Genomic DNA, 144,179 nt, shown 5'->3' with positions numbered 1-144,179 from the left:
AAAGCTTTTAAGCTGCTTTGGAGAGTCAAAACTGACAAGGTAGACAGAAACACTCTTGAAAGCTACGCAAAGTCTGCAAACTGTCATGATCTGAATTTTTAAAATGTAAACTTTAACAAAAATAAATTTTCTGTTTTGAGTTATCCACTTTGATGAAGTCTGACCCTCTGATGACAGCATTTCCAGCAGGGAAACACCGGTGCAAATTATAATGGCTAAATTGTTGCTTTCTACACTTTAGATTCTATTAAAATCAAACCTGTCTGTGATTTATTCACTGGTCAACAACAAGGTAATTCATTTAAATAACACCTACAAGGCCTCATGTGTGCACACTTTTCCAAGAACCACCAATAGTGAACTCCTATTTAAACATTATTCTCTCTGGATTCTTAGATATCACAACTGCAAACAATAGTTTCTGATTCACAACCACAGTGGAAGAACTGAAGCTTTAATACCTTCAGAATTTATTTTGTAGCTACATTCTTTGAGGAGCATATAAACTCAAAAGTGCTGCCATATTCACTTAACTGCCAGAATTAATTTGGCGCTTAATCGTAATGCTTCAACAAATAAAAATTAACAACCTTGATAAAAGATCTAGGTTCCAAAACTCTTTAAAAGTTTGCAGATAATCACAATCATAATGTTTGTTCCAATGTGTGCATGAGCCATATGCTTAAGTGAGATGTTTATAAAATATGGTGAACTGAGTTCTTGCCATCCTGATTGATCTGAAATAAAGTTACATCCTGCCTTGCATAAATAATTAAAAAGTTTTTCCTTTTGTGTAAATTAGACAATAACTATCCACCTCCAATGTACTCTCTACAGCATATCTCTGTTGTGAGAATCTCAATATCACTAGGATAGGTTTGTTTTTACAGTCTAATAGATCCTGCTCTAGATCATGCTTCCTTTGGTGAGCTACAATGATGGACAGGTTTCGGAGTTAAAGTGTGTGCATTTTCCATTTGAAAGCGAGCCAAACCTCAACAGGATGGGTAAGCACAGCTACATTTACCAACTCATTGAAAATGGAGGTATTAGCAGATTAAGAACATTGCCTTAGACAGAATTGGTAAATACTTTTTACCGATTCCTAATAAACATTTCTTTAAAATGTGAGGCTAATTGTTTCACTTTTAAAAATTCATATTTAGTAATTTTGCCCCATCAAACACACACAATCCTCCAAACAATCAAATAAACAAATAATATGTTCAATCGTTCATTGCATGCTGTAATAGAATTAATCTTTCTTGCATTACAGTAAACCAAGAATAACCAAATCTACCAAACAACTTCCAAATAAAGAAATTACCAACATGATTTCAATCTGTAACGTTTACACAAATACTAATTAGGTGTGATTAAATTTGACATAAATAAACAGCCAGGTGTCACTTCCAGTATAAAAGGTAACTTTACGTATAAACTATCTGTACAATAAGATATAGCTTACTCAACCACAAGCAATCACTCCATTCCTAGCAGACATAGGGCACTACGTAGCTATACAATTCTGGACATTTTTATTCATGTGTGTAGTTCAACAGCAGCCTTCATTCTAATTTTCATGGGATAATTATCATCAGCTAGTTAAATCTTTACAAAATGCATCTTCCCCACCCCCCACTTTCAGGTCACAACTGTCCTGATGGCCAGAATTCATTTTCAGACCAACCAAAAAGAACCCAGTTCAAAATTTAGCTACTTCTCTGAAAACACTCATCTCCATATTATCTCTGAGCTCTTCACACAGTTTTCCAGGTTTTAGACCTTCTCAGCCTGCTCATACAGTGCCTCCAAGAATTTCTCTCTCCTTTTTCCGCCAAGCACAAAAACTGACTTCTTCCAGAAATCTGCTTCTTCAACAATTCTGTATTTTCTTCCTTCTGTCTGTATTTCCTTTCCCTTTATGTCTCTAGCTATGTTCTGATTGTCTTCTCTTTCGAGCTGTCTGTCTTTTTATACAGCTATATCTTATTCGTCTACTCTATATTTGGTAATATGGCTTTTTGTATCTTATCTAGCTTGTTACTGGTACTGCTTCTGGGTCAAGAGTCATAGGCCACACAGACTTGCATTACCATTATCTAACAAAATTACAACTGATTACTTTATCATCGATGCCAACCCTTCAAAGTATTTTTAAGCATTCTTAAAAACAATGAAAAATCCCCAAAATATTTTAAAGAAATTATGCAGTTTCCTTTTTTAAAAACCATTCTCTTCTTATGATAAAGTACTTAGTTGCTCTTTCATTTCTTTCCTACATTCTCCTCTAACCAACTATTTGAGGAAACAATTAGGGGGGAATCAATTCATGTAGTAGTCAATGCAATTGCATTAGGATGTTTGCCAATATAAGTTTGAATGTCTCCTTAATTGATTACATTACCTATGAAAGGGAAAGATGCCCATTCTGCCCTTGCCAAGCGAAAATGACTTTGAAGTAAAGAAGCTGCTGTGATCTTTGAGCTCTACCCTTAGATGTTCAGCATCTAGAGACTAAGAAGGTGAATTTCACCTTTAGCTTGTAGGGACATGAAGCCAGTGGAGCCACTTGTATTAGCCTGAGGCACGGACCATTCTGAGTCCTGAGCCTCAGCAGCATGTTTCCAACAACTTGCTGGTTCTGGACTGGTCATCTGCCACTCTGAACTGACCACCAATTCATCTCATGGAGGATGTGGGTCTGTGAGGGAAGAGATGGAAAGGAGTTACAAAGGGGGGGCACAGATGGGCATCCTCCAGAGCTCACTAAAGATTACAAATTTCCCGAATCATGTGAGCAGCCTCCAGCTGCACTCTTTAGCCATTTTTAAATAAATGGTGTGTAGGACAGCAATTTGCATATATCTAACCAACAGTCTCTCATTTCTTTAAGTTGGTGGGCTGCTTGCCGATCTGCAGACCCTAAAATTTCTGTGGGATCATCTAATTACATGTTCACCATTTTACTCGGGGGAGAAGCAGGCGACCAGCAGTTGAAAATTGCCTGTGTGTCTTTAAAGAGCTGCAAGAACTGCTTGGTACATAAAGAAAAATCTAATAGCTCAAATATCATCAATCATGAACTTGACAGAAAATCTCTTGTGAGGTCCTCACAAGGTAAAATAATGTGACAGAGTGTCAACAAAAGTGATTGTGATTGATGCCTGAATGTGGCTGAAACGTAGATGAAAGAAAAGGAAACAATGTCAGACCAAGCTTAAAATAGCTTGAAAATGAAAAAGACAATAGTCTTTGTTCAGCAGGGCGAATGGTTCTATGGCAGGTCTAATTCAATGTCACATTCTGGAGATGATCAAACTGCAAGAGACAAGTTGTTAACAAAGGAATAGCTCAAAAACTCCCAAGAGATCTCTGATTAAAATTAATCAAGGTGCGAGTTCAGAACAATTAGTAAACAGGCTGACTTGAAACCTATAGTGATATGGTGAATTAATTGAAGCAACCACATTTAATCCTTGCAATTGGTGAGGCATAGGTTTAATTCCAGCCATTTCTGATGAATGCATATCTTTATTATCCACATATACATATCTGCAATGATGTGCGAACAGAACATCTCATTGCAGAGTAAGTCAGCTATGACTCTGATTACATGCTAATTAATTTTAAATATTTATCATTATATTCTTTTTTATCCTAATTCTTCCTTTAAAGCATTCTAATATGAAAGAAACCTATTACATTATTCTATATGTCACATAAATATTACTCTAATGTTGTCTGCCTTTTTCAAATGCTAGGCTTATATTAAAGACAAACTTTCAGCCCATTTGAGTTTATCATTTCAGAATACATAATCTACCTTTATTTCTATTAAAATATCCAGCTGTTTCTTAAAAGAATCCAAACTCAGCTGCTAATAATTCTTTGTGGAAGGAACTTCCTGTCCTCAACTTGCTTTTGCACATCTCTGAATCTGTGCAATGCCTGCTCTTTGGCATATCTCCGAGCTTACATTTTCTACTTCATTGTCTAGTAATTTCTCACTAACACAATAGATCAGTCTCATTGGACTGCTCCACATTAGCTCAAAGTCTTCCCTTGTGATCCAACATGAGATTTGAATCATTGTAATCTGATGCCATTGGAATACTTGATGTTACTCATTTATGTTTTATTTCTTTATCTTCATGATCAAGTGCATTGTTGATGTCATGGCTGTTGATACTCTGCAGTACTGAGAACGCCGTCACTAAAATAGTGAAACAAATAATCAAGATATAGGATGCATACTTCCTGCTGAACTCGCTGATTTGAGTCTTCTGCTTTTTCATTCATTTGCAGGATGTGGATGTCACTGGCTAAACCATGACTACATACCCATCTGAAACTGGAATTGCAAAGGTGGTTCCTCCTTGAATTACTGGAGTTTCCAGAATATGAAATACACTACCAATGCGGAGCCTTGGATAGAATTTAAGTCAGGCAACAGGAGTCTTACTTGTTGAAAGAAGAGCCAATGAGAGACTTCATTGAAAAAAAGGCATATCTAAGGAAAGATATATTGACATTGGAGGAAGTCCAGAGAAGGTTCACTGAGCTGATCTGGATATGGGGAGACTGTCGTATGAGGTGAGATTGAGTAGCTTGGGTTTGTATTCATTGGAGTTACTGTAACATATAAGATTCGCAGAGGACTTGACAGGATAGATATGAAAAGGCTGTTTCCCCTTGTATGAGAGTCTAGGAGTAGAAGGCATAATCTCAGAGTGCCCATTCAAGACAGAAATGAAGAGGAATTTCTTCTTTGAGAGGGTGGTGAATCTACAGAATCATTTATTAGATTAGATTACATTACAGTGTGGAAACAGACCCTTCGGCCCAACAAGTCCACACCAACCCGCCGAAGTGTAACCCACCCATACCCTTACATTTACCCCTTACCTAACACTACGGGCAATTTAGCATGGCCAATTCACCTAACCTGCACATCTTTGGACTGTGAGAGGAAACCCACGCAGACACGGGGAGAACATGCAAACTCCACACAGTCAGTCGCCTGAGGCGGGAATTGAACCCGGGTCTCTGGCGCTGTGAGGCAGCAGTGCTAACCACTGTGCTACCATGCCACCCACAGAGATTGGATCATTAAGTACATTCAAGACTGAGATAGACAGATTTTTAATCATTGTGAGAATCAAGGGTTATAGGGAAAATGCAGGAATAGGGAGTTGAAGATTGTCAGAACAGCCTAATTGGCAGAGCAGACAAAATGGGGCTGAATGGCCTAATTATGGTCTTAGTGGAGAACAGAGGGCTTTCCCGTAATCAGTAATCCCAGGGTAGAAAGTGCACCTCCCTGCAGCCCCCACCTAAGAGCTACCAGTCAATTCAAGGCCACAGCTGTCTATTGCAAGCAATGCCATCAAAGGGAGGATGGCAGCCAACAAGCAATACATATACCAGAGCACCAGGATTCCTACTGGTACTGTTTCCAGGTCACAGGTCACAGGCTACATAGAAAAGTATTATCATTATCCAACAAAATTTCAGTTGATCACTTTACAGTTGATGTCAACTCTTAAAAATAATTGAAGAACCTTCAGATCAATGAAAGACGCATGCCAGAGATGAGTGAGGGGAGATGGGGCTTGTGAGAGAGTGAGACGGTTATGTACAAACACATGTTAATAGCGCAAAGGATTTACTGACATCATGAGATAGGCTCAACTCATCATGGTGTAAAGAAGGAGGGAGGAGCTAACTAGTTGTATGGTCAGTGTTAATGCACCTTTACCAGTGGTTTTCAATGTCTCTCTAAGTTGATCTAAGCCTATGTAGTTAACAATAATGTGAACTTAAAATGAAGTTGACGCTGATGTCTCACAAGAAACCATTGTGTATCTCAGATGTAATATAACATGCTATTTAGTAATGTGATAAACCTAATTACTGGTCAATATGATTGAATCAAAGGCTTTATGTGAGCTTTCTTCCCAACTTTGGTTTCTGTAGCCTAGATTAAAACCAAGAAGAAGGATTTGTGGCAATGGTGCTCATTCCACCCTACCAACCTTCGCATAAACCAAATCATCTGACGACATTTCCGCCACCGCCAAACGGACCCCACCACCAGGGATCTATTTACCTCCCACCCCTTTCCACCTTCCACAAAGACTGTTCCCTCTGTGACTACCTGGTCAGGTCCACGACTCCAACAACCCACCCTTCTCTCCTGGCACCTTCCCCTGCCAGTGCAGGAATTGCAAAACCTGCGCCCACACCTCCTCCCTCACCTCTATCCAAGGCCCCAAAGGAGCCTTCCACATACATCAAAGTTTTACCTGCACATCCACCAATGTCATTTACTGTATCCGTTGTTCCCAATACGGTCTCCTCTACATTGGGGAGACTGGATGCCTCCTAGCAGACCGCTTTAGGGAACATCTCTGGGACACCCACACCAAACAACCACACCACCCTGTGGCCCAACATTTCAACTCCCCCTCCCACTCAGCCGAGGACATGGAGATTCTGGGCCTCCTTCACCGCCGCTCCCTCACCACCCGACGCCTGGAGGAAGAACGCCTCATCTTCTGCCTCGGAACACTTCAACCCCAGTGCATGAATGTGGACTTCACCAGTTTCCTCATTTCCCTTTCCCCACCTCACCCCAGTTCCAAACTTCCAGCTTAGCACTGTCCCCATGACTTGTCCTACCTGCCTATCTTCCTTTCCACCTATCCACTCCACCCTCCTCTCTGACCTATCACCTTCATCCCACCCCCCCACTCACCTATTGTACTCTATGCTACTTTCTCCCCACCCCCACCCTCCTCTCATTTATCTCTCCATCCTTCAGGCACTTTGCCTGTAGTCCTGATGAAGGGCTTTTTCCCGAAACGTTGATTTTCCTGCTCCTCGGATGCTGCCTGAACTGCTGTGTTTTTCCAGCACCACTCTAATCCAAAGCTTTTCAGTCACACCAGCTGGCGACTTGGAACCATGACATTATATCATATGAGGTCTACAGTAAGAGCACAGGATTGGCTTTCTGCTGCACTCCCTTCCCAATGCTGGATCCTTTGATCAGACATCAAGTGCTTAATAATTAGGTACAACCCCTGGGAGCTTGCAAGAAAACCCACCAGGCTGCTTTTTGGGTTCCTCACACGCAAGCACCCTATCCTTTGTTAGTTGTAGAACGAGTTATCAATTGTCCCCTTATGAGATTCTATTGGTGATGGTGTGAAGGCTGTTGCTGAGCTGTCTCACTGTACACAGAATCAGTACAGAGATAGGTGGCTGGGTCTTCACCTGGTACCCTCACGCTTGCTTAAATGCTTAATTGATGGAGAGGTGATGGCTTAGTGATATTATCACTAGACCATGAACTCAGAGATACCAGAAGTGTTCTGGGGACCCAGGTTCAAATCCTGCTAAATCAGATAGAATGAGAATTCAATAAAAATCTTGGATTATGAGTCTAATGATGATCACAAAACCATTGCCAAGTTTTGGGAAAAGCCCAACTGGTTCACTAATGTAGTTGAGGGAAGGAAATCTGCCATCTTTACGTGGTCTGGCTTCCATGCGACTCCAGACCAATAGCAATGTGAGTGACTCTTAACTGGTCTCTGGCAAATTAGGGATGGACAATAAATATCGGCCTAGCCAACGATGTCCACGTCCTTTGAATAAATGAAACAAAAGCTGCCCTAACCTCCTGGCCACAGATTAAATTCTGCCCCATCTTCCTCTTTTATTACCCTCACTCTTCTCTGATACCAATTCAACAGCTGGATGGGAACAGTGATCTTCTTCCCAGCCCTCAGAATGAACTCATTTTCCTAAAATGGAAAGAAACATTTTGAAGAGCACTTGTTGAGAGTAAACCCCAAGAGAACCTGCAAATTTACAAGTAAATAATAGTGCTCTAGAGGTATAGACAGGGTGGATAGCAAAAAGCTTTTTGAGGTATAGACAGGGTGGATAGCAAAAAGCTTTTTCCCAGAGTGGGGGACTCGATTACTAGGGATCACAAGTTCAAGGTGAGAGGGGAAATGTTTAAGGGGGACATGCATGAAAATTTCTTAATGCAGAGGGTGACAGGTGCCTCGAACACCTTGCCAGCGGAGGTGGTAGAGGTGGGCACTATAGCGTCATTTAAGATGTATCTACACAGATACATGAATGTGCAGGGCACAAAGGAATACAGATCCTTGGAAAATAGATGACAGGTTTACATAGAGGATCTGGATCGACACAGGCTTGGAGGGCTGAGGGCCTGTTCCAGTGCTGTAATTTTCTTTGTTCTTTGAATGGGAATACAGATGGAGGAGGCAAACAGGTGTAGCTAAGGTAGACAATGATTGACATGTTCACACAACACTCAGTTGTTTATTTTTCTCAACATACTGCTTTTATCTCTTGAGATCAGTTGCTGTTAGGGATTCTTCTCCAGCTATCCATCCCTGTCCTGATTGCTATACAATGGGAATAGCAGACACTTAAGAGAATCAGTGGCACAAAGAAACTTCAATGTTGACATGGTTAGCACTGCTGCCTCACAGCAGCAGGGTCCCAGGTTCAATTCCAGCATCGGGTGACTGTCTGCACATTCTCCCCATGTCTGCATGGGTTTCCTCCTACAATCCAAAGATGTGCAGGTTAGGTGAATTGGCCATGCTAAATTGCCCCATAGTGTGAGGTCAATTAGTCAGAGGGAAATGGGTCTGGGTGGGTTACTCTTCGGTGGGTAGGTGTGGACTGGTTGGGCTGAAGGGCCTGTTTCCAGACTGTAGGTAATTTAATCTAAATAAACATCAGCAAAATGTTCCACTGCTATGGCATCTGAGAAGGCAGGGATAGTTTAGCTTGAAAGAGATTTTTGATCATACATGGAAATGGTCTCTGAGCTCCAACACAAACCCATGAACACTACAGCTTCAGGCAGGGTAAATGGTACTCCACCTTTATAAGTAAAAGTGACATATCTTTACAATCATATATAAGGAGCAACATGAACTTGACATACTTGGAGAACAAACATCAAACCTCAGAAACATGCCATCAAGTGATAGTTCAACACCTGCAAGCTGCTACTATAAAGCTGCTAATAAAGAGAATAGGATAGACTAAATTGGATCAGACCAATAGTCAACATTCAGAAATTATTAGTCTCCATACACAGTAGCTAGAATATGCAAGTGAGTCTCATAGGGCTATGGATTCACTCAAGAGCTTTTCAGTCAACAATTATGCAGTTTCTAGATATACAGAGTACTTTGGGGAAGCTGAAAACCAAACATTGAAGAGAGATTGAACAGATTGAAAGTAAATAAGGTTTGGAGCATTCTAATCACCTTAAAGAGACTGCCCAGCTATTAAGGGGGAAACAGCAGTAACAAGTCTTGGAAACTGAGAGGGGAAAGATGAAAGAGGATCTCCACAAGTCTTGTGTGGTGAGACAGCCAGTGTTCTTACACAATTAACACTACAAACAATTCTGTGATGGAGAAAAATATCCCTCTTCTGCTGAAATATTCAGAAATCAAAGTTCACTGTGAACAATTAGCTAAGGAAATATTCTGCTACAATCAATGAGCCATGATATTGCATTTAAAAATACTCTTGAACGAACACAAATTGTTGTTTAGATTTACAAAAGGCGATAATGAAGAGCAAACCCTTGTTAACGATGCCAATCAGGATGATTCCAATCTTATAAAGGATTTAGAAATAAGTGGGGAAGGCAATGCCAAACTCAAACCTTCAACATCTGCCCAGTCCAAATATGTGGCTGAGGTCAGCTCAGCAGTCAGGTAAATGTCCTGCTCCTGTCCAATTTTCTATTCAGGCTGCAGATAACAGTGCTATGTAAGAGCCTCTTACTGCTCCTGGTCCAGAAATCTATTTTGTTGTTAAAGATGAAGTTCTTTTACTTTCTGATGGAGTTTCAGAGATGTTCTTGTCTGCAGAGAAGCAGCCTTTTTCTGAAGCAATTGTCGAACTGATACCACTACCTACAGAAAGTTTGTCATCTTTCTTTGCTATGGCTATGCTAGTTTCATTGTCTGGCTGTTGCCCTTCAATCACGTTTTCCATGATTGTTCTTCACTGCTCTCGAGCCTGTGAACCAGCTGTTGTGAGAGACTATCATCCTACTGCACTGCAGATTGCCTTGCAAGATAATGATAAGGGAGCACATACATCCTTCACATTCTCCAAGAAAGCTGAAAATTCTTTTGTCAGAGGCTTCTTGTGGGGTTGGGGGGTGGGATAATGTGGGAGTAAAGAGTTAAATGTTAATGGCTAAAAAGGGTTCAGGGATAGATTGTGGGGGAGCTATGAAAGAAAATGCTAGCTGTACCTTTACCCCAGGAGTTGCAACTCACTGTGCTGGAAGGAGCTGTGTCATGGTGATGTCAAACCAGAACCTGATTATAGAAAGTATCCTCTTTTACGGTTCTTTATATATAGTTGCATTTAATAAACTTGCCAATGTTCACTTGCATGAGTGCAGAGATCTTTGTACCACAGCATTCAGATGTCAATTTCCAACTGTTGAAGAAATTAACGTAACTTGAAACAGAAGAAAAGTTATTAACAAAGAAATGACATCCAAGATAACATATAAACTATTAGATCAGATCAGATCAGATTCCCTACAGCGTGGAAACAGGCCCTTTGGCCCAACCAGTCCAAACCGACCCTACGAAGAGTAACCCACCCAGACCCATTTCCCTCTGACTCACGCACCTAACACTATGGGCAACATAGCATGGCCAATTCACCTAACCTGCACATCTTTTGGACTGTGGGAGGAAACCAGAGCGCCCGGAGGAAACCCACGCAGACACGGGGAAAATGTGCAAACTCCATACAGACAGTCACCTGAGGCTGGAATCGAACCTGGGACCCTGGTGCTATGATTGTTAGTAAAGAAAACATTGTTAACTTCGTTAGATAGAGGGGAATGATACAAATTATTTGTTTGTTCAGAGAGCTGGTAATGGGCCAATTGCAAAGTATGATTTTATATTAGGTTAGCTTTTAGATGCAGAAGTGAATTTTTAAGACATTTCTATTCTAATTCCCTTGTCTCACATTTATTCCCCTCTGTCTAAATATACGCTAAACAGTGGATAGCTTGACAAGGTGTAACCTCCCCAGCTAGAAACAGGGTTTAAGTCGATCAATTTATTTTTCGTATGGCAGCAGGAGTGGACTGGAATCCTGTTCAAGCCCTTATATGCAACATTCCCAAAAGGATAAGCTCACAATTTCAGTAACAATGCCTTTATTCTAAATTTTAAAACTTATAATTGTTTTAAAAGTTTGGGTGTTACTGACTTTAATTAGCATTCTCTGTTGTCCTATGATTTCTTATAAGATTTTAAAGCTTAGTATGCCACAGGTAAAATGACCTTCTTGTAGAGACAGATTCCCAGATGTAGTGGCAGTTGATTTTATGTCCTGTCATTTCTGACAGCAGGGGTGGTGAAGATAAATACCTATATTAGAACTCGTGAAGAAGCAATGACTCAAGATGAAAAGATGTATGCATCTTTTTGTAAAGTGGCTTCACCCAATTAGCCAAGCTAAGAAAAGTCAGGATTAAAGGTTTGAATTGTTTGGATTGCAAAATGAAGAATGTGAAAAACAAACTGGAACCAAGTACTTTGCAGGAAATTCAAGACTCGATAAGCATTAACAAAAAACTAGATAAAAGGAAATTTTAGCTGAGGCAGATAGGCACCCTGGGCCCAAGGTAGCATAGTCAGGATCCTTTTGAGTGAGAGAGAAAGACTTTGTACCTCACAGCTCTTTCGAATGCAGATTGTGAGCACCAGAGAACTGGAGAAAGGGCGTCTTAAGAAGATACACAGACCTAATCTGAGTAGCTACTTGCAATTGGTTTAACATCTATGTCAGATTAAATTTTAGCAGCGCTAATGATTCAGTCACTTAGAAGGAGCCAACATTTCCTTCAAAAGGAACGTTTAACAAAGCTCCCAATATATTTTGAGGAGGTAACAGTCAAGGTAGATAGTGGGTACATATGGCTTTGAGATAATATGACATGGAAAATTACTAAACAAAATTAAGGTAAGTGGCATTAGGGGATGGATATCAAACACAATTAAAATTTACTGGAAGAAAGAAAATCAGTTAAGATATCAAGAGAGTTTTCCAAAGTATTCTGAAATAGGTGCTGAAACCTGTGGAGTTCAGATCTGGAGTTATTGCTGTTCACTTTTGTGCTGGCCGATGAATTATGACATCGTGTAAATGTACTCGGGATAGCGTGATTGAAATTTGTTAATGTCAGCAAAATATCAAAATTATTAAAAATTCCCTCCCGAAACCCTCCCCTTCTTTCTGAAGGATGCTCCGTAAAACTTAGGTCTTTAGCCTGGACAAAATTCAATTCACACTGTCCTTTAATGTGCATATATTATAAAAGATTAGGGTTGCAACTCTGACCCAGAAGTCTTATAATAACATTTAGATACATGCAAATTTATATCTTGCACTGCAAATCGTTTTCATCTACAAAACAGACAAATTCTGACATCATTCAGTGCTAATCAGTTCAAGATTAATGCAGCAGTCTGCTGTGTGACATAATAGTAGGTGTCTTTCTGAAATACAGGTGTATTAAATCCAAACCCTCAAGTCATCAGATCCACGAGGTTTCTTACCTCCTCAAGAAAACTCAGTACTAATGTATGGTTTGTAAAACAAAGCTATCATTAAATTGATTCCAATAACTCATATCACCCTTTTATGATCTCTCCCCACCAGAGATTTATGACATTTTATGACAGGTTTTTGCATAATTCACTTTCAACAATTCTCATTTACTCTAAGAAACAATCAGTTGATTCATATTGAAATGTGATCTTTCAGCTATCAGTTGATATGATTTTCCCTAAAAAGCAATCAGATTACTATCATTTGACATTACAAGTCATTATTAACGGGTGTTGTTGCCATGAATTAGCTTCGGATGTGATGTCACAAGATTCAAATATTTGTGATCAGCATCATATGATTTCCTTTCATTGTTGCAGAGCTGACCAAATAAGAAACAAAGACAAGAGTTGACTCTTTTCCATCCATCAGTTGACATTGCCAATATTGTGACCTGGATTTTTCCTTTGTCCTGACTGATATCATAGATATCATAGAATCCCTACAGTGTGGAACCAGGCCATTCAACCCATTGAGTCCAACCAACTCTCTAAAGAGCATGCTTTCCAGACCTACCTCTACCCTAATTCTGAAACCCTGTATTTCCTATGGCTCATCCACCTAGCCTGCACATGACAGGCAGTTTAGCATGGCCAATCCATCCAGCCTGCACATCTTTGGATGGTGGGAGGAAACTGATGCACCCAGAAGAAACCCACAAAAGCACAGGGAGAATGTGCAAACTCCACACAGACAGTTGCCTGAGGGGGTATTGAAACAAGGTCCCTGGCAATGTGAGGTAGCAGTGCTAACCACTGAGCCACCATGCCATCCATATATTATTTAATAGGTAGACTGCTTAACAGACAGTGTGCAGATCAAGTAGTGGCCATGTGAATGCATATTTATTTCTGGTTTCTGTAGATGGGTGGCTATATGTATATACGTACCTTATAAAAGCACATTTGATTAATGCTTCTACCATCCGTACCAAAGTAATCACCCTTCCCACCAAAATCCCCCCAAACGCTGCACACAGGTAAATTTAATCAGTCAAATTTATTGTGAGTGTCTCATAAGGAAATACCAGCTTGAGCTAGTGATTTCAACATTCTCTTGATTTAAAACTATCTGAAGGGCATGTTTATTCTCACATTTTTCTGTGCACAAAATTTCAATATTTATGAATGACAATTCCACTGGAGATTTGTACATGTTGAAAGGTATATCAACTCATGAGAATAAACATGTGAATTAATATATTTTCAACATCGTGCATCATGAAACAAATAAAAAGATTGCTTCTCAATCTCGATGACATTTATTGGTCTTTCATTTGTTTTATTATTATTGATTAGGATTGGATTAACGCAAGGCATACTGTAAATTGGGCAGGATGCACTGACCAACCTGCAGAAAGTTGGCCAACTGAGGGTGAAGGCAACCCTGATATCTGACTAATGAGGTGGGGATCGGAGAGTGGTGATACTGAAGCTGCTAGAGCAGGGGTGGGGTACGACCCATTACAGTTTCCTCCCTCCTCAGGGCTGAATCCCCACGCTCTCCCTTATTCTACTACATCCTGGATCGAGATTTTCCCAATCTCCATCCATCAATCTCTCTGATCTCTCCTTTCCCCACCCCTATTATTCTCTCTTTGCTCCGTCCTCCACAATTTGTTCCCTGGTTCTATCTCCCCCATCTCTTCCCTTATGATTTCTCTCTGCTCCCAATTTCTATCTTTTCAATGCAATCTCTATTCTGTCCTAATCATTCATACTTTTTCTCTTTCGCCCAATTCTCCTTGGGTGTTTACCTTGTTTCATCTTGGATTTCTTCACAATTTCTCATCTTACCCTCAGATATCTTCCCTAACTTCTCTCCTTTTGCTCACTCCCTCGAGTTTATGGTCTCCTCTCAGTTCTGCCCCACCTCTCACCCATGCTCTTTCCCCCATATCCCTGATTGCACTCCCTTCCCATTGCCTTCTACTCCCAGACTGTTCTCCTGCAGTCCCCATCTCTCTGGATTCCATCCACAACCCCTCACTGATTTCTCTCTCCCACCCCCCTACCAAATGCTCTCTTCCCAAATTTCTTTCCCTCCAACAATGGATACAAACTTCCCAATATAGTCTGGGCCAGGTCAGGCAGTGTCACAGGTTCAAAGTTCCACATAAACTTTAATGGAAAGAACCATCTTTTATCGAGGGAGCAAGAATGACGGTAAAGTGAAAATCAATAACTTGGATTAAAATGAAAGGAAACAAGGTCTAACGTCCATTAAAGGAAATGAGGTCAAATGTGTTGACGATAGAACTTTGTGGAAATCATCATTGGTTATTTTTGCAGGGATTAAAGGGAAAGAGAGAGAGATGAGATCAAGAGAATGAGGGAGATGGAGAAGGGGAAGAATGAGACTGAGAGACAAACACAAAGAGTCTCTATACTTCTTAATCTGCCTCCCCATACTCCAAAGTACAGTCCCCTACGCTAACCCTTGGGATGGTCATCTTGCAGCAATTATGGTGGAATCAGCAACTGAGGAAGAGAGATAGCAGGATTCAGGCAATGGAAGAGGTCATGGCAAAGAGGAGCAGGAGGTGGAGGAGCTGAGGGAGGAGGAGATCACATGATGGAGGATAAGTTCACAGTGGCAGAAGAAGAGGTCACAGCGATGAAATGCAAGGTCACAGTAACATAAGAAAAGATCACTGCAGCAGAGGAGGATGTCACCATGGAAGGAGGTAAAATCGTGGTCACAGAGAAGGTCAAGGCAGAGGAGCAGAAGCAGATCAAGACAGCAGAGGAACAGGAGCCCAAGACAATGGAGAAGCAGAAGGTCAAGATGGCAGAACAGGAGGTTGAGGAGATGAGTTGACCTCATCAGCATGCATTACCTTTGCTGGGTTCATGAGGCAGAAACACAAAAAGATGCAGTGCTCTTAATAAGTGAGATGGATCTCAATAGCTGCTGTGCAAACACAAGACAACCACGTAGGATCCAGTAATGATTCGGGTCAAATAATGGGAAGCATGCAGCCAATTCAGAACTGATGGAGATCTGGTTCAGATGTTCTTTACGGTTCTTGTCATTTTTAAAAAGTCTTCATTATTTTTATGCTTAGCATCAGTTTTATGAAACTCACCACTGTTTTATAGCACTCATCATTTTTGTTGCTTATTTTGTTTAGTTTTATAGCTTTTTAACAGCTTTGCTAGTTATTGTTTTTACAGAATTTATGGATTTATAGGTTTATGCTATGTGAAGTGAAAAGTTTTTTGTACTAAATAGAAATATTGATGAATTCAGATCTTATTTGCCATTAATTCTCTTGATATTTTAAGTTGCCTTTTTTCAATACTGATTATATTTCATGTCAATTGAAGCCTTTGTGAGCTTCAACAATACCTTTGAGAGTTTCTCTGGAGGGTATCATTCACATAACTTTGCAAATTTCATGCCTCAATTCTAAGCTTCTTGTCAGTTTTGATACTTTGATACCAGTGAGAATTTATTTCAATGCATAAGATGCCTAATGGACACTTGGATATCTTTGAATCCCAGCATCGATTTCAAATAAGAATGCTGCAGTTGTGCTATTTTTAAGAGCACCAACAGCAGAGACAATGTTAAATTTTTCAGATAGGATCCTCGTGTTTGAATAATTTCTGTATAACTAAGGTAATAGAGTATTTGCAAGTCTGTAATTTGACATTTTGTCCATTTTGTTCTTTCCTTTCACAAGCACTGTTACAGGTAATGGTTGGATTTCCCTATTCTCACTCACCAGCCCTTTGTTTATTCATATAGTGGGTAGCAAATCAACGTTTTGTCCTGTTTCTTGTTTCTGACATATATGAAGAAGACTTGACTTTGCCCTTTGGGGGTATTTTAAGCCACATTCAGCTCATTCTTTTCTCTTAGTATCTCCCATGAATTTCTGCACATTTTCTATCTGTCTTTACAGATCTCCTTGTTCTTTCTGGAATGCTTGAAAATATGGTAAGTTTCTCATGATATTTCCAAAACTTACCTTTGTTCTGTCAGAATCTAGTTTGGACAATAATTACACTTCTTATGTCTTGAGTATCTTTTTAAACTTCCCTCTTTTCATCAACATTTTTCCTCGAAATCCTGTCATTTTGATATTTCATATATTCATACCCATGAAGTTACTCTATCTAAAACTTAGCTTTGCCATAGACTTCCTGTTACACTCTGTCCTCAGCTCTCCCTGAACTAACTCCAAAACTTCTCCAGACAGCATCTATCACAATGACAAGAACATGCCTCAGCGACCAGATTTATTAAACAGAATACATTATAGTACATCACAATATACAGTCTCCTACTGCTGTGAAAAATGATGCTGTCCAAAATGGATTATGTCGATGCGCTACTCTCACCCTTAGCCCAGCCAAGTTACCACACAGGGAACAGAAATTAAAATATTATCACAACATAAAGAAATGAATTCAAGAATCTTCAACAATATATGTTCTTTGAATCATAGAGTCATACAGCAAGGAAACAGACCCTTCGGTCCAACCCGTCCATGCTGACCAGGTTTCCCAAACTAAACTAATCCCATTTGCCTGTGTTTCATCCGTGTCTGTCTAAACCTTTCCTTTTTATGTATCTTTCTTTTAAATGTTCTTATTTAATTGACACTCTGAGAACCTATAGGCATGTAAGTTAGAGAAAATATGTATAGTCAATATGGCTGCTATGCTTAAGTTTAGCTTAGTTTGAATCAGTGACATGTTTCGAACTCTACTTATTAGATTTTAGTGACACGGTTTTTGAAGTTGTACTTAATAAGAACTGTACTTGTACATCCCTGCCCAAAATAGTATTGCAGTTAATAGAAGTTTTACTCCAAATAGGGTGAAACAACCCAGTGGTTGTATAGGCAATCCAGCAAAATCCCAATAACGGCATTCTAAAGGAGTGGAAGCTTACAGGGCTCCATAAAAACAAAAGAAAACCACTCCCTGCCTTGACCTCCTGATTAATTTACCTTTACTAGACAATTAGGAACTTTGATAAAACAGGTAATCCAATATTTTTTTCCAAGACTTTTCTGATCGGTGATACATTCTGTCAACTATTTTGATGTGTGACATTCTGTGAATGTATGTTCTACACGTGCATATACTTTAGGAAGAGAGAGACACATAATGGACATAAAGATTGAAGGAATGCAACTACATCAATATGCTGTGCGTAATATGATTTGACTGGACCCTGACAAATTAATTGATGCATAAAAATGTGATTGGACATCGATACAGTATAATCCAATCAGCAAATATCTCATTACAAGAAAGTTTTGTGTTAATAATCAGTTCACTGTCATTGCTTCAGGAATGTAAATCATATCAATGTGACAATTTCCTAATTTCACAGACTATAGGCTGATTTTGAAGTTGTTGTTGCTCATTTAAATGACCTCAATTCACAAAAAACCACTGTTCGATCAACATTGGTGGAAAGCTGAAAGCTCAAAGAAAATGCTCATTTGACATATTTGTAAAGATCCTTATTTCTATTGTACAAGTGCTCAGGTCAATGAACTATACAGTGTCTTAAGTCAGATGTAAACAGAAATCCTTCCAACATTACTGGAATTTAATACTTGAATTATAGATTATAGATGTTGGTTTGGTTTTATTTTTTTCAATATAAGTAAATGTTAAATTTTATTAGCTTATGTTAATGGCTAATATAAGAATGAATAAGTACATAAAGATTTTATGCCACACTGTTTTTTTTACACAATGGCTTTTTGAACATTTCAGTGAATACCAGACATTTGCAAATGAAAATGAAATTATTAAAAATATTTGGAAAATAACAGTAGAATTCCAAAGTGAATAAAGCTGCTATCATCAATGTTGAACATAAAAGGAAATATGAATTTAGTTATCTCATGGAATCACTTGTCTAATCACATTTTATGATTAGAGTTGCTGCCTGCATTAACAGCTCGCACGCTGGAACTGTACATTTTAGATATATTTAACTAAGGGCATTTTTCAACTTCAGCCAACTTCAAATCATTAAAAGCAGGGCTTGCTTTCAAAGTTCTCCAATCGTGGATTTTGATGCTTTAGTGATGGAGCATCTTCAAAGGACATTCAGATTATCCATACCCACAATGCTGTTACCAACAATTCCCACAGGTCCTGGTTCATTTACCTGGTGGTGACTGAAGATAAACAATTCAACAGACTCCAGGCCAGCACAGCGAGAGTTAGCTTTTTGATGTAGGGTGTGGATAGTTCAAAGTCAACGTTTCATTCAATAGGGATGCCTCTGCTTCATTTCAAATATATCAAATAAGTGACTGATACATTTTTCGACACTGTGATGTCCTTCCAAGGGATGGCAACAGACTGTCACACCTTAATCAAGTTTGCAGCAGTGATGCATTTCCCAAAGGTGCTATTCCTTCGCACCAAAATGTTTATTCAGGCACACAGGACACAATACTCTGTGAAGCTTAAAGCTGTTATGAAGTTGAAATCCTGTCTAATGACAATATTATGAATGTCTCATTCATGCTTCATATGTTTTAGAATACGTTCTTCTGGTTTTGGAAATGAAAGTCTTAACTGTAGAAAATGGACTAAATGCAATGAAACCAATCTTGGACTCTATTATACATATCACTTTAAGAGGTTAGCAGCTATAAAATAAAGATCATAAAATAACGATGGGTTTTCTTAGCAAAAGAACTGAAAAGGTGATGTTGGCAATTTTTGCAAAGAAGTGCAATCCAAAGTGCTGTTTTTGTTGTGCAACTGAGAGTTAAAAACATTTAGTGAACTCTGAAAAGTTGTAAAACATACTTACTTTATCAGATCAATAAAGAAATCATCAATGAGAAATAGTTGATCTAAAAATCAATTTGAGCACATTGTAGGGCTGGCTAAGTCCTTATGGAGACAGGTGGAACATTGCAAAGCTTTCTAGTTTCTATTTATCATTGAGTTTGATGGGGAGGATTAGTTGTACTTTAGGCCTCATGTGGCTTGCAACTTACTGAAAGAAGATAGACTCAGTAAATAACAGACAGACTTGCACTGTAAGCAAAGCAAAAAGACTAAATTCATCATTCATCACATTTGTGTTTACATTTTGCAAGAGAACAAAAGCCAGAAGGTTACATTTACGAAGTCTATACAGAACTGCTTCAATATCTGTGAATGTAGGTAAAGATGTTTTGTAAATAATGTGTATTTTGTAATTAAAAACTCTTTCATTTATCATATCTTAACCATGGATACCTTATTTCCTTATTCTAGTTGCTCTTTCAATACTTTAAAGTTAACTGAATAGACCTTCATTAAAGTTCAGCAGAAAAACCTTAGATGGTGGTCTTTCCCCACTGCACCTTGGTAGCAGCTGCCTTAAGATTTGGCGCATTCCTCAACATAGTCTTGGCCCTTGGAATGTGTGGTAAGTGAAAACTTTGCCCTTAAAATAGTTGGACTTGAGGCAAGATTTCCAGATGACCATAACGTACTTATGGGCGGTTCCTGCAGAAGTAAAAATCTTTAAGTTTGATCTGAGTTACAAGAAAATTAGTTAGCGAGGTAAAAAGTAAACTTGACAGCATAACCTCTGGCTAGAAACAGTATTGCAATGTTAATAATGATTGCTCAGTTACATTCTTTTCAAAGTGTTAAGTGTAATAGACTCCAAACTTGCTTTAATGATCCCTAACAGGATCATAACAATTACACTCAGTAGTAACAGAAGCAGAGCTCAGTTATCAATTAATTCAATCATTAGGATCATTATAAAGCATTGCACTGGAAACTTGAAATTACAGAGGAGGCAGAGGAATTTTTGCAACCACAAAGACTGCATTGGACATCATCACTTGCTTTAATACATGGAAAATCAGAGTGCTTGTCCATACTTTCCTAAGATAAGTTATACAGTCATTAAGATGTTAAACTACACAAACTGGTTGTTTAGCAGAACAGATCCATGCCATTGTAAATGCTCCACATGAACATTGTCCGACAGTTCTTCATGTAACCCCATTAATATATCCTTCTACTGCTCATTCCTCCTTTTGTCTTACCCTTAAAATAGATCATATTATTTATCTAACTATTCATTTTAGCAAAAAGTCACATATTTTAACTTCTTTCCACTTGAGAAAAAAGATTACCTTAAATTCCCTATTGGATTCATTAATAGCTATTGATATCCTTCGGTTTTGATCTTGCCCACAAGTGACTATATGTTTACCGTCTCACTGCATTTTGCCACCTTAAAAACAACCATACTTTTACTCCAGAAAAAAGAGAGATATAGCCTATTAAAATCTTTCCCAGTAAGTACAACATTTCAGTTCAGGTTTTTCTGCTGAAGTATAATAAAGGTCTGTTCATTAGCTTTGACATATTGAAAAATTAACTAGAGTAAGGAATTGAGGTATCCACAGTAAGAGGTGATAAATGAAAGTGTTTTTACTGCAAAAACGTACTTTATTTATAAAAGATCTTTATCTACATTCACTGGTACTAAAGCAGTTCTGCACAGTCTTTGCCTATGAAGAGGAACAAATATTGAAATGTGATATCTCCTTGCCTCATTGTTTGAAGACAGTGCCTCAAATAAGTAAGAAATGCATTTAGTTTCTAACAGTAAATCTCCTTTGCATCTTACCCAGTAAGAAGAGCTGAGAAACCCCAGATTTCTCCAACTCTGGTCGAGCCGAGGTTTTATAGAATTTAAATATATTCACTTCATTTTTAAGACTCTTTCTCTAGAAATAAAGATAGTGCTGTGTTAGCTTATTTTTATAATCTTATCAAATTGTATTGGTGCTTTTAATTATCTGTGCTCCTAGACCTCCAGTGTATTCAGTCATGTACCTGAAATAGTAACTTTGCTTGGCTCCACAGATGTTATCTGACTTGCTGAATGTTTCCAGCATTTCCTGTTTATATTTGATATGTACTTCCAGATTGCTGATTTCCATTACTGCGTAATACCCCTTCAGCTTCCTCTTCTTAACTCTTGAAGCTCCTTCAACTTCCTCATTCCTCCAAAACCATTTAAACCTTTGACCTCCAGCTTTAACTAATCATCATCCTTCACCCTACATATGTTGACCATGTGTCACAAAGCTAGTCCCTTTTTATTCTAAAAACTGTTCCTTGGCTCAAGGATACTGTATCCTTGATTTTTGTCAGAGGGGTAATAAATCAGGCTGGGCTCTGATCAATCTGGTTTAGTACAGAGATTAAAAGGATTTTGAGAGGTCTTTTGTTTATATGTAAACAGATGAGACTTCAGGCCAAAGTGGTCATGTTTTAGAAGTGACCTGTATAATGAAAGGCGAGTGATCAGCTCTCTAGCTGAGCAGTTTAGTTCAGTCTTGAACTGGTGAGGAGTTCAACAATGAGCTGTGTGGAAACTATATCTCTCTCCCTCTCTCTTTCTGCCCTTCAACTTCAACCTGTAAGCATGTGTTCCATTTATATTGGTTTTTAAAGGATATATTCGCCACAGTATAATTAAGTCTAGCTTAGATAGGCTGGGTTCTGTAGGTGTTCTTTATTCTGTTCTTTGTGTTTCATTATGGAATTTTGTGAATACATTTTTGTCTGTTTTAAAATCTAGTAGTCAACCTAGCTAACTTACTCCGGGTAATTTTCACTGTACACTTACCAAAACAAATTTGCAAAGTTATGGTCTGGGCTGCCTGCTTAAAAATGTTTTGAGTGGTCTGGCCTAGTCCATAACACACTTCACCATCCTTCTGAACTTCTTCAACCATTCACCCCTACATTCCTCTGTTGCCTTCACTCCTGCAACCATTCATCCATTATTCACTACACATATAAACTCTTTGATAACATTTCAAAGTCCTTGAAAAACTCATCCATTTGTCAAAATAAACAAAACTCCACTTGAGTAGACATTCGAGAAAAGCACCATTGCCAACTACAGAGGCTCATAAATCTGCCAAATAAATATCATCACATATTCCCCACAAGATTTGTGTAATTAAATTCTACAGTAAATAATCCATTAATGCTTTGGAAGGCAGCCATGCAATCAAATTCATATTCCCCAGGACAACTGCTTAAACCAGCTTAGCATTATAGAATACATTAGTGCCTTGAAAGCAGCTAAAAGCTCACAATTCTGTCAAAGGTTTCAAACAGCCAAAGAGATGGTTGAGCAGTTGTGCAAACAATAAATGACAGTAATGGCAAGAGTTTAAAATGAGTTCTATATCTCACCCTGGACTAGTCTTTCAATATTGTACAATGAACAATAGGATTTAAGAGGTAGATCATCCATTCTCATGTTTCGAAAACATTTTCCACATTACAATATTATATCTTGCCAGTTATCCAAAGCAGCAACCTGATAACCATATTATTTCATGGTCATTTACTTTTTCCAACTTTGCCATTATCCGTGCTCACTTTATTCAATTCAGATATAACCTTAGGCTACAATTTTTCATGATGAACTGTCAATGAGATGACACCAATTTTATTAACCTTTAATACCTAAAGATTCAGGTGCCACACCTTCTGCTTTAACTTGCCATCTATTAGAGTTAATGAGAAAAACATCTATTGCATCTATTGTACACTTCTAGAAACTGAAAATATCTCACTATGCTTGTTCTGCAAAATGTAATAAATGAGGATTTTATTTCATTGAATATCATGTGCAAATTGCTAATTTATGTTAGAAACGAAAATACAGACATTTTCACCTGACAATTGCTCTCACTACAAGCACAAACATTTAATATGGAATATAAAATAATTCCAACAGTCTTCCCCTAAGAAACTAATACTTGTTTTACATCTTTGGTAATCCAACAAAATTATCAGAAACATAAACTTTATTTATAAAACTATACTTGTGCTTGCTCACATCTACGGCACTTTGTGAGAGCTGGCTTGGCAATGTGACTTCATCTGAGTATTGAAAGGAAATTTTTAGACTAACCTCTAGCTGTGGTGTTGTGCATCAGTGACATTCATTTTGGGCCAGTCCCTAGACCACCTCGAGGACATTGGTGCCCAGAGATGCATTCCCTCTATCTGTTAGCTCTCGTAGATATTTTCTAATCAGCCTGTTCAGACATAGTATTAAGGACCTCGAAAGTGATTGGGTCTTGAACCTGGGCCTCCTAACTCAGAGGAAGGGTCACATCAACTATGTCTAATTGGGCCTTTGAGTAGTCTTGTAAGCTTTCAAGGGTTTCCATGTTCTTCCAGCACCAGTTTTTGATATTTAGAATATTTAATAATTGTTATCCAAGCAATGGGTAAGCCTCCTCACACACATCACTAACAGCCAATCATAAAACTGGATGACCAGTTCCTTCGGCATTGAACCACTATCACAAAAATATTAAACAGTTCTTTGAGTCTCACAATTTGAAGACTGGTTTCCCTTTAAAGTTTTGCTACATCATTTAAATAGTGGCCAGTATAAATGGTTTGGATATGAACACAGGTGACATAGTTAGTACATTTGCAGATGACAGCAAAATTGGAGGTGTAGTGGACAGTGAAGAAGGTTACCTCAGAGTACAATGGGATCTAGATCAGATGGGCCAATGGGCTGAGGAGTGGCAGATGGAGTTTAATTTAGATAAATGTGAGGTGCTGCATTTTGGAAAAGTAAACCAGAGCAGGACTTATACACTTAATGATAAGGTCCTACGGAGTGTTGCTGAACAAAGAGACCTTGGAGTGCAGGTTCATAGTTCCTTGAAAGTGGAGTCGCAGGTAGATAGGATAGTGAAGAAGGCATTTGGAATGCTTTTCTTTATTAGTCAGAGTATTGAGTATCAGAGTTGGAAAGCCATGTTGTGGCTGTACAAGACATTGGTTAGGCCACTTTTGGAATATTGCATGCAATTCTGGTCTCGCTCCTATTGGAAGGATGTTGTGAAATTTGAAAGGGTTCAGAAAAGATTTACAAAGATGTTGCCAGGTTTGGAGGATTTGAGCTTTAGGGAGAGGCTGAATAGGCTGGGGCTGTTTTCCCTGGAGCTTCAGAGGTTGAGGGGCAACCTAATAGAAGTTTATAAAATCATGAGGGGCATGGGTAGAACATACAAACATAAGAACTAGGAGCAGGAGTAGGCCCTTCGAGCCTGCTCCACCATTCAATAAGATCATGGCTGAACTTTACATGGACTCAGCTCCACTTATCCGCACTCTCACGGTATCCCTTAATTCCTTCATTTTTCAAAAAAAATCTACCTTAGATTTAAAAGCATTTATTGAAGTGGCATCAACTACTTCACTAGGCAAGGAATTCCATATCTTAACAACCCTCTGGGTGAAGAAGTTTCTTCTCAGTTCAGTTCTAACCCTGCTTCCTCTAATCTTGCGGCCATGCCCTCTTATCCTAGCTTCACCTACCAGTGGAAAAATCCTCTCTACTTCTATTTTATTGATTCCTTTCATGATTTTATATGTTTCGAAAACATCCCCCCCTCCCACCCCCCTCATTCTTCGGACTTCTAATGAATATAATCCCAATCTACTCAGCCTCTTCTCATAAGCCAACCCCCTCAAATCCGGAATCAATCTAATGAACCTCCTCTGCATCCCCTCCAGTGCCACTAGAGGTACTTTCTTAGGTAAGGAGACCAAACCTGCACACAGTACTTTAGGTGTGGTCTCACCAGCACCTTGAACAGCTGTGACATTACCTCTCTTAACCCCCTTAGCAATGAAAGACAAAATTCCATTTGCCTTCCTAATTACTTGTTGTACTACATGTGCAGTGATTTCTCTGAACCTCAGAAACTTTAGGCTGTGCCTTGTCTGAACTTGCGGATATTAGCTGTTCATGTTCCCTGAATTCTGCATTCTGTGAAACCACAAGGAATGTTTATAATAATGTTCACAATCACCCTTCTCCAAACTTACCAGTGCATTGTCTGAACTTAGTAATGTCAGTGCTGTCAGTTCTCTGAATTGTATTTGTACCTTGTCCGAACTCTGCGGCCTGCTTGACAAAGATTGGGTGGAATTACACATTGTACAGAACTTGAATAACTATATAGCAGACAGAATCAAATTATAACTTTCATACAAAATGTGCTGACCTCCAAATTTCCATTTCAATAGCAGCAAGAAATCTGCCCAAGGCACCATTTCGCATGAATAACCACTAAACCATTAGCCGACACCAGATGCATAAATTCAAGCAGGAATTGCGAAGTACAGAGTGTTGGGTGGATGCACCAATGCATGCCAGTCCTACCCAAGAAACCCCATCTTGAAAATTCATTCAAGTCAGAGAACCTGAAACACATCGGCCTTGCTGCATGAATTCCTGATCTGCTCTGCTAACTTAATTGCAAAATTCCTCCTTGAACTGTGATTTCAAAACTCCACCCCTACAGTTGTAGATTCAGCAAGTAATTAAATTGCTTCAGACAAGTGACACTGCTACAATATCAATGCAGTCTCAAATCAGTAAAGTCTACATAATTAGCTTGCATAGAGATAAGTTCAACATTTTAATTAAAGTGGTAAATTAATATTTCTGAAGTGACTCATAATGTTCTCATTAATGAAAATTGCCTGGGGTAATATTGTTTTAAAAACTCTGTTTCTTACTGAGAAGCTGGCTTAAAATAAAAGTAATTTTGACCAAAACAGTTGGTATGCAAGCAGAAGGAAGCTTTCCCTGTTGAAATTGTTGGGAACAGTCACTGTTCATGGATGACTCTTTCTTAATGCATTTGCTGAAGCTCATTTGCTGAATCGCATGACCTGGATTTTCAATGATATCTTTGTGATAGTTCTGAATAAATCTAATTTTAATCATTCAGTTTTATAGACAGCTTGGATGTTGATGAGTATCTTTACACAGTAAACCTGAGGAAAAAGTGAGGACTGCAGATGCTGGAGATCAGAGCTGAAAATGTGTTGCTGGAAAAGCGCAGCAGGTCAGGCAGCATCCAAGGAGCAGGAGAATCGACGTTTCAGGCATGATCTCTTCTTCGATTCTCCTGTTCCTTTGGATGCTGCCTAACCTGCTGCGCTTTTCCAGCAACACATTTTCAACAGTAAACCTGAGCACAGGATATAGCACAGGAACCTGAGCTATATACCAGAGGTGAGAGTTGATGGAGATGAGGCAATAGCAAGAGGTAACGCAGCCAGTGAGAAGGAATTTCCTGGGAAAGAACCAAGGGATCGGTTAAAGTATGTTTGCTTTAATGCAGGGAGTATCAGAAATAAAAGTGATGAGCTTAGAGCATGGATCAGTACTGGTGCTATAATGTTGTGGCCATAGCAGAGACGTGGGTTTCTCAGGGGCAGGAATGGTTGCTGGATGTTCCAGGGTTTAGAACATTTAAAAAGAATAGGGAGTGGGGAAAAAAAGGAGGGGGTGTAGCACTGCTAATCAGAGAGGGTATCACAGCTACAGAAGTTACCATTGTCGAGGAGGGTGTGCCTACTGAGTCAGTATGGTGGAAATTAGGAACAGTAAGGGAGCAGTCACCTCATTAGGGGTTTACTACGGCCCCCCAGGGAGATTTTGAAAAAGTGTAAATGTAGTAGGGTAGTTGTAATGGGTGACTTCAACTTTCCCAATATAGATTGGCACCTCCTTCGAGCAGATGGTTTGGAAGGAGTTGTTTTTGTAAGGTGTGTTCAGGAGGATTTCCTAACTTAGTACGTTGACAGGCCAACGAGGGGAGAGGCCATTTTGGATTTGGTGCTCGGCAATGAACCGGGGCAGGTGTCAGATTTTGCGGTGGGAGAACATTTTGGTGATAGTGACCACAACTGCCTCACATTCTACAAAGCTATGGAGAAGGAGAGAAGCAGGCATAATGGGAGGATATTTAATTGGGGAAAAGGAAACTATGATGCTATCAGACGTGAGTTGGGAAGCATGGACTGGGAGCAATTGTTCCATGGAAAGGGTACTATAGACATGTGGAGACTGTTTAAGGAACAGTTGTGAGTGATGCACAAATGTGTTCCTCTGAGACAGGCTAGAAGGGGTAAGATAAAGGAACCTTGGATGACGAGAGCGGTGGAGCTTCTCATCAAAAGAAAGAAGGTAGCTTACATAAGGTGGAGGAAGCAAGAGTCTTGCTCAGCTCTAGAGGATTACAAGCAGGTGAGGAAAGAGCTCAAAAATGGTCTGAGGAGAGCCAGGAGGGGGCACGAAAAAGGCTTGGCAGGAAGGATTAGAGAGAATCCAAAGGCATTTTACACGTATGTGAGGAATAAGAGAATGATCAAAGAAAGAGTAGGGCCGATCAGGGATAGCATAGGGAACTTGTGTATAGAGTCTGAGGAGGTAGGGGAAGCTCTAAATGAGTTTTTTGCTCCTGTCTTTACTAAAGAAAAGGACCTGTAGTGAATGAAACCATTGAGGGACAGGTAAGCATGCTGAAACAGGTACAGATTGAGGAAGCTGATGTGTTGAAAATTTTGACAAACATTAAGATTGACAAGTCGCCAGGGCCAGACCAGATTTTACCTCGGCTGTTTTGGGAAGCAAGAAATGTGATTGCTTTGCCGCTTGCGAAGATCTTTGCATCCTCTCTCTCCACCGGAGTCGTAACGGAGGACTGGAGGGAGGCAAATGTAATTCCTCTCTTCAAGAAAGGAAATAGGGAAATCCCCGGCAATTACAGACCAGCAAGTCTCACGTCTGTCGTCTGCAAGGTTTTAGAAAGGATTCTGAAGGATAGGATTTATGACCATCTGGAAGGGCATTCAGCATGGCTTTGTGAGGGGCAGGTCATGCCTCACAAATCTTATTGAGTTCTTTGAGGATGTTACTAGACAAGTTGATGAGGGTCGAGCAGTGGATGTTGTGTGTATGAACTTCAGTAAGGCATTTGATAAGGTTCCCCATGGTAGGCTCGTTCAGAAGGTCAGGAGGAATGGGATACAGGGAAATTTAGCTGTCTGGATACAGAATTGGCTGGTCAACAGAAGACAGCGAGTGGTAGTGGAAGGAAAATATTCTGCCTGGAAGTCAGTGGTGAGTGGTGTTCCACAGGGTTCTGTTATTGGGCCTCTACTCTTTGTAATTTTGATTAATGACTTGGATGAGGAGATTGAAGGATGGGTTAGCAAGTTTGCAGATGACACAAACATTAGAGGTGTTGTTGACAGTATAGAGGACTGTTGTAGGCTGCAGCGTGACATTGACAGGATGCAGAGATGGGCTGAGAGGTGGCTGATGGAGTTCAACCTGGATAAATGCGAAGTGAAGCATTTTGGAAGGTCGAACTTGAAAGTTGAGTACACAATTAAAGACAGGATTCTTGGCAGTGTGGAGGAACAGCGGGATGTTGGTGTGCAGGTACATAGATCCCTTAAAATTGCCACCCAGGTGGACAGGGTTGTTAAGAAAGCATATGGTGTTTTGGCTTTCATTAACAGGGGGATTGAGTTTAAGAGCCCTGAGATCTTGTTGCAGCTCTATAAAACTTTGGTTAGACTGCACTTGGAATATTGTGTCCAGTTCTGGTCATCCTATTATAGGAAAGATGTGGATGCTTTGGAGAGGGTTCAGAGAAGGTTTATCAGGATGCTGCCTGGAATGGAGGGCTTACCTTAAGAAAGGAAGTTGACTGAGCTCTGACTTTTATCATTGGAAAAAAGAAGGCAGAGAGGGGACCTAATTGAGGTGTACAAGATAATGAGAGGCATAGATAGAGTTGATAGCCAGGGCAGAAATTGTTAAAATGAGGGGTCATAGTTTTAAGCTGTTTGGCGGAAAGTATAGAAGGAATGTCAGAGGCGGGTTCTTTACGCAGAGAGTTGTGAGAGCATGGAATGCGTTGCCAGCAGCAGTTGTGGAAGTGAGGTCATTGGGGATATTTAAGAAACTGCTGGACAGGCATATGGTCACAGAAATTTGAGGGTTCGTACATAGGTTTACTTCACATGAGGATCAATGGTCGGCACAACATTGTGGGCTGAAGGGCCTGTTCTATGCTGTACTGTTCTATGTTCTATGTTCTAAAAGGACGGTTCCTTTTTATTCATTCAAGGGATATTGGTGTGGCCTGCATTTATTGCCCATCCCTAGTTACCCTGGAGAAGGTGATGTTGAGCTGCATGCTTGAATTGCTCCTAGAATCAATTTGGTGTAGATACACCAACAGTGCTGTTAGACAGGGAGTTCCAGGATTTTGACCCAGCAACACTGAAGAAACGGGAGGTATATCTTAAAGTCACGATGGTGAGTGGCCTAAAGGGGAAATTGCAGGTGATGGTACAACTGGACATCTGCTGTCCATGTCTTTCTAGATGGTAGTAGCTGAAGAGTGTGGTGCTGGAAAAGCACAGCCGGTCAGACAGCATCCAAAGAGCAGAAGAATCGATGTTTTGAACATAAGCCCTTCATCGCGAATGAGCCCCTCATTCCTGATGAAGGGTTTATGCCTGAAACATCAATTCTCCTGCTCCTTGGATGCTGTCTGACATGTTGTGCTTTTCCAGCACCACACTCTTCGACTCTGATCTCCAGTATCTGCAGTTCTCACTTTCTCCTAGGTGGCAGTAGTCACAGGTTTGGATGGAGCTGTCTAAGGAGCTTTGATGGGTTGTTGTAGTATATCTTGTCGATGGTACACATTACTGCTACTGTGCATCAGCTATGGAAGGCAGCGTGGTGCTAATCAAGAGGGCAGGTTTGTTCTGGATGGTGTCAAGCCTCTTGAGTGGTGTTGGAGCTGCACCCATCTGAGCATGTGAGGAGTATTCCATCACGCTCCTGACTTGTACCTTGTTGATGGTGGACAGTTTTTGGAGAGTCAGGATGTGAGTTACTCACTGCCAGATTCTTATCCTCTGGCCTGTTCATGTGACCACATTATTTACATGGCTAGTACAGTTTAGGTTCTGCTGAATGTAATCCCTCAGATGTTGATTGTGGGTGACTCAACCATGTTAATGCCCGTGATTATGTCAAGTGGTGATAGTTAGATTCTCATTTGTTGTAGATGGTCATTGCCTGGCAATTGTGTGGCATGAATGTTACTTACTTGCATGTCAGCCCAAGCCTGGATACTGTCCAGATCTTGCTGTATTTAGACATAGACTGCTTCAGCATCTGAGGAGTCATGAAAGATTTTGTTTTTATTGATTCACGGGATTGTGCAGTCATTAGAGAACATCTGCATTTCTGACCTTATGATTAAGCAACCAAAGATGATGTTTAAAAACCTTTAATCATAATGCAAATTAAAGTGCAAAAATATCTTAAATTTATGATATTAAGTGATCACTGAGTTATCTTCAGGAATCTATTTTGTCTTACTTTCTACACACATTGACAATTACTTATGAAAAAAAACAGTATTCAGAATTCCTACTATGGCTACAGTCAAGTCATTCTACATTTTTTGCTTAAGAAATCCTACTTATTTTGAACAGGTTCAACAGAAAGCAAATAAATCAAATTATTCATAAAGGTTATATTATTCATTCATGAAAAGATTAGCCTGAAGATCGCAAGACCAATCAAGTAGTCTCATGTCATAAGATGTCACAACATGTTTTATTAAATTATATCATTAGTCCAGACAAAGTCAGCCAAAATGACTGAAAACTTGCCTGGGATTCAGAAATTTCAGGGATGTGCTTTATTTGTCCGTTCCAACAAGGGTTATTTTCTCATCTGGACACCACCAGATTGGCAGCTCATCAAGCTTCCCACTTCAAACACCCAGTCAAGACTATCTTGTATATCATTGACACAGACATCTACTCTGTCCTGACAGAAGCAGGTCCCACTGGAATGGAGACAGATTCTGGATTGACAAGGGGAAGGGGATGAAAGTATTTTACAAGTTGGATTTGAAGCAATTCTGTTGTGGATACACTATGAAAACTCATAGCTAAATAGCCAAGGACCCGGGTTCGATTCCCACCTCAGGCGACTGTCTGTGTGGAGTTTGCATATTCTTCCCATGTCTGCGTGAGTTTCCTCTGAGTGCTCTGGTTTCCTCACCCAATCCAAAGATGTGCAGGTCAGATGAATTGGTCATGCTAAATTGCCCATAGTGTTAGGTGCATTAGTCAGGGGTAAATATAGGGTAGGGGAATGGGTCTGGGTGGGTGTGGACTTGTTGGGCCGAAGGGCCTGTCTCCATACTGTAGGGAATCTAATCTAAATCTTTTCCCAAGGTCAATGGATGGAGTACAGTTTTGGTCATAGCTAACTTTTTTTTAAAATCATATATAACTATACATTTAAAAAGCCCCAATGCTACCAAGACTTCATTGCCATTCTGACAGACTCCAGACAGTAGTCCAGCAAAAAACCTCCAGAGTAGCCACAAACCAGCAAGGATCATGGCTCCACAAACGTTTTAGAAACATTTCTGTAAAATCTTCTGCATTGTGCTTGGAACTCCTGCTTAGCACAGCAGAACGTCGCCACCTAACTATGTTTAAAGCAAAAACTATCAAGATATATTCTGGAATATTTTAATTTTATCTCAATACATCTTTTATCTTAAGGATTCAATATTTGTTATTGGTTGCTTTCTGTGGTGCTATTACTTATATTGCAAGTTAGGCAAATAAAAACTGTTTTTCTTAATGTAAATAACATGAAGTCCATGACTAAACTGTTACTGGATTCTGAAACTATACCCTGCACTTATATCCTCCCAATGGCAAGGTTCCTGTGGCACGTTGTAATTCCATTAAAAAATAATTGTGGTAAAAACTCTAATCAGGATAAGGATATTCTTACCACATGAGAGAACTAACTCCTCACTGCCCACTATTAACATCTAGAAGTATAGCTGTCAATCTGCATTGCGCATATTTACAAATTTAAATTCAAGAACTGCACTGAATGAAATCAAATGTACAAGAAAACATGTTAAACTTCACAATGTGAAACACATTGCAGTCAACCTCAGGTAAAATTGCACCCAAGTAGATATATCATTATGTAATTATCAACTTTTGTTTTACACAATTGAGTTACAGAAGTAACAGCCTATCGTTAGAAAGCATTTTGCAAAACAAAATACATGTTTAAGTTTTGCATTTCCATTACTGTGTAACATTCTTTAAAATAAAGTTCTTGAAGAGCTTTATTGTGCTAACAAAACTGACAACCACTGACAGTGTCTAAAAACTATTTAGTCCACTAGCAAATTCTCCCAAGTACAAAAAACAAATGCAGATAATAAACATTTTGGCATAATTCATTAGTATTGTAAAACCAATACTAGAAGTGTTGTTTCTTTAAGGAGAAAGATCAAACTTCTATATTCTATATCAGAATATGGATGTTGACTGTCACAAACATCTTGAAATTTCACCCAGTTCACAGGTTTCAGAAGTGAAATGCGTGGCAGCGCTTCTGCTACTGAGGATGATGCATGTGTGCATTCTGTATCAGTGAAGGCTTTTGCATTCAGGGAAATGACATTCCATGGAATCACATGGTTGGTGAGGGATACACATCTGACGTTTCTGCTTGGAATGTGCAAAGACTCTGAAGCTAAATACAGTTGTCATTTGCAGAATCTGTAGTATATGGTGTTAACAGCTACTTACTCCATGGAGACACATTACTGTAACTAATTAGGAAAGAACAGTTGATCCCAATCAAACAAGACTGCAGTCACTTACGACCTTATCCTATTAACAACAGCAATATAACTTCTGTATTTTGCATCAGTTAAGACAAACACTGTGCTGTTCCTTTATTGGTTAGAGTATTGAGTACAGGATTTGTGAAGTCATGTTGCAGCTGTACAGGACATTGGTTAGGCCACTGTTGGAATATTGCGTGCAATTCTGGTCTTTTTCCTATCAGTAAGATGTTGTGAAACTTGAAAGGATTCAGAAAAGATGTAGACGGATGTTGCCAGGGTTGGAGGATTTGAGCTGTAGGGAGAGGTTGAATAGGCTGGGGCTGTTTTCCCTGGAGCATCGGAGGCTGAAGGGTGACTTTTTAAAGGTTTATAAAATCATGAGGGGTATGGATAGGATAAATAGACAAGGTATTTTCCCTGGGGTGGGGGAGTCCAGAGGGCATAGGTTTAGGGTGAGAGGGGAAAGATATAAAAGAGACCTAAGGAGCAACTTTTTCACACAGAGGGTGGTATGTGTATGGAATGAACTGCCAGAGGAAGTGGTGGAGGCTGGTACAATTGCAACATTTAAAAGGCATCTGGATGGGTATATGAATAGGAAGGGTTTGGCAGGATATGGACTGGGTGCTGGCAGGTGGGACTAGATTGGGTTGGGATATCTGGTCGGCACGGACGGGTTGGTCAGAAGGGTCTGTTTCCATGCTGTACATCTCTATGACTCTATAACTCTATGGTAACTGACAGACTTTATGTTTGTCCTTATTTTGAACTAAAAGTAATAAACCAATTTTATCAAAGTTTTAATTATGTTTAAGGTACCAATAATCTACCTTTCGTAATTGTTTTAATTGAATCTGCTTTAAAAAAAAATGTTTGATTTAAAAAGAAATGTTGGCCTGCAAATATTTTTAGATATTTCCTAACATTTAACTGTTGCTTCACCGTGTGCCTGATTACAATATGTAGCTGAACCTGACCTGCGCCGCTGATTGGCTGCCCACTCCACAGGGTTTCTCAACAGCAGCATTCCGGCTTCCAGCTCTGAAAGGAATCTGTTCATCTTAAAAAGAGGCACTGAGTGAGTGGAAGCTGCTGCTAAGTGCTGTACTGCAACTGGTGACAATAGAAACAAAAGAAAACAGAGCAGCAGGACAAAGAGAAGGCTGCCAAGGTCAGTGAGGTGGCTAATATGTTGATGTGAGTTCTGTGGCATTTGCATACTCACACTTCAAGTAAGGTGAACTCTTGCTTACTTCTTGCAAGCTGCTTGCACCTATAAAGTTAAAAATCACAAAACACCAAGTTATAGTCCAACAGGTTTATTTGGAAGCACTAGCTTTCAGAATGCTTCCAAATAAACCTGTTGGACTATAACCTGGTGTTGTGTGATTTTTAATTTTGTCCACCTCAGTCCAACACTGGCATCTCCAAATCATGCACCTAAAAAGGACCCTAGTTCAGACTGCATTAGACCACTTCCTATTGGTTATCTTACACCGTACATGCTTATCGCAGGTGTAGTTGTGAGAATATACCTTACTGTACACTCAAACACAACTTTAGTTCTGACACACATCGAATGGGTTATCTAAATGCAACATTGCATGTGGATTACAATTATTTGAAATTTATGGTGTGGCTATTTTCAACAAATCTATGATATGGCGTATATAGTCATCGCCAGGCACAGCCTGTGCTATCGTGCGAAGGACCCTGAAATGATCTTCAGGGACTTGGCCCCTTTGTACATTGAGCTCTTAAAGGGACAAACTTGATAACAACACAATATAAAACTGTCACTGGGGATATTTGACCAACGGAGGTACACAGGAGGAGAAAGGTCATGTTTCGCCAGGCTGTGTGATTGCAGGAGGGTGGTGGTCAATCATTGAACACTCCACAAAGGGAAAGGAAACAGGTAGCAAAGGAGGTCTATACAAGGAATTGTGCATGAAGGGCTTGACAGCAGTGTCAGAATAAGTTCAGAGACTGTGTCAGTGGATAATGTCAATGGCTGTGTCTTTGCAATGTTTCTCCTCCCCACTACACCAGATTCTCAAGCTGCTTAATGTGCTAACTGCGAAAGATTTGAACAGATTTAGCAAAGCAAAACAGGGCTTCCATGAGGCAGTTTGAGCCATCAGCAGCAGCAGCAGCAGAACAATTGTATTCCAGCACAATCTGCAACCCCATGGTCCCAGCATTTCTCCCAATCTACCATTACCATCAACATGCCAACAGCAAGACAAGGCATACCTGAAAATGTGACATGAACTGGTGAATCTATGAATCAAGAAGAATTGTGTGCCAAACAGCACAAACAACAAGTGGTAGACAGTTGCAAAGCAACTCCATAAGCAATGGATCAGATCTAAACTCCATAGTCTTGTCATATCTAATTATAAATGGTAGCGGACAAATAAACAAATGATTGTAGGAGTAGGGGCCACAAACATCTGCATCCTCAATAATGACAGTTCCCAGCAAATCAGTGCAAATGATAAGTCTGAAATATTTGTAATAACCTTCAGGCAGAAGTACTGAGTGGATGATCCATTTTGACACCCAGAGAGGCTAATCAGGAGAAAAGGTCTCACTGGTTGGAGTCATGGTTATGTTTGTTGGAGGTGAGTTAACTCAGCTCCTGGAGCACACTGCTCAGGCTGGTGTCCTATCATGACTCCTTAGATAATAAAATATGCTGCTGGACAATTTCTAGATTAGGCTAACAAGTAACAAATAACAATCCTGCCACACAAATCTCCAACAAATGAGGATCTAACCATTGTTTCTTGACATTCTTTGGCACTGCATCATTGAATCCCCCATTATCAACATCCTGAGGGTGATCATTAAACAGAACTGAATTGGATTAGCCATATAAATACTCTGACTGTGAGAGCTGGGAATTTTTGCAGTGAGTATTTCACTTCATGCCACACCAAAGTCAGACCACCATTTCTAAGACAATAGTAATGAGTGCCTTGATGAGTGCAGCTCCAATAATATTCAAGAAGTTTGACACCAGCCAGGCCAAAGCAGCCTACTTAATGCATCATATCCAGAAATGTGAACTCCGTCCATCACTGACACTCAATGGCAACAGTGTGTATCATCTACAAGATGTATGGCAGAAATTCACCAAGCATCCTTGGTAACATGTTCCAAAACCACAATCACTATCATCCAGGACAATGGGAGCAGAAACATTGGAACACCACAAATTGCAATTTCCCCTCCAGTCCATTCAGCACACTGACCTTGACTTTCAGCATAGCTGTGACAAAAGCCTAGAACTCTGCCCCTAATGGCATTGTGTGTCCAGCTACACCAAATGGAGTGCAATGGTTCAAGAATGCAGCACCTCTCACCCAACAGGAATCACCAGATTCAGATGTAGGGCCACACCCTCACGTACAATCCAATGACGTAAACCTCACACTCAAATCTCACTTCGTGCAAATACCTTCTTCTATTCAACAATCACAGCACATCCCCTAAATACAATGTAACAGAATCACTGACATTCTTCCCACCCCTCTCCCCACCATCACTGTCCGACAGCACATGTGGGCAAAGAAGCCAAAAAGAATCAGAGCTGGTCGGACCAGTTACTTCCCATTCCATCCTGCTTTGCTTTATCGAATGTTTCCCTTTAGATGCTCTGCTTCCAGACACAAGGATTATTGTCAGCTGAGCCACAGCAGCCTCAGGAGGAAGCCAAGGAATAACATAATGTACTGAGAAACAAACACCATTACTTGATTTGACACTTGCATTAGATTCTGGTACTACACAAAATTTGAGGCTAGAAATAAGATAACATCAACATGTGCTGAGTCTCTGTGTTTATCTTGACTTTTATGCAACTCTCTTTGTCCCAACATTAAGCCATTTTATGCATGTACACTGCTGTTTCTTGCCTGATCATCGATGCATCTCTACCTTCCTTTCCAGACTATGCTTAAAATCCACCTTTTTGCCCCAGCTATCAGTCACTCACCTGCTTCTTTGGTGGACAATTTGGAAGCTTCTTTTGAAGATTCATTCACTTATTTATAGCTAATATGTATAGTAAAGAGTAATCTGCATACATAGCCTGTGCCTTCAGTGCTACAATGCAGAGAGCCTGCCATTATGTGATATCATCCAGCTGAAGGTGCCTCCCAGCTCTCCAAAAATCTTCCTCCTACTAATAACATCCCTTTTTACCATAGGATCTATCTTATTCTTAAGTCATTCATGGGACTTGGCATTAGCTGGCTGGGCAGCATTTATTGATCTTGGAAAATTGGTGGTGGGCTGCATTCTTGAACCATTGCACTCCATTTGGTGTAGCTGGACACACAATGCCATTAGGGGCAGAGTTCTAGGCATTTGTCACAGCTATGCTGAAAGTCAAGGTCAGTGTGCTGAATGGAACTGAGGGGAAATTGCAATTTGTGGTGTTCCAATGTTTCTGCTCCCATTGTCCTGGATGATAGTGATTGTGGTTTTGGAACATGTTACCAAGGATGCTTGGTGAATTTCTGCCATACATCTTGTAGATGATACACACTGTTGCCATTGAGTGTCAGTGATGGACGGAGTTCACATTTCTGGATATGATGCATTAAGTAGGCTGCTTTGGCCTGGCTGGTGTCAAACTTCTTGAATATTATTGGAGCTGCACTCATCAAGGCACTCATTACTATTGTCTTAGAAATGGTGGTCTGACTTTGGCGTGGCATGAAGTGAATTACTCACTGCAAAAATTTCTAGCTCTCACAGTCAGAGTATTTATATGGCTAATCCAATTCAGTTCTGTTTAATGATCACCCTCGGGATGTTGATAATGGGGGATTCAATGATGCAGTGCCAAAGAATGTCAAGAAACAATGGTTCGATCCTCATTTGTTGGAGATTTGTGTGGCAGGATTGTTATTTGTTACTTGTTAGCCTAATCTAGAAATTGTCCAGCAGCATATTTTATTATCTAAGGAGTCATGATGGAGACCTAGGACACCAGCCTGAGCAGTGTGCTCCAGGGGCTGAGTTAACCAATCTCCAACAAACACAACCATGACTCCAACCAGTGAGACCTTTTCTCCTGATTAGCCTCTCTGGGTGTCAAAATGGATCATCCACTCAGTACTTCTGCCTGAAGGTTATTACAAATATTTCAGACTTATCATTTGCACTGATTTGCTGGGTTCTGTCATTATTGAGGATGCAGATGTCTGTGGCCCCTACTCCTACAATCATTTGTTTATTTGTCCGCCAACATTTATAATTAGATATGACAAGACTATGGAGCTTAGATCTGATCCATTGCTTATGGAGTTGCTTTGCAACTGTCTACCACTTGTTGTTTGTGCTGTTTGGCACACAATTCTTCCTGATTCATAGATTCACCAGTTCATGTCACATTTTCAGGTATGCCTTGTCTTGCTGTTGGCCTGTTGATGGTAATGGTAGATTGGGAGAAATGCTGGGACCATGGGGTTGCAGATTGTGCTGGAGTACAATTGTTCTGCTGCTGCTGCTGCTGCTGATGGCTCAAACTGCCTCATGGAAGCCCTGTCTTGCTTTGCTAAATCTGTTCAAATCTTTCGCAGTTAGCACAGTAATAGTACCACACAATATAATTTGAGAGATTCCTCAACAGGAACATGGACTTCATCTCCATAAGGGACTGAATTGGCATCATTCCGACTGATACTACTTATGAACTGATGCTCTGGAACTGATTGATGATGATGAGGTCAAGTATGTTTTTCCCTCTGTTTGTTTCCTTCACAATCTCCAACCCAGTTTAGCAGCTATGATTTTTGGGATTAGACCAACACAGTTAGCAGTGGTGCTGCTGAGCCAATCTTAGTAATAGGCATTGAAGTCACCTATAAAGAGTACATTCAGCTCCGCTGCCAATTTCTGCTACCCTCAATGCTTCTTCTAGTGGTCTTCAGTGTAGTGGAGTACCCATCCATCAGTGGAGGTAATGGTGGTTCACAGTAATCAGTAGGAGGTTTCCTTGCCCATGCTTGACCTAATGGCATAAGACATCATGGGGTACAGAGGTAATATGAGGGCTCCAAGGGCAACTCTCTCCTGATTGTATGCCACTGTGCCACCACTTCTGTCAGAGAGGGTGTACATAGGGCTAGTGATGGTGTTGTCTTGGACATTTTGTATAAGATGTGATTGCATGAGTGTCACTATGTTGCTTGACTAGTCTGTGGCTCTCCCCAATTTGGTGAGGAAGACTTTGAAGTGTTGACTGAGCTATGTTTGCTATGGTCCTTCCCAGTGCCTAGGTCAATGCCAGGTGGTCTGTCCAGTTCCATTTGTCATTCTCTTATATCTATTTTTTAAACCACTGGCCAAAGTTATAATGTGCTTCCATTAAGTTTTAATGAATTCTGGTTACTTACCTTCTCTTCTCCTCTCCAAATGTACAAGGTAATCTTGCCCTTTCTCACAACTTTTATTTCTTTCCTTGCACGATGGCAATTTGGGAATTTGAATTCATTTAAAATCTGGATAATAAAATGCTGGCAGCAGTAAAAGTCACCATAAAACTGTCAAATTGTCATTAAAAATTAGTGGTTCATTAATGCCCTTTCAGGAAAGACTTCTAGCTCCATCTAACAAGCATTTATGATGCAATACTTCTAAGGTTTTTAATATCGTTGGAGCTGCTTGGGTACGTTCAAAAAAGGGTGACCTTTCTTGTTGAAAATGGTTGTAAAATATTTTGAAAAAGTTTTTAATTCTGAATATATCTGTACCATCTATAGATACAACTCTGCAAGTAAAGTTATCTGAAAACTAACAAGGAAATCATCAATGTGATATGATTAATCTCAGGATTTAAAATCAGCCTTTCTTGCTGAGTTATATTGGGAATTTAATGTAAGTAGAAATTGGGGGTAAAAGCTTTCTACTGACTGGCGATAAATCTGGCCCAAAGGAAGGTGGTCGATATTGTTGAAGACCACTTTTCTCAGTCCTAATACATAGTTGCAGGAGTTTCTCCAGGCAGTGTCTTAAATCCAAATAAATGCAACTGCTTCACCAGTAATCTTCCCTACATAATAACATTGGATGTGGGGCCATTTTCTAATGACTGCACAGTACTCAGTGCAGTTCCTCTGCAGGTCTATGCTTACATACACCAAGACTTGAAATATATTCAGGTTTCAGTAGGAAGGTTTCAAGTAGTGTTCATGCTATGTAATTGCCAGACAAGAGAGAGCTTGCCACCTTTTCTTTGTATTCACGGTGCAATGATGCTGCTTCTTTAACAAGGTTATTCTATCCTTGTTTTTTTTTCGAGAGAGGTTGTAAAATGTCTGAACTAGCTACTTTAATAATAGCTAACAGATGCTGCGTAAGTCAACAATCTGAAAAGGCTATCATGTATATTTGAAAAAAAATCTTGTACAATGAAAGTTTAGTGGCCGGTTCTCCAAATTCAGGATTTTTTCTAGTTTTGGGTTAGTTTTAGCTGGGGACCTCAAAAAGCAGCTCCATGCTAATCCTCTCTCCCTCTCTCTGACATCTCTGTCCTATAAGGTCTTGTGTTTGAATTTACCTTTTTGCCAAGGAGTTTGTTTATGGAATATTGCAGGAATTTGGAACAATTCTTTGTTAAGTTGTGTTGGTTGGGTTTCAAACAGTTATGTTATTTTAAATTTGGTTTTCTTTTGTTCATGTGTAAATAAATTCTGTTTTGTTTAAAAATTAGCTGCTTGACCAGCTGTGTCACTCTTGGAATATCCACCGTACACCAGCTTAAAACAACTAGAAAAGTTAAGTTCTGGGCTTCCTTCTTAAAATGTTTTGAGGGGGTCTGGCCGAGTCCATAACAACTGGCATACCATTGTCAAATCCCCCACCATTAACATCTTAGTGGTTGTGGTGGTGGGGAATCACCATTGACCAGAACTGTTCTCAGCTACAATTACTGTGGATTAATAAATCATGTCAGGAAATGTTTGTCCATAACTGTAAAATCATCCATCATCTACAAGTAAGGAGTATGATCCGACATTTATGATTTTTCTGGATGAATACAGGTCCGGCAACTCAAGTAGGCTGATATCTTTGAGGACAATGCAGATGATTTACAGATGAACCTCGATTATCCGGCATTCGATGATCCGAAATTTGGATTTTCCGGAAAAATCGCAAGTTCCCAATCCGGTATGCGATTATCCAAACATTCAATTATCCAAATAAAATACTCCCCGCCCATGTCATTCAGATAATGGAGGTTCCTCTGTAATTGCCAATAACCTATCATCTTAGATATTCACTTTCTTTGTCACTGGATCCAACAGTGAATGCGAACTGCAAGTTCACAGCAGCAACTCTCTCAGGCTACCCCTGCTGCATCTTCTAAATATGACACCAATTTTCATTCTCTTCCATTCTCTTTCAAGCATTCTCTTCCAAGTAGAAAATAGACAATAGACAATAGGTGCAGGACTAGGCCATTCTGCCCTTTGAGCATGCACCACCATTCAATATGATCATGGCTGATCATCCTTAATCAGTATCCTGTTCCTGCCTTATCTCCAAACCCCTTGATTCCACAATGCTTGAGAGCTCTATCCAACTCTTTCTTAAATGAATCCAGAGACTGGGCTCCACTGCTCTCTGGGGCAAAGCATTCCACACAGCCACCATTCTCTGGATGAAGAAGTTTCTCCTCATCTTTGTCCTAAATGATCTACCCCGTATTTTTAAGCTGTGTCCTCTGGTTCAGCACTCACCCATCAGCGGAAGGTTTCCTGCCTCCAGAGTGTCCAATCCTTTAATAATCTTATATGTCTCAATCAGATCCCCTCTCAGTATTCTAAACTCAAGGGTATACAAGCCCAGTCGCTCCAGTCTTTCAGTGTAAGGTAATCCCGCCATTCCAGGAATTGACCTTGTGAACCTACACTGCACTCCCTCAATAGCCAGAATGTCTTTTCTCAAATTTGGAGACCAGAACTGCACACAGTACTCCAGGTGTGGTCTCACCAGGGCCCTGTACAGCTACAGAAGAACCTCTTTGCTTCTATACTCAATCCCTCTTGTTATGAAGGCCAGCATGCTATTAGCCTTCTTCACTACCTGCTGTACCTGCATGCTTACCTTCATTGTCTGGTGTACAAGAACACCCAGATCTCTCCGTACTGCCCCTTTACCTAAATTGATTCCATTTAGGTAGTAATCTGCCTTCCTGTTCTTGCCACCAAAGTGGATAACCATACATTTATCCACATTAAACTGCATCTGCCATGCATCTGACCACTCACCTAATTTGTCCAGGTCACCCTGTAATCTCCTAACATCCTCCTCACATTTCACCCTGCCACCCAGCTTAGTATCATCAGCAAATTTGCTAATGTTATTACTAATACCATCTTCTATATCATTAACATATATTGTAAAAAGCTGCGGTCCCAGTACTGATCCCTGCGGTACCCCACTGATCACTGCCTGCCATTCCGAAATGGAGCCGTTTATCACTACTCTTTGTTTCCTATCAGCCAACCAACTTTCAATCCATGTAACATATTACCCTGATTTGCAACTATATCGCCATTTCTTTACTGTCATTGGGTAAAAGTCCTGAAACACCTTTCTCAACAACACTGCTGCCACACTACACCAAATAGACTGCAGCATTTCAAAAAGGTAGCTCACCCACCCTCATCTCAGGTGCTAGAATGGATGGGCAATAAATGCTGGCCTTGCCTTTGATGGCCATATCCTGTCAAGAAATATGAGACGGTTTTAAACAAATTTAATTCACTGCCCTCCATAGCCCCACCCAAGATAGCAGAAAAATACATGGTGGAAGAGAGAAGAAACAAAATTCTAAAATCTAAAACTAGGTTCCCAAATCATAGAGAGCATATTTACTTACCATTTAATCTAGGTCCATACTGGACCTGGTGTTGGCGAATGAGCCCAGCCAGGTGGTTGAAGTTTCAGTCGGGGTTTACTGTGGGAATAGTGATCACAATCACAGTTTTAGAATACTCATGGAACAAAGACAAGTGTGGTCCTAAAGGAAAATTGGGGGAAGGCCAACTATGCCAGAATCCGGCAGGAGCTGGGGAATTTAGATTTGGAGCAGCAGTTTGAAGGTATATCCACATGTGATATGTGGGATGCTTTAAAAGAGAGATTGATTGGACTTCAGGAAAGATACATTCCTGTGAAAATGAGGGAAAGAAATGGCAAGATTACGGAACCATGGATGACAGGTGAAATAGTGAGACGAGCTAAGAGGAAAAATAATGCGTACATAAGGTCTAGGTGACTGAAGACAGACGAAGCTTTGGAAGAATATTGGAATATAGAACCAATCTGAAATGAGGAATTAAGAGGGATAAACGAGGTCATTAGATATCTTTAGCAAATAGGGTTAAGGAAAATACCAAATCCTTTTATTCATATATAAGGAGCAAGAGGATAGCTGGAGAAAGGGTTGGCCCACTCAAGGACAAAGGAGGAAAGTTATGCATGGAGTCAGAGAAAATGGGTGAGATTCTTAATGAGTACTTTGCATCAGTAGTCACTGAGAAGGACATGAAGGATGTTGAGGTTAGGGATAGATGTTTGATTATACCAGGTCAAGTTGGCATAAGGAGGGACGAAATGTTAGGTATTCTAAAAGGCATTAAGGTGGACAAGTCCCCAGGTTTGGATGAAATCTATCCCAGGTTACTGAGGGAAGTGAGAGAGGAAATAAATGGGGCCTTAACAGATATCTTTGCAGCAGCCTTGAGTATGGATGAAGTCCCAGAGGACTGGAAAATTGCTAATACTGTCCCCTTGTTTAAGAAAGATAGCAGGATAATCCAGGTAATTATAGACTAGTGAGCCTGATGTCAGTGGTAGGGAAGCTGCTGGAGAAGATACTGATTCCCATTCCCAGGATCCATTCCCATTAGGAAAAACATGATTTATCAGTAAAAGCAAATTACTGCGGATGCTGGAATCTGAAACCAAAAGAGAAAATGCTGGAAAATCTCAGCAGGTCTGGCAGCATCTGTAAGGAGAGAAAAGAGCTGACGCTTCGAGTCTAACAGTTTTGACAAAGGGTTTTTGTGAAGCAAAATGGTTTTGTACAGGGAGTATCACGTCTTACCAACTTAATAGAACTATTTAAGGAAGTGACAAAGTTGATTGATGAGGGAAGGGCTGCAGATGTCACATACATGGACTTCAGTAAGGCATTTGATAAGGTTTCCCATGGTAGGCTGATGGAGAAAGTGAAGTCGAAAGGGGTCCAGTGTGTACTAGCTAGATGGATAGAGAATTGGCTGGACAACAGGAGACAGAGTAGTAGTGGAAGGAAGTTTCTCAAAATGGAGACCTGGGACCAGTGGTGTTCCACACGGATCCATGCTAGGACGTGTTATTTGTGATATACCGGAGGAAAGTATAGGTGGTCTGATTAACAAGTTTGCAGATTACATTGAGATTGGTGGATTAGCAGATAGTGAAGGGGACTATTGGAGAATACAGCAGAATATAGATAGATTGGAGAGTTAGGCAGAGAAATGGCAGATGGAGTTCAATCCAGGCAAATACGAGGTGATGAATTTTGGAAGATCCAATTCAAGAGTGAACTACAAGTTAAATAGGAAAGTCCTGGGGAAAATTGATTACAGAGAGATATGGGTGTTCAGATCCATTGTTCCCTGAAGGTGGCAACGCAGGTCAATAGAGTGGTCAAGATGGCATAGGGCATGTTTTCCTTCATTGGACAGGGCATTGAGTACAAGAGTTGGCAGGTCATGTTACAGTTGTATAAGACTTTGGTTCGGCCACATTTGGAATACTGCGTACAGTTCTAGTCACTACATTACCAAAAGGATGTGGATGCTTTGGAGAGGTTGCAGAGGAGGTTCACCAGGATGTTGCCTGGTAAGGAGGGTGCTGGCTATGAGAAGAGGTTGAGTAGATTAGGATTATTTTCATTAGAAAGATGGAGATTGATGAGGGGCCTGATTGAGGCCTACAAAACCATGAAAGGTATAGCCAGGCTGGATAGCAAGAAACTTGTACTCAGAGTGGGCGTCTCAGTTACTAGGGGTCATGAGTTCAAAGTGAGAGGGGAACAGTTTATGGGAAATATGCATCGAACGTTCTTTACACAGAAGGTGGTGGATGCCAGGAACATGTTGCCAGCGGAAGTGGTAGAAGCGGGCACAATAGCGCCATTTAGGATATATCTAGACAGATACATGGATAGGCAGGGAACAAATGGATACAGACCCTTAGAAAATAGATGACAGGTTTAGATAGAGGATGTGGATCAGCGCAGGCTTGGAGGGCTGAAGGGCCTTTTCCTGTGCTGTAATTTTCTTTGTTCTTTGTTCTAAGCTGGTGTGGAGGTGGAGTGGTGGGATGGGGATAGGTGTTGATTGAGTAATCTGCCCTGAGGCATTGGTTCAGTAACTTAAATACGATAATGTGGTTGCTTAAATTGAATATAGCAGCTTTTGAGTTTAGTCCAGTTTCCTTGGGCTCAGGAAACCCAGCAACTGAAGGTGGAATGGGGGTGGTGAGAACTGCAGGATTCAAGAGTTAAGAAAGTTTTGCACAGTATTGCCAACAAAGACGAGGAACGCTTCCCATCCACTACCCCTCTTCCCAATTCCCAGACACTCAAGCAAATATGGTGTCACAGAACACCTGGATCCACTGACCATGCTCACCACAATAATCCAACATCCTACATCTCCTTATCTTCATTTCCGAACCTACCCCATTTCTGAGCCAGCTGTGGTTTTATGTCTCCTCCTCTACCCACCAATAATCTCACTCCAAAGTGGTCTTCACACCCCTCCATGTGACCTCCTCTATTTGCCTATGATCTTACTATTCATAGCATTTCCTGTTTCCTCCTTCATCCATGCCCAACTTTGACTTTCCTATCCGACAATCTGCCAACCTGTCAATCTGGCTGGGTACTAGCAGGGCAAGAGTATAACAATTCAAATGATGTTCAGTAGGGCATCTGAGTTAATTGCATTTTGAAATTTCCAGGCTATTTCATGCTTCCAAGTCCTCTCGCTCCTTCCAATCTCCTTATAGATACCAAGGGCAATATACAGAAAACTCAAGCATGTGCTGTCTACAATTATTCCAACTATTAAATGCAATGCACATTTTACAGAGTTTTGTCTTACTTTTTAATCTTGGAGCTGGATTTTACAATTAAAATTGAAATTCAACCAGTTTATAGTTGACTGAAAACAGTAATGATAATATTTCTATCTCCACAATTCCTTCAAGTTTGCTCAAGTATTATTTGTTACCTGGATAAATTCATAGGACAGTTACAATGAAAATTCTTTAAAAATTGCTTTGCTAACTTTATGTCATCAGAATTTTGAAAGTATAATTCGTTAATAATATTTTTAATCTGAAAATCGGTCATCTTGTCTCTGGTCATCTGAATAGAATCTCTTTAACTACCCAAGAGTTCAGCGTTTATAGAACAAAGCTGGAAGTCAGCAGTGTAACTGCGTTCCTTCCAAAAACAAAACAAAATTAAGTTGAAAATTATGTTCTACAAAATAAAATTATGTTGGTGATTTAGATTAGTATTTTAATATGTGGTAAATTATGACAATCCTTGGAGAGTCTTGTAGAGAAGGCAGCTGAGTAGCAACATTTGTGCCCCAGTCATGAACCCAAGGCTGATCGACTTCTGTCTGCCTTTCTTTTTTCTCTTTCTTTCAGTTGTGCTGTTTCTGTTTATCTTTTAGTTCCTTTTTTGGCAGCATCGCTCTCCTTCCCAGAGTGCCTGCAGCAGCAAAAGCAATGCATTGAGTCATACAGCACAAAAACAGACCCTTTGGTTCAACTAGTCCATGCCGACCATAATCCCAAACTAAACTAGTTCCTCCGCCTGCGCTTAGCCCATATCCCTCCAAACTTTTCCTATTCACATACTTTTCCAAATGGCTTTAAACATTGTAACTGTACCCACATCCACCACTTCCTCTGGAAGTTCATTCCACACCGAACCACTCTCTGTGTTAAAACGTTGCCCCTCATGTCTTTTTTAAATCTTTCTCCTCTCAGCTTAAAAGTATGCCTGCTAGTTTTGAAACACCCTATCTTAGGGAAAAGACCTATCTCTACCCCTCATGATTTTATAACCCTCGATAAGACCACCTGTCAACCTCCTACACTCCAGATAAAAAGTCCCAGCCCCTCCAGCTTCTCCTGGTAACTCAAACCTTCCATTCCTGTCATCATCCCAATAAATCATTTCTGAAACCTCTTCAGCTTAATAATTCCTGGAATTATTAGCAGTGGCGGGAGCGGTTCCTTCCAGGGCAGTCAGCAGCGGTAATTTCCTTTTAAGACTGAGATAGATAGGTTCTTGAGTATCAAGGGTATCAAGGGTTATGGGGATAAAGTGGCAGAATGGGGTTTGAGGACTTTATCAGCCATGATTGAATGACAGAGCAGTATTGATGGGCTGAATGGCCTAAATTCTGCTCCTATGTATTATGTGTCTAGATTAGTGTGGTGCTGGAAAAGCACAGCAGTCCCAGCAGCATCCGAGGAGCAGTAAAATCGACGTTTCGGGCAAAAGCTCTTCATCAGGAATACCTATGTATTATGGTCTTATGTTCCTTTGCTGACATGATGGTCACAAGAGGCAGAAGCAACAGACTGAGGCCTGTTCAAGACCCAGCAGTTTCAGTGGACTCATGACCATGATGACGTCGGTGGAGTCAAGATGGCACTGAAGAATTGCAACACAGTTCCAGTGACAATGATGGCTAGGCCTGGGTACCTGACAAGGGAGGCAGCGATGTTCCAGCTGCAGCGGTGTGTGGGGACTCAGGGCAACCTGAGTGGTCACAGGCTGAGGGATAGGCATTGTAGTTTTGTTTTCCTTGTGGTGAGGACTCATGGTGGAGGCGGGGGGTGGGGGGGTTGTTGGTGATCTGGACATTTCCTTTTCTTTTGACTGTTTCTTTTAGTTCTGCGTCTGTTTTTAATCCTGCCTTTTGTACAATAAGTTGGTGCCAGAGAATGGTGACTTTGTACACTTTTCACTGCACTCCTGTACTCAAGTCCACATGACAATAAAATCTAAATATAAATATCTAATTTAAGGCAGTGTACTTTTTTTTAGTAATCATTACCTTATTGAGCTAAATATAATCTTGTAACCTTATAATCATGAAGTTCAAAATTATGATTGACATTATGGTTGAAATTGTATTTTCAACCTTACAGTATGAGACAGGCAAGCTTGGTAAATGAAAAATCAATGTTGATTTGCATTACTAAGCTTATTGAGATCATTCATCTTTACTAGAATCTGATTACTCTTCCTTTTATTAAAATCAATTCATTAACAAACGGACAGGTAAATATAAAAGGTGATGGTTTATTCTTTATATTGCAAAACAGGTGGAGAAGATTAAAAACAGTACACCATGTTTAACACAGAAATAATTGTGATAATTAGCAATTAGCGAGAATGTTAGGAAGTGCTTTTCAACCTACAGAATCCAAATAGTTATCAAATTAAATTTTCATGAAAACATAATAATTTTCTACTTAACTAAGACTAATACTCACTCAATCAATGTTGTCTCTAGATGTACAATATTTAAAATTAACTGATCTGAGACATGATCTTGCTAGCACATTGAGTCAATCCAGCGTCTTAAGATGTAATGTAATAGTTTGACAGCTTTCCACTTTATTCATGCAATAAAGTGTGGATGAAAGACAGTGAACACCAAGATGATATGGATTCTCTAGACAAATGACTATAGAAATTATTTGGAGCATGTGGAACACCTTGATCTTTACATTAGGTCCAGAACCTTTTCATCTAATTTCCCCAGATCCCCAGGCAATTTCTTCCCAAACCTCCAGGTTTCAGGTTTAATACACAACTCCATCCACCTGGACGCCATCATCGGATGTTGCATCTGGTAATATTGGTCTCATTTTTAAAAACTATTGATGAATTATTGTTCCCGCCAGATCTTCCTTAGCTGTGTTGACAGAAAGTTAAAGGATAGTTTGCTTTCAAAAGGAAGAGCACAATAGTGGAATGTGCATAATCTAGGTCAGAAAATGGAAGTCCATGAGATTTATTTGCTGTAAAAAGGCACACCCTAAGGACACAATGGCAGAATGTTGGGGTGTTTCTTTTAAGAATTTAGAACAGCCTGTATTCCTTAATTCTTCCCAAGATCAGAAAACCTAGAATGACATAACTGGTATTATGTACTTTTTTTTCATAAATTAAGTGTGGAACATAAATTTGATAGATGGAAGTGATGGAGGTAGCTCAAATGTTTTAAGTATTCAAACTAATCTCCAGTAGCAATGGAGACAATGTTTAAAATAGCACTGAGCTTGTTACAATAGTTTGTCTTGAGAGAACTAAGCAAGGATATTCTATCGACATTCTATTTTTAAAAAATCCACATTGTGGATAATATGATAAATGCATCTGGGAGAATGCTTGGCAGTTAACGGTTCATTACCCATTAATGGGTATATTCTCCATGCTAATGCCTCTTTCTATCAAAGTTTACATGCCAACAAATCAGCAAATTCCTCTCATACAGTATAAATGTTGGTTTTGCCCATGAAGTGGTATTCTTGCAAATTGTCCTGAAGACAGCACAATGAAAAACTTTATCAAAATACGTCATTTTCAGATGATCATCTGTTGCACAGCTTCGAAGGTTGAACAGATCTGTGAATCAATGTACTCGGGCACAGGATTCAAATACAATTAAAATGTGAACCTTAATACTGAAGAACACTGCATCCTTTTGAATGCAGAGGAGCACTTTATCCAGTCAATTATGTACTCTCATCCATCTGAATGCACACCACTAGTCAATAAAATAGTCACCCATGTTTTAAGAACAAAGCTTGATCATTGAATTAAAAACATGCAGAAATGATCATACAGCATATAGTTATATTGTGTGAAGTTGCAAATGACTTTTAAACTTACCCTTTAGAAGGTGCCCAATTCTAGATCTGGCTTTCTCCTGATGGAATTACCCAGGTGAATTACTCAGAGACCAGAAGTGGTCACAAACCCTTCAGCACGATATCTGCTTCCTGAAAATATTAAAATCCAGGAGATTCAAAAACTAGGTAGGCAACAACATTCAAGTACCAATATCTGTTTTGATGCATTAAGATCACAACCTGCAGCCTACATTGATAAAGATTTCAGATGGTGATTTTAGAAATTCAAACACCCTGGCCACTGTTATCCCCTCACCAACACAGTTTTATCCTCCATCAGGATGACAAAATCTAGTCTTTTGTCTACCCAGAGAGGGTCATCATTGACACAAGATTTTGGAATAGATTTCTGTTGTGACCATCTGGACTGTAATGTAGGCTATATAAACTCCGTCAGTTTATTCCATTGACTTCAACTGATTCAAATTCAGCTGATTCCTATTTAGTCATAGAAAATAGGGTCTAAACTACAGTTGAATCATTTAATGAATGAGCATGCATTTATTTCTCTATTGGCTCTTAACATTCAAAGCCAAACAACTCTTAGATTCTGAGCCTTGTTACACATTAACCACACTAACTATTTCCCCTTAAGCTGAACTCACTACTTTAAATTAAATGTTTTCACATAATAGCCAACTACAATAATTTGCCAAACATGAATGATGATCCTATTCATATTAAAAAAAGTGTGCTCAGTATTCAGATTTAATCCTATGTGTGTTGTTGGAGGTATTTGAAAACTATTGTGACAAAACTATCACCAAAACAGTATGCAAAAGTTGGAAAAACAAAATATTGTATCCGTAAAACAGTTTTTAATCATCTGTTAAATTTATGATTCGAAAATGCCGGTATTAGACTGGGGTGTACAAAGTTACCACAATCACCTGATGAAAGAGCGTCGCTCCGAAAGCTAGTGTGCTTCCAATTAAACCTGTTGGACTATAACCTGGTGTTGTGTGATTGTTAAATTTATGCTGATTGATCTTCAAACTGGAGTTCTAATATAATTCCTTCACATAGAAGGGAAACTAGAGGCAAGTATTGAGTGAGTTTGACCAGTTATAAAGTTCTTCTATGTCATATCAGTTTTGTTCAAAGCACTCCAGGAATAATGAATATCTGTACTCTGGGCAAAATCATTTACTTCGACTTACTAATGCAGCTTGGGACTCTACTAACTGGAGTATAGGAGAATGAGAGGTGATCTCATTTTTTTGAGGGATTGACAAGGTAAATGCTGAGAGACTGTTTCCTCTCATAGGAGAGTCTAGGATCAAAGGGTGTAGTCTCAGAATTAAGGGGAGCCAAGTTAAGACTGAGATGAGAAAGAATTTCTTCTCTCAGAGGCGTGAGAGTTTTTGGAACTCCTTGCCACAGAGAGCTGTAAGGGTAGAGTCCTAGTGAATATTTAAGGCTTAGACAGATTCTTGATCATTAGGGGAATCAAGAGTAATAGGGAAAAGGCAGGAAAGTGGAGTGAAGAATGTCAGAACCCCCATGATCCCATTGAATGGCAGAGCAGGCTCGAGGGCCAACAGCTTACTCTTGTTCCTATTTCTTATGCGAGTATTGTTTTATGCCCTTTTGCAACTTTGGAGTCAGGCATGAAACCATCATTGTGAGTCAGCCACCTTTAATAAATAATGTCCAATTTCCATTTCAAAGCACTTGCAAATCTTGGCAGCAAATCAAAAGTCTTGCATTTGTCAAGAAATGTACAATATAGAAATGCAACTCAAGCTACCCATGTGCAAGATCAATTGACAAGTTTCATGGTGAAAAGTTGAAGTATGTTCTCTTCACTTCTCTTGTACATCGTACAGACATGGGACATGAAGGTGAGTGTTATTTACTTTAAAAGACACGTTAGCAGTGAGAAAACTAGTCACAAACACTTATTTTGCCATTCCTGGGGCTTTCAAGGTGGATTCTGGAGGGAGTTAAAGGTTGTTGCTGACATACAGGATAGCAAGGTTCAGACCAAGATTAGAGTCAAAAAGTGTGGTGCTGGAAAAGTACAGCCGAAGAGCAGGAGAGTTGACGTTTCGAGCATAAGCTCTTTCTCCCAAGATTAGAACAACCAACTTCTTACTGAATTGTGGAGTAAACCCACTGGGGCAAATTACTTTCTCAATCCTAATCCTTATTTTCTTATTCTTCGTTGTAATTTTTACTAGGTAGCTGATCCTATCCTTCTCCCTCCCCTCTGTGGTCTGCCATCCATCCTATGTGCGAATTCTAATATTAGCTTTGACTCACCACGAGCAATACCAGGGGACATCTGTTAGCAATCTTTTTAAAAAATTCAATTGACAAACATGCCAGGACTAATTTGTGGTTGCTCAGTTTGGCTGTCCTTGCTCAACCTTCTAACCCAACATTGCTACTTACCCTGCAGTCCTGTTCTGCAAACAATTGTGAGACCTTGAAACTAACTTTAACCAAGTGTAATTGCTGTAGGGTTCTCTGGGACTCATCAATTCTGAATGAGCACCTGCAGTCTAATTACTAGCTTGAAACACAGACCCAAAGACTGTCAGTCACTGGGAGGTTCTGTTAGACAATGCATTTTTCACGATAGATTACACCTTGTCGATGGAAATGGTTGACAACATTACAGCTGCACACAGGAATGCTGAAAGAGCTATGGAATATTTCTGCGCTCTTTTGGATATCGTAAGTGTGCCATTCCTTTCACAGCGGCTACTGAGTGAGAATTGTGCAGTTTTTGCTAGTCTCTCTGAGTCAAATCATTGCATCATGAAAACCTCAGATTCCAAAGGACAAATATTAATCATAATTTTTCTTTGAGCAAAATAAGATGAATGAATTTGACGGCTGATTTTACTCCCATTTCCATAAGCCATACAATTGCTTATTAACTCTTTAACCAGAAACAGCTTTTTGGTAAAAATCTTAAATTTAGGCACAAGTTGCATATCAACCTTTTTACTTTGTCATCGAAGCACAGTGGTGTGACTTTTCTCAATGTTTGCATTTTAATAGTGATGATGTTCAGGTGGAAGTACTTTAAGTCACTTGTGACCTTTTAACAATCTGCCTCAGAACTTTCTTGCACATTTCGAACCTGTTTGTATTTTGCCTATATCCCCACTGACTTCATTTCCATTTGTCAGTGTGCACTTTAGTACTCACTGTAATAAACAGACTGTGCAATAACTTTTTTATTGACTGATTTATGAATGATGTAATCCAGATTTTTTTAAAAATGGTCTCTTATTTATTAATTTGCAATATGTGTTGAATGTGATTAGACCTTCTGCTGATAATGATCAATTAAGCTATTGCAGCTGGATATCATCAGATGTAACTTACTGAATCTGCTCTGTTCAGCTATAAATGTATTGCTGGAAAAGTGCAGCAGGTCAGGCAGCACCCAAGGAGCAGGAGAATCAACGTTTCGGGCATGAGCCCTTCTTCAGGAATGAAGAAAGTGTGCCAAGCAGGCTAAGATAAAAGGTAGGGAGGAGGGACTTGGGGGAGGGATATTGGAAATGTGATAGGTGGAAGGAGGTTAAGGTGAGGGTGATGGGCTGGAGTGGGTGGGGGTGGAGAGGTCAGGAAGAAGATTGGAGGTTAGGAAGGTGGTGCTGAGTTCAAGGATTGGGACTGAGACAAGGTGGGGGGAGGGAAAATGAGGAAACTGGAGAAATCTGAGTTCATCCCTTGTGGTTGGAGGGTTTCTAGGCGGACGATGAGGCGCTCTTCCTCTAGTCGTCGTGTTGCCATGGTCTGGCAATGGAGGAGTCCAAGGACCTGCATGTCCTTGGTGGAGTGGGAGGGGGAGTTAAAGTGTTGGGCTACAGGGTGGTTGGGTTGGTTGGTCCGGGTGTCCCAGAGGTGTTATCTGAAAAGTTCCGCAAGTAAGTGGCCTGTCTCCCCAACATAGAGGCGGCCACATCGGGTGCAGCGGATGCAGTAAATTGTGTGTGGAGGTGCAGGTGAGTTTGTGGTGGATATGGAAGGATCCCTTGGGGCTTTGGAGGGAAGTAAGGGGGGAGGTGTGGGCGCAAGTTTTGTATTTCTTGCGGTTGCAGGGGAAGGTGCAGGGAGTGGAGGTTGGGTTGGTTGGGGGTGTGGACCTGACGAGGGAGTCAAGGAGGGAGTGGTCTTTTTGGAACACTGATAGGGGAGGGGAGGGAAATATATCCCTCTGGTTGGAGGTGGCGGAAATGACGAAGGATGATACGATGTATATGGAGGTTGGTGGGGTGATAGGTGAGGACCAGTGGGGTTCTGTCCTGGTGGCAATTGGAGGGGCGGGGCTCAAAGGCAGAGGAGCGAGAAGTGGAGGAGATGCGGTGGAGAGCATCGTCGATCACGTCTGGGGGGAATTTGCAGTCTTTGAAGAAGGAGGCCATCTGGGTTGTTCGGTATTGGAACTGGTCCTCCTGGGAGCAGATGCGGCGGAGATGAAGGAATTGGGAATATGGGATGGCGTTTTTACAGGGGGTAGGGTGGGAGGAGGTGTAGTCTAGGTAGCTGAGGGAGTCGGTCGGTTTATAGTAAATGTCCGTGTTGATTCGGTCACCCGAGATAGAAATGGAGAGGTCTAGGAAGGGGAGGGAGGAGTCTGAGACAGTCCAGGTAAATTTGAGGTAGGGGTGGAAGGTGTTGGTAAAGTGGATGAACTGTTAAACCTCCTCGTGGGAGCACGAGGCAGCGCCGATACAGTCATCGATGTAGCAGAGGAAAAGGTGGGGGGGTGGTGCAAGTGCAGCTGTGGAAGATGGACTGTTCCACATATCCTATGAAGAGGCAGGCATAGCTGGGGCCCATGCAGGTGCCCATGGCTACTCCTTTGGTTTGGAGGAAGTGAGAGGATTGGAAAGAGAAGTTGTTCAGAGTGAGAACCAGTTCAGTCAGTCGAAGGAGGGTGTCAGTGGAAGGGTACTGGTTGGTACGGCGGGAAAGGAAGAAGCGGAGGGCTTTGGGTCCTTCGTGATGGGGGATGGAGGTGTACAGGGACTGGATGTCCATGGTGAAGATAAGGCGTTGGGGACCGGAGAAGCGAAAATCATGGAGGAGGTGGAGGGCATGGGTGTTGTATCAAACATAGGTGGGGAGTTCTTGGACTAAGGGGGACAGAACCATGTTGAGGTATGCAGAGATGAGTTCGGTGGGGCAGGAGCAGGCTGAGAAAATGGGTCGGCCGGGGCAGTCAGGTTTGTGGATTTTGGGCAGGAGGTAGAAACGGGCGGTGCAGGGTTGTGGGACTATGAGGTTGGAGGCGGTGGATGGGAGATTCCCCTGAGGTGATGAGGTTATGGACGGTCTGGGAAATGATGGTTTGGTGGTGGGAGGCGGGGTCATGGTCAAGGGGGCAGTGGGAGGAGGTGTCCGCGAGCTAGCGTTTAGCCTCAGCGGTGTAAAGGTCGGTGCGCCAAACTACTACCGCGCCTCCCTTGTCTGCCGGTTTGATAGTGAGGTTGGGGTTGGAACGGAGGGAGTGGAGGGCTGCACGTTCCGAGGGTGAGAGGTTGGAGTGGGTGAGAGGGGTGGAGAGGTTGAGGCAGTTAATATCACGGCGGCAGTTGGCTATGAAGAGATCGAGGGTGGGTAAGAGGCCAGCTATAACCAAAATAAGTTACATCAATGGAGCAAGTAACTGGCATCTTGGATTTGACAATGTCCTCATGTAGTGTGAAGAAATATCTTTTATTCTTGGTGGGATTTCAAAGTTGGCTAAGAGCACTGGGCATCTGTGAGCCTGGTTTATACTGACTTCATTTCCACTTGTCAGTGTGCACTTTAGTACTCACTGTAATAAACAGACTGTGCAATAACTTTTTTATTGACTGACTTAAAACTCTGGATTACATCATTCATTCAAAAAAGATCTCTTATTTATTAATTTGCAATATTAATTTTCAGTAATTTGAAAATGTCCATTTGCACCCTCATAAGTAAATGTTAGACCATGGAAGTACATTTGTGAGAGCTTTTCTGTTGGTCATTTCCAATGGTTTGTGGTAAGCCAAAGAGATAAGGATGGAACCCTCTTTATTCTGGCAATTAGTTTGAGTTTTGTCCTTTGTGTTCATAGTTTGCCTGATATATTGTAAGAACTTTAGAACCAAACACAATAAACTTATCAACTTGTAATAGACATATTCCTAGGCCATCCTTGGATGCATCTACCTCCATAGTAGTGAGCTTGGAGGGATCATAAGCATAAAGGTTGGTCAGGTCATGGCGAGATGCAATATTGCAGTCTGCAATCTTTGAAATTCAAAATTACATATTTGACATGTTATGGATAGTGATAGTATGTCGATCTGTGCATATTGGTATGTCAGTGATAGTAGACCTTTCTGTGTTAGCGATGTGAGAGGTGTCAGATGTCCAACCCACAGAGCTGTATTGATTTTTAAGATGGCTAATGTCAAATCAATGGATGTCAAACCCATTGTAAGCAGTTAACTTATTGTTTGTGGACTGCACGGGATACCATTCATTTAGGCAGATCAACAGTACAGGGAAAGGCCCTTTAGAAACATCCACCTTAGTATTGTAATCTCATTTTCCAGCACTTGGCCATTGGCATTATCCATTCCAAAGATGTGCCAGTTTCCTCAGTACATCTCATGTAAGATGTATAAAGGGATAATATTTGTACTGGCAAATAATGTCAATATATATCTGATATCTCAGACCTACATAATCAGTTTGGATTTTAGATATTTTTATTTAACTTGTTTAGACATATTATGGCCAATCTCTGGAGCACGTGGGACTCCAGTTCAGGCCTTCTGGTCCAGAGAGTTCAGGCCTTCTGGTCCAGAGATAGGGACACTAACATAAGACAAGAGAAGTCATTGGTCAAAATCATGCTCTTTCAGTAGAGTGGCAGAGGATCTGTAACCAATAATGTGTATTTACAACAGTTGGCAAGAGAATTGGAAACAATATGTGAAGAAACAAGTTTATGCAGTGCATTATTGTAATCTAAAATGCACTGCCTAAAATAACAATAAAAGCAAGCTCATAAATAACTTGCTGAAAGGAACTGGATATTCAAAGGAGAAAAAATTACCAAGGTATGGGAAGAACAGGATCTAATTCATAGCTCTTTCTAAGAGCCCATGCAGGGACAATGAGCTGAATAGCCTCCACCTATGCCATATTACCCGATGACATTATAATTCCAGCCATTGTGTTGAGGATTGTCATAGCCCTTCAGTATATCATGCATTTGCAAATGTTGAGTCTTGCTTGATTCTATTCAGTGACTGATAACAGGGTTAAGATAACATATAACATGCTAATGATCCTTTTGATTTACATCACCATGTCTCTCAGAAAATGACTAGAAGCAAAGCTTTAAGTAAACAGAATTGGTTTCATGATGTACTGTACAGCTGATAGTTTTCCAAGCAGTGTTCTAATCTGAAAGATCAGTTGGGAAAGGATCATGCTGGAGTCTATCTTTTCTCAATCTTTCATTTGATTATGGAATAAGACATTATAAGCAATATCAACTAAGCACCTACAGTTTCATTAATATCTTTTTATATGTGCTCAAGTAAACCCAAATTAATGCTCAACATTTGCATATAAAGAAGTAGAATTAAGCTACAATTTATTTGCAGTGTTGTAAATCAGAAGTTTAAAAGTGAACTATTCTGCATCAATGATAAATGAAAGAAATAGTTAGTCTCTTAGTTTATCATACTCCAGGTTTCAGTAAGGTTTCTGTCCAATTTTGCATCTTGGCATAAGCCAATTTTGGCTGTTTTATTTTTCTGCTTGGTGTTGAAGGCCAAATTAAATGTTGCTCAGTGTAAACTAATGACATGATAATTCTTTCCATTATACCATTTATCCCTTTATTAGCTAAAAAATATGTTCACACTAATGTAGTTTTAGTGGGTCCTTCACACACAGGCAGATGTTGCATTCACAAAAATGATTAATGAATCTGTAAGGTTTAAAAAATGAGAAACACAGTGACCTGAATTGTGCTCATTAGGGCAGCAGTGTCTTGAAGAAATGTGAAGATCCTGATTTACATTCCTGGGTATGGTGTGCTGTATTGGGAGAAGTCCTGACTCTGCAAATCTGACCTTCAAACCTGACCATCTGCACTTCATATTTTCAATCCAGGGGCAGGGTGGAAGGCTAGATTGAGAGTCAGGCAACCGGAGAAGAACCTAAGAGACTGCCAGTTCCCTTCATCAGCCAGTTGGAAAATCTACGTTGGGGTTTTTGCACTATGTGTACAGTTTAAAACTAAAGTTCAAAACAGGAAACGCCCTTCCTGCTCTCACTGCCTCACTTTGCACCCACCAACTTCAGCATTCCATCCACCCATCAAATAACCCTCAACTAACCTATGCCATCATCCTGGGCCCCTCATACCCCCATGCCAATCTACCCATCTATCATTGGCCCTTTTATTCCCAACACACACATGGCTCTCTACAAGCCCTATGCTAGTTTATGCCCCCACCCATCACCCATTCCAACCCAAAACAATCCACCCATTATCCAGCAGGGGCTTTAATCAAAAGGCAGGCCCAACAGAAAATGATGTTGCCATGTTGGATGTTGCCATTGAAATTAAAAACACCTTAATTGATATTCAATATATTGAAATTTCTTCAGTAAATCACTTACGTAAACAATCACTTAAGTGCTCAATGTTTCATGTAAACAAACATTTCATTTAAATGCTTAATCTCTTATTCCAAAGAACTTTTACATTCAATAAGCAGCTGGAGCTGCCCTTCAATAAACACCCTATTGCTTAAATTATAATTTAGAAAATCAGTTATGCAGCACAAATCCTACAATAATTTTATGTAAACAGGAACTCTTAGCTGGCAACTACTTCTTTTGAACTCCACATCCTTTTTTAGGCAGTTTATTCATAACTTTGCCAGTCCCAATGAATGCATTCATTTTTTATGCACAAGCATCCCATTTCACAATCCTAAAAAGAGCTTTTCCTCCGACAAAGTTGTCCTGGAGCCAAAGAAATGCCTCACAACTTTCCAGGTCTCATCCCTGATGTCTCCCTCACATCCCTTCACTCCCTCACAATGCCTTAGACCCACCCAAGCAAACTTATGTTCTTTGAGTATACTCATAGAGAGGTGGTAGTCTAATGATAATACCACTGGAGTAGTAATCCATAATTTGTTGGTATGTAAGTTCAATTCCCACTATGGCATATGGTGATGTTGACTTCACTTTTTTAAAACAAAAACGTCTGTAATGGAAAACTAGCCAAACAGTGACCATGTCACTACAGCTGATTGTCATAAAAACTCATCAATTAATTCATGTTGCTTTGGGAAATCAGTTTTCTTTGTGGTTGACGTTTGAATGGTCCCCATAAGTCACTTAGTTCAAAGACAATGGGAAATAAATGCTGGCTTTGCCACATCCCATAATGAATTTTAAAAATGCCAACTTAGTGTTTACTTCCATCCTCTCAGCCTTCACCTACCATGCCACTCATTGAGCATCCACAAGTATCTATAAGTATAGGGGAAATACGTATTTCTAATATTTAAAGTTCTACATGGCACTCTCTTGAGAAATCAACTCCCTTTCATAAATATACATTTTGATATTTGTTATTTTTAATAGGTCAACATTTGTGACAAGTCTCAACAATTGAGGCAGTTCCTGTGAGTTTTTCACATTATATGCATAATAATCTACAAAGTTAACAGCCTTAAAGGACCACCTGACCCCCCTCCCGCCCCCCCCCCCCCCCCCAATGAAGGATCCTTGACTCCAACCTTAAAGGATATGCCTACCAAGCAAAGGATATCTGACCCCTATCCAGAAGATTTATGATAGCATACCCACATTAGTAGCTCTCCAAAGATGTCCCCTGGTTATCCAAGAGAAATGCATTGAGAACAGACTGGCTTTTATGTGGTTAGTCTCCACACTCTGGGTTCTTGACTCCAAAGTGCAATTTCAGTGGAAGCAGCTGGTCATTTAAGTCACCAAGTGCCTCTAGAAACTGTGTATATACAGTTCTGCTATAACATGTGTTTCTTCAACACAAATTGGCTATAACGCAATTGAATAATTTAGATCATTATTTGTAGAACGCGAACTTTCCTTACCTATATTGGCTATAACGTGATTCCGATCTCAATGGTTTAAGTGATACTGCTATTACATGATTTTCTTATTACGGGGGATCGCACGGAAATGAAACTAGCACATTATATCAGAACAGACTGTACAAATTACAGCCTACCCCAATCCCATCCCTGTGAAGATTAAAAATGGCACTTTCAGGGTTTGGGATTCCCAACATCTCCTACCATTTTTGCCCCAATGAAAATCTACATTGTGTCTTCTTGTTCTTGGAAAGTCTTTGACGTAAAGGGGTAAATGTAAAAGTTCTGATCTGACCCCATCAAAAATCTGATGGTAGTGTAAATATTTTGGCTGCAAACCAGTGAATTTCAAGTTCAACTGAGGTGGTTCCCCACTGGACAGCAAGTAGAGGCAGAAGTAAATTTTATTTCAATCCTCAGGCTGTTTCTACTGCCAGATGTAGGAATGCAATTAATTTTATTTGCAATTTATAATCCAGGAATGACTAGCTGCTGAGTTTATAGCTAGTAATCACCCACCCCTTCCCCAAAGCCATGGCCCTAGCTTAGCTAAGGATGTCAATGAAGAAATGTATGTCTATGGCGTAATTACGTCATTTACATACCATAAATGGCTAGGCACATCATGCACCTGCCCAAAAAGTGATTTAATTTCAAAAGAGCGTGAACATCTTTGTATTTTGGGAATCCACTACATGCTGTCTTGACACACAGTAACAAACCATTCTGTCCATTCCAACAATTTTCTAGCCCTATGGAAACATATAATATTTGAGTTAATCATTAAACAGGACAAAGAAACACCATGAAACTCTTTGATGACCAAAGAAATAATATGCTGTGGTTTCTGTGCACTGGAAACATTCTGAATTCTACGCTAAAATGATTTCCCTGAGCTAAATGCTCATGCCCCATTGAGGTGTGTTGGTTTCCCAATGTTATATCATCTCCAGGAGATTTTTGGAAAAGAGGAATTGGCTTAATTGGCTTCCAGGTCCCAAGAGTCATCAGCAAACAGATTAGCTGTCTGGACGTAGCCTCCTAATGCTAGGTTGGTTAAGCCCATACTCCAGACAGGCATTTTACCAGCTTGACATTAGTTACAGCCAAAGACTATCACACAGAGTTTAGCTGGTGGGTACCATTTTTAAATTCGCATTTTAAAAAGTTGGAGAGAGGGAACTTCCTTCGTATGGCCACTTCAATCACCTATCTCTAATGACATCATGGTGCTCCTCCTGAGCAAGGGCAGCATGGTGGTTTAGTGGTTAGCACTGCTGCCTCATAGCGCCAGGGACCTGGGTTTGATTCTAGCCTCGGGTGACTGTCTAAGTGGAGTTTGCACATTCTCCTCGTGTCTGTGTGGGTTTTCTCTGGGTGCCCCATTTTCCTCCCACTGTCCAAGGATGTGCAGGTTAGGTGAATTGGCTATGCTAAATTGCCCCAAGTGTTCAGTGATGTGTATGCTAGGTCCATTAGTCGGGAGTAAGTAGAGGGAATGGGTCTGTTCAGAGTACCAATGTGGACTTTTTGGGCTAAAGGACATGTTTCCACACTGTAGGGATTCTATTCTATAGGCTCTGCTGATTTGAAAGTCTATTTACATTCTTAATCAGTTGTCCTCTGGCCATTTATTAGTCAGTTTAAGGCAAGTTGCAGCTACTGTTTATTCCCACTCAGTGCAGATATCTGATTCCATTTGAACCTGATGGTGTAGATCTGAAGCCCATAGCTATCTACCTGTTTTACAGTGAAGTCTGAAATCCCATTTCAACATTAGCAAGTCCTTCACTCAGAACTGATGCTGCAGCAGTCAACGCACCATTTACAAGGTTGTATGACAGTTTCAATGAGGTTTGAATGTACTCAGCAGAATGAATTGCACTCATTCAGGAAGCCAACATGCTGTTTAGAGAAAAAGAGAATCATTCAAGCTTTTCCATTCTCAGATAAATTAAAATGCTACACTGTATATGTAGGGAAAGGAAGGGGAAGATTTAAAAGAAAAGCAAGCTTATCTTTAAAACATGACCATCCTTGTAGGAATTCAATCAGCATTGCATGTGATTTAAATACCTTTTAATTGCTTCTATTTTGACAATGTTTCTATTAAAACATAACCGAATGGAGTTTAAACAGCTGTATATTAAGATAAATACTTATCTCAGACTCCAGTTACTATTTGCCGCTCTGCAAAACAAAAGTTAACATTGAGTGACCAACGTTACTCGTATAAATGCTTCTAAGATTCATTTTCCTTAACATAAGACTAACCTTTTGCTTGATTGATTCGGAAGCTCATTGACATGTTTAAATTTATATATTTCCAATCACTTGGATAAAAAGAAAATATTGCAGATGCTGGAATTCTGCTTCAGTGTTGAGATCTTACACCATCGATGATCAACTCTGTTTTGTTTTAGGGTCTGGCTTTGTCTTTGTAAACAGTTTTCCTGCACATTCTGTCCAATGTCATTTGGTACCACTTGCCTTTCAGATTCCAAGAAAAGCTCTATATCTTTTACATAGCTGTCACAAACTATGCCTTACTGATTTATTGGTTTAGTGTCTTTCCCTGACTATACTGATAGAGTCAGCTGCACCTCAAGCATGTAATTATTGTCCGCCTGCCACTGTGGCATCATACTGACATCCATTCTCTATTAGTGAGTCAATAGTTTGCCCTTTTACCTGCCCAAAAGATACTTTCTAAAGGCTGTGGAATATGTGGCCAATAAATAAGCATCCCTGACAATTCCTCTTTGGATAAGTTACAATCTTGCCCTTTAACGCAGCACCTTCCAAAAACTAACTCGTCAATGGACTTACTCATGAGATAGGAAATAATAGAAAGGTCCCATAACAGAAACTCAGTGTTTTTCTGATACTTAAATCAAAATTTGTTTTTGCTCATTGCTACTATATTTTTCTTCTTTCAAGAAATAATGGTATGTGTGTGCAATCAGCAATGTTTAACTTTGTCCATAATTTTGAACACAGTAGCATTTATCTAAATACCGAGAAATACAAACTAAAATTATCTAACTGAGCAGATTCTGTTTTCTGATCTAATTATGAGCTTAGGCTTATCACTGTTGACAGTCTGTCGTGAAAATCCCTAGACCATGGACTCTGACATGATAAACGGCTTTATTCATGGTCTCTGCTTCACATTCCTTCTTCGTTAAATGGACTTTTTGCCTGTAGGGTGAAGGTGATTTAAACCCTGTTTAGTGAAATCCTGAGCATTTCTGACAGTTCTAAAAATGAACCAGCTTTCTTTCCTCATGGTAGCAGCCAGCCAATACTCTGTTGAATAACTAGGTGAGTAGAGAAATAAGCCACTGGATTTTTTATTTGTCGTTTTGTGTGCGTGCAAGCACGAGACAGTGCATAGACATTAAATGACCAAGAATAATTAGGTTCCACAAATGACACTCATTGTCAAGTACGATGTTAAATACTTTGGCTGCTGTTATAGAGTCATAGAGACATAGTCATGCAGCACGGAAACAGACCCTTCAGTCCAATTCGTCCATGCCAACTAGGTTTCCCAATCTAAACTTAGAATTTGCCATTTGGTCAACATCCCTCTAAATCTTTCCTATTCGTATCTGTCCCAAAATATTTTAAATGTTGTAACTCTACCCGCCTCTACCATTTCCTCTGGCAGTTCTTTCCAAACATGCATCATCCTCTGTGTGAAAAAGTTGCCACTCATTCCTTTCGGTGCCATCTCTTTGTCGCTAGGCCCACCTCACCGCTGCATCAATGCTGGGTCCAATGCTAAGCCCACACTTTTCCTGCAACCAGGAGTAACCCGCTTCAATGGTGCATCAGTGACACCAGGAGAATCCATTCTGGGTATATCACACTGCTGTTGTTGCAGCCGCTGCCTCACCAATGCCAGGCGTCCCCGCTCTGGGCCGGGTGCCACCAGGCGTCCCCGCTCTGGGCCGGGTGCCACCAGGCGTCCCCGCTCTGGGCCTAGTGCCACCAGCAACCCCCCACTCTGGGTCGAGTGCCACCAGCCATCCCCGCTCTGGCCCTAGTGCCACCAGGAGTCCCTGCTCTGGGCCGAGTGGGAGCAGGAGTCCCTTGCTCCACTGCCAGACCTAGCTGCTAGCACTGTCTCACCAAGATTCCCGCTCCAGCCACCCTCCCCTGAGATGTTGCTTTGCTGGCAGCGCCATCTTGAATAGTCTGCTACTGCCACCAGTAGAATGGCCAACAAATGGTACTGCGTGTTTTGATATGTCTAATGGCCCATTTACATTGAAAATGGGGCAGCATCAAAAGTCAGCCTGGTAAGCTGTAAATGACACTAGGCAGCCTAAAATTATCAAACTAACTTAGAGGAAGACACCAGGTTATAGTGAACACCTTAACATAACTTTCTGCAGTGATAAGTATAATATGATATTATTGAGAGAGAATGTGGAATATGATAGCTGACAAGACCTAAATTCCTTGCTAACTGTGGGTGAATTAGAAGTGCTGGACCAGTAACAATTGTATAAACCAAAATCAAACAATTAATTTGTAAAGAGCAGATCCAAAATGTTCAAGAGAATTTTGATAGCCAGAAAGCAATCCTTTTCTGGTCGCTGTCAAGGCAACCATTGCCCTTATGTTCTATGTTCCTGGCACCTTTCAGATTCCATTTATAGCATTGCTAGAATGTGGCAGTCCTCCATGACCAAAGACTATCTGCTAAGGTGCAGCTGTTTGTTTGAGGGGGAACTGCCAAGTTCATCATGTTCCCTTTGGGCCAGGCAGACACATCATAATAAACAGGAGCGCTATTGAAGTCTCTGATGTGGGAATGACTAATATGCATCGATTCACATCTGTTCAAATGTTCCAAGTGCATCGAAGTTCCACTCATTTCTCTGGCAAGTTTGGACTCTTCCTTTGGTGCGTAAAAACAGAATGCAATACTAGTTATACAAGATGTGTGATATGTTTTGAGAGGTTTTCAGAAAATGAATGAGTAGAAGATAATTGGGGCCTGGTTTTGAGTTTACTGGTGGCATGTGATTGCAATATGTGTCCAAACTGAGAGGTTTGTGAATGGATGGCTGTGAAACTCTGAGGAGAATCGATACATCTTCTCTCTTCTCAAAATTTCAAGAAATTATTGAACATAACTTTCTGGTTGAGGCACCCAACCTTGCAACCTAAACGGAGCAGCACATGTCCTTTTTAAATCTTCCTTCTCTCACCTTCAAAATATGTCCCCTAGTTTTGAACTCCCCCACTTTAGGGAAAAGGCCTCTGTTACTCACCTTATCTATGCTCATGATTTTATAAACCTCTATAAAGTCACCCCTTGATCATCTACACTCCAGTGGAAAAAAAGTCCCAGCCTATTTTTATAACTCAAACCCTCCATTCCCGGTAACATCATGGTAATGTTTTTCTGAACCCTCGCCCGTTTAAAAATATCCTTCCTATAACAGGGTGATCAGAACTACACAAGTATTCCAGAAGAGGCTTCACCAATGACCTGTACAACCACAATATGACATCCCAACTCCTCAAAGGGCTGAGCAATGATGGCAAGCATACGAAGTGATTTCTTAACCACCCTATAGAACATAGAACATAGAAAGTATAGCACAGAACAGGCCCTTCAGCCCACGATGTTGTGCTGACCACTGATCCTCATTAGATTAGATTACTTTACAGTGTGGAAACAGGCCCTTCGGCCCAACAAGTCCACACCGACCCGCCGAAGCGCAAACCACCCATACCCCTACATTTACCCCTTACCTAACACTACGGACAATTTAGCATGGCCAATTCACCTGACCTGCACATCTTTGGAACTGTGGGAGGAAACCGGAGCACCCGGAGGAAACCCACGCAGACACGGGGAGAATGTGCAAACTCCACACAGTCAGTCGCCTGAGGCGGGAACTGAACCCGGGTCTCTGGCGCTGTGAGGCAGCAGTGCTAACCACTGTGCCACCGTGCCACCCACTTATGTATGCACCCTCAAATTTTTGTGACCATATGCATGTCCAGTAGTCTCTTAAATGTCCCCAATGACCTTGCTTCCACGACTGCTGCTGGCAACGCATTCCATGCTCTCACAACACTGTGTAAAGAACCCGCTTCTGACATCCCCTCTATACTTTCCTCCAACCAGCTTAAAACTATGACCCCTCGTGTTAGTCATTTCTGCCCTGGGAAATAGTCTCTGGCTATCTACCTGTAATGCAACTTTCAAAGAATTATATACCTGAACCCCTTGATCTCTCAGTTCTGCAACACTACCCAGGGCTGTACCATTAATGTATAAGTTCTGCATTTGTTTGTTTTACCAAAATACAATACCTCGCATTTATCCAAATTAAACTCCATCTGCCACTCTTCAGCCAATTGACTCAACTGATCAAAATTTCTTTGTATTTTTAGATAAGCTTCTTCACTGTCCACTAAACCACCAATTTTGGTATCATTCGCAAACTTATTAATCATACCTTCTATATTCTCACCCAAATTACTTATATAAATGACAAACAAAAGTGGACCGTGTACCCATTCCTGTGGAGTACTGCTCGTCCCAGGCCTCCAGTTCAAAAACAACCCTCCACCAGCACCCTCTGTCTCCTGTCATCAAGCCAATTTTGTATCCAATTGGCAAGCTCACCCTGATCCTACCTGATTTAACTTTACCAATTAGTCTACCAGGCAAAATCTTATCAAAATATTACTGCAAGCAGTCGCTGTTCGTAATCTAATAATTTTCTGCAGCACAGACACAGATGTGTTTGTGAACATAATGTTTGTATGTAATACTCAGTTCTAATAAATATCTATTAGATTCTTCAATACCATAACCTCCACATTCAGATTCTTACATTGCAGGAAATAAGTATTGCCACATCATCTAAAATATGATGCCCCGCTGAAAGGTTAACAAATGGGACACAATCACTTTTTTTAAAAAAAAGATTGATTTGTAAATCAGGGCATTTCTGAAAGTGGGGATAGAAAGAAACTAAACAAATTTAATCATGCTGTCTTATCAGCTACACAATTTCAATAACATCTAGTGAAAACCCTGACTTTGGTTTAGTTACTTCAGTTCCAGGGCAAGTCAACATGATGCTGCTGCAAGCCTGGCGCAGTTCCAGAAGTAGCCACTGAGGGGTGGCTGCTGATACAGATGAGCTGCCAGCCCTCTGACTATTAGAGGCAAGATCTCATCCTTGTTGCTAGGCAATTCGACACCTAACATTTATTTGTATGGGACTCCAAAAATCAGCGAAGGTGCTGTTGCTGCTGAGTTGGGCACAGCAATGTAAATTCTTGCCCTTAGGCTCTCTTTGTTTGAGCACCAAAAGCCTTTGGCAAAAGTTATAAAGGTAGGAATTTAAACCTGGTACTTTAAATCTAACTTTACATCAAACAACAAATTAGAGCTGAAAGAAAAAAAGAATCCCTTCCAGATCAATTCAATGGAAATCTCAAAATGAGGCAGAGGTGTTGTCTAATGTTACCTTTTCCTTCATACTAATGGTAGGTGACAGAAATAGAGAAGGTAATTATTCCAGTTGGTGGTGTAGGATTTTGTCATCTTTAATGTTAAAACATGGGCAATCAAACCTCATAAGTAATAACACTCATTGTGTCTCCCTTCAACAGCTTGACAGCCACTTAACAGAGCAAATAATTCTTGTTCAGACCGAGAGAGAAACTATGAGAAAGTAATCATATTTTTACAGTTAAATTCAAACATTCAAACATTTATTTCTAGATCCACATCATTAGGACCAGATCGCATGTAAAACCAATCCTGTCTGTATGAAAAGTTTCATTTGATATCATTTAATTAATGGGATCTTTCCATCTTTCTGTACTTGCGTAAATTTCATTTGAACATTCAGAGATTTTTATACTTATTGTCATAATTGCAACCAAATGCACAATGAACAAGTATTCAGGTCAGAGTGTAACTACTCCATCAATAAATTCATGCCAAACAGATGAAATAGTTACCAGCATGTCATCTTCACCTTCCCACAGAAAAAAAATGCCTCCTTATTCTCTAAATGCCTCCTTATTCTTCACAGTGGAAGACATGAGTAATATCCCAAAAATTAAAGGGTGTCACGGGGCTGAGTTGAGTATGGTTGCCATTACGAAAGAGATAGTGCTAGAAAAGTTAAAAAGTCTTAAAATTGATAAATCTCCTGTCCCCGATGGGATACACCCTAGAGTTCTGAGAGAGGTGGCTGAGGAAATAACAGAGGCATTGGTTGAGATCTTTCAAGAGTCACTGGAGTCAGGAAAGGTCCCGGATGATTGGAAGATGGCTGTTGTAACCCCCTTGTTCAAGAAAGGATCAAGGCAAAAGATGGAAAATTATAGGCCAATCAGCTTAACCTCGGTTGTTGGTAAAATTCTAGAATCCATCATTAAGGATGAGGTTTCTAAATTCTTGGAAGAGCAGAGTCTGATTAGAACAAGTCAACATGGATTTAGTAAAGGGAGGTCATGCCTGACAAACCTGTTGGAATTTTTTGAAGAGGTAACAAGTAGGTTAGACCAGGGAAACCCAGTGGATGTGGTCTATCTAGACTTTCAAAAGGCCTTTGATAAGGTGCCACACGGGAGGCTGCTGAGCAAGGTGAGGGCCCATGGTGTTCGAGGTGAGCTGCTGGGATGGATTGAGGATTGGCTGTCTAACAGAAAGCAGAGAGTTGGGATAAAGGTTCTTTTTCAGAATGGCAGCCGGTGACGAGCGGTGTCCCACAGGGTTCGGTGCTGGGGCCACAGCTGTTCGCATTATATATTAATGATTTGGATGAGGGAACCGGGGGCATTCTAGCGAAGTTTGCCGATGATACGAAGTTAGGTGGACAGGCAGGTAGTACTGAGGAAGTGGGGAGGCTACAAAAGGATCTCGACAGGTTGGGAGAGTGGTCCAGGAAATGGCTGATGGAATTTAACGTGAGCAAGTGCGAGGTCTTGCACTTTGGCAAAAAGAATAAAAGCATAGACTACTTTCTAAATGGTGAGAAAATTAATAAAGCCAAAGTACAAAGGGATCTGGGAGTGCTAGTCGAGGATTCTCTAAAGGTAAACATGCAGGTTGAGTCCGTGATTAAGAAAGCGAATGCAATGTTGTCTCTTATCTCAAGAGGGTTGGAATATAAAAGCAGAGATGTACTACTAAGACTTTATAAAGCTCTGGTTAGGCCCCATTTGGAGTACTGTGTCCAGTTTTGGTCCCCACACCTCGGGAAGGACATACTGGCACTGGAACGTGTCCAGCGGAGATTCACACGGATGATCCCTGGAATGACAGGTCTAACATATGAGGAACGGCTGAGGATACTGGGATTGTATTCGTTGGAGTTTAGAGATGGAAATGTGTTGCTGGAAAAGCGCAGCAGGTCAGGCAGCATCTAGGGAACAGGAGAATCGACGTTTCGGGCATTAGCCCTTCTTCAGGAAGGGCTGAAGAAGGGCTAATGCCCTTCCTGAAGAAGGGCTAATGCCCGAAACGTCGATTCTCCTGTTCCCTAGATGCTGCCTGACCTGCTGCGCTTTTCCAGCAACACATTTCCATCTCTGATCTCCAGCATCTGCAGACCTCACTTTCTCCTTCGTTGGAGTTTAGAAGATTAAGGGGAGACTTAATAGAGACGTACAAAATAATACATGGCTTGGAAAAGGTAGATGCTAGGAAATTGTTTCAGTTAAACGAGGAGACTAGGACCCGTGGACACAGCCTTAGAATTAGAGGGGGTCATTTCAGAACAGAAATGCGGAGACATTTCTTCAGCCAGAGAGTGGTGGGCCTGTGGAATTCATTGCCACGGAGTGCAGTGGAAGCTGGGACGCTAAATGTCTTCAAGGCCGAGATTGATAGATTCTTGTTGTCTCGAGGAATTAAGGGCTACGGGGAGAACGCTAGTAAGTGGAGCTGAAATGCGCATCAGCCATGATTGAATGGCGGAGTGGACTCGATGGGCCGAATGGCCTTACTTCCACTCCTATGTCTTATGGTCTTATGGTCTAAAACCTTATTAGCAACAATTTAACAAAAATAAACCCAGACTGCTATCGGGAGAGTCATAGACTGAATTTTCCTCACTTGTTCCAAGGTGCTAAAAATTCTGGTCCCCTACTGTACAGAAACCCAACTTCCAGGGTCCTTTCTCCCAACGGGGATCTGCAGAGTCAGGAATCGCCCCAATGTGTCTCTCCTGACCTGGGGGTGAAAATTCAGGCTTTATTGTTGTTAATTCTAAAGAAGACTGCAGAGGAAGAAGAAACACAAATTTCCAACCAATTTCTCTCCGTTTCTCTCATTACTGATGTTAAGTAACAGCATAAAACATCCCTGTGGCTCTCAAAATTTACTCTCTTTAGTTAGCGATTAAACTGAGTGGTCTAATATCTATCATTTGCATGAATGGCTAGTTTTGTGATCAGGCGCATTCCTCTACATGCTAATTTGTAGTAGCAGCTGTGAGCTCAACTCACACTGCGGAAACTGAAAATGACTGTTTCCCTTTATGTTTGTAGATAATAGCTTCTAAAGCCAGAATCTTCAGAGTGATATTGACTTGTTAAGTATGATATATACATAATTGTGAACGTCCTTTGGTACATGGTGTAGCTTTTCATTAGGTTAATATATATGTCATTGATTTGAAACCAGATTCTCTGAGATTAGTTATCAAACAGAAAACGCATCAATAGGCAAACTGGGATGGTAACAGCAAGACACATTTGAAGTATAGACATCATTTAGAAATTATTAGTGAATACTGTTTTTGTTGTTGGTTAGTTTATTGAAGAATTCCTTAATCTTTGTTCAAACGCATTTGAACAAGTTTTTGTTGTCATTATTTCAACATTTTCATGCAATGATTTTTCATTATGTTAGTAAAGATGCCAAAAGCATGACAAAAACAACATAGATTCATAGTACAATGAAGGAATAGGTTGGGGCAAAAATTCAGTGGCACCCACTTTTGGGTGGGTGGATATAGTGGACGAGTGGTGGTCCTCATACTAAATGCTAAGCTCCAAGATGTACGAATTTCAGATCTCATGCCTCACTTTTTAATGAAATGCAAAAGGCCGACAAACCGAAAACTAGACAGGTCTGCTCTTGGTACTGTGTTGTGAGCTTGCCTGAGCAGCTGTGCTTTTCCAGCACCACACTTTTTGACTCATATTGGGGAGGGTTAGGGAGCGACAACCCATCTTCTTTAAACATGGGATCTTCCAGACTCCATATTAGGGTAAGAAGGATTCTAAAACTTGCCTTTTTGGGAGCAAGTGGTTCAAATTCCGGTTTAACTGAGTATAGCCTTGGGGAAAACGAATTTTGAATTGGGTGCTGAGGCCATGGACACATTACTTTTCTTCCTTCAGCACTATGTCAAGAACAAAGTGTATGATCCTTTTCATCATATTGGGAGCTTAGTAAACCAATAGCACCTCAGAAACTGATGTCATGCTATCAAATTAAAAGCCTAGTTTCTTGGACATTATGCTTCTCAGATTTTATTTCAGTACAACATCTATGAATTGTCAAATTTCTTGTCCAATCTTTGGTTTACAATGTAGTTTTCATGAATTATCATCCCTAATGGAAATATGAATTTTATTACGGCTTCTCCAATGATATGAAAAACATAAATCCTGCATCCTATCTCAATTCAGGATGTATCCGCAAATGTGTTACTAATCACTTGATTTATTGAAGCACATTGTTCTACTAATAGCCCCCTGAGATATTGCCATATTTTCCATTCAATTCATAATGAGCTCACTGCAGAATCCACATTCTTTGTCAATGACCATCCATTTCATGCCAGAATATGTTTAAAGTTGTACAGCAAAACATTCACTTACCACTAATTCACTTAACGGCCAGGTTGCAAATGGATCAAGGATTACAGCTATAGAAATTTTGCCTTGAGGAAGTACATCTCAGAAAATGCAGTAAACAATTGCTAGCATGATGACAGAGATGAGAAACTTTTTAAAAATGTATTAAATCATGGATCAGCATGATTTAATAGTTACCCATGAGGAGTTGGTGATTTGCTGCCTCCTTGGAACAATGCAATCCTTGTGATGTAGGATCCCCAGTATCACTATAGAGGGAGTGGTCCAGACTTTGGCCAGGAATTGTGAAGCCATCGCAATATCGATCCAAGTCAGGATATTGTGTAATTTCAAACGGAACCTGTAGGTGGTGGTGTGGACAAATTGTTTTTTTAGATTTTATGGTCATGGGTTCAACTACTGCCATGATGTGAAGGTGCCGGTGTTGGACTGGGGTGGACAAGGTCAGAAGTCATATGGTACCTGGTTATAGTCCAACAGGTTTATTTGAAATCACAAGCTTTCAGAGTGTTGCTCCTTCCTGACTAGCCCACCTGACAAAGGAGCAACACTGCAAAAGTTTGTGATTTCCAATAAACCTGTTGGACTATAACCTGGTGTCATGTGACTTCTGACCTCGACTACTGTCAGTGATGAAGCCTTGGCAAATTGCTGCAGAGTAAATGGTGCACATTTCTGACAGATTGCATTGGTCATGGAAGAAGTACATGTTCATAGGGATGAGTGGGTGCCAATCAGATCGCCATTTTATTTACATAGTGAGACACAAGTGAGAAGTTGGGTTTGCTCTCCTTAGAGCAGAGAAGGTTAAAAAAAGACAATCCTTTAGAATAGTATTCAAATACTTGAAATGTTTCAATAGAGAAACTGAGGAGAAACCTATTCCCAGTGTGCAAAAGAATTAATCGCCAGACGACACAGATTTAAGTTGATTGGCCAAAGATGTAGAGATGATCCACAATGAAGTAGTTACTTTTAATGCAACAAGTTGTAACAATCTGATTACAATGCCTGAAAAGCAAGTGCAAGCAGATTAAATCACAACTTTCAAAAGGAAATTAATAAATAGTTCATAGCAAAAGGAAATCACATGGCTATGAGAAAGAAAGAAAAAAGGAGTTTGACTAATTGGATATAGTTAGACCAAATATCCAGCAAAGACTCGAGCAGCCAAGTGACCTCTCTGTGCTGTACAAATACCATTCTAGAGCTCTATGATTCTATAAAGCAACTGCACAGACTGACAAGAGTTTGTTCTCTAATTGTTGCAAACCAAACGTAGGTTATTTAACAAGCTAGCAGCGGCTTGTTGTTGAAAGAGGTCTCCAGGGGGACAACAACTTGTTTTTGAGCTCTCAAATTTGCTGAGTGTATGAAACAGATGTTAAATTGATACACACCTCTCTCAGGCACCACGACTTGAGAACACAGAGCAAGAGGCAAACAGATTATTTCTAAGAAACTGGGGAAAGAAATTACTCCCTGTCACACATGTTGGGCAGCCCAATTTCCAGCCATTATCTCTTGAGACTGATCTCCATTATGTGGCTATCAGTGACCTCTTAGTGAAAAGAGCATCTATCTAAAACAGGCATGAGATCTCTTAAGATCTGAGGAAGATTGACCTGAAACATTACCTCTGATTTCTTTCCACCGATGCTGCCAGACCTGCTGAACTTTGCCAGCAATTTCTATTTTTGTCCTTGAGATCCATTGAATAAGTGAACCAGGATCTTAGTGTCTACCTGGCCCCTTGGCCACAAAGTTGACAAAAGATGTGCAGGCCAGGTGAAGTGACCATTCTAAATTGTCCATAGTGTTAGGTGCATTAGTCAGAGGGAGGTGGGTCTGGGTGGGTAACTCGTCAGAGGAACGGTGTGGTTTTTTTGGGCCGAGAGGCCTGTTTCCACACTGTAGGGAATATGATCTACTCTTAAAAAAATGTGCCGCTCATGCTCCCATCAGTCTTCCAGGTACTACAGTGGCCTGACCTTTATATTTATAAATGGCGTCTACGGGCTGCAACAAAAAATAGAAACAGACTTTAACTTTACACTTCAATTGAGGCATCAACATCTCCCACTCTGACAAGGTATTGCAACTACCCTTCTTTCCTCTCACCCCAGCAGTGAGGAAGTACTTGGGCAATGTCTTGATATGAAAACAAGTTGAATTTCTAGAGAACAGACCCTCTGAGTAACATTGAGACACTTGGTGGCTACATATGGTTTTCTAGTCTTATAGAAGTGATGGTCAAAGTCTAGTATCCAGCAATCATTGTGCCAACACCTCTGTCCATGCATTTTCAGTGCATTCCCTATGGTACGTTGCTGGGCCACAGTGCTCATATGGGCACAATGATCAGGAATATGTCTTTCCTTCAGTGATCTATTCAGATCATCGATCATTATTTATTGATATATTAATGATAAATCCTGTTGAATGTGGCTAAGATTTTTGATTTTTCTCCTTGCTCTCATTTCAAATGGAAACATTTTACTCTGTACATTGTTCAGTCACCAAAGTAACAGTTTACATATTCTTGTCAGCCTATGAAGATGCATCCATGTTCACCCCATCATTAGCCAGTACAGGCCTTAAACGTACTCAAATCCTCAAAAGAATGTGCTGTGCAACACTTAATATCCAGAAAGAAAGCAACAACAACTGTCATTCATAAAGGCCCTCTAGCAGAGTGGAACATCGCAAGATGCTTCACTCAACTATAATCAAATAAAAACTAAAATGTCTTGACCAATGTGATACAATTCTTTAGCTGATCCTCACTAACAATAGGCAGATTCTCCCAAACCAATTCACCTATAACTAGGAGGGTTCACTTGTGTGTATTCAATTCTTCCCACCCAATGTTTCCAATGCCCTGCGGCAAGTCAACACAGTACCCCAATTCGAGATCCGGGAGTTCTATCCTTGGATTGACATAAAGGGGGAGGAGAGAGCTATGAGAATATACCCATCCTATGGCTCAAAAGATTTTTTATACGTAATACAGCAACAATACCTACACCTGCCTGTGAGACAAACAGTTTAGATCTTCCATGGCAGAGTTTTAGGCCAAGCTGACTTTCTGTCTGTCAATTGAAAGTTGACTAGACAACAGCAGTTTCCTGGTGGGAGTATTCAGTTCTGTTGATTTGTTTATCATTTTATTCTGGGAATGTAAGGAGTGGCACAGTGGCTCAATGGTTAGTGCTGCTGCCTCACAATGCCTGAGACCTGGGTTCAGTTCCAGCCTTGTGTGACTGGCTGTGTGGAGTTTGCACATTCTCCCCATTGTCTGTGTGGGTTTTCCACCATGCACTCTGGTTTCCTTCCACAGTCCAAAGATGTGCAGGCTAGATGGATTAGCCATGGTAAATGCAGGGTTATCAGGTAAGGGGCTGGGTTTGGGTAGGATGCTTTTCAGAGGGTCAGTGCAGACTCAATGGGCCAAATGGTCTCTTTCTGCACTGGACAAATTCTATTGTATAAATGGACCAATCCCAGCTCCCTTATGAATGGCCAGTGGGTTCGAAGATACACCTAAGTGAGATAAGACCACAACCATGTTTGGTATTGACATTGTTACTTCTGGGTTTCAGTAGTAGATCTTTAGTGATCATGCTTAGGGATAATCCCAAGTGAAAGCAATGAATGGAACAGTTGAATAGGAACTAGAACAAAAAACTGCAATCAGTGGAGGTAGAAGCTAAAGCAAGGGTGGACAGGGTTAGCAAGGGGAGGCTTTGGCAGGTTTTTGTGTCTTTTTCAGAACCAAGATGGTATGAGTAGATCTTACAAACAGAATATCATGACACTCTGTAAGTAGACTGACTATTAGTTATAGAACACTCTAATGTGTTATATTCTGAAACACAAATCACATGGGGATCCTCACACACTAAAGAGAGGTGCTGTCTGAGAGTTGTAATTGAGAGTAAATTCAGAGTAATTGAGAGCACTCAAGATTCAATAGAGTGGAGGAAAATATGTTTTGAGTGATTTCAAAAGAAATGCAAATGCAAGACTAAATAACTATTTACCTTATTGTGACTTGTGTCTTTAATGGACTATTATGTTTACAAAAACAATTTCAGTACTGTAATCTTCAAATTAGAAGAAAGATATTTATGTATGTAAGACCTTTACATAAAACAATACCTCAAGGCATGTCACAGAAGTTGGATAATGCTGCATTAACAGCAGGTCACATAGTGTGCCAGATGGCAAGTGGTTTGGTGAAGGTGGCAGTTTTTAAAGGGTGTCTTGCAGCAGGATAGACAGGTAGATTAAAATTTAAAGGAGGGAATTTCAGAGCTAAAGCTGTTGAAGGCTTGGCTGCCAATGGGATAGCAATTAAGATTGGGGATGATCAAGAGGCCAGAACCAGAAGAGCTCAGGTACCTTAGAGGATCATAGGGTTGGAAGAAATTACAATGAAGGGTGAGGAAGACGAGGTAAAGGAGGAGAATAAGTTTTAAGGAGTCTGGGAGCAAGGATGAGAATTTTAAGATCAATTCCATTGATTAACTCAGAGTCGATGTAGATCGATGATCACAGAGTCGATGGTGAGTAGATATTGGTGCAAGGAAGAGCACAGGCAACACTGCCAAAACATGATTGCAGCAACAAGCATTTTCAAAATAGCATAAATAATTTTAATTGACCACACTATAAGCAGTTTTCTAATTTTAATCTTTTTACACTGCTCTTCAGATTGGAGCAAGCCCAGTGTTCATTGCTCATCCACAATTGCCCTGGAACATGTGACATTGGAGTCACCATGACTGATGGCTTCCTAAGTCAATTCAAGGACCAGATAAGAGTTAGACACATTGGCTGTTAAATGGTTATTCTGTAACTCTGTAGTGTCTTGACCTTTTCAGTTCTCTTTCCACATTCATGAGTAACTTCTCTTTCTGTTCAGTTGAATTTTATTTCCATTTTATGAATTAATCAGGTTCAAGAATTATACATTATCCTATGCGTGCAAATTGATGATGCTAACAAATGTGTTAGTTCTAAAAATGTTTGACCTGAAGTGTGATTTTAATGTGATTGCCAGAGGAGTCAAAAGTTGTAAGGGGTGGAGAGCAAAGTAGAGTTAAGGTTACTCATGGGTCAGCCATGATCATATCAATTTGTGGAACAGGTTTAAGGGGCCAAATGGCCTACTTGTATTCCAAATTGGTGTGTGTTTATGGAAGTGTGAATTTGTTTAGATCACGGTACATACAAAATAGGAACACTTGCTAGATAGACAAATTTTCTACAGAAGTGGAAATACTTGATTTTACTTTCTGTTTGTGAGTATCTCTGGTTGAGCCATCATTCATTGGTCATCCCTAAATGCCTGAGAGAAGGTGATGGTGAGCTGCTTTCATGCACCACACCTGTCCTTGAGGTGTAGGCACATGGATAATGCTGTTAAGAAAGAGTTCCAGGATTTTGATCGAACAAGTAGTGAAGGAACAACAAAGTAATTCCAAGCCAAGATGGTGTGTAGCTTGAAGAGGAACTTGCAGATGGTTGTGCTACCATGTTTCTGTTGCCCTTGTACTTCTAGGAGGTAGAGGTCAGAGGTTCGAATGCACTGTCGGTGGAGCCTTTGTGAGTTGCTGCAGTGTAATTTGTAAATAGTGAATCGGTGGTGAAGAGAGTGAATGTTGAAAGTGATAGCTGGAATGTTAATCCAGCGTATTACTTTATACTGGATGGCATCAAACTTCTTTAGTGTCATTGTAGCCGTACCATTCCAGACAAGAGGGCAGCATTCCATCACACTCCTGACTTGTGCCTTCTCGATGGTGGATAAGCACTGGAGAGATGGGAGGTGACTAGCATATCATAGAATTTCCAGGCTCTAACCTGCACCTACAGGCACTGTATTTATATGACTAGTCCAGTTCAGTTTTGATTAGAGTGGTGCTGGAAAAGCACAGCAGGCACAGGCCGCATCCGAGGAGCAGGAAAATCAACGTTTTGGACAAAAGCCCTTCATCAGGAATGGAGACAGGGAGCCTCCAGGGTGGAGAGATAAATGGGAGACACCTCTCCCCACCCTACCTCCTGCAAAAATGCTATCCAGTATTTCTAATTCCTCTGCCTCCGCCGCATCAGTTTCACCACAGAACATACCAGATGGCCACCTTCTTTAAAGACCACAATTTCCCTTCACACGTGGTTGAAGATGCCCTCCAAAGCATCTCATCTACATTCCACACCTCTGCCCTCAAACCTCTGCCCTCAAACCCCACCCCTCCAACCATAACAAGGACAGAACCCCCCTGGTGCTCACCTTCCACCCTACCAACCTTCGCATAAACCGCATCAAGAACCAACATTTCCACCACCTCCAAATGGACCCCACCACCAGGGATATATTTCCCTCCCCACCCCTTTCCACTTTCCACAAAGACCGTTCCCTCTGTGACTACCTGGTCAGGTCCATGCCCCCCAAAAAACCACCCTCCCGTCCTGACACCGTCCCCTGCCACCACAGGAATTCCAAACCTGCGCCCACACCTCCTCCTTCATCTCTATCCAAGGCCCCAAAGGACCCTTCCACATCCATCAAAGTTTCACCTGCACATCCAGGTGAAATTTATTGTATCCGTTGCTCCCGATGCGGTCTCCTCTACATTGGGGAGACTGGACACCTTCTCGCAGAGCACTTTAGGGAACATCTCCAGAACACCCGCACCTATCAACCCCACCGCCTCGTGGCACAACATTCAATTCCCCCTCCCACTCTGCCGAGGACATACAGGTCCTGGGCCTCCTCCATCGCCACTCCCTCACCACCCGATGCCTAGAGGAAGAACACCTCATCTTCCACCTCGGAACACTTCAACCCCAGAGCATCAATGTGAACTTCACCAGTTTCCTCATTTCCCCTCCCCCCACCTTACCCCAGTTCCAAACTTCCAGCTCAGCACCATCCTCATGACCTGTCTCACCTGCCAATCTTCCTTCCCACCTGTCTGCTCCACCCTCCTCTCTGACCTATCACCTTCATCCCCACCCTCACCCACCCATTGTACTCTTTGCTACCTTCCCCAACCCTCCTCTCTGACCTATCACCTTCATCCCCACACCCATCCACCTATTGTATCTTTGCTATCTTCTCCCCAGCCCCACCCCCCTCCCATTTATTTCTCCATCCTGGAGGCTCTCTGCCTCCATTCCTGATGAAGAGCTTTTGCCTGAAACATGGACTTTTCTGCTCCTTGGATGCTGCCTGACCTGCTGTGCTTTTCCAACACCACTCTAATCTAGACTCTGGTTTCCAGCATCTGCAGTTCTCATTTTTGCCCAGTTCAGTTTTGAGTCAATAATAACCACTCCACCACCCCCTGAATGTTGGTAATGGGGAATTCAGTCACGGGGATGCTACTGAACATCATGAGGAAATGATTAGATTCTGAATTTTGGAGAAGGCCATTGCCTGTCACTTATGTCATGGAAATGCTACTTACACGTAGCCAGCCCAAGTCTGGACACAGTCTAGGCCTTGTGGGATATGGGCACAGACTGTTTATATCTCAGGAGTCACATAAGTATTGAACAATGTCCAGTCATCAGCAAACATCCCTACCCCTGACCTTATGATGGAAAGAAGGTCAGTTGAAAATGCTTGGACCTGGAACACTACCCTGAAAAACTCCTGTAGAGATATCCTAGAATTGAGATGATTGACCTCCAATAAACAACAACCATCTTCTTTTGGGCTAGCCATGACTCCAACTCCCCCAATTCCATTTGACTCCAGTCTGCTAGAACTGTTTGATGCCACATTCAGTCAAATGTTACCTTGATGTCAAGTCTATAATGGCTCAGGAGCTGGGTAGCCCTGGTGGAACCCAAACCTGAGTATCAAGTTGCTGATCAAGTCCATTGCTAATGACCCTTCAATCATTTTGCTAATTAAGAATATGTAGATGAGGTGGAAATTGGATGGATTATATTTATCCTGATTTTTGTGAATAGGACATAACTGGCACATTTTCTACATTGTTGGGCAAATTCATTGGCCAGATGCACAGCTAGTTCTGGAGCATAAGTCCTCAGTACTATTGCTCAACTGTGGTCAGGTCCATAGCCTTGACACCACCCAATGCCTTCAATCATTTCTTGATGTCACATGGAGTGAATCAAATTAGCTGAAGACTGGCATCTGTGATGTTTGGAATCTCAGGAGGAGGAGAAAGTGAGGACTGCAGATGCTGGAGATCAGAGCTGAAAATGTGTTGCTGGAAAAGCGACCTCAGGAGGGGGTCAAGATGGATCATCCATTTGACACTTCTGGCTGGAGACACATGGAGAGGCTTCAGACTTGACTTCTGCATCGATGTGCTAGAGTCCCCAGTCATTGAACATTGGGGTATTTGTGAAGCTTCCGTCCAGTTGGTTGTTTAGTTGCTCACCATCATTCATTACTGGATGTGACAGGACTTAAATCTGATCCATTGAGTGTGGGATCACTTTGCCATGTGTATCACATGCTGCTTCTTCTATTTGGCATGCAAGTAGTCTGGTGTTCTAGCATCAGCAGCTTACATCATTTTTGGAGGTATTTTGTCATTTCCAGTGCCAGGTCTGAGGCCTGAATCTGTTTTCATTCTTTCCTTTAGACTTTGTACCAATTTTTGTGCAACAGAATGGCACACTGGTCCATTTCACTAGACCTTTAAGAGTCAACTACCTTGCTGCTTGTCACATGTAGGCCAAATCAATTAAGGATGGCAGATTTCTTTCCCTAGAAGACATCAGTGCTAACTGTACAATAGAAACCAGTACATTGAGGTTGTTTCATGCCAGGTTTTTACAGATGAATTGGAATACAAATCATTTCTTCACACTTTGCCATCTCAACTAGTTTCCCACCACTCTCACTGTCTCAGCAATTTGAAGGGCATTTTTCACGTTCACGTATTCCTGGTCCATAATGAAGCCTGCAGGAGCACAAACCAGAAAGTTGCAAGCAAGATATGTCTCATGGATCAAATATCAATTGGCCCAAAATTTCCAACTTGTATCACTGTAGAGTCAACTCTGCAATAATACGGTAGTTCCATTCTCACATAATCCTGTGTCATAAGAAAATCGCATACTAGCAGTACCATTTAAACTAATAGGGCCAGAATAATGTTATAAGCAATACACGCTGTAAAACTTTGTGCTTTAGAAACAGTGACCCAATTTGTCAATCTTGTTATAGTGAATTTGTGTTAATGAAATGCACAGAACAACCTGCATGTGCTATGTAGCACTTTTGCATATGAATGCAAACTCAGGCCTTAAAAGTGAAGTGAAACACTAATTAACAAAGTGGCAGTAAAAAAACATAGTGAACACCAAGAAACCTTCATGTCCACATTTCGATCCTGCTTTCCCTTCACTTGGCATTGGCTTTTTAAACCATGCTATCATGAGTTGATCTCTTCGAGGAGAAAGTGAGGACTGCAGATGCTGGAGATCAGAACTGAAAATGTGTTGCTGGAAAAGCGCAGCAGGTCAGGCAGCATCCAAGGAGCAGGAGAATCGACGTTTCAGGCATGAGCCCTTCTTCATTCCTGCATTCCTGAAGAAGGGCTCATGCCCGAAACGTTGATTCTCCTGCTCCTTGGATGCTGCCTGACTTGCTGCGCTTTTCCAGCAACACATTTTCAGCTATCATGAGTTGATGGTCTACATTTTCCTAGTAACAAGGAACTTCAACTTCAGCCAGTGCAATCCAGAAAATTATCAATCAGGATGTTCCATAGACCCTTGTGAGCAAGATTTCTCATTAGCAACAGTTTAAAGATTAATCAGAAAATAACCTTCAAGTGTATTGCCAGAATGGAATTAACTTTAATTCCATACAGGACCATATTGCCCAAGGATGCACAATGTAAAATATACCTTTAAATTTGAAAGTTAACAACAACTGTTAAGCACGTGCAAAAGAATTGAAAAGTAAGTGTTTCCTTACAAGACTTCCATAATAAAAAAATAAATAAATTAGGTCATGGTTACTGCTTTTATCAGGATTGTTTATATTACTCTGTTCACACTGCTCAACATACAGAGCATAAATAGTTATTATATGCTTAAGCCTTAAATGAAAAGTCACTGGATCCCTTAATCTGATTGATCTGAAGTAAAATATTGCCAAGGATTTGTGGTAATTCATGATTGTTATCAGTTGTAACCGTAAAAATGCTTAATTGTCCTCATAAGGATAAAATTGTTTCCTTCTGAAAAATTAATGACATTACGATTCAAAAAAAACCTTGTTATTTTTAACTAGGAGGAATGATCTTTGTATTGTCTTGCTGAGAGGAGATGTACCTTGCTGCTGCTTTTGGATTATTAATTGCAAGTGTGCACTTTCTCACCATTTCTGTCTCCTTAAATTTCCCGTGTTGGACCTCATTCTGTCTCTGTGCATGTTTCCCTCTGCCACTCACAGCTGTCAAATGCTCATGTTTCCCAAATGTATATTCAAGCTGCAGCAGCATTTCAGATTTTACTCTGAAATGCGAAGCATGCATCAAAAGGAGAACGTGGTAATATATGTAATTAAGTCTAAAGGACAATGTATAAATAACAAGATGGAAGGCATCAACATAGTCATTCAATGAGTTTTTCACACAACAATTCAAATCTAACAATTATTAAAGGTTGGGTCAGAGAATCACAGATGTGTAATGCCTTCCTCTGAAGACATTACACATCTGTTAACTACATGCAAAAATGTTTCTTCCTCTGAATGCACAAAAGGTGGTTTATTAAATTGCATGGTGAAAATCAGGCAATTTGTCTATTTATAGTTACAGTGTTGCATCCTTGCATCTGTTCACATTGGCAGATTGTGCCACCCAATCCCCCACTTTGTCCCACCCTCCACCAACCTTCCTAATAAACTTCTCTTTAAAGTTGCATCTACTTTGAAGGTTTCATTTGATTTCAATGACCTCCACTCCCACTTTAAAGCCAAAAGGGCTTCCTTGAATGAATGCCAGCAACGTACCTTCAAAATGATTTATATTAGCAAAATAACTGATGACAAAAATAGGACAAGCCTTGATCTCCACTAATGATGGCAAGATGCAACAAGCAGCATTAAGCAAGTCAAACTAATGTTAATATGTGCGTGCATGTGCACCTTTTTTTTGCTTTAGTGACTAGTAAATGTGACTGCTCATTGGTGAGAGTCATTTTAACTATTGCTATGAATTCTACTGTAAGGCAGAACATGGATTTTTTTCTAAAAAATGATTTTAAAATTCATAACATGCTGTGGCTCAATGACGTCTGCGTTGCTTAGGAGACAAGCAGCATGCTCCTGGCAGCAATTAAACCTTGCCACACATCCACAGTGCAGTTGTACATTTTGAAGAATCACTGATTTTCTGTGTAAATGTGTCATAAAAAGCAATACAGAAACAAGCTGAATTTAAATTAACCTAAAAAAGTGATTTTGTAGTATTACTACACATAATGTAATATTAACATAGAAACAGAATGAAATTTTGTTTGCCACGGGTGAGGATTGGGGGAAAAGTCCGATTGGGCTCCACTGCCTACAGGGAAAAGGGCTTTGTTAAAGTTGTACAAAATAACGGAATGTGAGGGACAGCATTTTTTCATTTCCTTCCATATTGCACAGGGGCATTTAAGTGGTAGTTTAACCTTCCATTCTACATTTATCTGTCCCAAAATGGATTTCTCGAGCTGTGTGGATCTTCCATGTGCACAAGGCAAGAAGAACAGAAAGTCATTGATCAATGAAACTGACATGCTAGAAAGCATATCAACAGAGGTACTGAATAGCATGGTGAAATGGTGAAAAAATTGCAGCACGCTGCTGTGCAAAGGTACATGGGTGTCCTTGTGCATGAATCACAAAAAATGGTTTGCAGGTGCAGCAGGTAATTAAAAAGGCAAATGAAATGTTGTCCTTTATTGCTAGAGGGAAGGAGTTTAAAAACAGGATGGTTATGCTGCAGATGTATACAGTGCTGGTGAGGCCACAGTGCACAGTTTTGATCTCCTTACTTGAGAAAGGATGTACTAACGCTGGAGCGGGTGCAGAGGAGGTTCACTGTTAATTCTGAAGTCAAGAGGTTTGGTTTATGAGGAAAGATTGGGACTATACTCATTGAAATTTAGAAGTATGGGGTGGGGGGATCTTATGGAAACATAAAGTTTTGAAGGGAATAGATGAGCTAGAAGCAGGGAGATTGTTTCCACTGACGGGTGAAATGGGGGCATAGCCTCAAAATAAGGGGGAGCAGATTTAGGACTGAGTTGAGGAGGAATTTCTTCACCCAAAGGGTTGTGAATCTGTGGAATTCCCTGCCCAGTGAAGCAGTTGAGGCTACCTCATTAAATGTTTTTAAGGCATAGATGTATTTTTGAACAGAAAGGGAATTAAGGGTTTTGGTGAGCGGGCAGGTAAGTGGAGTTGAGTCCACAAAACGATCAGCCATGATCTCATTGAATAGCAAAGTAAGCTCAATAGGCCAGATATCCTACTCCAGGTCCTATTGCTTATGTTTGTACACCTACTGGAAACCGTGAAGAGTGAGGTGCTGGAAAAGCACAGCCAGTCAGGTAGCAGCTGAAGAACAGGAGAATTAATGTTTCGGGCATAAGTCCTTCATCAGGAAAGGCTTATACACACAACACTTGTTTTGAGAGGGTGATTAAGATGGTAGGAACAAGTTTTGGAAGTCACTTTGATTGTCAGCATTAAGGTAATATCGTCAGCATATCAGATGCAATCTATATTACTGGTACTGTATATTACTCTAAACCTACTGACTACCAGCCTTTACTGCAGAGAAGGTCTGAGGTATATAGTATTGACCTTGAAGAGCAAACGAAGGCAAGAAACTCCATCAGCAGGAGCAGCAACAACATCTATCATCTCCACAGCCTCATGCTACTCCACGGGGCCAAAGGAAAACACACAGAACAGCAGGTGATATCCTCCAAATGGTGTGGAAGTAAGATTGCACAACCTGCAGCCCTCACATTCATCCCCAATCATGCTTGCCATGTATATCACTGTGTGCACATTCACAATGAGGAGACCAGACAGCCACAGAACGCTCCTTTTTATACTGGTTGGTTCTCATACATCAAAGGTATGTTGAAATACACACATAGCAAGCAAGGTGCCATCAGATAACCCTGGAGTGTTCATCAACCTGCAGGGTTTCAGAATGGACATTAAATACTGGCCTTTCCAGTGGCCCCACATACCAAGACCTGCCCTCCTTTGTGCATGTGTTTGTGTCTATGCAAGGGACAAGTCATGAATACCCTGAGAATAATCCCCATTTCCAAATCCTTTCTTCATCCTCCCTCCCATAGCCCACCTATACTGCCATCACTGCCATCATTCTCAGCATTACATTCAGCCCCTAGAGTTATGTTTTGTTCTCTCCTCTGTAAACTGAATATTGGCAGCCAGGGGGTGTCCAGGCCACTGGTGTGGGACAGTAGGTTTTCAGTGGTCTGTCACATCTGATTCATTCTTTCAGTGGTGCTTATCATCAATGCTCATGCCTGAGTTATCATTGTACTCATGCTCAAGATGGAGGGCACCATTCAGATGGCATGCAGTGCCCCATCTTGGAAAATCTGACAGAAATGCATCCATTTCCTGTTGCTGCTCCATGCTTTTATTTGTTGATGACCCCTGAGGCTCAACATCTTTGTCCAGCTGAGTATAGCTTGGAATGTCTTGTGCCTTCTCACAGGGACTCTCCACTGCCATCCTAGTGTCCAGCACCTATTCCCACTCACATGATGTACTCCCCAAAATATAATACCCTATTTCAATGTGGCTGGCCACATTGAGGTGTATGTTTCCACACTGGGTGGAAGATATGCAGGAGTCATGCAATGGTGTATTCTGAGTCAGTTGGTCTTCTTCAAGCTTCTCACTTATCTCCTCCACTGGGACCCGCAATGGCAATGTTGGACAAGAAAGGCAGGAGCCAGTACTGGACAGAATTGAAATAGGATTTTGAATTGAGCTTGTGAAGATCTCGACAATGGGCATATGATTGCTTCATCTAATGTTGTAAAAAGGTCTTTGAATACCCCAACTCTTCATCTCCAGCAATCAGTATTAGTGCCACTATACTGAGTTAAAGGACGTCCTCCATCATTGCAATCCAGGTAGCAATATATGCAGGTTACACCCCAACCCCATATTCCCCATTCTCCTCTTCTCCCTGTGGTAGCGACTCCCAGGTCTACAAGAATCTCAGGGATTCCCTTTCCCACTGCAACTCCCAGGTCATTTCCTCTGCCCTGAAGCTCTTCAACCATGTCCTGAAACAAACTCGCTACCATAGCCACATTTGTTACTCTATGCTACTTTCTCCCCACCCCCACCCTCCTCTAGCTTATCTCTCCACGCTTCAGGCTCTCTGCCTTTATTCCTGATGAAGGGCTTTTGCGCGAAATGTCCTCGGATGCTGCCTGAAATGCTGTGCTCTTCCAGCACCACTAATCCAGTTATAACAAGGTGCCCAATGAACTGATTGTTGAGGACAGTGGTAGACACGTGAGAAGGGAGGACTGGGAAAGAGACAGAGGAACAGAGAAAGCTGGGTTTAATCATTGTTGGTTGAGATGGAGATTTGCAGAGGTGGATGGGAAGGCATGATGGTATGTGTCAGCAAAGATTGTGTGTATCGGTGAGAGGAGAGGAATGACCAGACTCTTCCTCCCATCCTTGGAGAAGGTGACTCCTCCTCTGGGCTTCAATGTATTCTATATCAGTCTGAGAATCTGCAAGGGGCAGTCTACCCAAGTCTAACCTCCATTTTTCACCAGTTTCACACTTGTATCTTGAAAACCAAAGTCAGTGTTGCCATTTTGAATTCTGCCAAGTCCATTTAAAGAGAGATTATTCACTGTATGTTTAGGCATGTCACAGAGATCTATAGCACAGAGAAAAAAACCTTCGGTCAATCACACCTGTGCTGGTTCAAAACAACTATTCTAATCCCGTTTCCAACATTCGGCCCATAGCCATTGTATTCCTTGGCATCGCAGCAGCACCTCTAAATTCATCCCACTCACCGTCCCTGACTGGCCAAGGTAGCAGGAAATAGGATGATAATGCCATTGCTCTGTTAGACAGTCTCAGCAAAGACCACCAAGGCAACATTAACTTCAGAATTCCAAATTCAGCAGCTGGGTGGGAAGTGACCGCTCTTCCATCTTCCAGCCTGACCAAGTGTGATCATCTCCCTGATATTCCGGAGGGGTGCATTTGTTTAAAAGGACACATCATCAAATAATTGTGTTAATATGCTCCGAGAAAACCACAGAATTTATGAGCCATATCTTAGCACTGTTGTGAAAACCAATACAGATCTCAAGGTCCCCAAAAAGTTTATTCAATTTTGCAAACTCTAGTCACTGTCATACCCCACTCAGAACGTGAGGCAAAGCAGTCAATGCACAGATGTGACCAGGCTTAATTGCATGGCTAACAGGAAATCCTTTTTACAATGTGAAACTGTTTCTGGCAGTTCCATTGTTCCTACACAGTGCTCTGTGGGGGTTCAGAGCAGATGAGCTTGGTCTTTACAGCAGTTCAAACTGAGGATTACACTCTTGCCACCCTGTTAGTCTCCTATGACAAGTATTGGGTCACAGTGTTGTTTGATATATTTGCCTGTAATATACTTTGAAAAGCACAAGAAAAGAAAAGAGAGCTAGATGCTTCTCTTCACTTCCCGAGTGATAAGATGATGAATCAAATTGAATGCATTTCAAAGAAACCACCTGCCTTTTAGTTCATTAAGTGAAGATCAGTATTAACGCCAGTACCTTTAGCACATTCAAAAATAAATTCTAAGGGCTAACAAGAAAAGATTGCACTTCTGAACAGATGCTTAGGGTGGAATTTTAACAATTCTGTGCTGAAAACAGATACCATATCCAGACTGGGAACTCATTTGATTAAAAGACTAACACGCGTAGAATGGGAAATAGTCAGTACTTTTGAAAATATCTAAAGAAAGTTTCATGTATGTATATAATGGCACCATTTTAGGAAGTAACAATGAGTATAATCATGTAGAATTAAGCTACAGCAAAGGTAGTAACTGAAAGCTTTTGCTTTGAGTTCTTGCAAATTAGGGAGAAAGACAGAACAGAATTGTTACTGATGGCTGTAAAGAAGGAATTGGTTTTAAAATATTCGCAAAATCCAAGATGGATAACCAACCAGACAAGGGAATGGTGTCTCCCCTGAGGAAAAAAGTCTGCAGAGACAACAGAAGCTATGGTAACAATTATTAGATGGGCAAATGGTGCTGTGGAACAGGAGAGCTGAAAATGTGTTGCTGGAAAAGCACAGCAGGTCAGGCAGCATCCAGGGAACAAGAGAATCGACGTTTCGGGCATAAGCCCTTCTTCAGGAATGTTGAAGAAGGGCTTATGCCCAAAACGTCGATTCTCCTGTTCCCTGGATGCTGCCTGACCTGCTGCGCTTTTCCAGCAACACATTTTCAGCTCTGATCTCCAGCATCTGCAGACCTCACTTTCTCCTGTGGAACAGGAGAGTCTGCCAGTTGGATTAATTTAGTCAATAGTTTTTCTTGGAGTATTTCTTGGAAGTTCCACTTCAAGCTGTTCTAGCTGTGGAAGGAAAACATATTGGGTTGATGTTGTGCTTTCCAGCACTGTTAATAAAACTAATACACTAGGTAACACCATTGGCTAACCTAGCACCATCATTTCATTTAATGAATGAGACAGTACTTTATCTCACCAAAGCATATTTTGGCTCTGTCAGATTCTCTGAGTCTTTGAAAGCTACATTTTTAAAAACTGATTTCTCAACCATGTTAATAAGAAATTTGTTAAATCACCTTGCTAAACTAAAGTAAAACAAAACAAATTGGCAGAACTTAATGGTGAGCAGTTTGGCAAATGCCCTCGTTTATTATGTATACCATTGTTATTGCCAGTCTTTCTAGAGCTGCTGAATCCCAGCAGCTGCTCAGGAGCCAGTGTTGGAGGATTTGAGATATAGGGAGAGGCTGAACATGCTGGGGCTATTTTTCCCTGGAGCATTGGAGGCTGAGGCCTGACCTTAGAGGTTTACAATATTATGAGGGACATGGATAGGATACATAGACAAAGTCTTTTCCCTGGGGTTGGGGAGTCCAGAACTAGAGGGCATAAGTTTAGGGTGAGAGGGGAAAGATATAGAAGAGACCTAAGGGGCAACTTTTTCACAGAGGGTGGTACGTGTATGGAATGAGCTGCCAGAGGATGTGGTGGAGGCTGGTACAATTGCAATATTTAAGAGGCATTTGGATGGATATATGAATACGAAGGGTTTGGAGGGATATGGACCGGGTGCTGGCAGGTGGGACTAGATTGAGTTGGGATATCTGGTTGGCATGGACAGGTTAGACCGAAGGGTCTGTTTCCATGCTGTACATCTCTATGATTCTAATTGAACCAAAGAGCGACTGCACACAAGAAAGTGAAATATCTATTATTGACATCAAAGTCTCTCATTGAGAGAATAAATCAGTGGCAGATCATCACAACAGAATAGCCCTCATACAAAATGTTAAATCATCAACTTCCAACAATCTTACAATTCATACAATTTAAGGTGAAGTATTATTGATTGACATGTTGTATTTTAAGAATGTAGTATTTCTCTAACAGAAGGCCTGGGCATGATGCAACTACTTCTTCTGTGCAAAGTAACAAAATTGCACACAATGTATAACCTTACACATTTGCTGCAGTGACCACAAGGGGGAACTTCTATATTAATAAATCTATTGCTTTGAGAGATTCACTGAGGGCAGTAAATACATTGCACACAGAGAACCAAATATCACAGTCCGAGGAGTGGGGTAAATCATTTAGAACTGAGATGAGGAGAAATTTATTTTGCCAGAGAGTGCTGAGCCTGAGGAATTCATCACCATAGAAATCATTTGAGGCCAAAACATTGTATGATTTCGAGAAGGAGTTGGATGTAGCACTTGGTGCTAAAGGGATATAGGGAGAAGTAAGAACATGCTATTGATCATAATAAATTACGTAGCAGGTTAAAGGGTCAAATACTGAAAATGTGTTGCTGGAAAAGCGCAGCAGGTTAGGCAGCATCCAAGGAGCAGGAGAATCGACATTTCGGGTATGAGCCCTTCTTCAGGAATGAGGTCCTCATTCCTGAAGAAGGGCTCATGCCCGAAACGTCAATTCTCCTGCTCCTTGGATGCTGCCTAACCTGCTGCGCTTTTTCAGCAACACATTTTCAGCTCTGATCTCCAGCATCTGCAGTCCTCACTTTCTCCTAAAGGGTCAAATGGCCTATTCCTGCTTCTTTTTTCTTTGTTTCTCTGTTTATTTGAGGCTGCAGGATTTGCTTCCAGGTTCAGTACATGTGGATCAATGTGAGTATTGTTATGAAGGTGTAGACATGTACTGTGCCTTTAAGAGAGTGAAGGACTTGACAACCACACTGAGTGCTAGAAAATTTACAATGTAACATTTGATTCAGAACATTTAGCACTGGCTAAATTGCTATGAGACAAAAACAAATTCAAATTCAGACAATCAGTTTAAATTATACCCCCAAAAATACTCCAATCAAGTATGAATTTAGTATTTTGACAATCTTAAAAGCCAATGACAGAATCCGATGCTTTGGTTGGGGGGGGGGTATAAGACCAGGGAAAATTGAACAGTTGAGAGGAGAACTGTCCATCCACCAGCATGTAGAGACTGCCCAAAAAAATAGCTTTCTTAAAGGTGCCTTTATCGATCAATGACCTGTGAAACAGAAATCCCTAAGAAGAAGAAAAGAAGACAGGAATACAAAGAAGAACCAAACTTTGAGATAAGAAGTTTTGTTCCATAAAATCTTAATTTGGATTAGGATTGTAGAAGGGGAAGGTTTAAGATAGGTTAGAGGAAGGAAGGAGGTATAAGTAGTTGTTAGTTAATTATTCTCTGTTGTACTTTAAGAAATAAAGTTGTTAATCTTTACTTAAAATAGTTCTTAGCTTCTTGAATTTTCACAGATTACTGCATAGGATAAATCCTGTGTTACTGGAGTAAATTAAGCAGGAGGGTTTACTCAGTGTTGTAACAGTATGGAGTTGAGATAGAGATCAGCCAACATATATTTGTTTGATGGAACAGGCCCAAGGGACGAAATGGCCTATAAATGATCCTATGTTTTTTACACTTTGATTCTGAAAGCATGATCAGGGCATATCAGAGACCTGGGAGGACTGGGGGCCTGCAGGTGGTGATTGAGTTCAGAGGCCTGGGAAAGAGACTGGGAGGAACTTTGTATTTCTAATTGTAAATTGGTAACATTTTTGGAGAAGGCTGGGTGCAGGGGAAGCAGCTAATCACAAGAGTAGCCTAGGGAAGCATGTAGCAGGTAGATAGGTAGAAGGCATTCATTTCAGTAACTCCCACCACCATCCCCATTCCATCTGGTCGTGGTGGTCTGGTGTTACAAGGGTCAGGAAACTTAAGTGTTCGTAGTTACTCCTTGTTTTGAATTTAACAATGAAACTCACTATCTGCAACCCAGAGTGTCAAGGTTGGAGGTATCTACTGAGATTCTGACATTTAAGATTGCAACCTGTCCAATATATTCTAGTTTAGTTTGGTTAAAATTCCCTACTATGTCAACATTCAAAATAAAGTTGGATTGGTAGATAACGGGAATGGGGTTGTAAGGCTGTTGGAAATGTGAGGAACTATTTACTCAGAGGCAGCATAATGACTGATGAAGGTTAGCTGAGCTGTATGGCTAGTCTCTGCATTGTAACCTCAATGTCTCTCTGCATTTTTAGTATGAGGCAAAACATTATAGAGAAAGACTATGGCCATTTTAACACAGCATCTTGCTCGCATGCCCACTTGGCTGTCCTTGGCATGCTGTAATGCTCCAGTGAATCACAGCGCAAATTGGAGGAACAACATCTCATTTTCATACTAAGCACTTTACAGCCTTCTGGACTTAATATTCAGCACCTTCAAATTGTGAGCTCACTCCCATTTCTTCCCTTGCTTCTAGCTTTACTTGTTCCATTCTCTGTCACCCTCTCTCCCCTCCTCCCACTCCAGTGGGACTCTCTGCTCCTTCCAGTCTGGCAGTTGGACACACCATTGTTCTGCCAGTTTCACATTCCAATCACTTAATCTGCACAATGTACATCCTTTCTCCTCCAGCACTCATCCCTAACCCCCGCAATTCATAAATGCTGCCCCCCTACACTTCACTTCACCTCTGATAAAGAGTCACTCAGACGCAAAACATTAGCTTGCTCTCTCAGCATGGATGCTGCCTAACCCACAGTGATTTCCAGTAATTTTTGTTTTCAGTACAGTGGAGTATTTACTCAGCTCGTGATCAGGTGTCTAGCTTGGAAGGAATTCTCTACCTTTGCAGTTGTTTTTTCTCTAAGATGTCTGAGGCTGTGCTACTTGGTCCATCTCTGATATTAACTCTACCAGGAAGGATAATTTCTTCTGCCATTTTTCCTAATGTAATTATTTATTCTACTTTCTGTCAAGTTTTCTTTTTAAATTCTGCAAAACCTAAATGCTGCTTTACTCTATTTCCCAGATAGTTACTAGGAGAAAGTGAGGTCTGCAGATGCTGGAGATCAAAGTTGAAACTTTATTGCTGGAACAGCACAGCAGGTCAGGCAGCATCCAGGGAACAGGAGATTCGACGTTTCGGGCACAGGCCCTTCTTCAGGAATCATTCCTGAAGAAGGGCCTGTGCCCGAAACGTCGAATCTCCTGTTCCCTGGATGCTGCCTGACCTGCTGTGCTGTTCCAGCAATAAAGTTTCAACCCAGATAGTTACTGACTTATTCAACATCGCATCTCATTTTATTGTCTTTCTTAACCTCTGTAGATTTTTTTTTAGATTACATTACAGTGTGGAAACAGGCCCTTCGGCCCAACAAGTCCACACCGACCCACCGAAGCGAAACCCACCCATACCCCTACATTTACCCCTTATCTAACACTACAGGCAATTTAGTATGGCCAATTCACCTGACCCTGCACACATTTTTGGACTGTGGGAGGAAACCGGAGCACCCGGAGGAAACCCACGCAGACACGGGGAGAACATGCAAACTCCACACAGTCAGTCGCCTGAGGCGGGAATTGAACCCGGGTCTCTGGCGCTGAGGCAGCAGTGCTAACCACTGTGCCACCGTGCCGCCCACGAATATAGCAATGCTGCATCTCTGTACTGCTTACTGGGCTTTTCCCAGGTTTTTCCTTTTAAAATGAGTTTTCCCACCTTTTTGTGGCCGAAATGGAGGTTTCCTGTTTCCCTTCAGGCAAAATGGTGATTTCTCACCTTACATGGCCTGAAAAGCAATGCACATCCTTTTCCGTGACTTTTCCAAATGAAACCTTAATGTGACCTTAATGGAATTTTTCTGCCCAAACATGAGTGTAAGTGATGGATCTCCCATTCTTACCATGACCATGAAATCTTCTTATTATTTTCATCTGTTGAGACTGTGTTTGTTAAGGTATCTCTTTGTCACCTTTATTCGACTTTTACAATATTGTCGCAACCTTTGTTTTCCTCCTTTGGCTCATCTTGTCCTGACTGTAGCTGTGCTTCAATGTTTGCTGACTATAGCTGTTATGCTTGTTGTGAGCTGTAAGTACATTTTTCTTTTCTTTTCACGTTCTCAGCCCATTGTAGCACCATAAACGTAAAGTTTACCCCTTACCTAAGATTGTTAACTTTATTTGGGGAGCTCTAATTCCTGTTTGCTTCCTAACTGAGTCTCTAATCGGGACGCCTTCTACACGTTCTCCTTCCTGATGGAATCTGTAACTGCTGGATGTGACTAGCTTCTAGTTCACACTTGCTTGAGCACATTTCTCATGCCGTTTGAAGTAAAAGGTTTAAACAATATTTGCTGTTTTTCCATTGTTGGTGAGTTTCTCTGCAGGCTATTCAGCTGCTTCTGTCAGAATGAGTAGATCCCAAAGACATAAAGCCCTTTAAGCTGCAAATATCCAGTACCTCTCCTGGGTCCACTTTAATTCTCTGCCCTTGTTAGCTTGTATATTAAGCACTGCTGCTACTATGTTGTGATGCCAATCACCAGTAGCTGGTAATAAAGGCAAAATACTGCAGGAGCTACAGAGCGGAAGTAAAAATAGAAATTGCTGGAGAAGCTCACCAGTTCTGGCAGCATCCAGTGGCACAGATTGAAATTGGCAGGTATGGCATGGTGGGCACCACAGAGACATGGCTGCAAGAGGATCAGGATTGGGAGCTGAATATTCAAGGATATACATTTTATCGAAAAGATAGGCAGGTGGGCAGAGGGGGTGGAGTTGCCCTAATAGTAAGAAATGAAATTAAATCCGTAGTAAGAAATGAAGTAGGGTTATATGGTGTCGAATCTGTGTGGGTAGAATTGAGGAACCACAAAGGTTAAAAAAAAAATCATAGTTGCAGTCATGTCTAGGCCTCCAAACCGTGGTCAGGAGCTGGGGCACAAGATACACCAGGAGATAGAAAAGATGTGTTGAAAGGTAAAGTTACAGTAATCATGAGGGATTTCAATATGCAGGTGGACTGGGAAAATCAGGTTGTTAGTCGTTCGCAAGAAAAGGAATTTGTAGAATGTCTATGAGATGGCTTTTTGGAGCAGCTTGTGGTGGAGCCCATGGGGGAACAGGCAATAATGGATTTAGCATTGTGCAGTGAGGCAGACTTGGTAAGGGAGCTTAAGGTGAAGAAACCCTGAGGAAACAGTGATCATAACATGATTAAACTTACTCTGCAATTTGAGAAAGAGAAGATAGAATCAGAGGTAACAGTATTTCAGCTGAGTAAAGGCAACTACAGAGGCATAAGAGAGGAGCTGGGTAGAATTGACTGGAAGAGGAGTCAAGCAGGAAAAACAGTCGAACAGCAATGGCAGGGATTTCTGGGAATAATTCAGGAGACACTGCAGATTCATCCCGAGGGGAAAAAAAACATGGTACAGGGAGGATGAGGCAACAGTGGCTGACGAGGGAAGTCAGGGATAGCATAACAGAAACAGAGAAAGCATATAATGTGGTGAAGGGCAGTGGGAAGCCAGACGATTGGGAAACTTACAAAGACCAACAGAGGGCAACAAAAAAAGAAATAAGGAGGGAGAAGATTAAATATGAGTGTAAGCTGGCCAGTAATATAAAGAAAGACTGTAGGAGCGTCTTTTGATATATAAAGGGCAAAAGAGAAGCAAAAGTGGACATTGGGCCACTGGAAAATGACGCAGGAGAGATAATAGTGGGAAACAAAGAAATGGTTGAGGAACTGAATAATTATTTCATATCAGTCTTCACAGTGGAAGATATGAGTAATGTCCCAAAAATTCAAGAGAGTGAGGGGGTAGAGCTGAGTATAGTGGCCATCACCAAGGAGAAGGTGCTAGAAAAACTGAATGGCTCGAAGGTGGAGAAATCACCTGGACCAGATGGACTTCAGCTCAGACTTCTAAGGGAGATAAAAAGGGGTAAAAACAATGACTGCAGATGCTGGAAACCAGATTCTGGATTAGTGGTGCTGGAAGAGCACAGCAGCTCAGGCAGCATCAAAGGAGCTTCGAAATCAACGTTTCGGGCAAAAGCAGTTTTTGATGTTTGAGATGGAGTTGAAATACTGTTTGTTGAGAGTATGAATTCTCCTGAGGATGTAGTACAGAGTGGGTCCTTTGCAATTCTGAGAGACTGTGGCCCTCAGCTGAGGCAGGGCAGACTGTAGAGAGGTTAGGTGCCGGCGTATTGCTGCAAGCATAGAGCGGAGGAACTTGAAGGAGAACTGTTGCTGGTGTTTTTGAATCTATAGTCTGTACTGTTTGTCCAGTTCGGCTCCAATCTCTGCTGGTTTAAAGGTGGTCCGGAGTCCGTGTGGGATGAGTTGGTTACGGAGGCAGGGACTGAGGAAGCAAATGTGGCTGTGGTAGGGAGTTTGTTTCACAACTGTTTCACGAGTTTGTTTCGTGAAACAAACTTGCTACCACAGCCACATTTGCTTCCTCAGTGCCTGCCTCCATAACCAACTCATCCCACAAGTACAACAAACTTTTATCTACCCACCTCCATAACCAGCGCTCCTCAAACATTCCAGAAGATTCCCCTGGCCTCGGAATTTACTCAGATGCCATTAGCCATGCGGCTGATGCAGCTGCCACCCCCATGCTGATTGATGATGTCACTTCCGCTCCCATCATGGCTACTCCCACAACCACCTTCCACCCCTCACAATTCCTCATGCATCACACGTGACATCACTTCCGCCCTTCACATCATCGCTGATGCCACATGCTCAGTGACTTCCGCCACCCCTACTGCCGTGGTCACCACCACTTCCGCCCCCACCAGCGCCACTCACCTGCATTCTGCTGACATGTCCCCCTCACACCCCACTGTCACTATCCCCACCCCCCAGAACCCTGAGGGGAACACTACCCCTGCTCATGACTCCACCCCCATTCCCCCCACCATCTCACCCAATCTAGTTACAGGTTCCGCCCTCACTCCCAGCTCCACACCCAAACCAGCTCCCAGCTCCCAGCCCTGCCGAGTTTTCACCATCTTCCCCCCCCCCCCCCCCCCCCCCACCCCCAGACCTCCCCGTCATTGAGGACGAAAGATCAGTCCTCAGCAAAGGACTCACCTTCATCCCACTCCGTTCATGCATCAATGAATTTAATACACGCCGTGACGTCGAACAATTCTTCCGTTGCCTCTGCCTCCGAGCTGACTTTCACAATCAAGATTCTCGCCCATCTTCCGCGGACCCCTTCGCCCGCCTCCAACACACTGCATCCACTGGACACCCCGCGCTGGCCTATTACCTGCCCTTGACCTCTTCATTTCCAACTGCCGCCGGGACATTAACCGCCTCAACCTGTCTACCCCCCTCCCCCACTCCAACCTCTCACCCTCACAACGCGCAGCCCTCCAATCCCTCTGCACCAATCCCAACCTCACCATTAAGCCAGCAGATAAAGGGGGCGCAGTGGTAGTCTGGCGCACTGACCTCTACACTGCTGAAGCCAAATGCCAATTCGAGAACACCTCTTCCTACTGCCCCCTCGACCATGACCCCACTCCCCATCACCAAACTATCATCTCCCAGACCATACAGAACCTCATCACCTCAGGAGATCTCCCACCCACAGCTTCCAACCTCATAGTCCGGGAACACCGCACTGCCCGGTTCTACCTCCATTCCAAGATCGACAAGCCTAACCACCCTGGCCGACCCATTGTCTCAGCATGCTCCTGACCCACTGAACTCATCTCTACCTACCTTGACACTGTCCTATCCCCCCCTAGTCCAGGAACTCCCCACATACTTTCGAGACACCACCCATGCCCTCCACCTCCTCCAAGATTTCCATTTGCCCGGCCCCCAACGCCTCATCTTCACCATGGATATCCAATCCTTCTACACCTCCATCCACCATGACCAGGGCCTCCAAGCCCTCCGTTTTTTCCTCTCCAGACGTCCCCAACAGTACCCTTCCACCGACGCACTCATTCGTTTGGCCGAACTGGTCCTCGCCCTTAACAATTTCTCCTTTGAATCCTCCCACTTCCTCCAGACCAAAGGTGTAGCCATGGGCACACGTATGGGCCCCAGCTATGCCTGTCTCTTTGTTGGCTACGTAGAGCAGTTGATCTTCCGTAAGTACACCGGCACCACTCCCCACCTCTTCCTCCGCTACAATGATGACTGCATTGGCCCCACCTCGTGCTCCCGCAAGGAGATTGAGCAATTCATCAACTTCACCAACACATTCCACCCTGACCTTAAATTTACCTGGACCATCTCTGACACCTCCCTCCCCTTCCTGGACACCTCCATCTCCATTAATGGCAACCGACTTGACACTGACATTTTTTTACAAACCCATCGACTCCCACAGCTACCTGAATTACACCTCTTCCCACCCTACCTCTTGCAAAAATGCCATCCCGTATTCCCAATTCCTCCGTCTCCACCGTATCTGCTCCCAGGAGGACTAGTTCCACCACAGAACATACCAGATGGCCTCCTTCTTTAGTGACCGCAATTTCCCTTCCCACGTGGTTAAAGATGCCCTCCAACGCATCTCGTCCATATCCCGCACCTCCGCCCTCAGACCCCACCCCTCCAACCGTAACAAGGACAGAACGCCCCTGGTGCTCACCTTCCACTCTACCAACCTTCGCATAAACCAAATCATCCGCCGACATTTCCGCACCTCCAAACAGACCCCACCACCAGGAATATATTTCCCTCCCCACCCCTTTCCGCCTTCCACATAGACCATTCCCTCTATGACTACCTGGTCAGGTCCACGCCCCCCTACAACTCACCCTCCCATCCTGGCACTTTCCCCTGCCACCGCAGGAACTGTACAACCTGCACCCACACCTCCTCCCTCACCTCTATCCAAGGCCCTAAAGGAGCCTTCCACATCCATCAAAGTTTTACTTGCACATCCACTAATATCATTTATTGTATCCGTTGCTCCCGATGCGATCTCCTCTACATTGGGGAGACTGGGCGCCTCCCAGCAGAGCGCTTTAGGGAACATCTCCGGGACACCCACACCAATCAACCACACCGCCCCGTGGCCCAACATTTCAACTCCCCCTCCCACTCTGCCGAGGACATGGAGGACCTGGGCCTCCTTCACCGCCGTTCCCTCACCACCAGACGCCTGGAGGAAGAACGCCTCATCTTTCGCCTCGGAACACTTCAACCCCAGGACATCAATGTGGACTTCAACAGTTTCCTCATTTCCCCTTCCCCCACCTTACCCTAGTTCCAAACTTTCAGCTCAGCACTGTCCCCATGACTTGTCCGGACTTGTACTACCTGCCTATCTCCTTTTCCACCTATCCACTCCACTCTCTCCTCCCTGACCTATCACCTTCATCTCCTCCCCCACTCACCCATTGTACTCTATGCTACTTTCTCCCCACCCCCACCCTCCTCTAGCTTATCTCTCCATGCTTCAGGCTCTCTGCCTTTATTCCTCATGAAGGGCTTTTGTCCAAAACATCGATTTCGAAGCTCCTTGGCTGCTGCCTGAACTGCTGTGCTCTTCTAAGGGAGATAGCTGGAGGCATTAGTGGTAATCTTTCAGGAATCTCTAGAACCAGGGAAGGTCCCGGAGGATTGGAAAATCCCTAACGTAACACCCCTGTTTAAAAACGGAATAAGGCAGAAGACGGACAACTACAGACAAATAAGCCTAACCTCAGTCATGGGTAAGATCCTGGAATCCATTATGAAGGATGAGATTTTTGAATAGTGGAAGTATATGGTAAAATAGGGCAGAATCAGCATGGTTCCTTCAAGGAATAGTCATGCTTGACAAATCTGCTAGAATTCTTTGAGGAAGTAACAAGCAGAATAGATCAAGGAGAACCAATGGATATTATCTACCTGAACTTCAAGAAGGTCTTTGACAAGATGCTGCACAAGAGGCTACTGAGTAAGATAAGGGCCCATGGTTTTAGAGGCGAGGTGCTAGCATGGATAGAAACTTGGCTTTCTAGCAGAAAGCAGAGAGTGGGGATAAAAGGGTCCTTCTCAGGGTGGCAGCCTGTGACAAGTGGTATTCCGCAAGGTTCAGTATTGGGACCACAACCTTTCACTAGACGAAGAAACTGATAGCATTCTGGTTAAGTTTTCAGATGACACAAAGATAGGTCGAGGAATAAGTAGCATTGAGGAGGCGGGGAGATTGCAGAGGGATTTGGACAGGTTGGGAGAGTGGGCAAAGAAGTTGCAGATGGAGTACAACATTGGAAAGCGTGAGGTCATGCACCTTGGTAGGAAGAATAGAGACATGGACTACTTTCTAAGTGGGGAGAAAATTCAAAAATCTGAAGTCCAAAGAGTTCTAGTCCACAATTCTCTCAAGGTAAACCTGCAGGTTGAGTCAGTAGTTAGGAAGGCAAATGCAATGATGGCATTTATTTTGAGAGGACTTGACTATAAAAGCAGGGATGTATTTCTGAGGCTCAATAAGGCTCTGTTCAGGCCACATTTGGAGTATTGTGCACAGCCTTAGAGGAAAGGGAAGACCTTTTAGAACAGAGATAAGGAAAAACTTCTTCAGCCAGAAATTGGTGAACCTATGGAATTCACTGCCACAGAAGGCTGTGGAGGCCAGGTCAATTAGTATATTTAAGGCAGAGATAGATAGATAGGTTCTTGATTGTAAAGGGAATCAAGAGTTAGGGGAGAAAGCGGGAAAATGAGATGAGAAACTTATCAGCCACAATTGAATGGCGGAGCAGACTCAATGGACTGAATGGCCTAATTTCTGCTCCTATGTCTTAAGGTCTTATGGTCATTCACGAAGAATGAGAAACTGGAAAATGAAGGTTTTTATGCTGATGACAAAGGGGGGAGAGAAGTGAGTACAAATGGTGAGGCAGCTCAGAGCAAAAGACAGAAGACAAAAAGAGTGTTTATGGTAGTAAAGGAGAGGCGTTAGTGATAGGTCTCCACTGAGACCAAACATGTGTCATCAAAATAAACCTGTTGGACTACAACCCGGTGTCATGTGATTCTTGACTTTGTCCACCCCAATCCAACACTGGCACCTCCACATTGTGTCATCAAGCACAGAGAGGAAGATGCTGTAATCAAAAGGTTCATGGTCTGCAGTTGTCGTATTCAATGTTGAGTCCAGATGGCTGTAAGTGCTGAGGCAGAAAATGAGGTGCTGTTTCTCCAGCTTGCATTCTGAGCAGCAGGACTAGGATGGAAATATTAGCATCAGAGCAAGATGGTGTTTAGAAGTAGCAAGCATCTTGAAGGCTATGATCATGTTCACAAACATAGGAAAGGTTCTGCAAGGTGGTTCAGCAGGATAGGTTTGCTCTCACCAGTGTAAAGGAGACTGCATGGCGAACAGCGAATACAATGGACTAGTTTCAAAAATGTAGAAGCATGCCATTGCTTTACCTGCACAATTCTCCCTGCTCCCCATCCAAGGGCCTAAACAGTCTTTCCAGGTGGACCAGAACTTCTCCTGTACTTCCTCCAATCTGTCTATTGCAATCACTTTAACCAATGTGGCCTACTCCACTTGAAGAAACCAAATGCAGACTTGGTGACCGCTTTGCAGAACACCTCCAGTCCATGCATGATGGTGAGCATGACCCGGACCCTCCTGTAGCCAGTCATTTTAACACAGCATCCTGCTTGCATGCCCATATGTACGTCCTCGCCATGCTGCAGTGCTCCAGTGAATTACAGCAGAAATTGAATGAACAGTTCATCTTCAGACTCAGCACTTTACAACTTTCTGGACTTAATATCATATTCAATACCTTCAGATTGTGAAGCCATTCCTATTCCTTTTCTTTCTTTTAGCTTGATTTGTTACATTCTCTGTCACCATGTCCTCTCCCCCCCTCCCTCCATACCATTGCGACTGTCTGTTGTTTCCAGTCTGACAATTAGAGACACCATTGTTCTGCCATTCAGTCTGCTTCAATCAGCATCCTTTCTCTCCCAGCTCTCCACCCAACTGCACACTATCGCCACTCTTGTATAAATGCTGCCCTCTCCAAACTTCATATCAGCGCTCTGATGAAGACTCATCTAGACTCGAAACATTAGCTTGCTGTCTCTCCACGGATGTTGTCTGACTTGCTGCGATCTTAGCATTTTTGTTTTCAGTCTATTTGAGATCACAGACAGGAGATGGGAGAAAGTAAAAGGGCAAGTGTTTACTTCAGTGTTTGCACAGGAAGGTGCTGTAGGCATGTGGTGTCAGGTAAGGAAGTCTTAAGTCTGATGGAAGAGTAGATCAGGGTGTTCATGGAGGGAATGGTGCCTGTGGAACACTGGCAAGGGAGAGCAGGGACAGAAAGGTGGGTCATCCACTGGAGGTGGCAGAAATTGGACAAGGATGGTCTTTTGCCTAGTGGGGTGTAAAATGAGGATAAGGCAAATCCTACCATTCCTCTGAAATAATAGGGAAGGAGTGATGGAAGAGAAGGAAGTGATCACCAGGACCTGATCAGGTGTACCGTAGAACTCTGTGGGAAACTAGGGAAGTGATTGCTGGGTCTCTCGCTGAGATATTTGCATCATTGATAGTCACAGGTGAGGTGCCAAATGACTGGAGGTTGGCCAATGTGGTGCCCCTATTTAAGAAAGGTGGTAAGGACAAGCCAGGGATCTATAGACCAGTGAGCCTGACATCAGTGGTGGGCAAGTTGTTGGAGGGAATCCTAAGGGACAGGACGTACATGTATTTGAAAAGGCAAGGACTGATTAGGGATAGTCAGCATGGCTTTGTGCATGGGTATTAGTGCCTCACAAACTTGATTGAGTTTTTTGAAGAGGATTGTGAGGGCACAGCAGTAGATGTGATTATATGGAATTCAGTAAGGCGTTTGACAAAGTTCCCCATGGGAGAATGGTTAGCAAGGTTAGATCTCATGGAATACAGGGAGAAGTAGCTATTTGGATACAGAACTGGCTCAAAGGTAGAAGACAGAGGATTGTTTTTCAGACTGGAGGCCTGTGACCAGTGGGGTGCCACAAGGATTAGTGCTGCGTCCACTACTTTTTGTAATTTATATAAATGATTTGGATGCGAGCATAAGAGGTGTAGTTAGTAAGTTTGCAGATGACACCAAGATTAGAGGTGTAGTGGACAGTGAAGAAGGTTACCTCAGATTACAACAGGATCTTGATCAGATGGGCCAATGGGCTGAGAAGTGGCAGATGGAGTTTAATTTATATAAATGTAAGGTGTTGCATTTTGAGATAGCAAATCTTAGCAGGACTTAGACACTTAACGGTAAGGTCCTAAGGAGTGTTGCTGAACAAAAGGACCTTGGAGTGCAGGTTCATAGATCCTTGAAAGTGGAGTCGCAGGTAGATAGAATAGTGAAGATGGCATTTGGTATGCTTTCCTTTATTGGTCAGAGTATTGAGTACAGGAGTTGGGAGGTCATGTTGCTGCTATACAGGACATTGGTTAGGCCACTTTTGGAATATTGCATGCAATCCTGGTCTCCTTCCTATCGGAGGGATGTTGTGAAACTTGAAAGGGTTCAGAAAAGATGTAGAAGGATGTTGCCAGGGTTGGAGGATTTGGGCTATAGAGAGAGGTTGAATAGGATAGGGCTGTTTTCCCTGGAGCATCGGAGGCTGAGGGGTGACCTTATAGAGGTTTATAAAATCATGAGGGGCATGGATAGGGGAAAGGGAGTACAGAACTAGATGACATAGTTTAGGGTGAGAGGGGAAAGATATTAAAGAGACTTAAGGGGTAACTTTTTCACGCAGAGGGTGGTGCATGTGTGGAATGGGCTGCCAGAGGACGTGGTGGAGGCTAGTACAATTGCAACATTTAAAAGGCTTATGGATGGATATATGAATAGGAAGGGTTTGGAGGGATATGGGCCGGGTGTTGGCAGGTGGGACTAGATTGGGTTGGGATATCTGGTCGGCATGAAAGAGTTGGAATGAAGGGTCTGTTTCTATGCTGTGCATCTCTATGACTCTATAAGTGGGTCAGATAGCACTAGGGGCCCTCAGAGGAGGGAATCCTCAGTTGATGGCAGAGGCACACCTGTGGAAGGTGGCATAATGTAATAGATGCAGTGAGACAGAGACACTGGGAGTTCAAGGAGTTAGAAGTTGGGCTAGTTCTCTACCAAATTCTGTTTCCTTGATTGGGTGTAAGATTTCATTGGTTTAAAGTAGTAGAGGAAAAGCTACCAGTGAACTCTAATAAGAAATTATTCTTGTCTTAAACAAGTTGTAATTTATCTCATGACAGCAATCAACTACTTGTTACGTAACTAAGTGTGATTTTTTTTTTAAACTAAGACTATTGGGTAGCATGTGGATCTTGGTCTTCACCCAACAAGATCATTTAGATGTTCTGTCCTTCCCTACTCATGTCCTTATGACTTCATTCAATTTAATGGTTCTTAAAACTGTCTCCAATATTAACCCCTTCAAAGCTATTACCCAAATATCTAGCAACAATGATGTCATCAAGTAGAGCTGGAAGCCAATCAGACTGAAGCATACTCAATGACCATAAACCAAGAAATAAGAAGTACTGAATCTATTCATTATTATTTTATGGATTGAAACACATAGGGGACTTCAGTTAAAGCTAAAATGTCTTAAATAAACTTTTTTAGGACAAAAATGTTGAATTTCTTATCAGAATGAAAAATTTTGATGTCAAACAAATATAAAATTATGCTTTCTGGCTTAGTGAGGCTGTCATTGTGGACTTACTAAACTTCGAAAAACCCAGTTACCTTCATAAATACGATGTGACCTTTTACAGGGAGATTTTACTACAAGACTGAAGATAAAAGTCAAATGTTCTCAACAATTTAATCATTTGTAACCGACTGCATTCTGGAAGATTTCAAAAACACAGACCATGAAGAGCCTGGGCTGTGTTTACAAGTACGGACTTCAAACGTTTATGCCAGTGTGCAATGATAAATAATGGCTGCACTGATCATAGGATCCCTACAGTGTGGAAGCAAGCCATTCGGCCCATTGAGTCCACCATTTTGATTATATATTTTATTGAGATCTGTCCCTTGATTAAACTTTAAAAATATAAAACATTGATCCTAATATAGCCTGGAGCAGTGCTTTTTGGAGCAGTAAGTTTGTCGATTGTTTAGGTGCAAAGATGATCTTTAGTAGAGTGATGTGCTCTTCCTCTCAGATGTGGGAGATTAGGGAGAATTTCCACGTTACTGATGATTATGTGTAGTGTGTTTGATTGTGAATCCTACTAGATCACATGGATCAATTGGAGTGGCAGTTAGAGGCAATGAGGAATTTACAAGGGCTAGGGGGTGTGGATGGATGGCAGTTGCAGGAAAGGAGAAAAGCCGCAGATGCTGTCAGGTAGATGGGTGGCCTCCAGAAAAGGTAGGAATGGGAGGCAGATCATGCAGGAGCCTCCTGTGGCTATCCTCCCTCAAACAAGTTTGCTGTTTTGGAAAATGAAGGGGGTAATGGATTCTCAGGGGAATGTAGCACTGACAGCCAGGTTTCTGGAATTGAGATTGACTCTAATGTAACAAGGGTTATGCCAGGTTCCAGGCGATCAATCGTGATCAGGGATTCTCTGGTCAGAAGCACAGACAAACATTTCTGTGGGCGACAGCGAAACATCAGAATGGTGTGTTGCCTCCCTGGTGACAGGATCAAGAATGTCTCAAGAGGGTGCAGAACATTCTCAAAGGGGAGTGGTATCAGCAGGAGGTCCTAGTACACATTGGAATTAATGACATTGAAAGAGAAATGGATGAGATTCAGAGAAGAGAATATGGGAAGTTAGGCAGGAATTTAAAAATACATCCTCGACGGTAGTAATATCTGGATTATTCCCAGTTCCACGAGCTCGTGAGGGTAGGAATTAAGGGTTAGAGCAGATGAATGCGTGTCTGATGAGCTGGTGCTATTGGTACTGGGAGATAGTGAGGTAGATAGTGAGGAAAGAGATCAGTCTGAGACTAGTACATTTGGGAAAAGGAGCAAGTCAAACAGGCAGGAACAAAGCAGAGAATGAGGTAGGACTGGTAAATTAAACTGCATTTATTTCAATGCAAGAGACCTAATAGGTAAGGCAGATGAACTCAGGGCATGGTTGGGAACATGGGACTGGGATATCAAAGCAATTACAGAAATGTGGCTCAGGGATGGATGGGACTGGCTAATTAATATTCCAAGGTGTAGATGCTATAGGAAGGGTAAAAAAGGGGTAGGTGGCAAGAGAGAAAGGGGAGTGGCATTTTTCATTGAGGATAACGTTACGGCTGTACTTGATTTGATTTGATTTATCGTCATGTGTACCAGAGTACAGTGAAAAGCTTTGTTTACAAACAGTGCAGGCAAATCAAGGAAAAGGACACACAAGACACACCAGGTAATAAGGTGGAAAAATAAACTTGAACAGAAGCATACAAGTTACATCAGAGGGCGAGCTCCAGGCAAGATCAACATGAGCAAGATCAGCATTATTTGAAGTTAGATGGTCCATTCATCAGTCTAATAATGGTAAGAAAAAAGCTGTTCTTGAACTTATTGGTACTCGTGTGATCAAGCTTCTGTATCTTTTGCCTGATGGAAGAGGTTGTTCTTACATTTTGTGACATTGAGAGAGAGGTTGTCATTATTCCACCACATCACCAAGCCCTTTATCTCCTTTCTGTATTTTGTCTCATTGTTATTTGATATCCATCCTATCATGATGGTCTCATCAGCAAACTTGTAGATGCTTAACAAACTTAGGGAGCATATTCCTTAGAAAACGTCCAGGGACGTTATTTGGGTGGAACTGAGAAATAAGAGAGGGATGATCACCTTATTGGGATTGTACTATAAATGGTGAACAAAGAGACCTTGGAGTGTGGGTTCAAAGTTCCTTGAAATTAGAGTCACAGGTAGATAGGATAGTGAATGCGGCATTTGGTATGCTTGCCTTTATTGGTCAGTGAATTGAGTATAGGAGTTAGGAGGTCATGTTGCGACTGTACAGGGCATTGGTTAGGCCACTTTTGGAGTATTATGTGCAATTCTGGTCTCCCTCCTATTGGAAGGATGTTATGAAACTTGAAAGGGTTCAGAAGAGATTTACAAGGATGTTGCAAGGGTTGGAGGGTTTGAGCTACAGGGAGAGGCTGAATAGGCTGGCGCTGTTTCCCCTGGAGCTTTGGAAGCTGAGGGGTGACCTTTATAGAGATTTATAATATCATGAGGGGCATGGATAGGGAAATAGGCAAGGTCTTTTCCTCAGGATGGGGGAGTCCAAAAATAGAGGTCATAGGTTTAAGGTGACAGGGGCAAGATATAAAAGAGACCTAAGGGGCAACATTTTTATGCAGAGGGTGGTGCATGTATGGAATGAGCTGCCAAAGGAAGTGGTGCAGGCTGGTACAATTACAACATTTAAAAGGCATCTGGTAGGTATATGATTAGGAAGGTAAAAACAATGACTGCAGATGCTGGAAACAAGATTCTGGATCAGTGGTGCTGGAAGAGCACAGCAATTCAGGCAGCATCCGAGGACAGGCAAAATCGACGTTTCGGGCAAAAGCCCTTCATCAGGAATAAAGGCAGAGAGCCTGAAGCATGGAGAGATAAGCTAGAGGAGGGTGGGGGTGGGGATATAGTAGCATAGAGTACAATAGGTCAGTGGGGAAGGAGATGAAGGTGATAGGTCAGGGAGGAGAGGGTGGAGTGGATAGGTAGAAAAGGAGCTAGGCAGGTCGGACAAGTCCGGACACGTCAGGGGATCGTGTTGCTGGAGGTTAGAAACTAGGATGAGGTGGGGGAAGGGGAAATGAAGCTGTTGAAGTCCACATTGATGCCCTGGGGTTGGAGTGTTCCGAGGCGGAAGATGAGGTGTTCGTCTTCCATGCGTCTGGTGGTGAGGGAGCGGCGGTGGAGGAGGCCCAGCACCTCCATGTCCTCGGCAGAGTGGGAGGGGGAGTTGAAATGTTGAGCCACGGGGCGATTTGGTTGATTGGTGCAGGTGTCTCGGAGATGTTCCCTAAAGCGCTCTGCTAGGAGGCGCCCAGTCTCCCCAATGTAGAGGAGACCGCATCGGGAGCAACGGATACAATAAATAATATTAGTGGATGTACAGGTAAAACTTTGATGGATGTGGAAGGCTCCTTTAGGGCCTTGGATGGAGGTGAGGGAGGAGGTGTGGGCACAGGTTTTTCAGTTCCTGCGGTGGCAGGGGAAAGTGCCAGGATGGGAGGGTGGGTCGTAGGGGGCGTGGACCTGACCAGGTAGTCACGGAGGGAACGGTCTTTGCGGAAGGCGGGGAGGGGTGGGGAGGGAAATATATCCCTGGTGGTGGGGTCTGTTTGGAGGTGGCGGAAATGTCGGCGGATGATTTGGTTTATGCGAAAGTTGGTAGGGTGGAAGGTGAGCACCAAGGGCGTTCTGTCCTTGTTGCACTTGGAGGGGTTGGGTCTGAGGGCGGAGGTGCGGGATGTGGACGAGATGCGTTGGAGGGCATCTTTAACCACGTGGGAAGGGAAATTGCGGTCTCTAAAGAAGGAGGCCATCTGGTGTGTTCTATGGTGGAACTGGTCCTCCTGGGAGCAGATACGGCGGAGGCGGAGGAATTGGGACTACGGGATGGCATTTTTGCAAGAGGTAGGGTGGGAAGAGGTGTAATCCAGGTAGCTGTGGGAGTCGGTGGGTTTGTAGAAAATGTCAGTGTCAAGTCAGTCGTCACTGGAGATGGAGAGGTCCAGGAAGGGGAGGGAGGTGTCAGAGATGGTCCAGGTAAATTTAAGGTCAGGGTGGAATGTGTTGGTGAAGTTGATGAATTGCTCAACCTCCTCGCGGGAGCACGAGGTGGCGCCAATGCAGTCATCATGCGAAAGTTGGTAGGGTGTAAGGTGAGCACCAAGGGCGTGCGAAAGTTGGTAGGGTGATGACTGCATTGGCGCCACCTCGTGCTCCCGCGAGGAGGTTGAGCAATTCATCAACTTCACCAACACATTCCACCCTGACCTTAAATTTACCTGGACCATCTCTGACACCTCCCTCCCCTTCCTGGACCTCTCCATCTCCATCAGTGACGACCGACTTGACACTGACATTTTCTACAAACCCACCAACTCCCACAGCTACCTGGATTACACCTCTTCCCACCCTACCTCTTGTAAAAATGCCATCCCGTATTCCCAATTCCTCCGCCTCCGCCGTATCTGCTCCCAGGAGGACCAGTTCCACCATAGAACACACCAGATGGCCTCCTTCTTTAGAGACCGCAATTTCCCTTCCCACGTGGTTAAAGATGCCCTCCAACGCATCTCGTCCACATCCCGCACCTCCACCCTCAGACCCAACCCCTCCAACTGCAACAAGGACAGAACGCCCTTGGTGCTCACCTTCCACCCTACCAACTTTCGCATAAACCAAATCATCCGCCGACATTTCCGCCACCTCCAAACAGACCCCACCACCAGGGATATATTTCCCTCCCCACCCCTCCCCGCCTTCCGCAAAGACCGTTCCCTCCGTGACTACCTGGTCAGGTCCACGCCCCCTACGACCCACCCTCCCATCCTGGCACTTTCCCCTGCCACCGCAGGAACTGTAAAACCTGTGCCCACACCACCTCCCTCACCTCCATCCAAGGCCCTAAAGGAGCCTTCCACATTCATCAAAGTTTTACCTGTACATCCACTAATATCATTTATTGTATCCGTTGCTCCCGATGCGGTCTCCTCTACATTGGGGAGACTGGGCGCCTCCTAGCAGAGCGCTTTAGGGAACATCTCCGAGACACCCGCACCAATCAACCAAATCGCCCCGTGGCCCAACATTTCAACTCCCCCTCCCACTCTGCCGAGGACATCGAGGACCTGGGCCTCCTCCACCGCCGCTCCCTCACCACCAGATGCATGGAAGAAGAACGCCTCATCTTCCGCCTCGGAACACTCCAACCCCAGGGCATCAATATGGACTTCAACAGCTTCCTCATTTCCCCTTCCCCCACCTCATCCTAGTTTCTAACCTCCAGCAACACGATCCCCTGACGTGTCCGGACTTGTCCGACCTGCCTAGCTCCTTTTCCACCTATCCACTCCACCCTCTCCTCCCTGACCTATCACCTTCATCTCCTTCCCCAATGACCTATTGTACTCTATGCTACTCTATCCTCACCCCCACCCTCCTCTAGCTTATCTCTCCACGCTTCAGGCTCTCTGCCTTTATTCCTGATGAAGGGCTTTTGCCCGAAACGTCGATTTTGCCTGTCCTCGGATGCTGCCTGAATTGCTGTGCTCTTCCAGCACCACTGATCCAGAAATATGATTAGGAAGGGTTTAGAGGGATATGGCCAAATGCTAGCAAATAGGACGAGACTTATATCGGATATCTGGTCAGCATGGATGAGTTGGACTGAAGGGTCTGTTTCTATGCTGTATATTTCTAAGATAGGGGATCTTAACTTTTCAAACATCGAGTGGGACTACCATCGTGTTAACGGCTTGAACGTAGAGGAATTTGTTAAATGTGTACAAGAAAATTTTCTCAGGCAGTTTATGGATGTACTTACTACAGAAGGTGCAAAACTTGACCTACTCTTAGGAAAATGACAGGATAGGTGACAAAGGTGTCACTGGGGTAAGCACTTTGGGGCCAGAAACCATAATTCTATTAGTTTTAAAATAGTGATGGAAAAGGATAGACTGGACCTAAAAGTTAATGTTCTAAATTGGAGGAAGGCCATTTTCGACAATATTAGGCAAGAACTTTTAAAAATTGAGATAACGAGAGTCCAGAGTCAGTATGTTCCTGATTGGGTGAAGGGCTTTGATGTGTTCAGTTTGCTCAGCACAGTTCACCTGAAACCAGCCATACCAGCAAAAGAAAATGAAGACGTTTCATCTACAAATTAGGTCCAGCACAACTTGAGGTTGCATTAGTTTTAACAACAGCTGCTTCTGCTGAAAAACCTGGCCATGTCAGATCAGGTTTCTAGTCTTTGGACCCAATTAAAGCACAGCCTCTTGACTTTGGCACAAAAGCACCACTTGTCATGGTTAATTTTTTTTTTCAATTTACTAACCAACTGTGACTGTTGTGCATCCAATGCAACTAGTAAATGGTTCTGTATAAGTTATTTTCCATTGTTTAAAATTGGAATACTCACGGCTGGTAATGTAGACATTGTTTAAAATTATCTATTTTATAAATTAACCAATTAAACTAATGTTCTGGCAGTCCACTCTAAAATATATCAATGCATTTTTAAAATTGTGTGTTGACTCATGGAAGATTTACCTTCTTTGATATCTTTTCAATTGACAAAGTCAGTCAATGTTTGAGGTTCACAAACAGAATTTTGTCCAAATATATTTGCAAAGAAACATTGGAAAATTAGCAGCAATTTTAAGCTTAACTGGAGTCCAAATCACTCTGTTCAAAGTCAAAATGTGATTACTAATGCTTCAAACTGTCTAATATATATTGTCCAATATTTTGTGCATTCTTATATTTTTTCATAATTTGATATCCACTGCCCCTTTTATATCTGTTCTTTATGATGTTCTAAATAACATTCAGTGTTGACAAACTCATTTGAACATCACTCTCTAATTGCAAATGGGCCAACCCTTTTTCATACAATTACTGACACTTGAATACACTTGGGGATGGGAGCAGATGGGGGAGTTACTTTCTTTCAGGCAGCAGTGAGTGCGCTATTTCTTGGGGTGTTCTTGTACACCACAAAGGTTTGCTTACTGATCAGTAACCAATAGCCGGGGATTGGGTACTAAGCAATCCTTGATATTAATTGAAAATGTTTGGCCCTGGAACTTAGAAATCATCAAGAAGGTAATGGCATCGTGGCAACATCACTGAGCTAATAATCCAAAATGCCAGGCTAATGTTCAGGGAAAATGGGCCCAAATTCTACCACTCCCTGGCAGTCTGTCCATTAAAAGTCAAGGGGGTTATCCAGGATCACTGCTGTACTTGGAAAGCTGGGAACTCAATTGTGAGGTTTGAAGGCAGCAATGCTTGGATGCAGAGGGGTTTGTGAAAGGGGCAGCTCAGTGTATACCCGGGTGAGACAAAACAGAGGGAATAGAATAATATGGAAGGGGGTGTGGCATGGATGGTTATTGGCATCTAGTACCACTCTGCCTTACTAGGCCTGGCACAATGACATGGAATGCCTGGGGCTTAGAGGTAAAGTGGGATGATGAAATAAATAAACAGGTCGAGGATGCAGGGAAGATCAAAGCTGATGATATTTAACTGGGAGGTCAACCAATTAGAGAATTTGAAGGATTGGGTGGGTCACCTAGACTGAGAGCTGAGTCAATGACTTACTCCATGAAGCAAGACCACTGTTTGCTTTCATTCCTATCTAAAGAGCAAGTCACAATGGAGAGCAAAATGGCTGCCACCAAACCCAGAATGGATGGAGTAAATTCTGTGAGGGAGGGGTCCATCTTCATGTGGTGTGAGGTCCTTTAAAGGGCAATAGTATTAAAAAGACGGCCACGCAATACGCCTGTTTAAAATACAAAATCCTGTTTGTGAACCTTAAACATTGACTTAGTGTGTCAATTGAAAATCTTGCTACTGAGAACTAAAATCCCATTCCTGGTTTGAGGCAAAAGCAATGTTTTACAGCCGAGAAAAATTCACCATAGGTGCCAAAATAGCAATCATTTTTCAAGACTCCACAGGGATCACACAAGGCTCACTTCACATTTTGGATTGTAATATGTCCATACTGTTATCTGATAAATGCAATATTGCTTTTTCTTGGGATTAGGAATGTGGCGGGGGGAGGAGAAGAGATGTCTTCATTGTTGTTGCCAGATATTACAACTTCCTACTGTATGTTTGCCAAAAGGCTTGAGCAACAGATGTCTAAATCAGATGTCCTTTGTCCACATAGAGGAATCCCATTTCCCACTTTGTCAGGTCTCTCCATGTCCAAAGTTTGGAGAATGCTGCTCAAATGTTATTTGTGTGTGTTGCAACTGTTAAACAATTACATTTTTGAGGAGTTGCTTTGTTTCTGATATTGCCCATATAGGCTCATTGGAAAGCATTCCTTATGGATCCAGACACAGAAGCTGTGGCCATCCTTCTACCCAACTGAAGACTGCTTCAAAGATAGTTGAGGAACACATGCAAGCACAAGCACGGAACCAGCTGAGTCCAGCTCCAGGAGGCAACCTTTACTTCAGAGCTTGCACCAATAGGTGCCGTCAAGAAGATAGAGGGGTGTCACAGTCAATCACCTTCCAGTGAATGGTTTTCCAGAGGAGAAGATCAGAATGTCATGTGATGCTGTTCAGTGTATCTGCAATGTAATACCTCCTTCTACTGAGGCCAATGAGGGTAATAGGATGGACCCTCAATGTCAAGTTTCTATGCAGATCATGTCTGGTACTTCATACCAGACAGAAGAAACCATGTAATGCTCAGAATCTCTGCTCTGAACAATTGCAGGATACACCAGAACCAAGAGATGGATCATAGGGATCTTATGGAGCCACCACATTGCAATGCTGAAGACCATGTTCAGATGGATCAGCACCTCAGCCTCCTCCAGTGCAGCAGCATGACCAAATCAAAACAAACAGGCCTTCATGAATCTCCTTCAATGGAACTCTGTTGCACTGACTGCAAATGTTTTGTTGCTGCTGATACCAGCATCCAGCGAACCCTAACCCCAACCCATATAATCCCAACTGTAAATGGAGTTTAACACTTTGATCTTTCCAACGTTCAAACTGATTCAGAAAAGTTAAGGTTACAAATGGATAGAAACCTTCACAATATCCAATATTCCCTCACTCAATCCTGACAAAAGTTTCATGCTAGTATGGGTGCTATGGAAATGTTCACTATCATTCAAAAAGGTTAGTACGCCATGAGAGTGTGAAGGATGTCAATAAAAAATACAACAGACATCACTTACTTAAACCTTTCAAGGTTTTTCATAGATCACCCCGCTGATGTTTTAATGATGATAACCAGAAAAGACCCCTATGGAAGTGCAATCATTTAATCACAAAGCAACTTAGTGCCCATGTAATTGTGGCCTGATCTTATTACTGCTCTCAGTGCCACAGTGAACTTTTGACCAATTGCACAAATCTCTGCTTCCTGCTCGATTGCTAACCTTGCACCATTCCTGGGAAATGCAACATTAAAGTCATTCGTCATTACTTCCTGACAAGTGCTCAACTGAACAACAGTCATTTGCGAGGAACAGATGTCTCCTACATGTTGCTTTGCATAATAGTTTATCAATTTATAAAGATATAATTCATTCAGGACATCTTTCATCCAGCTCATATAATCAAGCACTGATACACATGAGAAAAAATGTAAAATCAAAATCTCTGATTTTTGCAATTAGAAAAACCAACATTAATTTAACCCAAAGCCATATTGGAAAAAGATGCACAGCACATTTAAACAAGGCATAATGCAAGTCCTCTAATTTTTGATGCCTCAAAGTATTTGATTTGCATAATAATTGGCTGATGTTGCTCTATGAGCTTGCTTAATTTCTCTATAAATTTAAGCTTCCATTGTAATATCTCTAAAATGAGCTGTGATTTTCCACTATCATCACAGGTGGAGGAGACAAGTACCACACCACTGCTACATAAATCCCAAACACCATCTGCTGGGGTTCTGAAGCATTGCAAAACGTACTGTAACAGTTTTTAAAAATCCGATGTGGAGATCAAGTTGATTGTGACTGCTGAACAAAAATAGGCTATTTGGCCCAACTAGTCTCTCCCACAGCTTTGATTCCTTATAAGCCTCCACTTCATTGAACTTTACCTTTATTTTAGTCTTACATAGTCACTGATAAGGCTGGCAATTGTTGCCATTTGCTAATTGCTTCACTAGGCCATTTCACAGGGCTGTTATGATGAAGCATGTTACTATAAGTTTGGAAACACATGTAACCAGGTAAAGGTGGCAGTTTTCCTTCCCTACAGACATTAGTGAACCAAAGAAGTTTTCATGACAACCACCAAGGTTACATGGTCACAATTAGGGTTAACTCCTAATTCTATGCTTTTCCTTTTCTTATTCAATTCTAGTTTCACTATCTGCCATAAAGGAATTCAAACTCACATCCTCAGTATCTCACCTGGAGTTCTGGATTAGTCAAATGACATTCTCACTAAGTCACTGCCATAATCTCTTGTGCCTTTCTCCCTCATATACTTACCTAGTTTTCTCTTAAATAGATTAGGCTGTTCGGGTATTGGCCTTTACACAACAGAAATTGTACTTTTGAGAAATGTAGCTCATCATTCACAGGTTCAGCAAAAACTGGGGAGCTGAAAGTCTAGGACTGGAGAGTAATTTTCGCATATCATGTTTATTGGCTGGACTAGAATTTAGGACAGAACTTGGATTTATTTTCTCTGAGATTTGGGAATCTGTGAAATTCTTTACCTTAGAAGGCTGTTGAGGCTGGATTGTTAAGCATATTCAAGCCAGGCATAGACAGATTTCAAAATATTGAAGGGAATCATGAGTTATGGGAAATAGACAGAAAGTGGAGTTGAGGATTCAGATCAGACATGATGGGTCTTATGCTCTTACGTCTTCTGGGTGAGAAGATACTCTGTTCCTTTCTGGCCCTGTTAGGAATGTTGGCATTTTTGAAAGGAGTGAGAGAAGAGAATGGGATCTTTAATACACCCACCCACTAACAGCCCAATATAATTATGACAAATATATAATACACTGCAAAACTTCAATCGCATCTATATTCATGAACATTGGGTGTCTGAGGGACTTTGACAGGCCAAGTTTGCAGTTCAGTGGCAGGTGATCAGTTTTCATTTAAAGCATTGTGGCCTTTTCTCCTCCTATACTTTCCTTGGATATCCAAATTGTATAGTCAATTTAAATCACATGACCATAGAATGTCCAATGGGCTCAGTACTTGGGTTAAGAGATGCAGTGAGGGCCCAGTCAGTGTGAGGGAGATATATGTGGTGATATGATGATTGGAGAAGGAGGCAGTTTACGTAAAGTTTATCAAGAATTGAAGCGTGTTGAGTAGAGTTCAGTGAAAGGCAGGTGGTGCTTTTCAGTTTTACTCTTTTTCAGCTTCCAGCATTTGATTTCCCATTTTGTACAGCAGACGGAGGGAGGTAAACCAGTAACTGGTATTGTTAGAAACTACGTTTTATGAGCCTTGTAAAATTTGTAGCACTGCTAAAATATATTGGGGAATGTAGGCTGTATTAATTATAAATTAATGAATTGACAATTATTAACTGACACTTATAAGCAATTGGGAGGCAATGGCTTAGTGATATTATTGCTAGATTATTAATCCAGAAACGCAGCTAATGTTCTGAGTATCTGGTTTCAAATGCCACCATGGCAGAATTCAATAAAGAAGCTGGAATTAAGGGTCTAATGGTGACCATTAAACCATTGTTGATTTTCTGAAAAAAGTTCATCTGGTTCACTCATGTCCTTTAGGGAATGAAATCTGTCATCCTTACCTGGTCTGACCTACATGTGATTCCAGACTCATAGCAATGTGTTTGACTCTTAGCTGCCCTCTGGGCAATTAGGAATGGGCAATAAATGCTGGCCTGGCCAGAGATGCCCATATCCCTTCAGTGAATTCCAAGAAGATAAGATTAGACAGCTGATGTGCTGTCATTGCAGGGTGTTGAGGCTTCTGATTGCTAGTGTAATGTCGGACAAGTATTTCTGCAGGAAGTGTTGCAACTGCATGAGTTTTGCCTCAGACTTACTGAGCTGGAGGTCAAGCTGTGGCTCACCAGGGAGGGGGAGAGTTATCTGGACAATCATTCCCTGGATGCTGCCTGACCTGCTGTGCTGTTCCAGCAATAAAGTTTCAAATCTGGACAATCATACCCATTAGATAGAGTCTTCTGATCTGGTCAGTGATCAGGGACAGGACAGTGTGAATGCAACTGAAACAGGTCAGGGGAAGCAAAGGACAGGAGGACAGGAGCCTCAGCTTTTGCAGTTGTCAGACTGGTTTAAGGATTTTCAGCTTACTTGGATGAGAGAAGAATGAATAATATAGCACTCACTGATCAACATGCCGTTGACATATGGCTAGCAAAGGAATAGTAGAGCTGTTGCTCTAACACTGCAATGTGTTATCTTCAAAACCTTTATTCGTGGTGTTCTTTAAATCGAAAGCAATTTGGAAATTTTACATAATAAAAGCAGAAGATGGTTAAAAGAAACTCAACAGATCTGGCAGTATCTGTGGAGGGGGGAAATAGAATTAATGCATCCAATCCAGTATGAATTTTCTTTCCTTCTGTCCCTGCTGAGTCCCTCAGTATCTGCAAAATTTCCAGTATCTGCAGTGTTTTACTTTTATTTGGAGATTTTGCACATATTATAAATAAGACCCGATAGGACATTTTATATGAATGTTCTATTCACAACATCTTTCTTTGCCTGTAATACCATAAATTGAGGAGCTTGACTACATGATCAGGTCCATTGTGTATATTATAAAAACTAGCTCTATATTACTTCACCTTATCTTACAAGACAGCAAGCTTCTACTCAAAGAGTGACTTTCATTTATAGTTTGATAGCCAGTGTCCATATGGACTTTTCTCTTTTCTCAGTTTCAGGTTTACATTTTATGCCAACATGATCAGAATATTCATTACCCAAAGATTAGATTCAGGAATAAATTGAGTTTGCATTCATAATTAATGTGTGCACTATATAACCATTGCTCTGCCCTCAAATGGTTTGCATTCATTTTTCCATAGAAACATGCTTGTATAGAAATAAATATCTGTTTGAGGCAAATCGACTACAGTGTTAATTTTCACAAAGTTATATTTTATGAAACAGCTGTTCCAAAGCCCAGAATATGTGACATCTCTTATTATCAGAGTTTTTTGTCTTTGCATTGGCAGGAGTTTAAAATTATTCCAATTTTAGGTTTAACAGCCTGTGGGCCTAATCAATTATTAAATTAAATATTGGTGAAGTCTGCAGATGAAAAACATCAGCTTACAATATGTGGAATCCTCAAAGGAAACAATTTTAATATTCCTTAGTTGCCCACCAGGCCTCAGAGTTCCTGCCTCAGGGTTGGTGCAGGTTCATCCCAGGCAGAGACTGGCATCAGAAAAAGGAGCCATTCATGCTGTGGATAAGTTTGGATGATTAGAGATGACATTTTCAACTTGAATTTGCTGATAATTCTAATGAAGCACTTTTGAATTAAATGTGTCCTCTTCTTTGAGTGTTGTTAGAGTGGCACTCATCTAGGCAAGTGGAGAGTACTGCACCCTCACTCTTCACTTGTGCCTGTAGATAGTGGACAGGCTTTGTGGAGTAAGGACATGGGATACTCACTGCAGGATTCCAAGCCTCTGACAGGCTCTTGTAGCCACAATATTTATATGACTGGTCCAGTTTAGTTTCTGGTCAACAGCCCATGACATTGATAGTGGAGCATTCAGCAGCAGTAATGCCATTGATTATCAACACATGATGGTTAGATTCTCTCTTTTTGAAGATGTCCATTATTAACATCCATTTCCCCATGAAATCACAAATGGTATAATATATACCTGTTTACTTCTTGCCTCTTTACTACTCAAGGGCCCAGACATACTGCACTTCACTCGATCTAGTCTACTGTATTCGCTGCTCACAATGTGGTCTCCTCCACATTGTCTCCTCACATACCTCTTGCCTCTCATTACCCCCTCTCCCCTTTTCCGCCATGACCCCATGTATCCTCCATATCTGCTACCCAATATTCACTATGGACACACTCCAGGGATCATGTAATTGCAACAGAAAGTCTTTGAATTGATGTAACAAAATTAAACCTCTAACAGAGTCGTTAATCAAACACATATCATTCAATCTGCAAATAAAAACATCTAGACCCATTGAAAAAATGTTGCCTCCTCAAGGAGGCATTAAGTTATAAAGATGAGTGAACAGCGATACTGAAACCAAACGAAAAACAAATAATCCTTTAATAGCCTCTGAAAACTATGAATAAAACTCAATGAACAGCCACCTGCTGAATTAAGTGTTTTAACTGTTTCAATCAGAGAATACAGAGGATTCCAATGAAATTTAGTAAATAATTACTCAGGAAATGTTAGATTATTAAGGTATAGTCTAACTCCTGAATAGATATTGAACTGAGTCAATACTTAGCTCACACATGCCCAACTACACATCCCCCAAACCATGTAGACCCTCCCATATTCTAACACGGCACCCCATCCCATTCCCTGATTCTGGACCCAAACTGCCTCCCCAATATTTCTCCCACCCCACAGCCTGGGACCTGATCCTCTGTTCACCCACCATGAACCCAAACTACTCCCCACCACTCCAGGACCTGATCCCTATTCCCCACTCTGGACCCAACCTGAGTCCACCAGCACCCTCTCCCCAAGACCCAAACCCCCATTCCTCAAACCAGATTGGACAACTCCCCACCACTCTCCCACCCTTCCCCATCCCCCCTCCATCGGACAGATTCCTCTGACGCACCCCAACGTACACTAAACATTGCACCACATACCTGGCCCCTTTATCACCTTGTGACTTGGCACTTAAAGCCCCAGCCCACTACTCTCTTGGCAACATACCGGTTTGGCATCTTACCCATTTGGCACCCTGACCTTGGCACTCTTCACACTTGGCTTCCTACCTAGCAGGCACACTACCCCTACCTACTTGGCACTATGTCCCAAATGGCATCCTACCTGTCTTATACCCATTCTCCTGGCATCATAACCTCACACAGACCTTATGTATGCAGTGTTGGAAAGCAGTTGTTAAAGTGACTGTATGCTTTTGGGCCTTTAAATGTGAGAATTGAGTGACTGACTGTGAAGAAAGGGCTATGGGCTTGCATTACAAGAGAACCATCAAAATGGATGTATAGCTGTGCATTCCAGAGGGTCCCCAAATCAGAACCTCCTGGCAGGAATGTGGAGCTCTGTTCTTTCATAAAAAAAGGAAGGGGTTAAATGGCAATAGAATCATAGTGTGGAAACATGCCCTTCAGCCCAGCAAGTCCACACCAACCCTCTGAAGAATGTCCCATCCTATTATTCTACAATTATCCCTGACTAATGCACCTAACCTACATATCCCTGAACACTATGGGCAATTTAGCTTAGCCAATTCACCTAACCTGCATATCTTTGGATTGTAGGAGGAAACCAGAGCGCCTGGGAGAAACCCACACAGATACAGGGCAAATGTGCAAACTCCATACCAACAGTCACCCCAGGTTGGAATTGAAGCTGGGTCCCTGGCACTGTGAGACAACGGTGCTAACCACTGAGCCACTGTGTTGCCCTGCATGAGCCAATCTGCATGAGTTTGCCACTCCATGGAAACTCCATCCAAGACATGTTCCCGAGGCCTACAGAATGCAGGGATGGGATCAGCTGAGTTGTTTGTAGTGCCCTGAAGTGACTGGAATTTTCTGCTCCAAAGTGAGCGATCTGATACATCAAAAGGTCAATTTTCACCCCATACAGGAAACAATAAACTTTGACGTCTCAAAATTCTAGAACCTTTAACATGTTTCTACGGAACTCACAACCTATAGCTGGTAAGAGTTTTACTAAGACGTACGGAAATGAGTTGGGCAGGATTCCAAGGGTACCCACCTTCAAATCCACACGATAGAGAGCAAGGAAACATAATCCCCTCTTGACATTTGGACAGGTGAGGTCGGACGTTGAATCATGGCCTTTCCATTGGAAGCTGGTACTCATTGAACAAACTGGGGAAGAAATTACAGCCCAATTAGGTTCTACCCAAATTGTGAATGCCCCTAATCTGATCCATTCACTCTCTGGTCTCAGACCTGGGCCAGCCTTTTGGTGTTGGTGATTTTAAAGCCTCTGAATAGCTCCAGTTTTTTTTATATTTGGTAGTTTTATTGAAGTAAACCCTGAAATGTTTCAATTGAGAGGGAAAAAAAATCAAACCTGTTGGGAATAACACTTTGTCCTTCTCTAATGAGTGACTATCATGTGGAACAGATCATCCATCCGTTTTCAAGTCCATCTGACTTTCATTCCACTGATTTCATGTGCAGAGGACATACATTTGATCGTTCTTCTGAACACTGTCAGAGTATCCCACATCAACGATCACCTCATACAGACTAAGGCAGCTTTAAATATATGCTCACAAAAACAGAAATTGCTGGAAAAGCTCAGCATGTCTGGCAGCATTTGTGCAGTGAAATCAGAGTTAACGTTTCAGGTCCGGTAACCCTTCCTCAGAACTGGTTCTGACTTTTGAGGAAGGGTCACCGGATCCAAAACATTAACTCTGATTTCTCTCCACAGATACTGCCAGACCTGCTGAGCGTTTCCAGCAATTTCTGTTCTTGTTTCTGATTGACAGCATCTCCAGATTTTTTTTTGTTTTTTATTTAAATACATGCTGCCACCTTTTGGAAGGAAGACCTGGATAACTGCAATAGAGTTCTGAAATAATCCTTTTGGGGAATAAACTATATGCTATATTATATACTTTTGACTCTTCCAAGGGGGCATCAGACTTTTCCTTCACTCTGTGCTGTTCTTTCTATCCTTGGGTCTGCAACAGTTATATTTTCCTGGAATGGGAGTAAAGGAGGGATTGAGGAAGCTGAAAGTGGGTGACAGAGCTATAAGTACAAGTGAAGGAAAGGTGATGAGGTGGCCCAAGGGAATGGGTATTCAATGTAGAGGCCATGCAGAATTAGTAGAGTGGAGGATTGGGATGGAGAGAGCAAATGAGGGAAGATTTGGCAGGGAAGGGGGGGGTAGAGCATGAGACTCAGTGGGAGGAAAGTACAGTAGCAAAGATAGAGTGGGTGTGAAATGGTAGAGAGGAGTTGATGGCCTGGTACAGCAAACAAGGTCATTGACCTTCTTTGGGCATTGTTGGGAATTTCTCCAGATTGGGAGACCACCGTCACCAAGGTGGAAACCTCAGGCTGGGTTGGCATGGTCTGGGGTCGTGGCATCCTCTGCCAGCCACTGGGGGAAGAGGACAACCCTACCCTGCGCACACCACCCACCAAGACCTTCCAATCCCTGTTCTCAAAGCAGGTTACCAGTCTCCCATTAACTGCCATATCTGGGGTAAATGGCATGAAACGAGGACGGCCAGTGCTTGACCAGGTCTTTTACATAGGAGTTAGTTTTGGGGAGCCTGGCCTCTGCAATGACAAGTATTTCCATCAATGGTCAGCTGGAGAATTGGGCTAGCATCATGTGAGCAGGGCACCTTAGGGGCATGGTACATGGTTAATGAGATAGGTCTGAGATGTTAATGTGAGAAAACCCACTGGACCTGATCAAGAGAAGCCCTTCATGAAACTCAAAGAAAATTATACTTAAATGATTTCAGGTAAGATTCAGCTGTAAATTCAAATACCACCATGGCAACTGATGGAATTTAAATTCAATTACTCAATCTGGAATAAAACCTCATCTCAAAACTGGTGACTATGAAACCAACGGAATGTAGTGCAAAGACGTACTGGGCAGGCCAAATGCATACTGTGGCTCCAAGTGCCAGTGTCAGAGATTAGGAATTTTGAGTTGAATAACTCATGTCCTGACTCACCAAAGCATGTCCTCCATCTCCATGGCACAAGTCAGGAGTGTGACGGAATACTCCCCACTTGCCTGGATGAGTGCAGCTCCAACAGCACGCAAGAAGCTCCATCCAGGACAAAGCCCCTTAATTGGTTTGGCATCCATCATTGGCTCACAACAGGAGCAGATCATTGTCACCTCCACAATACACATAAGGAAGTTGGCCTGTGTATCCTTCAACAGTACCTTCCAAATCCATCCCACTACCACTGAAGTACTCTAGGGAAGCAGAGGCATGGCAACAGTATAACCTACAGGTTCCCCTCCAAGACACACACCACCCTTACTTGTAGCTTCGTCACTGCTCCTTCACTGTCACTTCCTTCACTCATTTTCTGATGTCACTGAGAGTGTACCTACATCACATAATCTGCAAGGTTTCAGGATGGTGACTGTACTACCAACTTTTCAAGGGCATTTCAAGATGGGCAACAAATATTGTCCTTGCCAGCAACTCTCTCATTCCAAAAACACTTTTTTCACTCTTTTGAGTTACTCAAACATTTTCCCAACAATAGTTCATACAATGAAACAAAAGTTGATTAGAATACTGTTACAAGTTTGAATGATGATAGCTAAACAATATTTGAATAAGTTGCAGAAGCAACATTTCTCCAAGATCCACAATTAATTCATCAGAAATTTGAAATAACATTCCAGATTCACTTCTATGAATTTTGACTGCAACTCTGAAACTTCTCCTGGCCATTTATATGCACTTGGCTGGAAATGCACTGATTGTGGTCAACTGCTTGAATAATTTAGCATAGTGTTCCCTGATGTATTGTAATAGTCATTATGTTAATCTGCAGTGCTTTAGAATTCAGTCTCAGTATGTGAGCTTGACTGCCAAGGCTGGCAGTAATATCCTTGCCAGGCTGTCCTGAGAAGGTGAAAGTAGGCCTTTTTACTGGAGTTGTTACACAGGCTTCAATATGTTGGATAAACTAGATACCTTTGGATGCATCAAAAGAGGAAACTGATTTTTAAATTACAGAAATCTCTGACTATAAGCTCTTGCAATATATGTGAAAACAATCTCAAAAAAATTATATTGAGCTGCCAAATTTTATTCTTAATCCAAGACAAGCATTACCACTACAGTCACCAAATGATTCATAATCACTTTCCTTTCTGTGTTTATTGTTAATAAATAAACTTGCACTTTTTCTTTTTTTCCCAAAGGCCTAGCTATTTTCCACATTATGCCATGTCATGTCTCAAAAGAAGACACATTGATGGTCACGCTAAGTTCAGTAACCGTTCCAAGCACATGTTCAGTTCACATTAGGTCCAACAGCAATTTCTTAGACCTGAGCAAAACACAATGTCACATTTGATATTGTTTGCATTCAGAAGGAGGAGCCATTATTGATGTCAATTAATGAATTGGAGAGGAGGCAGAGCCATTTACCAGAATGGTACCAGGGAGGAGAGACTTCAATTAGATAAGAATAATGGAGAAGCTGGAAGTGTTCTCCATGTTGCAGAGAAGGTAAGAGGAGATTTGATAAACATGTTCAAAATTGTAAAATGGTGGAAGTGTAAAAATGAGAAGCTGTTTCTAGATTAGATTACATTACATTACAGTGTGGAAACAGGCCCTTCGGCCCAACAAGTCCACGCCGACCCGCCGAAGCGCAACCCACCCATACCCCTACATTTACCCCTTACCTAACACTACGGGCAATTTAGCATGGCCAATCCACCTAACCTGCACATCTTTGGACTGTGGGAGGAAACCGGAGCACCCGGAGGAAACCCACGCAGACACGGGGAGAACGTGTAAACTCCACACAGTCAGTCGCCTGAGGCGGGAATTGAACCCGGGTCTCCGGCGCTGTGAGGCAGCAGTGCTAACCACTGTGCCACCGTGCTGCCCAAAAGGCCTAGCTATTTTCCACTTTATGCCATGTCTTCTAGTTACGGAAGAGTTGGTAAACCAGAGATAAAGATTTAAGATGATCAACAGAAGAACCACAGTGAGAAGAATAAAGCTTTTTTCTTTATACTCAGTTGTTGTAGATGGAAATAGACTGAATAATAATTTCGAAGAAGAGAATTCCCATCTGGGAAGGGAAAATATGCACAAAACACCAAGAAAATTAATTGGGTAACTCTACTAAGAGGTCAAAATACGAATCATGGGTCAAATTGTAGCCTTCAAAGCAATAGCATTTTATGGGCTGGGTTTTTTTACAGAGCTGACTCTTGACAATAGGAGAGGGGACAGGGCCTCAGAATTTGCAGGAGACCCAGAAACCAAGACTTCCCCAGCACCATGTCAAGTTTCCATAGCATACACATTAACTCATTGATGAGTCCCTTGTCCGGAGTCCAGTCTGATTAACAGGATTGGTTTCCCATCAAGAAGGAACGATGCTGGTGAAGGTTGTAAAATCAGGGGAATCTAGAAAAGGGTTGTCAGTATGGAGCAGGTAAGGTGGTCTCAGTGGGTGGAGTATGGAGAGGGGAAGAAGGATTCATTTGCAAGGAAAGAGGATGGTTGACTGATGATGTGTGAGAGGGGATTGATGCCAGGGAAGGGCTAGTTGTGGGATGGCAAGTGAAGAGCTGAGGCAATCATTTAGATGCACTGTCAATCCCAGGATTCTGGGAATGAGATGGGAAGTGGAGGGAAATCAGAGGACCAGCTCAGGGCTTGATGGGACAGACGAATGACATCAGTCTATGTTGGTGAGGGGGGAGGGGAGGGTTTTCACTTCAAGAACGTTCGGCCCATTTGTGAGAACCACTCAGACAGGCACACTGAACCCAAAAAGTAAACACTGTATTAAGTCTCCTGGTCAGTGTGCCTTTAAAACACATGCTCACGATATCATTAGTCTGTCATAGCGTGTGATCTGAGGGTATGGTAAGTTCAATAAGGAATTTGGCATAAATATCTTTACCCAAAGACTGATTGGAAACTTAAAGAGTCAGCAAAACTTGCCACCACTTGAAATAACAGAGACATTTAAGGGGAGAGGAGGTAAATCATAGAACATTTAGCTGTGAGAGTCAATGACATAGTAACAGGATACTCCTGGGAAACACAAAAACCAGTTGGACCAAGTGATCAGTATTCTGAGTATTAATTCCAAGTAATTCTATATAATTAAAAACCTTCTTCTATAACTCTGACACAAAAAAACTATCCAAACTGCTTCAGAGAAGCACAGCTTAAAAATAAAAAATTGAAAGAAGGAGATATTAGGTAAAGGTAAGAAAGTCTCTATGTCTGGCTGACTTCACAGCCTCGAATCCAGAGACAGATCTCCTGGTAGAGTACACTTCTCCTCCTTGGGTCTATGACATTTCCTTTCCAACTTGGGGTGTGGCGCCTCCTAGAGGATGTGCACACTGTGTTGTTCTTTCCACTCCAGCCGTAAGGTGATTAAGGTCTTGGAATAAAGATGAAACAGAGAACCTCCCCCCTATAATTTTCTGAGTCCTTTCATAGTGGTTTAACACCTATTATTTGCACTCGATCCATGCATGTTATACCTCAACATTCTGAACACACTCAAACAGCATTGTTTAGATAGATTCTTCCAAAATTCATTTTTGAGTTCTTGTGACACTTAATGCCTACCCCTGCTGGCTGTTGAGATGATGTTGGTTGACCTTCCTAAACCGCTGCTGTCCATATTGTGGAAAGTACTACCTCAGTACTATTGGTTTGGGAATTGCAGGATTGTGGCCCAGATAAAGTGCCCTTGGCTTTCTAAGTAGTAGAGTTTGTAACTTTGGAAAGTGCTGCAAGAGAAACCTTGATACGTTTCTGCAGCACATCTTAAAGATAATACACCATAGTACATCAGTGGGAGAGGGTGTGGATTGGATGGAGTGCCAGTCAAGAGGGCTGCTAAGATCTAGATAATATCAAATTTCTTGGAACATTTTGTACTTCTATCAAATCTCTTTTTCTTGCCTTTTTTTGTTTTGTTGGGTCAGTTTTATCTGACTTTTGTCTTTATCCCTTCACATTTCATGAAGTTTATTTTTATGCAGCAATTATCACTCTTTTTGGCTATTGCATCATGCCATCTCTTGTTCTTCAATCTCCCTTGGTTGCCACCTTATCAGAGACCACCTTCCCCCCCCCCCTCCCCCCACCTTGTTCCTCATGCCCCCTTACCATTTCCAATGACTTAAAACTCTTACATTTCTATCTTTTCTTATTTCTAATGAAATTCCCAAAACTTTAGCCGGGATATTTATCACTGAGACTGGCAGTAGGAATTAGGAAAATGTCGGTGCTCTGGTGAAGAGTCTGGAATAATGTCATCTTTATTCTAAGGAGTGGGTTGTGGTGGGGGGGGGAGGGGGAGATGGTGGTGGTGGTGGTGGTGGTGGTGGTGGGGACAGGTCCAGGCTGCAGTTAGACCAGCTGACCCAGGGAAGTGGCCACAGGGCTGGCTCTTACGTATTGTCAAAACAACCCTGTTCAGAGATGTTAGTATCTATCTCTAGAGCAGGGATTTGAACCCAAGCTGCCTAGCACAGAGGTAGGGACTACACCACTGCACAAGAGCCTACAGCTCTGTTAATTTATACAAGTTAAGTAGTTTTGAGTGCTTGCTACTTCTGCTACTGGTAATTTAAATAGTTTCAATGATTCACACTTTTATTGTCCTGTTGGAAAAGGACTTTTTAAATGCAGTGGCAAGAAATGAGCAAACAAAATTCTGAAGCTATTTTATAAACAGCCTATCCTATCAACAGTATTGATTCTTTACAATTGTACAGTGTAAGATGGGCATGGAAGTACCATAGCTCGGCAAAAGAGGCACAATGATCCATTAGGGTGTGTAAATGTCACTGTCTGTGTCTCTGAGTGTGTCTGTCTCTGCATGTCCGTGTGTATCTGTGTGTGTGTGTTCATGTGTCTATGTGTGGCTGTGTGTCTGTGTGACTGTGTGTCTCTGTGTGTATGTGTCCCTGTGTGTGTGTGTTTATGTGTGTGCCTATGTCTCTGAGTGTGTGTGTGTGTGTCTCTGTATGTGGGTTCTACCCACACCTTCAAAAAGGACTTCTGAAAATCAAAAACTTTGGGAATGGAGTCAGGAATCCACGAATTAGAGGGTGCCTGTCATTATCTGAAGCAAATAAACAATTAAAATGTGGCCAAATTGCTAAATAATTTACTAAACATTATAGGAATGCTTAACTGGTAACAATGACATGCCTGACCAAGTTCCCAATAGTTGCATCCTCGGATTAGGTGGAATTGCAATCATACCTATCCCATTTAAACAGTATTGGATACAAGAACATGGTCACATTGTGGGGTTTTTTACACCAATTTTTTTCACTACAGCAGGAACCCTGGGGGATGAAAGGGCTACCTTTAAGGCTGGAATTTAGTTGCACACAAACTTAATGTTTTGTTTACTTTTGTACTGCTTTGTCTGAATCATTGTGCAATTTATACCATAGGTCAAGTTTTAAAGCAAATGCAGTCTTCTCTCTCTAGAAGTGCGATTACATTTCAAGGTCTGACTGCTGCCATCATGTGGTTGTGGATTGCTGAGATTAAGGATTCTTGTAAGGTACCACAGCTGTTCTGCAATCTCAGCTTCAGAGATGAAGAAAAGTGATTGAACACAGCGTCGATCTCCTATACTCTGGGATTTGTCCTTTTGCTCACCGCCACTCTTTGCTGCCACCTTGTCAGCCCAGACCATTGCCAACCATGTCAAGATGGTGCAGCCCAAAGACTGGTGTTCTGTCCGCAAAACCGCTCATGGTTCTCCTCCGAGAACACTTGCAGTTTCCCCTGAGAAATTCCCATGCTTACAGCCATTGGCATAACACTGTGAACAAACTCCAGCCCAGGTAAAGGGACGCAGAGGACAGACAATAAAGGAATGGATAAATTTCTAACTTGCATATGTAGCACGGCATAATTTCACTTATAAATTCAGCTTGGAAAGGTTATTTTGTGGCCACTTCTACATTGCACCCTGGCCAAGTGGATGCTGCAATCGCCATTGATGGAGGGAAGAAATAGCATTGGGGAATGGACAATTGAAGTGAAGTTCCTGTTGGATGAGTTCTACCTGGCCTGCCTGACCAGAAAGGGCTCATAAGTTTTCCTCCTCCCTTCCTGTTCCTCTTCTTCCTTCTACTTCTACTCTTCCTGCTCCTCAGCAGCTCGTTGTGTAGCTGGTGGTGAGGGCTAGCCCTTCATTATGGTGACAGAGTGCTGCCTGTGCCAGACCACAGCAAACATGAAGCCCAGTCAGCAGGATTCCTCCAGGGTGATGCAAGCAGAAGCAATGTTTCTGCGAGCCAGTGGGCTGCTGTGTTACATTTTGTGGGGCAGCTTGGCTTTCATCGTACAAATGCCGTGTGTGGGGGAATTACAGACTGCATTCATCAGCCACGTTGTCAATGCACAACCATTTTATTATGTCACAGTGGGTGAATTAAAGCTGGTACAATGGACTGTCACAGAATAATGGCATCATCACATCGCTGCCCACAGTCACACATCAGCTCCCTGTTAGCAGAGAGTTTTCAGTAAAGGTCAGAATTGCAGGCAGCATCCACAAAGCTGCATGCATCTGGGCAATGGTACCCTTTCTCATATATTCATTTCTATTGCTGTCTTCTACCATCAGATGTGATCAGGTGTCTCTCGGCTATATTCACTCCCACTGATCCTTCTGTTGGTATTAGCCTAGCCTATTGATACCATGTGGGAAATGAAGACGACAAAACATCTGAGGCACAGGTTCGACTCAATCTTAATGAGCAATAAAGAGGTTTATTACATATCACAAGTAGCAACATCACATTCAACATACATCATTGTCACTTGTGAGACATCAGGCTCAATGTAAAAGTAAACACACATTAATACTTCAGCTAAAAAACCAAACAAGAAAATGCTGGAAAATCTCAGCAGGTCTGGCAGCATCTGTAAGGAGAGAAAAGAGCTGACGTTTCGAGTCTAACTGACCCTTTGTCAAAGCTAAAAAAGGGGGAAATAGGGAGGTGTTTATACTGGGCTGAGAGAAGGTGAATCATGGCTCCAGAAGTAAAGGTTGCAATAAAGAGGTGATAATGACAGTGCACAGAGAGATTATAGGGAGATTAGGAGTTTCATACTTCAGCTTCATGTTAACACAAAGAACAATCACCGAAGCAGACTGCACTCTAGTGGCATTGGTTAGCTCCTCAATGGAACAGTTCTTGACATCCTCTTGGGAAGGATTTAACTTGTGATGTCAATTAACCCTTTAGGTGCTATTATACTACCTCCTCCCCGTGTGGATATCTGCAGATATCTCAAAATTGACCTGCTGCGCTTTTCCAGCAACACATTTTCAGCTCTGATCTCCAGCATCTGCAGTCCTCACTTTCTCCACGAAGATATCTCAGAGACAACACCCCGAAGAAATCAATCAGTAACTAACCTGTGAGTATTTGTCTGTTCCTCTAAGTAGCACTGGTTGGCATTCCTGCCTGTTACTAAAAACATATTCAATTAGCCAAGTTTGATGTTTTAATTGAAGCTTTGAGCTCTAAATCTGCATTGCTGACAATAAAGCAGTATTGTACACTGCTCGCTCTATGTATTTTCAGCAGACTTAGACTGCAAAAGCACGAACAGCCTCAGTCATTGATGGGGATTTTCACCACTGCTGATACCATTTTGGAGTTCCAAGGACACTAGTAACACATAAAACATTAGCACCATCTCTAACTTTTCCTTATATTTTTAAACCTAATTTTAATTCACTGGAACCAGTAATTGTAATAGATTGACCACTAGGTGGTGGTATGAAACAACTCTTAGTAGGATTTTAATAATGAACAATTTAATAAATTCACAATAAGCACAGAATGGAATCAATGTTATTTAGGTTTTTGATATCTGTTTTTTAAACTCTGAACTATTTTAGATATGTATTTGATTTCTCTCCAAGTCAAGTGCCATCTTCTTATACTGGGTCAGCTGTAGCACAGTTGGTTAAGAACCTTGTTAGTGGTTTAGGAACTTGTGAAATTAAGACCCACTCTGAAGACTTAAGCAGAAAAGATGGAAGCTGACATACCAGTGCTGTACATAGCGAGTGCTGCATCATTGGAGGTGCTGCCTTTCAGAGGAGATGCATATTATTTGTGGGAGCTTGTTGAGTGGTAATTCACCATTTCGCTTCCTGCATTAAAGCAGCAACTACGTTTTTGGCAGTGATGCACTTTGGAACACTCTGTGTAGCTATACAATTTATATACTATATAAATACAACTTTCTCTCTTTGAGAATCTTTTCAAAAAGATAAAACCTTCAGTTTCATGCTTAGAACAATACTTTGAAATGTCCAATATTTTGAACTTACAGGAAATATGTTTTCATACTGTCCTCAAAAGGTATTGTGAGAGTAACTGCCCTTAAGATCAAAGCAGCAGTCAACCAAGTGTGGCATCAAGGAGCCTGAGCTCAACTGCAGTCAATAAGAGTCAGGAAAAAAAAATCTCCACTAGTTGGAGCCACAAAGGAAGATGGTAGTGGTTGCTGCTACTTAATCATCTCAGTCCCATACATCCCTTCAGGTGTTCCTCTGGATATTATCCAAGGTTCAACCATTTTCAACTACTTCATCAATGGTTTTCCCTTCATCATAAGGTCAGAAGTGGGAATGTTCACTGTTGAGTGCACAATATGAACACGCAAATTAGGAGCAGAAAGGAGACGACTCCTTCATTCAATAAGATCATGACTGATCTGATCCTCTATTCAATAAGATCACAACTGATCATGTTCCCAGTTTCCACCTTTCACTTAACGTCTCATTACCTTTCTTATCAAGAATCTACCTGCCATTGCCTTAAAGTATTCAAGCACTCTGCTTCTCCACTTTTTGAGAGCATTCCATAGACTCACAACACAAAAATACTGCCTCTTTATCTTAAGTGGGTGACCCCTCTATTTTTAAACAGTGACCTCTAGCTTGAGATTCACCCACAAGAGGAAGCATCCTTTCCACAAGCACCCTGTCAAGATTCTTCACTAACATATGTTTCCCTAGTCAGCTCTTAACTTTCTAAGCTATAGTAGATGCAAGCCTGGCTTGTCCACTCTCTCTTCATAAAACAGGAAACTCATCATTTGCAAATTCTCAGATACTGATGCAGTCTGTATTCATATGGAAAAAGACTTTGAAAACATTCTGACTCAGGACCATAAGTAGCAAGCAACATTCTTGCCACACAAATGCTAGACAATGCCTATCTCTGTTGTTAAAAAAAATCAAACTATCTTCCCTTGATATTCAATGGCATTACCATCCTGAATCCCCTAAAATCAACCCCCTGAGGATTGCCTATTGACCAATCCATGTAAATACTGTGGCTAAAAGAGCAGGTAAGAGGCTGGGAATTCAGTGACAAGCAACTCATTGTACACTCCCTTCTTGTCTGGATGAATGCACCTGAGGAATACTCAAGTAACACAACGCCATCCAGAACAAAGCAGCCTAAATAGCTGCTGCTGACCGCATTAAACATTCAATCTCTCCACCACCAACACACAGCAACAGTAGTGTGTGCTACATACAAAATGCAGTGCAGTAGTTCACTAAGGTATCTTCAACAACACCTCCCAAATATGCAACTTCCAGCACCTGGATGGACAAGCGCAGCAGATGCGTGGAAACATGACCACCTGCAAACACCCCTCCAAGTCACACATCAACCTGACTTGAATTAAGCTGGTAAAAAACAATGACTGCAGATGCTGGAAACCAGATTAGTGGTGCTAGAAGAGCACAGCAGTTCAGGCAGCATCCAAGGAGCAGCATTCCTTTAAGGTGGCTAGGTTAAAAGTCTGGAATTCCCTTGAATTCCTACATCACATGGATTGTAGCAGTTCAAGAGGCAGTTCAACACTATCTTCACAAGGGCAGTATAGGTAGGAGACAAATGTTGGCCTAGTCAGTAATGTCCACATAGAGACATAGAGTCATAGAGATGCACAGCATGGAAACAGACCCTTCGGTCCAACCCTTCCATGCCAACCAGATATCCCAACCCAATCTAGTCCCACCTGCCAGCACCCGGCCCATATCCTGCCAAACCATTCCTATTCATATACCCATCCAAATGCCTTTTAAATGTTGCAATCACACCAGCCTCCACCACTTCCTCTGGCAGCTCATTCCATACACATACCACCTTCTGTGTGAAAAAGTTACCCCCTAGGTCTCTTTTATATCTTTCCTCTCTCACCCTAAACCTATGCCCTCTAGTTCTGGACTCCCCGACCCCAGGGAAAAGACTTTGCCTATTTACCCTACCCATGCCCCTCATAATTTTGTAAACTTCTATAAGGTCACCCCTCAGCCTCCGACACTCCAGGGAAAACAGCCCCAGCCTGTTCAGCCTCTCCCTATAGCTGAAATCCTCCAACCCTGGCAACATCCTTGTAAATCTTTTCTGAACTCTTTCAAGTTTCACAACATCTTTCCGATAGGAAGGAGACCACAATTGCACGCAACAGTGGCCCAACCAATGTCCTGTATCTGAAAGAATAAACAAAAATAGATCTACTGCATAAACATATCTACTACTGGCATTCTTTCAAAGGCACCTGAAGCATTCACTCTTCCTCTGTCCATAGGAGTTTCCAAACCAGTTGAATATTTAAAGTATTTTATGTTCTAATGACAGATTTCCAGTAGCTCTAGCTTTTCTTCTTTATAACTATGCCACTATTACAAAAGCACTCATCTCTCAATGTAGACCTCCCATCTTCCTGCTTATATATTGTGAAAACTAACCAAAACCCTCTGCATTTTTGTGAATATCTCACTTTCTCTATTCAGATACACTGTGATAAATCTATGCAGCATGTTCCTTTTTATAAGTCTTGACAATTTGCCAAAACTCATTGGAAATTCATTGCTACAGTCCTTGTTCAAAAAATATCAGGTTGTTATATTCATAATTGGACTAATTACAAAGCCTGTATTGATTTGGAAACCATGTGTTCAACTATTTCTTAAGCATGTTACCAGGGAGACCACAGCAACAAACTTCACAAAATAGCTCACAGGCTGCTGGTGGCATTTTAAGATCCCATGCACTGGGTCTCAATTAAAGAATGAACAATCTGACCAAAATAAGACACAAATGACATTTGTCACTTTCATTCTGACCAAGATTCAGCATTTCAAAAGGCTACAATGCAATTATTATCGCAAGTTAAATGTATTTTAAATGGATTTACTTAAATTAAGCAACATTGAACAGACACAACTATTTACTATTGTTACAGGAAACAAGGAGGGGAAGTGTTTCTAAGACATATTCCTCCGAAGCAAGATAATTACAGGTGTAACTTTACCCAGCATCTGACAGCAGATAATTCTTATAAATGAATAAAACAGGATAAGTAAGATTAAGTTGATAATATTCATTTTCTGGGTGTTGGTTGCAAAAGTAATTTAGTATTAAAAGACATATTAACACCTATTTCACAATTATAGGACTGTCAAATTCTCACATATTAGGAATGCGTTACTTTCTGACAATGACACATAGCAATAATATCTTCTATACAGATTAACACTAGTACTATAAAATGAATACGATCTTCATGGATTTATAAGGCTGCATAAGAAGAACTATTTATGGGTTTACATTAAAGAATGATTAGTAAATGACTTAATAATTCCAGGAGAACATAACAGAAATTAATCAATAAAATGTGATCACCATTATATGAAGAATCTTTCTGCGACATGGAAAATCACCAGCATGATGCAATATCAAAATTTTAAAAATGCCTGCCAATGTGAACATCTGTGAGACAATCCATTTTAGTATTTGATTATGTTGTAATAAAATATGATGTAACGGAATTACCAATAAAGTCCACTGAAAAGCTTTACTACATAATAAAAGTTAACATCACTGCAGAAATGCCTCTGCATGTCTTAGATTTTATGAGCTGAATATAAGCAAACAGTGGGATTTGAACATTTTCTACAATTCAGCTACGGAGGTGACTCACCTCCTAACTTCTGAGATCTGTGCACTGTCTAAGAGGTATGAATTGAAAATATGATCATTTGGCTGAATGAGTGCAGTTGCAACAACTCAATGATCTCAAATATTATCGATTATGGGACAGGCCAAATCACTTGACCAGCACCCTGTGCACAAGCCTAATCACTCACTCCATCCATCACCAGTGTACATTGTAGCTGCTGCTGGTAATATCTATAAGATGGACTTTGTCATTTATATCTAGCCTTCAGTGAGAGGAAGCTCCTAGGATAAGGCAAGTGGTCCAGATTTTCCAGGATCCCATTGTTGGTTTTAATAGGTTCATACTCTGGGAGCTAGTTGGGAGATTACCATAGTTTTCTGGGTTGTGTGAAAGGATTCATTTTCTACTATGCTTCAGAGAAGGAGTTTCCAATAAGCTAAGTGGACACACAAACACACACACAAATCTCCTGCATTTTGGACCTCAATGAGGTCCAGAATGCAGGAGTGATTTTGGTTTTTGATTCAAATCAGTGTGAGTTAAACAATCTCCCACTTGTTCTGTAAATTATCTTCATCTCTCAGGGTAGCTTGCTGAAGAGGAGTCGCAGTATTACAGAAAGGAAGATGGAGAAGAGAGTTAAAATGATGACAGAGCTCTGTTCAACCTAGTGTTGTTGTGATTGGGTCTGTAGTGGCTGTTAGTATATATTCGGGGAGACAACAGAACTGCAGATGCTGGAATCCAGCCTCCTGTCTGTCTACCTGTTAGTAAACAAAGCTTGCATGTTGTTAAGGAGTAGGCAGAAGACAGTGACAGATTTGACGGCTCTCAGATTTGAAGATGTTTAATAACCTGAAATGCTTGATAGAATGAAAGGCTCTAGTGAGGTCAAAATAAGTCAATGCACAGCAGTTGGTGCCATTCCTTGTATTTTTCTTGGATTTTTTTCTGCATTAAAGATCATATCTGTGACATTTTGCCATGCAAAAAAGCCACACTGCAATTCTGAGATAATCTCTTCAGCTTCAGGGTAGAGACAGTTGAGGCCTCCAGAGTGCCAGTTCAGCCTTTAGGTAGTCTGAGGAAAAGAGTATTTGAGGACCAGTAGCTCAAATCTGAGAGAGGCTTTCATTAACAGGGGGAGTGAGTTTAAGAGCCGCAAGGTTTTGCTACAGCTCTACAAGTCCCTGGTGAGACCACACTTGGAATATTGTGTCCAGTTCTGGTCGCCCTACTATAGGAAAAATACAGAGGCTTTGGAGAGGGTGCAAAGGTTTACCAGGATGCTGCCTGGACTGGAGGGCTTGCCTGATGAAGAAAGGTTGAAAAAGCTCAGACTTTTCTCTCTGGAGAGAAGGAGGAAGAGAGGAGACCTGATTGAGGTATACAAGATAATGAGAGGAATAGATAGAGTCAATAGCCAGAGACTCTTCCCCAGGGGAGGATTAACAGGTACGAGGGGTTATAGTTTGAAGATATTAGGAGAAAGGTATAGAGGACACATCAGAGGTAGGTTCTTTACGCAAAGAGTCGTGAATGCACGGAATGCGTTGCCAGCAGCAGTGGTGGAAGCAGAGTCATTAGGGACATTTAAGCGACTGCTGGACAGGCACATGGATAGCAGTGAGTTGAGGGGTACATAGGTTAAGTTATTATATTTTACATTAGGGTTAAATCTCAGCACAACATCATGGGCCAAAGGGACGATTCTGTGCTGTACTTTGCTATATTCTATGTCATGAATCAGACAGTAGTGATCCCCATGCTCCTACAGAAGGGATGGGATGACCTCCTCCTCCAGGACTAGCAGTGGGGGAAGAAAGTCAATGATGTTCTCCACTCTACCAGTCTAAGTGCCACTATTTCTTTCCAATACGTCACCCTAACTCTATCTCTGCTTGTACACCACCTCCCAGCAAGGCTCATGATCTACCACTGTCACCATTCCTGCACACTCCACCTCTCCCACTCACCCTCACCCACCCCAAACTGCGACACCACTAACCCTGCATGCCTCTGTGCTGCCTATTGAGCTCACTTGGGAAAACTCCCCACCTGCACCAACAGTAATAGCTGTGCTACCTGATTTCACCTTCCATAACATCTGCCCCTCTCTCAGTCCAGAAGCTGATCTTCGCACAGAAAGAGTCAAAACAGGTAGCATTATGCCTGCTATGCAGGATCCTAATTCTGACTGCTCCGTGCAGGACCTGGACTGGTATTGGAGGCTGCCCTTGACTTACTGTGCCAAGGTCCATTGAGGGAAGGCTATCCCTCTAGGTTTAACAGAGGCCTGCTGACAATCGTGACAAGCATCTGGCTTTGTGTCTGCACTATGTGGCAAGGCAAGAAAGAAGTAATGTGAGGCGCTGACTCTGGCTGAGGGAGCAACGTGAAAAAGGGCAAGACAGACATGCTTTCAGGTGGCCTCGCAGCGAGTGAGCACTATGATAGCAAGCTAAGGGCCCAGAATCCCCCGGGTCCAATCTATAAGCTGGCTGTGTGTCCCCAAACACACATTATCCTTACTGCAGCAATCCAACAATAGTTGCTGGTGTGGCCTGAGGTGCAGCGTCCAGTAAGTGGATCAGAGATGTGCCATGACAGTTTATAGAGGCTGGCACATTTTCGATGCCAGTCTCCATGGATGTGGAGTGCCAGATGTTGCACAAGATGTTGGTGCCCAGTGTCCTATGTGATGAGCCTTTGGAGCAAGAGGCAAGTGAAATCCACCAAGAACCTGCTCAGGTTTCTATGTCAGGTTTTCCTGACAGCTAATTGTTCGGTAAGATCGTAACCCGTGATGAGTCAACCGTTAACAAACCATTACAAAGCAATAACAGACATCAATAGGGAAAAATTGGGCTGCTCCCTGGTGAGAACCTCAACACAATGTTCGAGCAAGGCAGGGAAGTTGCAGAAAGTTGATCTTGACGTCAGGACAAGTGTCTCCCCTGTTTCCCCTACTCATTGTGCCATAGTCCACATTTCTCAGAGCCTGGTTTGATTCCACATTTTGAGAATTCCAAATGAATGATCAGAAGCAGTGTATTACAACATGATATGGATTAAACATTGTCTTATTATTTGAAGTATCAATGTGGAGAAGCACAGGAGCTTGATGTTGCTGATGTCAGTCCCCATTGAAACCAACACCCTCTTCTGTGTCAATTATAATAATGAATTAGTTATAGAGACATAGAGTCATAGAGTTGTATAGCACGGAAACAGACTGCTCAGTCCAACTCACCCATGCTGACCTAAATACCATATTCTAAGTTAATCTAGTCCCATTTTCCAGCATTTGGCCTATTTCCCTCTAAACCCATTGTAGTCACAGCCCTATCTAGATGTCTTTTAAATGTTAAAATTATACCAGCATCTGCCAACTCCCTTGGCGGCTCAATCCATACACGCACCAATCTCTGTACGTAAGAGTTGCTCCTTCGGTACCTTTTATAATTTTGCCCTCTCACCTTAAACCTATGCTGTCTAGTTTTGGATTACCCTAGCCTGGGAAAAAGACTTTGGCTATTCACCAGATCCATGCTCCTCATGATTTTACAAAACTCTGTAAGGTCACCCCTCAGCCTCCAATTCTCCAGGGTAAATAGCCCCAGTCTCTTCAACCTTTCCCCATAGCTCAAACGCTCCTCCCCGACAACATCCTTGTAGATATTTTCTGCACCCTTTCAAGTTTCACAACATCCTTCCAATTGCACGCAATATTCCGAAAATGGCCTTACCAATGTCCTGTACAGCCATGATCTCCCAACTCCTATAAGTGATGTTCTGACCAAACAAGAAAACCATACCAAACGCCTTCTTCACCATCCTATCTGCCTGTGACTCTACTTGCAAGGAACTATGAACCTGCACTCTAAGGCCTCTTTGTTCAGCAACACTTCCCGCTTTGATTTGCTTTCCCAAAATGCAACACGTCGCATTTTATCTAAATTATCTGCCACTCCTCAGCCCATTGGCCCATCTGATCAAGACCAGGTTTTACTCTGAGGTAACCTCTTTCACTGTCCACTACACCTCCAATCAGTACTTAAACAGAATAGGACAATTTCATTTTAACATCTTTCCTATAGCAGGAAACCAGAACTGAATTCTGTATTCCAACAAGTGAGCATTACAGTTGGCAGTAAAATCAAGATTGAGTCAAAGCTACTTCACCTAAAGATTTTGCAATCCTATTATTGAATTAACTTTGAAAGGTGGGAAAATTTACACAGCACAGAATTAACTTCTCCGAGCTAGAAGCAACCACATCTTTCTTTGAAAGTTCATTATCGTGCCACCAGAAGCGATTACCTGTTAAATGAATTTGGAGAAGGTTTCCATTCTTATTTCACTGCGCCTTTTTCAATTCTAACCCGGCATGATTGCCTACTGACTCTGATCTAATTTAACCTTCCTTCGTTTCATTTTTCTATGCTTTCTCTGACACCAGTTGATTTCAATTGCATTTGGTCTTCATTCAGCCCCTCTGAAGTAGCTACCCAACTAGGATGGATATAAAAGATTTCACGTACAATATATTCCTAATTGGAGAGAGTGTCCAAATTTAGTTTCCTCTGTTCTTTGTGACATTAATTCCAGTGGCTTTCACTACCAACTCTGTAAGGAAACACAAAAGCTTCATGGGTCGTAAAGAACATTGGATCAGCTTGAACTGGTGCAAGATTCTTTTCAAATGCAAGACTTGCTTCTTTTGTTCCTTCTTTCTTAAAATTATTGGACCTTTCTCCCATTCAGGAGTGCTCATTCTGTCACATCCTCATCCTTCAAAGAGAAAATGAAATTTGAACACAAAGTTCTTCGTAGTTCATAGCATCCAGTCACGGTGTCTTTACTAAATTAACGCATTCTGCTGCAAAATGTTTACATCCGAAAACCACATAGTCTAATAAGCTTTAAACAAAATGAGCCTGCTGCAGAAAGGCCAGGCTTTGTGCTATAAGGCAAGTTGAGTAGGACAAAATATCTTGTGGCCAACGTACTCATCTGGCTTAGAATCATAGAATTCCTACTATGTGGAAAGAGGCCATTTGGCCCATTGAGTCTGCACTAAGCGTCCAAAGGACGCCCCACCTAGACCCAGCCCGCCAACACTATCCCTGTACTTACCACAACTAATCTGCACGTCTTTAGACTGTGGCACGAAAGTAGAGCACCCACAGTAAACCCACGCAGACACAGGGAGAATGTGCAAACTCTACACAGACAGTCACACAAGGCTGGAATTGAACCCAGATCCCTGATGCTGTGTGGCAGCAGGGCTAACCACTGAGCCACCATGCCATATTAATTCAAATACTTCATCCTTATCCTTTGCACTGTTATGCTAGGTTCCATCATTATTGAGGATACGGATGTTTGTGAAGCCTCCTCCACCAATGAGTTGTTGAATTGTCCATTACCATTTACAATGAGGTTTGGCAGGACTGCAGATTTAAATATGATCCATTGCTTGTAGAATTGCTTAGCAACTGTCTTCTTTCAGGTATGCTTAGTCCTATTGCTGGCATTCCCTCCTCCACTTTCTGTTGAACCAGAGTGGATCTCTTGGCTTGATGGTAATGGTAGATTGGGAGATATGCTGGGTCATGAGGTTGTAGATTGTGTAGGAGTATAAAACTGCTGCTGATGATGATCCACAGTGCCTTCTGGATGCCCAATGTTGATTTGCTAGATCTGTTCAACATCCTTCCCAGTTAGCACAGTGATAGTTTCCTCAATGTGAGCATGGGAATTCATCTCCATAAGAACTGAACAATCATCACTCCTACTAATACTACCAATGAACTCAAGCTCTGCAGCTGATTGTGGTCAGGTATATTTTTCCTTCTACTCGGTTCCTTCACCAGTCTCAAACCCAGTTTAGCAGCCATGAAGTTTGGGACTAGACCTGCACAGTTAGTAGTGACGCTGCTGAACCATTCTTGGTGATAGTCATTGAAGTCAGTTATAAGAGTACATTCTGCACCATTGCCAATCCTTGCTACCCTCAGTGCTTCTTCCAAGTAGTCTTCAACTTGGGACAGAGCACCCGACAGAAATCCACGCAGAATGGGGGAGAATGTGCGAACTCCACATAGGCAGTCACCTGAGGCTAGAATCAAACCCGGGTCCCTGAGGTTGCAGTGTGAACCACACTGCCACCATGCACCCTCTATTGCTGTAACACTGCGTAGACTTACATTACTTGATCTGGTAAAGTCTTCTAAACAGTTCCCCAATGCAGACATTCCCTGCAGCTTCAAATAGGGTCACTAATCTTCATCACATTCTCTGCCACAAAGCCAAGTCTAGGGGGAGTTATGTATCTCTTATTTGTTACTGAAAGTTGGAGCAAGAGTTCACCTCTAAATATCTCCATTCATTGGTTGCTGCAGATCTTTAAATCATAGCACGGGACTCTCTTTCCCCTTCCCAGTGCTGAAAGGCTGCTGATGATGGCTATATTTTAACATGAGGAGCTGCTATACCTGAAAAATTAGACCCCAACCCAGAATTTCAGTGGGATCGAGAATGCTCTCCTACATTCAATTCCTGGATTAGTGGTGCTGGAAGAGCACAGCAGTTCAGGCAGCATCCGAGGAGCAGTAAAATCGACGTTTCGGGCAAAAGTCCTTCATCAGGAATACAGGCCCAGCTTCTGCAGTCATTGTTTTTACCTACATTCAATTCCTGCCCATTCGATGATGATCCCATTTCTTGAATTCAGCCCAACACTAATGTAAATTTAATTTGTTTTGTTAATCCAGTCACAATTACACAACCAACAGATAGCATGCTTTCATCAGTGTTGACAAGTGTAGCACTGGAAAAGCACAGCAGGTCAGGCAGCGTCCGAGCAGCAGGAGAGTCGATGTTTTGGGCATAAGCTCTTCATCATGCCTTCAACAGTGCCAAAGCCAAGTGAATGCATCCTCATCCTGAATATATAAAATATCCTTTCAATATTATTGACTTCAAGATGTATACTTTGCAAACCTTAGCTGATAAGGATTTCAGATACTGCGATATTTAGGAAATGAGACTTTTTGTTACAGAAAATAAAACCATCACTTTCTTTTAATCCAGGAACAGGTTTTGACACTAGCTTCAACAACATAGAATTCTACCATGAAAGGTCCAAATATATAACTTGAATTATAATTTGGCTTGTTTATAAAATCATCTGGGATGTTTATGGTCATATTAAGCATTCACAATGAATCACTATACTTTTTAAAAAAAAATTATTGTTGCCAATACAGTCCACTGTCTGTGTGCATCATAGGGTCATAAACTGCCAGCGACTAATGGAAATACAATGCAAGCACATGCTGTAATCACACACCATTATGTCTCCGTATTTGCTGCCAACAATTATATTACTACCTTAAAAGTAGTGGTTTAATTTCTAAAATTTTTTGCAGAGGTAATAAGGATGCAATCAAGCCTCCAGGGAAGTTATTGATCGACCTAGAGATTAGCTCCACATGATTTAAGCAGTATATTCCGCATTTATATACACTTCATGAAGTTAAATGTTATATCTTGAGTTCAACTTGAGTGACAAAAGGATCTTACATACTTAAGCCCAGATTTAATATAACAACTTACTTTGTAAAAATGCCAAAGAAGGTGATGTATTTAAGTGATGATGGAAAGACAAACATTTCTGAAAGGCGGAGATCTGAAATAAAAACAGAAAATGTTGAATATAGATTTGCACCTTTTGCCAAACCCAAAACCAAACAGGGAGCAAGTCAAGGATTCAACTAAAAAAGCATTGAGATAAGTAGTCTGTGATGCACTAGCTCCAATATTCCTGGGACCAACAACAGCAGGAAGTCCACCTCTCAGATACCTGGAACTTGAGGTGAAACCTGGATAAATAAATATATATGAAACATTTCCTTAAATATAGGAAACAGCTAACTGCTACTATTCCTCTACACTCTCTCCATAGCCCTGCAACTTTGGCCTCGTTTAAATGGAGATTCTATTGGAGTTTATATAGTATGTCTTGCTTCTTTCAGGCAGTGCAGTCCAGATCATAACAACACGGGAGATAAAAGTTCTCTTCACCTGCTCTTTAGCTTAGTTTGAAAATTATCAGCAATCTCTGACTTAGTGTTTTGATTATCAATTACACATTATCACGGATATTTGAAGCAAAATTGATAAACCTTTCTGGTTCTGAACGAGAGGGGAGCAGCATCGATGACATCATCGATGTATCAGAGAAAAAGAGCTGAGGGTGGGGGCCGATGTAGGACTGGAACAAAGAACGTTCCATGTACCCCATGTCCACTGTGAATAAGAGGCAGCTCGAGCCCAAGATTGGATATTCTGAAACTCATGCAAAACATCAGAGGAAATGCAGATGTAAGTGGGAAGGAACTGGACAAGGGGAGAGAAAAAAATAAATTGAGCTGAGGTAGGAAGAGATGGGTTATGGGCCAGGAGAAACAATGGGTCTGTTTGTGGATTTTGGGAATGTAAGCAGGTTGTATGGGGTTGAGGGATTATGAGCTTGGAAGCAGTTCATTGAGCCATAGAGTCATAGAGATGTACAGCATCGAAACAGACCCTTCGGTCCAACCTGTCCATGCCGATCAGATATCCCAACCCAATCTAGTCCCACCTACCAGCACCCGGCCCATATCCCTCCAAACCCTTCCTATTCATGTACCCATCCAAATGTTTCTTAAATGTTGCAATCACACCAGCCTCCACCACTTCCTCTGGCAGCTCATTCCATACACGTACCACCCTCTGTGTGAAAATGTTGCCCCTTAGGTCTCTTTTATATCTTTCCCCTCTGACCCTAAACCTATGCCCTCTAGTTCTGGACTCCCTGACCCCAGGGAAAAGACTTTGCCTATTTACCCTATCCATGCCCCTTGTTGGGAGGTGAAGGTGAAATCATCAGATGGAATAAGATTAGCAAACTTTGTAGATGCAATAACATGACGTACAATGGTGAGGTCCTGGCCCAAGGGGAGATAGGAGGAGGTATCTGAGAGCTGTTGCTCAACACCGCAATATAGAGGTCAGTACGCCAGACAACAAAGGCACCATCTTGTTGGTAGCATTGGTTACAAATTGGATTGGATCTGAGAACATGGTTTGCAGTCAGTTCAGAAGGAGATAGGTTAGTATTGGGGTTGGGGGAGTGGGAAAGTGGGGCTGAGAAATTAAAGTAGCCAATGTTATGTTGATAGTTCTAAATTAACAAGTTAAGTACAGGTAGAAGGCCAGATGGAGGGGTCCAGATGGTGGGAGAGTGTTGGAGCTGGGCGGAATGGTCTGTGGGACAGAGAGCAGACTCTTGTCCAAAGAAATGGGTGCAGATGTGAAGGCAACGGAAGAAGAGTTCAGTGTTACGTCGTACCCAGCATCCATTGAGGTGGCAGTGCAGAGGGATAAAAATAAAACCTTTGCTGATACAGAACCATGGGGTGGCACAGTGGCTCAGTGGTTAGCACTGCTGTTTCACAGTGCCAGGGTCCCAGATTCGATTCCAGGCTTCGGCGACTGTCTGTGTGGAGTTTGCACATTCTCC

The 144,179-nt window shown here is 41.8% G+C and overlaps 1 long non-coding RNA gene across 1 annotated transcript; it reads right to left on the bottom strand.

Moving 5' to 3' along the window:
• Positions 1–25,625: 25,625 nt before the first annotated feature.
• Positions 25,626–142,309, bottom strand: LOC122559753 (uncharacterized). The gene is made up of 5 exons (XR_015760336.1): positions 142,232–142,309; positions 50,304–50,413; positions 43,197–43,274; positions 30,716–30,783; positions 25,626–25,689 (listed from the first exon to the last, which is right to left on the bottom strand). It is a non-coding gene; the product is annotated as an uncharacterized LOC122559753 (long non-coding RNA).
• Between the last annotated feature and the right edge of the window lie 1,870 nt (positions 142,310–144,179).

This window comes from Chiloscyllium plagiosum, unplaced genomic scaffold, assembly GCF_037043375.1.
Source record: "Chiloscyllium plagiosum isolate Xiang-an unplaced genomic scaffold, Cpla_swu_hap1 HiC_scaffold_19, whole genome shotgun sequence".
NCBI classification, from domain to species: Eukaryota; Metazoa; Chordata; class Chondrichthyes; order Orectolobiformes; family Hemiscylliidae; genus Chiloscyllium; species Chiloscyllium plagiosum.
This window is presented reverse-complemented; position numbering and strand designations above follow the sequence as displayed.